This window comes from Leptodactylus fuscus, chromosome 1 (genome assembly GCF_031893055.1).
Source record: "Leptodactylus fuscus isolate aLepFus1 chromosome 1, aLepFus1.hap2, whole genome shotgun sequence".
NCBI classification, from domain to species: Eukaryota; Metazoa; Chordata; class Amphibia; order Anura; family Leptodactylidae; genus Leptodactylus; species Leptodactylus fuscus.
The window spans coordinates 151,772,662-151,875,599 of NC_134265.1; the positions used below are offsets into that span (position 1 = coordinate 151,772,662).

At 41.3% G+C, this 102,938-nt stretch overlaps 2 protein-coding genes across 2 annotated transcripts; one reads left to right on the forward strand and one right to left on the reverse strand.

Moving 5' to 3' along the window:
- Nucleotides 1-88: 88 nt before the first annotated feature.
- On the forward strand, nt 89-25,428 carry LOC142209319 (aldehyde dehydrogenase 1A1). Its single transcript, XM_075278282.1, has 11 exons — nt 89-225; nt 319-448; nt 533-594; nt 3,184-3,312; nt 4,725-4,838; nt 6,186-6,288; nt 7,493-7,677; nt 14,314-14,478; nt 15,051-15,208; nt 23,490-23,564; nt 24,999-25,428. Exons 1-11 carry the CDS (start codon nt 151-153, stop codon nt 25,069-25,071), a joined length of 1,269 nt encoding a protein of 422 aa, XP_075134383.1. The 5' UTR covers nt 89-150; the 3' UTR covers nt 25,072-25,428.
- A 1,944-nt stretch (nt 25,429-27,372) lies between these two features.
- LOC142208489 (transmembrane channel-like protein 2-B) lies at nt 27,373-89,498 on the reverse strand. The gene is made up of 22 exons (XM_075277073.1): nt 89,189-89,498; nt 84,043-84,093; nt 61,902-62,265; nt 58,695-58,844; nt 54,903-54,993; nt 53,504-53,585; nt 52,624-52,730; nt 49,522-49,620; nt 47,411-47,553; nt 44,156-44,303; nt 43,475-43,663; nt 41,333-41,512; nt 39,262-39,411; nt 37,681-37,809; nt 35,790-35,857; nt 34,951-35,190; nt 33,587-33,712; nt 32,833-32,911; nt 31,135-31,258; nt 30,979-31,002; nt 29,045-29,197; nt 27,373-27,428 (listed from the first exon to the last, which is right to left on the reverse strand). The coding sequence occupies exons 1-22, from the start codon at nt 89,496-89,498 to the stop codon at nt 27,373-27,375; spliced, it is 3,063 nt and encodes a 1,020-aa protein (XP_075133174.1).
- Nucleotides 89,499-102,938: the final 13,440 nt, after the last annotated feature.

Consider the following 102,938-nt stretch of genomic DNA (forward strand, 5'->3'; position numbering starts at 1 on the left):
TGCAGTCATATATACTCTTTTCTTTTATGTTTGATCAGGCAATTATTATTTCCATTTGTTAACCTAATGTTCCTTTGCTCCTAGGAAGACGTAGATATAGCTGTGAAAGCAGCAAGAGAAGCATTCCAGTTGGGGTCACCATGGCGCAGGATGAATGCTTCTGAGAGGGGTAAACTGTTAAATAAGCTAGCAGACCTCATAGAACGGGACATCATGATTCTAAGTGTAAGTGTTTATTTTATAAAATGGCAATATTCATTTTATACATATATATATATATATATTTGTAATAAAATGAACTGATTGGACCTTTTTCAGACTCTGGAATCTATTGACGCAGGAAAGACTTTTACGTCATCTTACTTTGCAGACTTGCCTGGAGCTATTAAATCCTTGCGTTACTGTGCAGGTTGGGCAGACAAAAACCAAGGCCGTACAATACCTATGGGTATGTTGTTTTAAAGATACTTAATGTCATCCAGAAAAGAAAAAATCATTTTCAGTACTAAGCTATACCTTCTTTCACTTATAGATGGAGATTTCTTTACTTTCACAAGACATGAACCCGTTGGAGTATGTGGTCAAATAATCCCTGTAAGTATTCAATATAAGTAACAGAATTCAATTGAATGTCAAAGAAACGCCATATACAAAAGGTTATGTATCTATTTAAAAATTCTAGCTTTTATATGTCAGGTACAGATGCAATTTTAGATTTTTATTTGTTTTGGTTTGATGGAAGATAAATCGAGCCTGATCCTACAGTCATGTGTTAAGCCTCATTCACATCTACGTCTGTGATCCTTTCAGGGGATTCCGCATGGGGACTTCCCCGAATGGACTACCAAACACATTGGCAAACGGTGTGCAGTGAAAGCACATGGACCCCATAGACTATAATGGGGTCTGTGTGGTCTCCGCGTGGTGTCTGCATGAGTGTCTACAGGAAAGTAGATTGTTAACTACTTTTCTGTCCGCATGTTCCGTGCGGAGACCGTGCGGAAAGCACACGGACCCCATTATAGTATATGGGGTCCATGTGCTTTCACTGCACACCGCTTGCCAATGCGTTCCGGAGTCCATTCGGGGGGGGGGTTCCCCATGCGGAATCCCTTGAACGGATTACCGACACAGATGTGAACGAGGCCTTACTCCTATCTCCTTGCCCCTCTACTTGCTAAACTTCCAAACAGATACCAAAAGGGGGACTAATACACAAAACTTAGTCATACACACTTATTCTGAACCCAATGCATTCAAGCAGTGAAAAAAGTATAAAAAGTGTTGTAAGTTGGCACAGTGGACTGAGGAAAGGGATAAACATAGGAGGCAAACACTATTAGTCACCTTGTCCAAAGTGGGCGCAATACTATTCCCTGCTAGTCATAAGTTAGTATCTCCAAATCTCCTCTTTACACACCCCTGTTTACAATGGATGGTGGAGGAACTGGCAGTTTCAGCATGCACAAGGCTTTTTGCGCAGAGAATCACTATTTGAGGGACCAATAAGCAGCAGAGGGTGAGGAACCATACCAAAATACTGGAGAGCCACATTACTAAATAAGAGGAATTGTATGGGTCACTAAATTACTGAATAATAAATCAGCACTGACTGAGCAGAAAATCCAATCCAACAGGATTACCAACATTCAAAAAAAGTCTATATCTGCGTCACCTATAAATATTTCATCAGACTATAACAAAAAAATAAGAATAAAGATTAGTGTCTATAGCGAGCATTAATATGTGTATAAGTCACTAGTAGAATTACCTGGCTTCACACAAGTCTTCTTAGTTTGTTTGGGTGTGTGGCTAAAAACTTGGTTTCCTTCTGATATTAGGCCAAAATTTTATAAAATGGCTGGGTTGTTATGGAAACATGGTGTAACACTATGTGTATGTCAGTGAAGCTGAGAATGAAGGACGCACTTGCTTTTATTGGCTAATACAAGTCATCTGATGTGATATGTTTCATATATTGTAAGATATTGAAAGTAGGACCCTCCTATTGTGTTAATTGATTCCTTATGACGATTATTGTTATTATTTGGAGTAAAACCCTTGATGTGGTAGCCAGTGGTGCCATATTTACTTTTGTGAATATGTTCCTGGGTTGTTATGGAAAGATAATGCCATATTTGCTTTTGTGATTATACTGCTAGGTTGTTATGGTGTAAAACAAAAATGGCTGGGTTTTTAAACTTTTTAAACTTGCTCTAAAACTTTGTGTATGCCAGTGAGGAAACTGTGTGCATGCCAGTAAGGCTAAGAATGAAGGATCTGTAGACTTCTATTAGTTAATACGGGTCATCTGATGTTATGTGGAAGAGAGTGTCGCTATATTTGCTTTTGTGAATATGATGAAAATGGTAGGTCCTAGAGAGCTGAAAGGAAGCCTAAAGCCTTGGGAAGCACCTGATTTATCTATGTTCAAAATTCTCGCTGTACATAAGGTCATTTAGTAGTAGTGCATGAAGAACAGTCAACAGATATTAATTATGTATGTATATATCATAGATCATAGGAAGAATATGCAAATCTGTCTTCCATGATATAATTAGGAAGTCAGCTGCTGCCTCTGTGTTGCAAACCAATAGAGGGCGCTCACTGGAATGTGCAAGCCTGTCTTCCCTGATGTAATTAGGAAGACAGGATTTCAGTGAAATAACCCAATAAAGGTTTGCTCCCTTTCGCATCATGCTCGACCTTCCAAGAGGCCTTTGTTTTGCAATGATGCTGGGATTATTACCAGGTATAGTCTCTCAATTGAGGACGGCCGTTTCGATGTACTTGCATCTGGTCAGCCCGATGTAGAGAAGACTATAACCTGGTAGAGGTGAGAGGCTTAGACAGGGTTAAGCCTCTCACCTCTACCAGGTTATAGTATTGCACATTCCAGTGAGCGCCCTCTATTGGTTTGCAACACTGAGGCAGCAGCTGACTTCCTAATTACATCATGGAAGACAGATTTGCATATTCTTCCCATGGTCCCTTGCGAAGTGGAGTGCTAAAAGCTTAATAAGTCTCCACACACCTATATGGTGGTCTCTCCCCAAGCTATATCATAGATAGCATTTAACTCTGGTTAGGTTTAGTAAACTAGTATTTGTTAATCTTGAAATTTTGTAAAAATATTTCAAACATTTTATTTGTCATAGTAATGATGTTTTTTTTTTTTCATAGTGGAATTTTCCACTTGTAATGTTTGCTTGGAAAATTGCACCTGCACTCTGCTGTGGCAATACAGTTGTCATCAAGCCAGCCGAACAAACACCGCTGACTGCTCTGTACATGGGATCCTTAATAAAAGAGGTATGTGTTACTTGGACTAAAGCAAATAGAATGGCTGATTAAGTGTGTGCTTTAGTTTTGCAAACAGTAGCAAAACTAACCTTGTATAATGTACTGTATGTAATTGTCTATACCTGCGTCTAATGAGTGAACATAGACTACTGCATATCAAGCTCCTATCTGCATCTGAATAAAGTTATAGGGAACCTGCCAGGTGATTATTACACCATAACGTGACCCCGTCAAATACAGGGTCAAATAAATACCTTTCCATCTCCCTCACAGCCCCTCATTTCCTTGTGTCACCAGGGAGATGCCAGTCAGGCCCAGAGGGTATGATTAGCAAGCGGACAGTATGACTAGGCCGAAGCTACTCCCTGCCCTCCATAACTACTTACATTCATTTCCATATGATTACAGAAAGATTTCCAGAAAGATTACAGAGAGGCAGCAATGGAATGGGAATTACTTCATCCTGCACATTATGGGGTCTGTTTGTGGTAAAAAAAAATACCTGACAGGTTCCCTTTAAGCATCAAGGCTTCTATACCCCAAGAAACTGAAGATATACTACAAATAGTTAAATGACTGTTCTTCAGAAACCACCGCAAACACTGCAGTTGTATTATTAAAGGGAGTCTGTCAGCAGAAAATTGGTTATAAACCTAATGACAGTTTCCAAATATGCCTCTGTCATTCAGTTTTGAAGCCATGTTTTCATGTAAATTATCTTTTTATGCAGAGAGGGGGAGAAAAGTGCTTTGCACAAACCCAAAACACTTTTCTCACCATCTCCATATGAATAAAATTGCAATTTACATAAAAATGGGTCTCCAAAGATAACAGAGCCATATCTGCAAATTGTAGAAACAACACTACAAGATACTCGATGGATGGCTGCTCTAGCCAAAAACCAACAGAATCTGATCTCATGTACCTTGTATGGCTTAGGGAGCCTTCACACGGAGTTTACGCTCTGCTCATTCTGAATGTAAACTCGTTCAGAGTGAATGGTGTAAAAAACAGATCCCATTGACTTCAATGGGTGCCGGCATACGTGCGCTACGCATTGAAATCAATGGGAGGCTTTTTTACTTATTGCTTTCAATGTGATACGCGCGTATGCCGGCACCCATTGAAGTCAATGGGATCTGTTTTTTACGCTGCTCACTCTGAATGAGTTTACGTTCATAATGAGGGGAGCGTAAACTCCGTGTGAAGGCTCCCTTACTTTTCTATACTAGCCAAATCCAAGCTCCTGTAAAACTACAAACTGCAAGTTAAAGATGATATTTTTTTTCTGCAATGCCATTTGAATGCAAATTCTATTTTATGTTACTACATGTTATTACTTTTATCACATTTTGTAATTATAGATACACACTTGGTGAATATGACTTTATTATTTCTCTCCCCTTCTTTTTGATTTGCAGGCAGGCATTCCCCCCGGAGTAGTGAATATTATCCCTGGATTTGGTCCCACAGCTGGAGCAGCCATATCACATCACATGGACATTGATAAAGTTGCATTCACTGGCTCAACTGAGGTATTACCTTCTTTTCACTTATCTCACTGGCAAAGCATCTGGTTCACAACCAATGTGAACTAGATTTAATGCTATACAGGTCTGAACAGAATATTGGTATATTCATCAAATCTATGGTAAAAATACAATTCTTTATTTAAACATTAATCATAAAACATATAAACAAAAATAGATAAAATGTTGAAAGGTGACATGACAAGAAAGGTGTATTAAAACCAGTTACATAGTATACCATCCCACAACACAAAACAATAATAACTTTATAAAAGTTGTTCTAGGCACATACATTCCATATTAGTGCTAGGATGATATAGACGTATGCCATTTATTAGCATATAAAGACCACAGAAGCCTACCCAATGTACGTTTCTTTCACTCGCGTCTAATATACATGAAGACAATAATCAAGACGTAGGGAAAAGAAACAATATACAGTATATGTAGAATATAGTATATTATAAAATATGAGCTATGGTAAAGGGTGATCAGCAAAAAAAAAATTGTAGAATAGTATTATAGGATCAATTTACCTATTTATTTTGCTTGCTTGTATTAGCACCAATATATTCCACAGCTCTTTACTGACATTGTTAGTCAATTTCCAGATAGGTCTCACAATCTAAAATCTGCATGGCTTTGAAGTGTGGGAAGAACCCACACAAACAGAACATACAAACTCTGTGCAAATGTTGTCGTTGGTCAGATTAGAACCTAGGACTCCAGCACTGCATAGCAACATTGTTAACCACTAAACCACCTAGAGAACTTAAACATGGCAAGCATGTATAGCTATTTTGAAAAATTCCCATGACCTTTTTAGATGCAGTAGGCTACATGCATACAACTGAGTGTGTACGTACAACAAGGGAGGAGACAGATTAGTGAAATGGCATCCAAGTGGCTTCCATCCTCCATTGACATAAATTGGGGTTCTGTTCAGCTCCGTTGTAATGTCACAGAGCAGGATAGGACCTGCTCTATAACCATCAGAACGGAGTGGAGCATCAAACCTCCTATTGGAGATCCTCGACCTGCAAACTCAGTGATGTGCATGAGGCCTTAAACTGCAAGAATCAAGGTGGTGGTGTAAGACACCAAAATATCTACAGACCTCTATCTATCTACTGACCTCAAAATCCTTGATACCCTTACTTTGGGCTGAGACATCTTCACCTTCCACTTCACAGTGGCTATGTAAGGTTGCAGCAGTTGATGTAATCTGTTAAGTGTCAAGCTACTTATTCTACATCTATACGTCAATAGCTATTGTATATCTGCTTACGTTGTAAAGAGTTAGAAAAGATTTCTGTACGTATTATTTATCATATCTGTTTTATATGTATTTAGGTTGGAAAGCTAATAAAAGAAGCTGCTGGAAAGAGTAACCTTAAGAGAGTTACACTGGAGCTCGGAGGAAAAAGCCCAGTTATTATTTTTGCTGATGCCGACTGTTAGTATTACTATGTTATTATTACTGTTCATAGTTTAAGATTATTAATATCACTAATCTTATGTTAAACATTTAGAATGCTGTTGTCATGAGTAAATATTGATATTTATAGGGGCTCAGGCACATGACAGAACCAAGCACATGTAAACTGTACTGTATTAACGTTACGTGGAGACAATAGTACAAAGCCATATAGTCACTATGCACAATCTGAGTACAGTTCCAGGTGGCTCATTGTGTACTTAGATATTTTCTCCTAGTATTTTCCTTGTAGAGGAGGATACAACCATACATTTGATTTGTATTGCTCCAGACAGAATAAAACTCTAATTTCATATGGAGGCATACTGTAGTTCAGTAAAAAAGCTCATGCATCTCTATGTAAGACCCACAAAATATAACGGTATTACAGCTATGTGCCTGAATCCTAAAGGATTTAACTAGAAGAACACTGACTATTGCAAATAGTTCAAGTGTGCTTTTGCATCCTTCCCCGTGGCCATGGTCAGTGTGCTATCCATGTATTTCACGGATAGCACACTGACCCATTCTTTTCTATGAGCCTGTACACACGACTAAATTTCACAGCCCCGTGTACGGGCCAACAGTCCAGACCGCATTATTTAGAACAGGTCCTATTGCTGTCCTATTTTGCAGCCCATGCGTCAGTGGCTCCTATTCTCGTGAATCCTATGAGTAGTGCAGGACACAATGTAAAGCCTCACTGTGCCTCTATACAATCAGAGATGTACTATACAGTATGTCCATAGTAGACTATGCTGACTTTTTTATGGATCTATATAATAGCCATATGCATAAAGCCTTAGACCTGATTACCACTGTCATAACCACTGCTATCATGCAGTGTGCATTGACCCTTTATTCTATGTTATTATTCCCACTGGATTTATTCCCTATACATGATTACAGCCACTTCCTAAAAAAAAAATAATTTTAGGTTTATTTTTTTATTGTTGATGGTTGCCTTTAATGACACATCAATCATATTTGTCTAGCCATGTCCTAAAGGGTCCAGTGTAAAATAATTTTTCTCCATATCACTGTGGTCTCAGCTGCTGGACTCATATTGATGTGACTTATTATGCGTGACTCTTATGATAGCTTTTTTACTAACATTGTTGAAACTATCACAGCTGGTTCATCTATTTCCCAAATAATTTGTATTATATACACTTTCTCCCAGTGGACAATGCAATAGAGCAGGCCCACCAAGGGCTGTTCTATCACCAAGGACAGTGTTGTATAGCTGGATCTCGAATATTTGTGGAAGAACCAATTTATGACGAATTTGTGCGCAGAAGTGTTGAGAAAGCAAAACAACGAGTCCTAGGGGATCCCCTATCACCTGTAACACAGCAAGGTCCACAGGTAAATTTAGGGTTTTTTGGTTTTTTTTAACTTTCTCATTATCGTCACGAACATTGAATTTAACCAACTGGGAGTGGTGGGCTCACAATCAATAATTGTGGAGACATTGTTGGAGATTTATCAAGCTATCTAAGGCTTGGTTCACATCTGCTCTCGGGGATTCTGTTCTCTTCCCCGCATAAAAAATGCGGAGAGAAAAGTGCTGCCAGCACTTGAACAGCAATGAAACATCACCTGGAGTGGAAATAGTTACTTCACGACCAAGATTTGGGGATCACTCAGGGTGACTGGAGTTTAATAGTGACCAATTAACTGTTTCATTACATGAAAAGTAAAAGCTGAATTTTTTGCAAAGAACATTATTTCATGGTATAGATATATACTTGACTGAATGGTTATGCAAAGAGAACCATGCTGTATTTCACGCTTCGGACTAGTATGTTATGCAGAAGAGGGTCATTAAAGTTCTAACTTAGGGAGAAAGCAGTTTCTCAGGATAATCCATAGGATAGGAAAAAATGACCTGCACTCACCAGAGTTGTCCATAGAGGTGCTCCTTATTAAAATCCATACACACTAAGCGTTCCAAGGAAATGTACCCATTTCTCAAGTGTAAATAATGAAGAATAAAAGTATAACCATACAAACAGCTTTTTATATACAATGACATAGCAAGGTTTTCTCCCCATAGGAGGGGCCCTCAGAAAACTACAACCACACATTATGAAAACAGTAGAGCTAAAAAAGTAGAGATGTAAACATGAGATCACAGGCACACAAAAATATTTAGACCAAGCTAAGTGTTAGATTAAAAGCTTACATAACAAGTACCCTCCGTTCTTCCATCATTAGGGTCGATTAGCGTCTGCAGGTTTCCAGTTAGCAAGCTCCCCGGATTTACTGTGCACTAGGAATTCGGCCAACCCCTCTATAGTGCCAATGCATTTGCCCCATTAAAGGGCCACCGTGCCTGTGCACTAAACCAAGATGTGGTGAAGGATAAGCTACAGCTGTAACGCATGTGTGTCCAGAAGGTACGGAACGTGCATGCTAGAGATGCCGTCTGGCAACTGTGAAGAAAAGGATGGTTGTGTTGCACTGGTTAAATTTTCTATATTCCATATTTAAATATAGAGAAAGTGGCTATAGATAAAGTGCCTCAATTAGGGAAGACATGCAAGAATATAAATATAGAATTAATATATAAAACAAATAAATGTTGACAAATAATTCTATCATATTATAAAAAACTTTTTGTATGGTTATACTTTTATCCTCCATTGTTTACATTGGCAAAAGGAGTACATTTCCCCGAAACTCGTAGGGTGTATGGATTGAAATAAATAAAGAGCACCTCTTTGGACAACTCTGGTGAGCCCAGGTGATTTTTTCCTATCCTCTGGATTATCCAGAGAAAGTGCTGTCAAGATCTCGGCTGGATTACATTGCTGGACGGATACGATCCTGCTGCAACCACCTATTACTCTGCACACATTCTGTGAAAAATGCTGCGGTAAAAATATGATGCATTTTTTAATGCAGCGTTTCTTTAGCTGTGCTTCGCTACATGGGGCCTTAGCTTTAAGGAATTTATCTGAACTTGCTGGAAACTTATTTTTTTAAAAAAATTTACCGTATGTATCATTACTTGCCATTATAGTAGATGACAGGATTTCTATAAAAACAGAACATTTTGCACATTTTTGTTATATATTCCACACCAGTAAGTCTTGAATCATTCATTCTGTGCATCATCATACTAAAGGGTATTATAACTATACATTCAAGTAAGAGCTGATATATTGCTGTTATGCAAATTTGCCAAGTTCCCAGGCTTTCTATGCTCAGGGATCAAATGTGTAAGAAAATAACTAGTTTGGTTCTTGGCAAGTCTCCAAGGTGTTGCTTTCAGCCCCTGCCCTAAACACAATTAAATATACTGCGCTGCTTGAACTGCTACCAATTGAATGCTGTTGTGTACATCTTTTCACAAAAAAAAGAGATAAGAAGCCTATGTCTTCCAGAAAGAGATTATATAGTAAAACTGAGCCTATTGTTTATGGAGATTTAACAAGCAGCAGTGAGAGAGTAATATAAATGCCCTTTTTGGGCCAGTTTCCAGTAGGAATTTTAAAGACTTAAGTCTCCTTTGAATTTTTAACACTGATATGGGGCCCCTTCAGTTCTCACAAATGCATTAAGCCTATTTTCATATGCAAAAAAACAATACCTCCTTAAGGGTTTGGTGTGTATATTAAAATATTCATGTATAGGATTGTTATACAATTCATATTCATGAATCATACAGACTGCAGAGCATTTTAAAGGTGATAGTTGCTCAAAAACAACATATAGTTTGGAACATTTGTGATATATCCACAGGATATGTGATAAATGCCCCATAGCCATGGGCCTCACCTATGGGACCCACATATGACTTAAAACCTGGGATCTCTGTCCCTGCAGGGTGTGGAGAGTATGTTAGGCAATCATAGTATTCTCCATTTCCTTCTGTGGGCTTTCAAGAGTAGCTGAGCAGGAGGGGAAGTCACTGCACCCATGAGACGGGGTTGAGGACCCCTGTTCTTGAGACAGATACGGGTACCATTTTGATTTATTCAATAGAAGTATAAGATTACACAATTATATATTATTCTAGCTATTATTATTCTAGTCTATCTAGCTATAGACATCCTATATTTTATATTCTTATTTGAGAATGTTGCATTACTTTCCATTAAACAGCAGTTAACCACCAAGAAGTGCAGTATGTTAAAAACAGTCATGTATGCCTCAAATATATAAAGACAGATTTACTAATGAAAATATCTGCCATAATTTGCACCAAAAATATTAATGGACATGTCTTAGATAAGACATGTACATTAATATTTTTGGTGCAAATTATGCACATCATTGTTTCAATGGATCAGAACAATAGACTGCAAATCTGACAGAATGCAGGATATGGATGGTGTACCTTCATCATTCAACCTAATGTTAAAATGTAGAAGCTTTCTTCCATTTTCAATAACCATATTTTACAAACAGAAAACATTCTGCTTGTGTTTCAAATAAAACCATACTAAATGGAAGAAAGCTTCCATATTTGTTTTTACATTAGAGTGAATTATAAAATATTCATAAGAAGGTGCACCACCTGTTTCCTATGAGCTGTCAAATTTTCCATCTATTGTTCTAATTCCATGACAGATTAAATTATGCTAGTGTGAACATAGCCTTAGGCCCCACATTACCAAGTTGCAACTTCTTTTGTTGCAGATTTTGGCTACAAAAAGGCTACAAAAAGAACAGGAAATATACAGTATAGTAAGCTCATATACCTCTCCCTTCTACTTCTACTCAATCTATTCCTGACTTGGGCTAACAAAAAACGCAGCAAAATCTGCAAAAAAAAAAGCTGTGTTTCTATGATGTGGGACTTCAGCCTAACACTGCATTTATTTTATTTAGACACTTTTGTGCCTCCTCCTTCAAAAAGGGAGGGTTTAAGATGATACATCATGCATCAAAATTTTGGCATAAAGCAAACCAAAAAATAGATGGAGTAATGTTGGCCCAGACAGTGTGCTACAATCAATTATTATCAGCATCATCACATTGATAAATCTGGTGTATCTAAAACCTGTTTATTCTCACACTGCAGAGAAAAAATGTACTGAAGAGGCATCAAGGTTTTTCTTCCCCTATTAAATCAAAAGGGAAAATGTTCATTATTCCACAGATGTGTTTTTGAAAATACAGCTTTTCCACAGCTCTTTTTTTCTGCGATGTGAAATGAGATTAACCAGAATCTTTACTTGACTTTATTGGTACTGTAAAACGTTTTCTTCTGCTGTGCTTCACAGCCATCATTATCGCTGTGTTTTCGTAATGTGGGGCTTATCATATCAACAATATTAGTAAATCTAAATGGCACTCGTTGACAACATCAAAAGACTGCATACAGTGGCATAACTAGTAAAGACTGGGCCCCATAGCAAACCTTTCACTTGGGCCCTCTCACCCCACATGCCATAGCGCCCACCTTTCCTGGTGCCCCCTTTACTAGCCCCCACATCGTAAGTTCCCTATGTTCTGGCACCTCTACACATTATAATATCCTATAGTGGCCTCAATACAATATAATGTCCCACAGTGGACCCTTCACACAGTATAATGTCCCTTAGTGACCTCAATAAAGTATAATGTCCCACAGTGGCCTCCTCCACACAGTATAATGTGCCATAGTGGCCTCCACACAATATAATGTCCCATAGTGGCCCTTTCACCAGGTATAATGTCCCATAATGGCCTCCATACAGTATAATGTCCAACGGTGGCCCCTTCGCAAAGTATAAAGTCCCATAGTGGCCTTCATACAGTATAATGTCTCACAGTAGCCCCTCAACACAGTACACTATCCCATAGTGGTCCCTCCACAGATTATAATGTTTCATAATAGTCCCTACGATATTCAGTACAAATATTGCAAAAATTTCAGGTTCGCTAAACTGAAATTTTTTGGTGTTCACCACAACAAACTATTATTATACTCTAGGGTCTCTTCAGTCTGCAGAGTGTAATGAGCGGAGTCCCAGGGGAGGTGATTAAACATAACAAAAAGTGTTTCTTCACCTCCTCTGGGCCTCCCCTCATTATACACTGAAGTCTAAAGAGACCCCAGAGTATAATAATAGCATTTTTGTTTCGGACATGATCCTTCTTAACGAAACCACAAAGATGAATCTTTCGAGGTTCCCCCAACAAAAACTCAACCCCCCCCAAAAAAAAGTAAAGTTACCTTACTTACTGATTCCCGTACCTGCCCATAGTCACCTCCACTTCCCCTCCATGACATCCTGACTCTATTCAGCAATGTGATGTGGTACTTACTGTTCTCCCTGGAGAGCAGAAGGGTAACCAGAGACAGCCGTAGATAGGAGCAGGGATCGAACAGGAAATAGAGGTTGTTACTTACTGGTGTAATCTAACAGTCAATGACCATTAAACAAATGCAGCAGGGGTCCCACTGGGCCCCCAAAGATCACCATAGCAGCCACTACGCAGTTCTGCCACTGACCACACTTCACATTCTTTTTATTTTTTAATTTTCAAGAAAACTATGTTACAACTAAATATAAAATCAAACGAAGAAAATGCTCTACAAACAGCAGTCAAAAACAGGTGTCAGAACATCAAATGGACAAGTAAAGGCAACATATTTAGTACAAACTATAAAAAGGGGTTTTACAAGGATTCCATGTGAGTGAAAGAGCTGCTAGGCACACACACAATTTATTTAGGTGAATGAGACCTATGCAGCCTCCAAGCTTCCAGATGGGCAACATTGATCCATTATAAGGATCACATGTTTACGTGAACCTTTTTGGCTTATCAGCTATACAGTACAGACAAATTTGCCATCAAATTGGAGCATAACTTACTGATATAATGGTATCAGATTTACTATACATTTTGTGGTCCCATGCATCCAATTTTAATAGAGTTTACTCCTTTCTGTAGGTTACATTCAAAACTATTTCTGCGTTCCCACCTGAGGTTCAGTCTAGCGGCTCTGTGCCTTTGAACATGGGTTATCTTTAGTAGTTTGAATGTGTAATTCTACATTTTACGGCAGTATGCTTTTTGCATGGAGAAGAAGTGAATAAAACCATATCATGCTTGAAATATTTTACTCCTACGTCCTTGTTGAGAACGAAACCCTATACAGCTGATATTTTCTTCCTAACTTTCTGCTGTGAGCAGACAGTGTTGTGTTACATCGCCATTAATGACATTGTGCAGATACAGTTAGACAACACGCATCCAGATAAAGCCTGTAAAGTAGTGACTAGAGGTAAAATGTATGATAGAAGAAAGGCACAAGGCCTACTATTTTCTTCAAGGGAGTAATTTCACTTGTATTGCAGTCAAGCATAAAGCTTTTCTAGCCACTCTCATTGTCTTGAGTCTAGATTATGCATTATGTACTGTGGTTCAAGTTACAGGATAAACAAGTAACAAAAAAAATGGAAAAATGGAAAAGAAACCTGAGATTGTAGTGAAAAAGAACTATATGCTGTGTCACGTCTCGTATTTCTGATGTTAGTACAATTCATTGGCAATTACATTACTTAAAGGGTTATTCTCATCTCAGAAGATCACTGGTAAGGTGGGAATAACTAGCTGCAAGTCTTAATCTCCAGGGTAGGAGTTACCGAAACAGCTGAGTAAAGCCAGGTTCACATGGGGGTATTTTGGACTGGATTTTGACGCAGAGGCCGCCGCAGGATCCGGTTCAAAAAATGGGTATCCGTGACTGGATGCCGGTGCAGTGCATACAGTGCATCGGCATCCAGTCGCAGCATTCCGCTCTGGATTAGACCCAAATGAATGGGCCTATTCAGGAGGGAGGTGTTGCGTCTCAAGAAAGGGCACGTCGCTTTATTTTTTTAATTCAATGGGAGGCAGGCTGCTATTCCCATCTTTGTAGTGATTTTTTGAGATGAGCATAAATCCTTTAAAATTATTAAAAACTCTGAAATACTTTTGTATGTAACATTGTAATTACAGATTTGTTCAAATGAAATTTAAATTAAAAAAACATACATTTTTTCTAATTCTCTTCTTCAGATTGACAAGGAACAATATGACCGAATTCTTGATTTAATTGAAAGTGGAAAGAAGGAAGGGGCAAAACTGCAATGTGGGGGTGGCCCATGGGGCAATAAAGGGTTCTTCATCCAGCCTACTGTCTTCTCAGATGTTAAGGATGACATGCGTATTGCCAAAGAAGAGGTACGTTCAGTAAATTAGTTGAATTTTCTCATCCTTTCCATGTTAACTTTTTGCATTTTTTCATTTCGTGTATCACAATTATGAGACCTCTACCTTGATAGACTTTCTTTTAAGCTTAGAAGGAAGATGGATTTTAAAGGATACCTCCACTTATAAACAACTATTCAGAAATGAACAGTGCACATAACATAATAACAATACTTACCCACAAACCTTATTGGGAAATTTGGATACCATTCAGTGCCCTATTCTATGAATATGAGCAGAGAACCTAAAATATATTTTCTCTACTGTGGGGTTCTGCTGCTGGGACTCCATAGTTCTAAACAACATTTACTTTTGGAAGCTGATAGACTTTCTCACTTTATTAAATTTAATAGGAAAATGGTCAAATATTCTTTTATGGCTACTTTTATTTATGCAAATATCTTTCTGGGTACAGAACAAAAGAAAGAGAAAGAGATAAACACTCCCAATTTAAATGATTTGTTTCTTAGGTTGCTTTCTGGATATCCTCAAGATGATTCTTGGTTCTTGTTGATATGTAAATCTGTTGTGCATGTTGTCCATAGATATTTGGTCCTGTACAGCAAATTATGAAGTTCAGCAATATTGATGATGTGATAAAGAGAGCAAACAACACCACGTATGGATTGGCCGCCGGAGTTTTCACTAAAGACCTTGACAAAGCAATGACTATTTCTACTGCTCTTCAGGCAGGAACTGTCTGGTAAGCAAACCATTTTCTATGTTAGTGTATGTTCATATTTCCATTATTATAGTCTGTCACTCTCGTCTGTCATAGGATTAGAACAACGAACGTTAACGGTAATAGAGTAATAGTCACAAATCGAGCCCCTCCATCTGCGTACGATCCCATTGACTATAATGTAAAATAAGAAGGACACTATTTTTATTTGTTTACAGAAGAAAAAGTTCCGCATGCAGGACATTTTCTTACATCAGAAATGTAAAAATAAATATGACGTAAGAAAGCTTCCGTCATGTTTCATACATGGAGATGAATGTAGATGGACACCAGACAGAGGGGGCTCTGTGTGCTTCAGTTATTTAATGTTCGTTGCTCTCAACTTATGATGAGCGAAACGGACATTGAATATCGGTAGTTGTAGAGATCGAAGTGGAATATCAATGACTTTGTAAAGCAGTAAGATGCTAAGTGTGCATCCTATATACCTAGAAGAGCAGCAGTGGAAGTGTACAGGCAAATTCCAAATCAAGGAGAATCTTGGTAGATAGATCTTTTCAGCATGATGCTAAACAATAGATGTAGGATTAAGGCCACCTTCATACGACCATGTTCAGTGAAAGGGTCAGTAAAAATGGCATAGATGACACACAGATCTCTATCTATGTCATTTACACTGACTCATATATTGAACAAATGGAACGAGCTACAAATACGGGCAAACATAGGGTTAATGATGAATGAACCTCTCAAGATTCTTCTTGTGTGGGGTTTGGGTAGTTTTGATATTAAAACATAGTGTAGGTCTCCTAGGAACCTATCTCTCAAACTTCTAGCTCTCTAAGTCAAACACATCCAAGTTACATCAAAGAGAAAGTAATATGTATGTTTATTGGAAAAATGAATGGTAAGAGGTGGATATAAAATACGGATTTAACCATATACTGCACTGTCACTGACTTTTACACATTTAACATTTAAAACGCTTCAAAAAATTACTCTTTTTGGGGAGAAAAGGCCCTTGCCCGTGTTTTTTTTAGACAAACGTGGTGGTTTTATTGCAAAAAACAATGATTTTCTAGAAAGGTTAGCCTGTTTTGATGGCTTGTATGTAAAGCAAGAGCTTATTGTTATTCGGGAGACAAATTTCTGGCTGTGAGCCATGTTGAAAAGTGATGAAGTTATCCTTTTATGGGAGCAGATGTAAAATCAAAATGGATTTATCTTTTTTTATAACAATACTGTGGCGCTAACACTATGGAATAGAGGAATGTGATGGTGGACCAGGTCACAGACATGACTTCCTGAGTGGTGGTAGGCACTAGGCAGCTGTGATAATAACTAGAGATGAGCGAGTAGTACTCGATCGAGTAGGTATTTGATCGAATATTACGGTATTCAAAATACTCGTACTCGATTGAGTACCACTCGCTATTTGAATGGAAAAGTTCATTGCAGAACCAGCATTGATTGGCCGAATGCTATACAGTCGGCCAATCAACGCTGTTTCTTCTCCTACCTTTAGAAGTCTTCTCCGTGCAGCGTCCCCGCGGCATCTGCCGGCTCTGAAATCACTCTGCCAGGCATCGGGCCTGGGCAGAGCTGACTGCGCATGCCCGCACTACATTTTCTTGTAGTGCGGGTATGTGTAGTCGGCTCTGCCCAGGCCCGATGCCTGGCAGAGTGATTTCAGAGCCGGAAGATGCCGCGGGGACGCTGCACGGAGAAGACTTCTCGGAGGATCCAGCCCGACCCTCACTCGTGGACTTGGTAAGTGTAATATGATCGAATGTTGCCTACCCCTGAAACGAACATTTTCCCCCCATAGACTATAATAGGGTTCGATATTCGATTCGAGTAGTCGAATATTGAGGGGCTACTCGAAACGATATATCGAATATCGAACATTTTACTGTTCGCTCATCTAATAATAACATATATGGCAGTGCAGCAGGGCATAATATAATGGAGCAGGCTGCAGGACATGATTTTCTGAATGGTGGCAGTGGTAGTAGCTGTAGCAACATCTGTGCTAGGGCATAATAAGATGGACCAGCCCACAGGACTTATCTGACAGTGGCAGTGGTGGTAGCTGTTTAGGAGTAACAGCCAGCATCAGCAGCAGTACAGTAAATGGAAGATGATGATAAAGGGAGATAGAGACACCACTATTGGGAGCCATTTGAAAATCCTCACGGACTGAGGATTTATTTTGTTAACAGTCATTTTTTCCACGCTACCTGTGGACATTTTTTGTCCTTTTACGCGTTACAACGCCACCAGCAGCACTGAACACCCTCTTAACCATAACACTTGAGGCCATACAAGATAAAACTCGCATGGCAAACTGGGCCAGCTCCTTCCACTGCTCTAACGTATTGGCCCAGAATTCTATGTGGTCAGAGTTATCTGCTAGACTATAGTTAGACGCTGCCTAGTATAGACTAGGTATGACTATACCTGCAAGTGTCACCGCTGCATGGCAGCTGCCTGTTGTGGCTCCAGTTGGCTCTGAAAAATTTCTGATTTATCATCTTACAGATACTGTACTGAGCCTGCTGCTTTTACTGCTCCTGACACTTGTAACACTGGCAGAGGAGGTGGAGCGATGTCTGAGTGAGATGGGCTAGGAGCAGGCAAAGGCCACCTGGGGATGGGTACGACAGGCAGTTGCAGTGGTGTCCATAAATGCAGCAGTAACCTGGGTATATGGCCTATTCTGATAATATTCTAATTTTTCACTTCCAGCCAGCACTCATCCCTCTGCTTGATGCTAATAATATGTCCCTGTGTAAGCAGCGGAGCATACAGCCTACCATGCTTGCCAGTGTATGGATAGACAAATGTTTACTTTGGAATGAGCTTATACATGTTTTAAGAAGGGTGGATAATATTAATCCTCCAGAAAACAATAGATTTCCTATCATGGACACATTTCCTGCAGGAAATTCCTTCAATACGCAGAATATCTTTAAGGTTAAGGCCCCCACATTTTGCAGAAATGCAGCAGAAAAAATGGTGCATTTTATAGTAGCAGCAAAGTGAATGAGATTTTGGTTAACCCCATCCACACATTGTGGGAAAAAAGAACTGCAGAAAAGCTACTTTTTGAAAAACACAGCAGGTTAATTTAAGTTGCAGAATCGCAAATACTTTCCCCATAGATTTAATAGGGGAAGGAAAAAAAATTGAGAAAAATGCAGCAAAAATTCAGTGAAAATTGCTGCGGAAAAAAATGTGATGAGTTTTCACTGCATTTTTTATTACATTTTTGTTTTTAGCTTATCATTTCAACTGCTATGCCAAGACTTTTCACTTATGGTAAAAATGTCATGGTGTGTAAATGGTTTACCTTAGCTTTGCGGATTGCTTATGCAGTAAAGCAAAGCACTACCTACATTTTAGTTCTAGCTATTACATACTGGTGATTTGTGTAAGAGTTTTTATCTGTAGTTTTATTTGGCAGTAACAAGTAGGAACCTTAAGTGAACCTGAATTGTTTGTATAAAGGTTCATTTGCAGATCACAGATCACATTTTCTCACACAGGTCATGAGAGTTAATCTGAAGATGATAAAAGATCCAACCTTTCATGTTAAAACACTGATATCTTTTATTTCATCTTTGACCTTCATTCGTCTTCAGTGATAGCCGCAGATCATGATAAATACTGTGTGTTGTACAGTAGATTAAAGGAACAATACCAGAGTAGAGAGACTGTATAATAAAATTAAATAGGATCTCAGATGGACACTGCACTTCAGCTCTTCTGGTGGTGTGCTGGTTGACATGCTGATTTCCATGGGGGTTATCAAGGACTATGATACTGAGCTGCACCAACTCTTTTTAGGAAGTGACATCACATCCATGAGCATGAGACCAATGGACGTGATGTTACTTCCTGAAAAGAGAAAGTATAATGCAGTATTATAGCCCTGGATAAGCCCTTTTAAGCGGACTATGCACATTTCAGACATCCTGCAAGGTTCTTTTTTTATTACTGAAATGAACATATAAAATATAATAGTGCTTCTTTTCTTTGTTTTAAACTTACCCTGTATGGTCCCAAAACGTATAAGCAGCAAGTGATGAACTGAAACGCTGGGTTGGATTCTACTTGAGGAGTATGGGAAATAAACACCTTCTTAATATTCTTATATTTCTACATCTCTTAGCATTCATTCTCTCTGTCACATACTGTATAGTGAAATATAATAAATGTTTTTCATGCAGCATGATGGAGAACTGCGTGTGTTTCTGATCATGCAAATTTATACAACACGCATGACATTATATTGACATATCTTGTGTCATGTGTTATTTGTATTGCTGGTATGTTAAATACAATGGTAAATTTGCTTTTGGAATGGCCACATCATAAAGCACCTTATTCTAGCTAAGACAAATAGACTATAATTAAGTCAAATGAGTTTATAAAGTTGATGCCTTTAGTCTTATTTGGCTTCCTGGATTGTTTGCTTGATAGTGATGTTAGAAGGTCACATATTTTCCCATAGTCATAAGCGTTGAATGACGCTGCCAACAGATAGCTCTGAGGGTAAACATTGATACTGTAGGTCTTTCTGTAATCTTCCAGCAATTATACTCTTCTAATATACAACCATCCATACCCCAGCCCCCAATGTCATTCATTATTCTCCTTCTGTTCCCGTTATGGAGAATTCCTGACTGTCCTCTGGGTGAAAAATGTTTGTTAATCCAGCATTTTATTACCTGTCACTGTGATCTGAAGCAAACCTACACTCTTGGCCTCCAAAAATGTTTTTGACAATATTATATTGTCTATCATTTAAAGAGAATACCAATGGACACCATTTCGATTTTTTTCTACACAAGTTAAACATTTAGTGCTGATTCCTTTATGTTTCTACTGTATATTGTAACCAGATCATGTGTTTTTCTGATTCAGAGCTACAAGTTCTGTTTAGACTTGTGGTACAATTTTGCCACCACTAGAGGGTGCTTAGGTGCTTATTGCATACTGCATGCTCACATTCATATTCATTACAGATGAAACATTGCTCTGCTATATTTAGTATAAGGAAAATATTAACTACTGAAGACTATCAAGTTTTTAGTTTTTTTTATATCTGCTATATTTATTGAACAATGAAAACCACCAGCACTGAGCAGATTCTCATTGACTGTCTACTTGTAATAATATCATTTACATGAAATATGGTGACATTTGTGACAGAAGCTCTGTACTGAAATACAAAAGCAGGTGTGAATAAAGCCTTATATATTGAGCTTATTAAAAATAGCACCATATGCCCTAAACAACCTAATCTCCCCTAGAGTCAGCTGTAAGCAGCCAGAGCATTACATGTACAGGAAACTGTGTTAAGGCTACTTTTACATGACAAATCCATTTTGAGGGCTATAAAAACAGACATGATACATCCTGGTGTATTTCAGTTTTTGATCCAAGTTCAATCCATGTGGCATCTTTTTTTTTGATCTGCAAAAAAACAAAACAAAACAGATGTTGCTATCGGATGTACGGAGAAAACACGTACAATACTGGAATGACATCCATGTGCATTTGTTGTGTTTTTTTTTGTTTTTTTTTCTCATGGCCCCAAAGATTTGAAGAGTTATGTCAAACAGAGAAAAAAAGAAAAAAAAAACAGTCCGTGGAACGTTTTTATTCTCACTGACAGTCAGCTCATGAAAAAAAAAAAAACCTGAAGTGTGAATGATTGTACAGACTACAATGGGTTCATGTCCTGACTGCTTTTTTCACAGTCAGATAGGAAAAATTGTTTGTGTGAAAGAAGTCTTAGACATGTTGAACTCCAGTCACTATCAAGAGTTAGGAGAAAATAATTCAGCACAAACTTTTGAACCTAAACTTTACATAATGTTAAAACGTAGAGATTGGTACCATACCTATAAGCTATTGCACTGGTAAGGCAATAAGTGGGCACTCTTTTTAGACTATAAATATATTTTTGTGGAAAATTAATTAGGTGAACTATCCTACCAGAATACTAGGGAATGGGACATGTGGCACATGGAGGATTCTATAGGAAATTTTCTTTATTCCTTTGAAGTGGTGTAACTAAAGTCTTGAGGGCCCCGCTGCAATCTTTTGTGCGGGGCCCCCTACCTCATCCCTACAGTGAATTCTTGATAGTGATGGTTACTGGTGCTAAGGAATTTAATCAGCCTTAGTGTGGTTAGGAGAATCTGTAGGTCTCCTTGGCTTATGGGACAGATGGAAGTTGCAACCTCAATACTGTTGCCAGTACTTATGTGACCCCTAAGGCTCCAGGGTCCCAGTGTGACTTTACCCTCTGCACCCCCTCAAGTTATGCCCCTGTTCCTTTGTCAGATACCTCAATAAAAATGATAGCATCCACAGATACTTGTGTTTGTTCTACCGTTGCACCTTCCATTCACTTTCCTTCCTACAAACCCATAAAGAATGAGTTTTTCACTTCTGTTTTCTGTACAGGAAAACAGCCTTATGAGCTAATATTGAGATCTTCTGGTCCTTGCTGTGAGATTTGCTGGTAAATCACAATCCATCATTGATAGAATCATTCGATCGCTGCAAGTATGAGTAAGGGCCCCTTCACACGGAGGATACTCTGGCTGATTCGGAACGTGTAAACGTTCCGAATCAGCAGCGTTTAAAGCAGGTCCCATTGCTTTCTATGGGAGCCGGCATGCGCGCGCTCCCCATAGAAATGAATGGGAAAAAGCAGCCCATTCATTTCTATGGGGACACGTATGCCGGCTCCCATAGAAAGCAATGGGACCTGCTTTAAACGCTGCTGATTCGGAACATTTACACGTTCCGAATCAGCCAGAGTATCCTCCGTGTGAAGAGGCCCTAATAGTAGAATATTAAACCAGTTAAGGGATAGTCAGGTTCCTAGATTCATATGAATCTATGGTTTAGTACTTTGCGAATAAATATTTTCCCAAACATCTTCTCAAACACACATTTATTCTGAAATTGTAATTTAGAAATTGAATTAGAACATAAAATCTTATTCCCATCAGTGGTTTTATCTGCAGTTGATGGAAATGTTATTCCTATCAACAAGTAGACCTTTCATGCTTCGTATAGGAAGGATCATGTACCAGTCTACCTTTTCCTGTTTATAAATATACCCTTTGATGTCCGTTCCAAATCTTTATCAAATACAGGATATCAATTCAGAAAGGAAATGTTATTAAAATACCTGTTATGATAAATGAGTTTCATGTCAAAGTAGAAGAGAGGAATATGCTTTACAACATGGACAATGAGATAATGTTTTCACCTTGTGACAATTCATGTCTTTCATATGAAGCAGCGAGGCAGAACTTCAGAGAGGAGAATGAGTAAGGGAGGTTTTGAAAGTTGCCAATATCAAATGTCTGAATCACTGCTAGCATATTCCTAGAACTCTTCATAGACTAACTCAACTGGCGTATACTGTATCATAGGAATATGGTATGAGTGATTGAAATTAACCACTTTGCCAAGAATGGTTCATTAATATTGCTAGGCAATAAAATTAACCGCCCATAGAACAAACTTTGCCAATCTATATTAATGACTGGTCCTTACTTATTTTGGATATATATAGGATCATAGACATCCTATTCATTTCCCCAAGACATGCATTATATGATATAAATCCGTCTCTCACGCTGCAGCTATTTACTCCAAGATAAGATTTAAATGATTTTAAGCATCCATTTTATAAAGACAATTTCTATGGAGATGACTTAAAAATGGTCCTCCAGAAATCAGCTCATGCCACCAAAGGAAATTTATACTATACTGATTTTTCTGATGTGATGCCAGAAGAAAATCAAAGTATTCAAGGTGCCCAGTAATATCAAATGTGTACTCTATTTCACTATACACCAGTTGTCTTTAAGATGGCTCAAGTGCAATATATGGTTTCCAACCATCTTTTTTGTGGCTTGCCAAAGTAGCTTTGGGTTGAGTAGGGTTACCTACTGAACAGCATATCTGCAAAGGGTTACAAACTGATGCTTTTTTGTTTTTCAACATTTAGTATGTATCACCTCTCTTTCTAAGTTAAATAGAGAGTGTCTATACAGAATTTAGAGCATTTCTAGTGCATTGCTGTTTTAGCCATTTCATGTATTCCCGGAGAACACTCTACTTAAGAGCAGGCCCACCAAGCTGTAATGAATACAGTCGGTGAGTGCCTAGGCACTGTGCACTGATGTGGTCAAGCAAACTGGAATTTTCTAGAAGATGAAATATACTAGATGAAAATGACCTTATGTATATGCATTTTATTTTACAGGATAAATTGCTACAGTGCCATGTCCCCTCAGTGCCCATTTGGAGGTTTTAAGATGTCAGGAAATGGACGTGAAATGTAAGTTATCAAGTATACGGCTTATAAATATAGTGTGCAAATGAACTGCGGTACCTAGAGTAACAGTCTAAATAATAACAATAATAATAGTAGTAATAATAATGCTAAGGTTTTTTGTGAGATTTATAGCATTTGATAATAGTCACCAAGTGTGATGTTCCTGATGCCATGAGCCACTTGGCTTTATATAGATTAAGCTATACGTATCTACCACCACACTGTGGAATGATGCACAATATGGTGTGCAGCTTGCCTCGTCTGCCCTCATGGAACATCTGCCTACTGGAGCTCTTCCCTGGCGTAGGAAGGATAACACTGACACAAGGGAATTCACTACTGGGTAGCAGATGTTTACACCACCAGCTGAACAATAGTGAAGAGTAGTTCTCTAGTGCAGGAGATGTAACAACTACATCCTGCAAACCTGTTTCACCGATATGTAGAGTGTGGTGGGTGCCTCTGATTCCAGGAATAATCAGTTGTCTCAGGGTCCCCAATGCGCCTTCTTGTCCTCAAACTAACAAGACCCTGCACGCAGATCTGCGAGCAATGAGTCACCTCCCCAACAAGCTGCCCGATCTCATTTATACTCCTAGAACAGGAACAGGATCTCAAATAGTATTCCACTTCCCATCATAGGTAGCCTGAGCAGCCCCTAATATCAATAGGTTGCAACTCTTAGGGCTCGTTCACACGGTGTAACGTGCCGCGAGATTTGGCACGTGTACGCCGCGTGACCCTTTGCGTGCCGTACACGCTCCCATTGAGTTCAATGGGAGCGGGGATCGTATGCGCCACGCTAGTTTGCGGCCGTGCATTTATTCACGGCCGCAAACTAGCGCGGCGCATACGATCCCCGCTCCCATTGAAATGAATGGGAGCGTGTACGGCACGCAAAGGGTCACGCGGCGTACACGTGCCACATCACGCGGCACGTTACACCGTGTGAATGCACCCTTAGGTGCAAACTGTTACATCTATTAAATCATCGTGCAATCTGATTTCCAGAAACTTCCCAAAGCAATGGCTGTGCAATCACCTGAACAAAGTAACTAATACATTGCACAGTCATATGCAAACATAACATAATAGGCAATAAAACCTAAGCAAAACAGTATATAGTGAGCCAAGTTGCACCAGTCTGAGCTGAGGGCCCACCTCTGTCAAACTGCATGTGCAGTGTGAACAGTAACTGAATACTTCCTCCTGCCAATCTACATCAGCTCTTTCAGTGCTATACCAGTGAATGGAGCATTGGTCATGTAAGTGCACTGGTTCTCCATCCACATGGAGGAGGTATGAGGGAATTTTAGTCCCCCATTCTCCTGATTAATAGGGAACCTTGTGGTTGGACCTCCAGCAATCTGACGACTATCCACGTCTGTCTTCACTTATTGTGATATATTGTGATATGTAAAAATTATGTCTTCACAGGGGTGAATATGGCCTACATGCTTACACTGAAGTGAAAACAGTCACCATGAAGATCCCACAGAAGAATTCTTAAAAATGTGAAGTACCTTTCCCCAATATCAAAAAGTTTCCTGTCAAGTCTGTGAAGTAACATTATACAGATCTTTCTGGTGCTTATAAAAAAGAAAAAAAAGCTAATGACCATGTCTGTACGATGATCAATAGTTGTACTTATGTTTCATGTAGGTTACTGTTACCGGGAAATGAATCTGTTGTTCTATATTACTGTATGAATCAACATGGCATAACAATAAACTGGTAATTGTAGGTTTTGTAAATGTATTTCCTTCTCCAGCAGATATTAGTAGAAGATAGTTCTGTTTTCCAAGAAAATATAATAATTTGCCGTATGTAACCGACATTGCAACTGGAGTCTGAACACCAATAAAAAAAAAAATGTCTTTATGGATTAATTGTAATGGTTTTATTTACTTACTGTATTTTGAGTTTTCTTATTTTTGTATGATGAACATATGCCCCATGTGCTGGGTGGCAAGGAGTGCCAGGCATGTAATTTTCCCTAGCTATGCTCTATACCCTCTACATGGCATTTCTCTACCATGTCAAATAGGTTGTGTATTTCTGCTGCGCACTCAAGGAAGAATCCCACATGTATTAATTGGTGCATACCTTGTAAAAAGTTGGGCATACCTTTTTGCAGTCCAGGTGTTAAAAAAAGAAGCTAATGTAGAGCTGTTCTATAATTTACACCAATTTCTACAGGATGCCCACATCCCCATCCAGATGAGCCTCGCCTAGTTTATGCATCACTTATAAAAAGTGACAAGAAAAGCGCAAAATTTGCAACTTTGTACGTCAGTTTTATGGTACGAAGCCCATGTTTGATAATCCAGAATTTCTTATTAATTGAGGAGGGGGAAAGTCTCTATATAGGACCAGACCAGAATTGGAAAAGTCTAATAAATATAACTGTGTGAATCTGGGTGTCAATAACTGTAATGTTTAATTTCACCCGCAGTGGCACAGAAGAATTAGGGTGGGTTCACTCCTGTGCCCAGTTTCCATTTTGCAGGTTTCTGTCTTCTGCACAAATAACTGGACAGGAGACGGAAACCGGCAGTCAGTTTTCAAATCCATTCATTTGAATGGGTTTGCAAAGTGACCGCCCGTGAGCATCTTCTGGTCTCTGCAGCGAAACAGTTTTTTTTTTTTTTTTTTTTAACCAGACACAAAGTCGGACATGCAGGACTTTGTGTCCAGTTAAAAAAAAAAAAAAAAAAAAAAAAACACGTTTTGCAGCGGAAACCAGAAGATGCTCATGGGCAGACACTCACTGCTGGCTGGCCATCTCTTGTCCAGTATCTCAGGCAGAAGATGGAAACCCACAAAGCGGAGACCGGGCACAGATGTGAACCTGCCCTTACACACTTATTGCTGGGCCCTCATGACTACAGTTGATCTCTACAAGCCCCAGTATCAGGATACCCTGTGAACCTATGAACTGCAGAAAGCAGACAACCCATAAAGTTAGTTCTAGGATATCATTGTTGTATTTGACTTACTGCAGGTACAGTACATTTTTATAGGGGCAATTATCACCTGGGTAACCCCATGCTTTTGTCAAGAAACAATAGTGTACGTATCTGCAATGAAGTTTATTTTTATGGAGAACTATAAGGATAAGTTCACACAGGGTTTTTATGGTCAGGATTTTGAGGCCATATCTGCCTCAAAATCCTGATCAAAAAGACGACTCCCATTGAAATCAATGGGAGCCGGTCAGTTCTTTCAGGCGGATTCGCCTCGTGACATCCCCCTGAAGACACTCCCTCCCATCTAGGCCCATTCATTTGGGCCTAATATAGAGCGGAGTGCGTGACTGGATGTCGGTGCCGTGCATCGGCATCCAGTCGCAGCTACCTGTATTTTGGTCCGGAATGTGAGGCGGCCTCCGCGTCAGGTTCTGGACCAAAAAACCCTGTGTGAACTTACCCTAAACCTTTCCTTACACAAGTTTTAACCCCTTGTATGGCTTTTCAGTCCATGAATAATGTGGAAACTTTATATAAATTTTACTTTAAGGTTTCCAAATGATAAAGAATGTAGAAAATGTGTTTTGGACCTTAATGGACCTTGTTTCAGAATGCTGCTTTGTTTCTACGAACTGTACAATGCACCAGCCATGTTCTTCTCACTACACGCTCAATGGTAATTATCTGGCTGAAAATCACATTTTTCTACAGCATATTTCCAACTCCTACGCTGTATTTAGTGACTGGACATAAGCCAGATGTGATTCATTCACTTCAATATTAATGGGTGGAAGAATTGTTCTTTATTTGTTCCAGTGCAAAACCGCTTTTGGACTTTTTAGTTAGCTATCATTAACCCTTTCACTGTTTCTTATCATTTTTACGGTCTTATACACGTCTGAAAATGAAAAGATAAAAGGGTAGTGTTTGCTGTTTAAGATTAACTCATATAAAAAATTGAGTTTACCATGTACTGTGGAATCTAATTTTCAAGTGCAAATCGCATAAAAAGATTTTTTTACCACCAAGCACTAGATGAACTAACAGATCAATATATGTTCTCAGAGAACACAACAGTAGTTAAAGAGGCTGTCCAGGATTTCACCTTAGGTTAAGGTTATCAGTATCAGATGAGGTCTGACTTTAGGCTAAAACGAACTCTATCACCTGTATGACTGGCTTCAGTGCACTAAACGGGTGCCAGGAAAGGTACTGCAAGCTCAGCTCCAACTAGAAAAAGCTAGTTAATAGGGGTTCTCACAGTGGAAATATCAGCTCCCACAATCCATCCTATATTCATCACGTGGCTTAATGATCTTGTTGTCTCTTCTGATGCAAAACAGGCCACTGGTCCCTGTAGGAAAATGGTAGTGGTGTGCTATGATCTTTAGGCATCCATTTAGGCTACAGGATATATTTTTGGGGTCCTGGAAAAGCAGACAGAAGACAACAAAATAAACTTGTATGAAGATATTTAGGCAATCTATGGAGCGTCCTGTACTGTGTCTAAGTTCAATAGGACATTTTGCCTTTGTATTCTGTAAGAATCTCCACTCCATATTTCTTACTGTCTGATATCTAAGACACACAGAACATGGATTGCTCTATAAGTTGTATATTTCATTTTATTAAAGTCTAGAAGTTATGTTTAAGGCCTGGCTTTGGCTCAAAAAACTGCAACAAAAAAGGCTGCATTTCCGCAACGTGGAACCACAGCCTAAGGCCGGGGCCCCACAGGACGTAAACGCCGTGATTTGTCCGCAGCGGAGACGCTGCGGGAAAAATCGCAGTGTTGTACAGTGCAAGCAAAGGGGATGGGGATGGGGATTCCTGCGAATCCCATGCCCACTTGGCGGGAAAAAAACGCAGGGGATGGGGATGGGGATTCCTGCGAATCCCATGCCCACTTGGCGGGAAAAAAACGCAGTGCGGACATGCTGCGATTTGCAAAGCCATTGCGGCTTTGCAAATCGCAGCATGTCAATTATATCTACGGCCTTCCCATAGCTATAATTGTAACAGAAAGTCCGCAGAGGAAAACTCTGTGAACTTTCTGTTAAAAGTGCTGCGGAAAGAACCACAGTGCATTCACGCCGCGGTTCTTTCTGCAGCGCTTTAACGCCCGTGGGGCCTTAGCCTAAAGGGGTATTCCCATCTGGAATAGTTATGGCATATTCCCAGCATATGTCATGCCATAATTGTCTGAAAGATGCAGTTTCCAAATCCCCATCTTGCAGCTGCGCCAAGAGAAGAAAAACCCATGTGGAAGTGGTCCAGAGGAGGCCCCTGTATCTACTGTATTAGACATTTATTGCCTATCATGTGCAAACACCATAAATATCCACTATGGTATTTAAAATGTTAAATTCCAATTCTTAAATGGATTCTAAAACATATTACGTTTATTAATTTATTAAAAATAGCCAAAACATATTGCAAAAAAAAAAATACAACATTAAGCATATAACATTTTTTGATGACTTTAGTTGACATTTCTAGTAGCTTGTCCTCTACCTCTGCCTGGTTGTGGTTTTTTGGCATTAACTTGAAGCTTTTGAGTAGATTGGGTTGTTATCACCTGGGACAGAATAGGAGCTTTTGAAATGGTTACCCGTGGGGCATTTTTCACAGGTAAAATGTTTGCATTCTGATTGAGAGAAATATCATCTGAAAAAAAATGTAAAAAAAGTTAGCTCACAAAACTGTTCCAACTTCTCACCTATCACATAAGGCTCCACCGTTCACTTCCATTGCCCTCAGAATACACCACACACTGTAGATATCCCCATCAGAATACACCAATATATTCCTCCCTTTGTCTGCCTCAGGATGACTGTGGACTTTTTTCTTACTTTATCCCCTTCCTTCTTCGCTGTCAAGTACCTCTGATGTCATAGGTGATATTAATTATGGTATCTAAAGGGTTAAACGTCTGATCCTTTGGCTACTGTGGCAGTTCCCACAAGATCATTGTATACTGTTACATAGCCTTAAAAAGCACAAGCCTGTGACAAAAAAAATGCAATGCATTTGGAAAATCTTCAGATCTTTTCACATTTTGTTATATTGACGCCTTGTAGTAAAATAAAAAAAAATAAATAAATAAAAAAAATCAAACTACACTTAATACCCCGGAATTAGAATGTGAAAAAGAGAAATAAATGAATTCCAATGCATAAAAGGAGAAAAAACGGGATGGCACTGCTGATTCTGTATGTAATATAATTGCTGTTAAAAAGGAGGTAGGTCAACAGGGATGTAACCCAATAAGAGCAAAGCCGTGGGGGTGCACAACATCCAAAAACAGGCATATAGAGAATAATAATGAAAAAAGAAGGAAAAAATTGGAAGGGCACTCACCCATTGAAAGGCTTTTCTTCTTTAAAAGAACATCATTTATTAAGGTACCACATCTTTAAAAACAACGTTTTTTTTTTAGGGAGGGAAGTACGGCATCCATGGCATAGAAAGGCTTTATAAGCCATGGATGCTGTACTTCCCTCCCTAAAAAAACGTTGTTTTTAAAGATGTGATACCTTAATAAAGGATGTTCTTTTAAAGAAGAAAAGCCTTTCAATGGGTGAGTGCCCTTCCAATTTTTTCCTTCTTTTTTCAGAGAAATAAATGACTTTTATGGGGAGGAGTATTTCCAGTCTGTGTGGGAGTCGTGGGACACATTCTGGACAACTCATGACCTTTAACCCCTTGGGGCTTGACCTTCCCCTTTTCCCTTATCTCTCCATTGACACACCAACAGTGGGAAACTAATCTGCAAGGCCCTAACAGTCTGAGGTGTAAGAGATCAGTGGGGGTCCAATACCCCAACGTCCTTCGCTATTTACATTGCACAGTATCTGTTTCACCATGCAATGCTATTGCAGTCTGTAATAATAGTGCATGGCTGCTATAAAACAGATAGCATGTGATGTGAATAGTAATAGTGACATAATACTGTGTGCAGGGGCCACTGTGGAGCATAATACTGTGTGTAGGGGCCACGGTGGAGCATAATACTGTGTGTAGGGGCCACTGTGGAGCATAATACTGTCTGTAGGGACCACATAGGTGTCATTATAATGTGTAAAGGGTCACTATGGGGCATATTACTGTGTGCAGGAGACACTATAGGGCATAATACTGTGTGCAGGGGCCACCATGGGGCATAATAGTTTGTGTATGGGCCACTATGGGGGATAATAGTGTGTTCAAAAATGCAGTTTGGGTAGGTCGGGAGGGGGGAGGGAACCCATGTCAAATGTTCGTCTTGGGATCCTGCCATTCCTAGTTACGCCAATGTTCTGCAGTCTCGTCCATCACATTCTACTGTACCACACTGTGGTGCCACAGTGTTGGCATAAAACAAAAACAAAGTTATATAGAAAATATTTCCCATGTTAGAAAAAAAAACACATGCCATTTATGGCATACTGTCAGTGTGCCTGACCTACCTGACAGCTGAAAGGCCAGAATATCTTCAGAAATAGAAAGGATTTTATGAGCATGAGAACAGCTCTTGGGAGCCAGAAAAGAACCTGGATTATCCTGTCAGTCCTAACTCCAGACTTTAGATTACTGCTTTAGGTGTTTTATTAGAACAATATTACCTTTTTCTTCAGTTTCATTGTTGGTTGTATACTTTATACTAGGAGGCAGTAGCTCTTCCAAGTCCTTCATTAATTCATTAGTAGAGGCGGTGTTGTTGCGTTTATTTTTTTCATCTTCCTTTTTCTGTATTAATTTTAACAGCGAATAAAAACAAATCAAAAGTCAATCAAGGTTTTTAATATAACTATTGGAATGCTTAAAAAGAGAATACACAGCTTTGAAACAGTCAACTGGTATCATTTACTTTAATATATTTTTAAAAACTATGTTTTTATTAAAGCATTTTCACTTTACAGACTAGGGATGGTAACATAAAAAAATGCAAAGAGTAACATAAGTTCCTGACATAGCAGGAAAACAAATATGACAAGTAATATAAAGAAAGTCTATAATATGATGGGAAGGAGGAGAAGAAGAAACGGAGAAGAAGGGGGAAATGGAGGAGGAGACAGCAGAGAATAATGAAGGGACATATAGGGAAGGGTGATAGATGGCGGACTGTGTCTACAGTCTTATAGGGGGCTAATCATGGATAGGAGGTTAAAAGTAGGAGGAAAATTCAGATGAATAGTGAAATAAATCCCAAAATTGCCATACTCTTTGTGTCAGTAGAGTGTGATTTGAGTTCGTCCATGAGATTTTTCATACTCTGCAGAAGTAGGATCTCTTGGATCCAATCAGGAACTGTGGAGGATTTGGGTCCTCTCACCATGTGGGGATCATTGTTCATGCCGCTATCAGCATGTAGCCAACTAGAGAGCAAATATTTATGGGGAAACAGAGATTGCAAAAGGGTTTCTGGGGAGTCATTCAGGAGCACTCCTGACACCTTGTGTATAATCTTAATGACAAGTTTAGACCAAAACTGTTGTAAGACAGAGCATTCCCCATTCATGGTATCTTTTGATGACCACATCTCCAACAAAGGTCAGGAATAAGAGGGAAGATTGCATGAAGAACTCACAGAACTGTGTACCAGCGAGATAGGATTTTGTAATTGGTTTCTTGCACTTTGCAAGAAAAAAAAAAAATGGCATAGTTGAAAAACAGTGAGCTGCCTCTATGGAAATAAAGTAGCTCCCATCTCCCACTCCCATTTGGAAATTAACCTAGGCGAAGAATTATTCTGGGTGTTGGCTAACAGAGTATACAGAGGGGCATAACTGCCGGGGTAGCAGCAGTAGTGGCTGCCACAGGGCTTGGGACATTAGGGGGCCCAGCGAGTCCCTGGATTTTTATTTTTTTTTTAACCCCAGCAGGCAATGAGCCCTATTTACTTACCGATCCTCACTCGTGCTCATGGCCACCGGAGCTCCCCCTTCAGCGGAGGAGGCTGGGACCAGGAGAAGGGATCGATAAGTGAGGCCGCAGGCCCATAAACCCCACAAACACTGCAATCATTATTCTCGGGAGTTGTTGCTGTCCGTTCCCATTGATGTTAACGTAGACAACATGATGGATGCTATCTCCCATCATGCTTGTTCACTTTTGCAACAGAAGAAAACCTAATTGCATAACTTTTTCTTGTGTCAGAAAAGTAAAAAACATGACGGAAAAAGCCTTCATCATCCTGTGACATCCGATGACAGCAACGGACATTAACAACAGTAGCATGATCCCACTCTAATCAATTAATCCTTTGGAATGCAGCAATATCATTTAACACATATGTAAAAATAATAATATACTTAACATACCCTCTGCATTTTCTTCTTGAATTCAATATTAGCATTTTTGTATGCCTTTGATATTGCATTAAGGTAATATATCGCTAGTCTGCAAGAAATAAAAAATAAAATATTAGCGGTTATGAGTAAGAATGAATGTATCATATACACGCAAAGTCAAAAGTACATTGATATCTGTCTCACTATTTTTAGTGCTTGTATTTACTGAAGGTAGAAATGAAATGAGGCGCAGACAGTGGAGTTAGCTACCTAGCAGAATACAAAACAAGAAAAGCCTTTAATAGCTTCTAGTCACACATGGATCAGAGGAGCTCTTCTCACCTCGTCTCAAGAGCTCTTCCCATCAAAGGGAATTATAGCATATCCACAGGCTACAATATAAATGTCTGATATGTGCCAGTTTCACCAGTACAGTACAGGTTTCCCTGACCCCCATCACATACCATGAGGTGGTCACCAGCTGTCGCAACAAGACAGGGAGAACCTACCATGTACGTGCAAGGGAAATTGGAAGTTACAGGAACAGATTAGTACTTGTGTCTCGTATCAGAAGTGTATTTGATTTTTTTTACATTTATGCCATAAATGCCTTTGATGACAATGCCCCTTTAAAGTTCAGAGATTGACACAGGAATAAGAATATTCATTACCAGAGTAGTGAAGATATCAGATGAGGCAGGTACATGACCACTAAGTAATAGTGAAAACTAAGGGATATAAAACATTAAAAAAAAAAGGTTACATAGAATGTATTACATCTTACACCATTAGAAGCACGACGGCTATGATTACCCCAGGATTGGAGATATAACCAAATACTTTGGTAATAAAAGGGGGAAAGTCCTTTTCAATTGTCTCTTGAAGAACGTCATACATCCTGGTTTTTCCGCTTCAAAATAGAAATAATAATTGAGACACATAGCACTTTTCACATTTCATCAAAACTAAAACATACTCAAAAATTATACAAGCAAAGATTTTATCAATAGAGCATCCGCAGTCAACTCGTATTTTCTCAAATGTATTTTCAAGAGATAAAAAAATGAATATATATTCTTGCGATCTATGGGAGACCTGAGTCTGTCAATAAGGATGACTGGCTGCAATACCAATTATAACTGTATGTACAGATAGGCTGCTGTGTGTTGTTAAAGAGGACCTTTCATCACTTGGGGCACATGCCGTTTTATATACCGCTACGCACTGTCGGCTTTCACGATCTGTGCCCCAGGTGAAGTGTTATCGGTGCCGGTACTGTAGCTCTTCACTGTCAGAAGGCGTTCCTGACAGTCAGTCAGGAACGCCCTTCCTCTCAACAGTGCCTATTGTGCTGTACTGTGAGAGCGTCCCCTCCCTCTCCTCACAGTACCTGTCCATGTAGAATATTGTGCACAATTCTGGGCTTCTTTATATAGGAAAGATATAGATGAACTGGAGGTGGTGCAGAGGAGGGTGACCAAGGTAACTAAGGGGATGGGTGGATTAGAGTACAAATACAGATTATCACAATAGGGGGTTGTTCAAAATGTTGGAAAAGAGACAGTTTAGAGTAGACCTAATATAATGTACATGTATATGAATGGACAGTACAGAGACCTCTCCAATGATCTCTTCATAACAAGGCCTGTAACTGTGATACAGGGACATCCTCTATAACTAGAAGACAAAATGTTTTACCATGGTCATCATGGACAATGCTTTGCTACAGCAAGTGTGATGAGAGTATGGGACTCAATACCACATGATGTGGTAATGTCTTATAACTTACACAAGTTCAAAAGGGGCCTGGATATCTTTCTTGAAAGTAAGAATGTCATAGGTTATATGAGCTAGATATGTTTGCGATAGAATGACTTCCATACTTGAATTGTTTTCCTCTGATGGGGCACTTGGCATCAGCCGCGTGGGGGTTTTTGGCCTTTCCCTGGATCAACTTGGTAAGTTTATAGGTTGGATTTGATGGACTTTTGTCTTTATCCAACCTTATCCACTATGTTATTATAGTCTTACAGAATATGCACACTCTACATATTGTTATATATCATATTTAAATACATATAGGGGACACATGAAACACTATCAGTCACTCATGCTCAAAAAACATGTTAGCAGATAATATTGTTTTACCTGAAAGGACCACAGTCAAATGATGGCGATATAGTCATTATCGTGTATACTACAGGCAGCAAGCTCATGAACAGTACTAGCAGTAATAGGGCCATATAAAAATTGTTTGACTTTGAAGCTTTAAATACTCTTTCTTGTGGAACGTTGCTGCTCATTACCGCCCAGCACTGCAAGTACATTGAGGACAGGAGGCGCAGTACATTTACCACTATAAGTCCAGGTGCATAAAATGTCCCCATCCTATGGAGTAAATAAAATGATGAGCAGATAATGTTATAAACATCTGTTTGCTACAAATCTGTACAAATACATTTCAGTTTATAATCCGTTTAATAAGGGTGCGTTCACACGATGTAAAATGGAGCGTGACCTGGCACGTATACGGCGTGTCAGAGTTTGAGCGCTCAAAAAGATCCCATTGATTTCAATGGGAGTTACGAGCGTATACGCCGCGTTATTTTGCGGCCGTGATTTTGGTCCTTGCTGGATAGACGTAATGACACCAATAACTGGCTTTGAGGGTGATCTGTTTGTGAATGGAGCTAGCCTCAGGAGTCACATGTCATTTGTATACAGGCTACTGCTGAGGTCAGTGATTGGTTGCGCAGGTCATCTTACCACAAACCTGCACGACGTCATTGCCATTAGTCTGCCAAGGACTGAAAATGGTACGGACCAGGCTTTCAGTACTGGATTGGTACAGTAAATTCATGTTTGTTTGTCGGTTTGTTTTTTAATGTAATACATTTTCTAGCCAAAATAATGTAATACATTTCCAAATCAAAATTCATTAAGTATATTGCCTTTATTTTTTATAGAATTCTATATAGTGAACTTACCATATCATGCCTTGATTAAATATGAGACCAAGCACATTGCCACTTATATCAAACTCCGCATAAGATGGCTGAAACAATTAGAATAAAGAGAAACTTATGAATATGTAAATTTCATTTCAGTTGCATATATTATGTGAGTTACCAGGGCAGGTCTTTGATTTTTGGGTCTCTAAGGACAGGGCAAATAAAGGGAGTGTATTATAAGCCTAATTCCTTGTAGAGGTTATTCTACAGCAGGGATCAGCAACCTTTTTTGTATCATGACCCGATTTTTTTTTTTTTTTGTCAAAGATGAAGTAGTCAGTGTGCCTTGCAATAAGAGTAAGTGTGTTACAATGGGCTTCTGTATGCAGACTAAGGGCTCGTTCACATGGAGTAAACGTTCACACGGAGTGTAAAAATACGACTCCCATTTTACACGTGTATTTTGATGTGTATTTTGACGTGTTTTTTTTACACATGTAAAAAATGTCATAGAAGTCAATGGGAGTCTTACACGTGTGTATTTTTTACACGTGTATTTTGCCAAAATACACACGCGTTTTCTCCGTGTGAACGGGCCCTTACACCCTAAAGTACCTTTGGAGTTCAAACCCCATTTCAAGGGGTTTGGCAAGTGCAGTACTGAATGTACTAAGCATGCCCGCTGATGTCATCCTCCACCCTTCAGAGCAAGGCAACACTGTACAGGCTTCATGGTGGAGAATGACATTGGTGAGCATGCACAGTACATTCAGTACCGCTCTTGCCCCATGAAAGGGGCTTTAGGGGCGTTTACTCGACAATGCATACAGAAGCCTGCACATTAAAGTAAATGCCCCTTAAGCCCCTTTTCAGCTCTTTAGCATAATTATAAAATAAAGTTCTCTCGAACGGAGCAGCACTCACATATCATCTCAGAAGCCTTAGAAGGTGTTCTGAGTAGATTAATGTTGATTTTTTGTGCTGACAGACTCCCTTTAACTTAATTATTTTTTGTTAGAAGATTTATGGGAAGACTTGACATTTTTATTGATGCCATTTTGAGGAGCGTAATGCTTATTGATAGCTTTTTATAATATTTTGTTGATGGCTGACAGAACAAAAAAATGGTAACACTGACTTTTTTTTAGTTATTTTTAGCATGCGGGTAAAATCACATTAGAGTTGTATTGCTTGGGTCCTTATGGATGTGGTCATTTCCAATATGTATTTTATTTGTATTATTTCTCATTAATCATTTTGGGATGGGGGGATTAATCAAATGCTATATTTTAACGGTGTGTTTTATTTAAAAAATGTATTTTTTTAATACTATTTTTGTGTCCACCTAGGGGGCTTTAACTTGCGATTTTCTTATTGCTTTAATTATGCAGTGAACTACCTACCTAAGTGGTGTCATTTGCAGACACCACTTTATTCCACCACAAGTAATGTAGAAAGTCAATTGGGGGCAGAATAAGGTCCATTAATGACCAATATAGAAAGTCTATACACTGGTTACTAATGGGTGAAAAGATTGCTATGGACAGAGCATTACAGATGGATAGGAGAGGGGGAAAAGGAAAGGAAAATCTGTTTAGATAAAAGTTCCCCACATGGTGAATCCCATCCACACATTGCAGAAAAATACCTGTTGCGTTTTTGGAAGTTGCAGTATGTCAATTAGTTCTACTGATATACAGGCGGTTTCCCTATAGGTATAATTGAAGCTACAACTGTGAAAAGCGCTGTGGGAAAAAATCGCAGTGTGTTTATGCTGTGTTTTTTTTCCCCACAGAGTTTTTTTCGCTACGGCACGCAATATGGGTCCTTCGCCTTTATAATCAGCAGCTTACACTATCTTTCCCCAAAACCCCAACAATTTTCTTAAACATCCATCTATATAAATTCTGTATTGAAATAAACATACAAATCCAGCCTCCAGATCCCAACACCAGCAGTAATTAAGAAACCTGACAATCACAGCTCGTCCAAAGTCTCCCACAAGAATCATGATGTAAGTCATCTGTGTATCTGATACTGTTAACTTTACAAACTCCTGTAAGAAAAAAGCTCATATAGTTACAAGAAGTACATTACTAGTTAACGGGAATATGTCACGAGAAAATTGCCTAGTTTTTAAAACAAGTTTTTACATTTTTTTTTTTCATTTTACCATTTATATTTTTTTAAAAAATGCATCTGGCAATTTAAACTCTGTCCACTAAGTGTAATAATAGAGCAACACTTGCCAATTGTGTAAAGATTTTCTTTGTCATTTACATCACAGACAAGGCAGAGTGCAAAAGTGTCAGATTTTTTTAAAAATTATTATTATGCTTACTTATATAGCACCATCATATTCCGCAGCGCTTTACAGATATTGTCAGTCACTGTCCCATATCGTACTCACAAACTACATTCCCTATCAGTACATCTTTGGTGTGTGGGTGGAAACCGGAGTACCCACGCAAACCCACGCAAACACGGGGAGAACATACAAACTCCTTGCAGATGTTGCCCTTGGCAGGATTGGAATCCAGGACTCCAGCGCTGCAAGGCTGCAGCGCTAACCACTGAGCCACTGTGAGCCAACGTGCTGCCCATAAACAGGGGCGGATCCAGGGCCGGGCGAGCCGGGCAACCGCCTTGGGCCCCGCGCTTAGCAGGGCCCCGCGGTGCGGCCAGGACCTAACAAAATGGTCCCGGTCGGCATGTCCCGATTTCAACACATCGGCGTCCTACGGACACCGATGAGCTGAATACATAGGCGTTTAAAGCAGGAGCTGTTACAGCTCAGCTCCTGCTTCAACGCTGAGCATCGGCATTTGTAGCCGCGATGTGATGACGTCACATCGCGGCTACAATATGTGTATGAGGGAGAGAGCTGCGAGGGAATGAGGAAAGGTGAGAACAGCATTACACTGGGGCAGATGAACGGAGGGAGAACGGCATGACACTGGGGCAGATGAAGGGGGAAGAATGGCATGACACTGGGGCAGATGAAGGGGGGGAGAATGGCATGACACTGGGGCGAATGAAGGGGGGGAGAACGGCATGACACTGAGGCAGATGAAGGGGGAGAATGGCATGACACTGGGGCAGATGAAGGGGGGAGAATGGCATGACATTGGGGCAGATGAAGGGGGGGGAACAGCATGACACTGGGGCAGATGAAGGGGGGAGAACGGCATGACACTGGGGCAGAGACGGGGGGGGGACATGAAACTGTGGGCAGATAAAGGGGGAGAATGGCATGAAACTGGGGACAGAGATAGAGGGGCCGCACGTTTTATTACCTCTTTCTAGTCTTCAACAGTTGGGAAGTACAGGTTAGAAGTGCGAGACCCCCAGTAAGTAGGGGTCCCCGCCAAAGTCAATTGCCCAGGGCCCCGCAAACCCTGGATCCGCCACTGCCCATAAAATGTTATTCCATGCATGCAAATCCCACAAATCTGTACATATAACATATTCTTTCTAACAATTGTTGTAAATACGATAAATGACTTACTATCCCCACATTTGTTTCCCAGCATGGACCTCTGGGCATATCAGCTGGATGAATGTATGGGGTTGAAGTGCTCCCATTACTCAAAGATCCATTATTGAGACTGGCTATCAGCAGCATAGTCTTGTTTTTTATAACTTCTTCCTCAGCTAACTGTGAATTAATAACAACAGTATCAACAAATGTAACAAAAAAAAGGACCACTGATGCATACGGAGAAAAATTAGGTTTTATCACATATTGTTTTGTTATGTTTATGCTCAATAACATGTTGAAATAGGAAATAGGCAAATACATAGGACAAGCAGGACAGGCAACTTTGTACATGGGATGAGTGAAAATTGGAAACACTTTTTTATTGTACCATCTTGAAAGGATGGGTGATGCGGAATAAGAAATGGTAATAGGTTATTTCATTACAATCAACCTATATCACGTTCTGAGACACTGTACGAAAATTGCCAAATAATATGAGTTACATTTCAACACAACGGATCTGTTGCAGAAAGTTTGGTGACTTTCCTATTCATTTAAAAAGCTTGACTGATATCACATATTGTAGGAAAAAAACAACATTCACATGTATGGATTTGCTAGTGTCAGCATGTTTAGCACTGAATATATAGTCGAGATTCTATCGCAAAACCCTGTACAGAGGACTTGTTCCTCCACCGTTTTCTTTACACAACAGCCCCTTATTGTCAATGGGGTCTGTCAGATTCCATATGTCACCACTATTTTAGCAGTCTGCTTCTCCATTGTTCTGGTCCTCCGACGGAACCGAACAATGGAGATACAAGATTAATGTGAACCTCGCATCAGGGCTCGTTCACATCTGCGCCCGGTCTCCGTACTTGAGGTTTCCGTTTCCTGCCTAAAACAGAGGCAGGAGATGGAAACCTGCAGGAGACTTTCTCACCCATTCATTTGAATGGGTGAGAAAGCTGTCCGGCCGTGCGCGGCAGTGAGCATTTTGCGCTCTCCGCCGCGAAACCGGGTTTTATAATCCGGACACAGAGTCGGACATGCAGTACTCTGTGTCCGGATAAAAAAATCCGGTTTCGCGGCGGAGAGCCTAAAACGCTCACCGCCGCGCACGGCCGGACCCGGTCTATGGTTTCCGTCTTCTGGCATGCAGAAGACGGAAACCATAGAACGGAGACCAGAACACAGGTGTGAGCCTAGCGTCACATGTGAATATATCAGTAGCAAATTTAATGCTCACCTTGAATTTCTTTTCCTGTCTTTCATGATGGTTCTCTATCCCTATAAGTGAGTTTAATATACTTTTCCATATAATCTGATAATTCAGAATACATATAAATATCTACCAAGATATTTCCACATTATTGTACTTCTGCATTGATTACTGTTTTGACACCCCACCTTCTCCCCAGTAAATAGTGATATTTTTTTGAAAGTAAAAATGTTATATACATTTGTGAAAATGGCCCAAAAACAGCATGTTCTATTATTTAAGATATGGGTCACATGTAGAGATGAGCGAGTAGTATTCGATCGAGTAGGTATCCGATTGAATACTGCAGTATTCGAAATACTCGTACTCGATCGAATACCACGCAGTAAACGCAGTAAAAATTCGATTCCCCTCCCACCTTCCCTGGCGCTTTTTTTACACCAATAACTTTGCAGGGGAGGTGGGACAGGAACTAGGACAACGTAGGCTTTGGAAAAAAAACGTATACAGTCATTGGCTGGCTAAATCAGTAGCAATAATAATAATAATAATAATAATCTGGGACTTGGGTGTGTTAGATGCCCCCAGGCATGCTTCCCCTGTTTTCCCAGTTGCATTTCAGGGTGTTGGCATCATTTCCTGAGGTGTCAATGTGGAGTTGGTGACTCCAATTGGTCGAATTTTGGTTTCCCTGAAACGGGCATGTTTTTCCCATAGACTATAATGGGAATCGATATTCGAACGAATAGTCGAATATTGAGGTCTACTCTAATCGAATTTCGAATTTTTGAATATTTCATTACTCGCTCATCTCTAGTCACATGGGCTTTTAAGAAAATGGTAATGTGAATAGATCTATTATTTTCTTAAGCATACCTTGGCATTGACGTCATCAATTAAGGCTAGCAAAAAGGTATACAAATTTCCCAGGAAGAGTGCAAAAATTCGCCCAAGTTGCCACTTCAAAGCCAGTCTAGGGTGATAATTTTCCATAGCTGCTATAGTTTCAAATAGTGGAGGGCAAAACATTGACAGCAGGTTCATTACAATCTCTATCTGCAAGCAGAACATACACATACACTTAAACATACAAAAAGTTTAAAAACAATGTTAAAGATTATATAGCTATGAACGTCCATAAGCCAAAAATAATCTTTAAAATGAAAAAATGCTACGAACGTATTTTAAAGTGGAAGTCTATATTGTCATTCTACAAACTGTGTGGCCCTGGGGTTCATAGAGACTAGAGATGAGCGAGTACTGTTCGGATCAGCCGATCCGAACAGCACGCTCCATAGAAATGAATGGATGCACCTGGTACTTCCGCTTTGATGCCGGCCGGCCGCTTAACCCCCCGCGTGCCGGCTACGTCCATTCATTTCTATGCGAGCGTGCTGTTTGGATCGGCTGATCCGAACAGTACTCTCTACTCTCTAATAGAGACCTAAGACTAGTTATACAAAATTGTTTTCATCTCTAAAAATCACAGCTAAAGCTCCATGTAGCGAGCCGTAGCCAAAAAGTGCTGTGGAAAAGATCACTAGGAAAACACTTCACTTTTTTTTCTGCAGCGCTTTTAACACAAAATCACAGTTTTCCTCTGTGGACTTTTTGCTTCTATTATACTCATACAGAAAAGTTCTGTATTTCCATAGGTATAATTGACATGCTGCAATTTACAAAAATGCAACGGTTTTTCTCATTAACGTTTTTATAGGTCTTCAACAGTAAGTACAATATGGGCCTTAGCCCAATTCAAGATATATTGGAAACGTGCTAAGAAATGGGATGAAGAGAAAGGGCAGGTGAAGAAATCAACATTGGAAGGGAGGGGTTCAAAGGAGGAATGAAAATAATAAAAAAAAAGGCAAGCGGAGAAAAGGCTCTGATGCAGCAGAGCTGTATAACTTGAAAGCAACATAGTTAGGGGGACATTAAACTGGGGGAAACTAGAGGGGGACATTAATATCCCCCTCCAGCTGCCCCAGTTTAATGTTCTCCTCCAGTTACCCCCATTTTCATGTTCTCCTCAAGCTATCCCCCTGGGTTTAATGTCCCCCTCCAGTTATCCACAGTTTAAGGACCCCTGCCCTCCTTCAGATGCCAGCAGAATCCAAAAGACCCTGTCTCCCTCAATGCCATCAATCCAATCCCCCAGACCCTCCAGGTTATAGTCCCATGTAAATATATCACTCCCTCCTCTCAGCCTCCTCCAACATGCAGTCTCATGCTGACTAATACTATCACTTCCCTTCCATCCTGCATTTCCACAAGACAGTCCTCAATGCTTTCTGTTCTTCCTCTATAGAGCACGGCACTGTGACATGACACGTACCCGAGCAACTCCATCTAAACACAAGGAGCACGCAGGGACACAGTGGTGAGGCAGGGCTGTCCACTCCTGCTTAACCACTGTATTCAACTCATCTGTGTCCTCCCCGGACGCAGATGAGTTGAATCCGGGACATACTTCCTACCAACCGGGACCACGGAACATGACCCTGAATCCAGGACTGTCCCGCAGAATCCAGGGCGGTTGGAAGGTATGGGTCTGTGATCATCATGGACAGCACTACACCCTGCTCATTTGTAGGTAGTGTGCTATCTGTGCTTGATCTGCTCTGTGGTTGATCCATTTTTCACATGGAAAACAGATCAATTTTTCCTTTTTTACAGTTCCTATACATTTCTAAGTCCCTGGGATGTGAAAAATGATTGACATGGATGTTTTTTTTCATAGTCCAACAGACTTTCATCGGTATGATGCATCTGTGATGGATTAGCATCAGAGCAAAAACTATCATGTTGTTTTTTTCAGGTCAGTGAAAAAAAATGGATGTCTGAATTAAAGTGAATTGATACGTATGCTGTCCACAAAAAATTAGAATAGCATACATGAAATATGGACATGGAAATAAGGACTTACTCCATCTTTGTCTTTGCTATTTCACATCTGATCTTAAGGTGCCAGGGTAGAATTTGGAGTCTTCCTGAAAAAAGCCATGAAATTAGGCATACCTCATTATTCTGATACCAACTGGGGTTGTCCAGCTTTTTGAACTCCTGCGATCGCTTTACAACAAAATAAATAAGATATCCACTTCCTCCAAGACAAATGGTGATCAACACATTTGCTAAAACAATTAGAAATCTTCTTAGATGAATATTTTCTTCCTTAGTGTTCTCCTGTTCATCCACAATAGATTCCTGATGGTAAAATAGAGTAAATATATTATTTATATGTGTATACTGAATTCCTGTTTTTTTCAAGGTTTCCTAAAATTACGGCAAACCCACATTTTGTTGCAGATTTTGTTGCAGTTTTTTGAGCCAAAGCCAGGAGTGAATAGCAGAAGGGAGAAGTATAAAACCTTCCTTTATATCTCCCCCAGTCCTGTTGAAGCCACATTCACACATTACAGAAATTATATTGTTCAATTTTCCCAATAAGGGTCCATTCACACGGAGTAAACGCGCGCTCATTTTGGCAAAATACACGTGTTTACTCCATGTGAATGGACCCTTAGTGTAAATCACTGCGGGAAAACCTGCAATGCGTTTCCGCCACAGTTTTTCTTGCAGTGCTTTATGACTGTGACCTGCTACAAGGGACCTTAGCCTAAAACTGTGATACATAAATACAGTTTTAGAATACAAAATATTTCTACCCGTTTCAGAATTAAAAAGTAAAATAGATACCTTAAAGCTTGTTGTGATTGATGCAAATTTGTTGTCTGCGGTTTCAGGGTTGCCAATAAGATAATCCCAACTAGTAAACATTTTCCAGCTGAATACAAAGTTATCATCATCTCCGTCTCCTGTGGTTTCATTTATATTCTTGGCCATTCTATGCATTAATGGAAATTTACAAAAGTATGTTTAAATGTATGTTAAAATGGTATAGTAAAATCAGGAGCACTTTCCCCTCCCCCACCAAGAGCCCGATTAGAAAACCACTAGAAATAAGGCTAGTTGCAGACAACCAAGGCCGAGCTCAGTGTGCTATCTGTGTTTTTCCAGGATAGCACACTGACCCATTCATTTCTGTTGGCCCATACATATGACCATGAATTACACAGTCACGTTTGTGAGTCCACATTCCGGGCCACAAACTATGGAACAGGTCCTATTCCTGTCTGATTTTGCAGCCCTGCTTGCACAGACACACAATGCAAAGATTGAGTAAACTTCTCTCCTTTTTATCTGATTTCAGGTGTGATAATCACATTGCCCACACCTGTTACTTGCCACAGATGAGTTATTTTGAGAAGATGCCAACAATTTTGTCTATTCTATTTTTGGAATTTTGTGTGAAAACAATATATGCAAAGGAAATAAACATGTGTATAGCAAAACATATGTCATTGCAATAATTTTCTGGCATAAATACTTAATTTTCTGGAAAGATGTCAGGGTTGTCAACATTTACGGCTATGACTATATACTTTATTATCTTATGTAACTTCCTTTTTATCATAAAAAAGGATGTAACATTCTCCTTAGCAACCCTGTGCCTAAGCTGCGTAAGGTAAGGTAAGTACACACAGGGATTTTTGGTCAGGATTTTGAGGCCGTATCTGCCTCAAAATCCTGACCAAAAAGCCGGACAGAGCTGTTTCTTCCATGAATGAATGCTCATTCATTCATTGGGCCTAATCTGGAGCAGAGTGCACAACTGCAGGGGATGGTCATGTCAAATTTCGCCTTTGGTAATTGCTTCAACTCTACATACTGCATTGAGTACAGGTATACAGACAGAGTCTCTCTGGCAATGCTTAATTAGAACATTGCCTCTATTAAAAGGAAGTTTAATAGGTTAATAAAGTATATTACAAAAATGTTCATCACACACCCCTTGTGTGTGGGAGTTAAATTAAAAGTGCCAGTTATACTTTGTTATATATAGAGAGGTTTCTGATTTGCACATCATATTTATGTGGGGTGTCTATAGTATTCTTGGATCTGTATTTATTCAGTGATTCTTTATTAATTTATAGAGGCCTAGTCCCTGTATTAGTTTATGGGGGTCCACGTGGCAGTCTGTATTAGTTAGGGAGACTTCACACAGAGTTTATGCTCCGCTCATTCTAAACGTAAACTTGTTCAGAATGAGCGGTGTAAAAAACAGATCCCATTGAGTTGAATGGGTGCCGGCTTACAAGCGCTACCCATTGAAATCAATGGGAGGCTTTTTTAGGGTACCTTCACACGATGTAACGTGCAGCGTGATCTGGCACATATACGGTGTGTGAGAGTTTGCACGCCGTAAAAGCTCCCATTGATTTAAATGGGAGTTAGGATCGTATACGCCGCGTTATTTTGCAGCCGTGATTTTGCGCGCAAACTCTCACAAGCCGTATACGTGCCAGATCACGCTGCACATTACATCGTGTGAAGGCACCCTTACCTATTCTTTCAATGTGATACGCGCGTATCACATTGAAAGCAATAGGTAAAAAAGCCTCCCATTGATTTCAATGGGTAGCGCGCGTTTGCCGGCAACCCTTAGAAGTCAATGGGATCTGTTTTAACGCCACTCTCTCTGAACAAGTTTACGTTAAGAATGAGCGGAGCGTAAACTCCATGTGAAGGCTCCCTAAAGGGGTCAGTAAAGTAGTCTGTATTCATTATGGGGTGTACTATATGTCTATTTATGATTCAATTGTCATTTTACATATACTGCACAACTCTGTACACTTCTGTTAGTAATATCTCTAATGTTCCTAACCAAGATTTATCAATTATGAACAAATGTCACTATATGCATTGCAAAGTATTAAAAACAATACCTCCTACAACATTCCAGTATGAAAGCTGTCCCCAAAACACATTTCTAAGCAGAATTCATTAAAAATATAATATTTTTTTTTTACCTAAAGTATATACCGTATTTTTCGGACTATAAGACGCACTTTTTTTCCCCAAAATTTTTGGGGAAAAGAAGGGTGCGTCTTATAGTCTGAAGGTGGCGCCTGGCATCCGCTGTAAGAGAGGCGGAAGCCGGTAAGTGATAGACGCCATTACAAGTGCCGGGGCCTGTGACATCGCTGCGCTCCTCTGCCCCGCATGAAGCCAGCAGCGGCAGGGGCTCCTCCGTCCCCCCGCCACTGGCTTCATGCAGGGGAGAGGATCGTAGCGATGTCTCAGGCCCCGGCGTCTATCCCTCCCCGGCATCCGCCTCTCTAGTACAGCGGATGCCGGGTCAGTATCCGTGGCCCCTTCTCCCCCGGGGCCGGTCCCCACCGGCCCCGTACCTGTAGAGTTGCAGGCCGGTTCCTGCGCGGCGATATCGCAGGAGCCGACCTGTTCGGGTGACAGCCGGGAGCCTAATGAGGCTCCCAGGCCTGTCACTGCTGTATTAGTATTGCGGCTGGGTCTATGACCAGCCGTAATACTAATAGACAGAATGTCCCATAGACGGCAATACAGTTGTATTGCCGTCTATGGGACTTGCGATCAAGTGACCGCAGGCTCAAGCCCCGGGGGGGGGGGGAATAAAATAGTAAAAAAAAAAAAAAAAAGCTTTAAAAATATGAAATAAATAAAAGTTCTAAATCACCTTCTCTTTTTTTTCAATACAAGGTGATCTAAGCAATAGATATCCCCCAAAATGGTATAACTAAAAAGTACAGCTGGCCCCGCAAAAAAAACGCTCTATGCATCCCCGTACAGCTGCAGGGTCACCTGTCAATGTGGCCTTGCAGCTGTTGCAAAACTACAACTCCCATATATTAAATATTTTACCAGTTTTTGCTTCAAAATTTTTTTTCCCTATTTTCCTCCTCTAAAACCTAGGTGCGTCTTATAGTCCGAAAAATACGGTACATCTTTATATGTCCCTCTCAAGAAACTGGCCAAAATAAATAAAGCATATGATATAATATTGATACCTATAACTGAATTATTTCTATCCATTATTAGAGGTGTCATCATAGAAACAAAAGAAGTACTTACGTGCGTATTACAACTATTATGCTATATCCAAAGACACCAAATCCACATAGAAAATATGCCAATGGAAGCCTGTATTGCAGGAATCCAATTGTCCTTAGATTATTGTAATAACCATAAAAGAGAAGTGAATACTTTAAAGCCCCCTGTAAAATATAAGGTCTATGTTAAAGTACCTGAAATCACCTTAAAGTCACACCCATGACAACCTAAACAACAGTGATATGTTCTTTTCTAACAACAACAACACTGCAAGATGGCCTGACATTTCACTTTAGAATACTTTGAAATACAATGGCATTTATGGTGGACTCAAAGACTGCAAAGTGCTTTGATCCTGTAGTTGCAAAACAAGCCCAAATCATTACCTAGCAATTACCACCATACTTAAAGAGGACCTTCTATGTCCTCATGCATATGCGGTTTTATATACTGCTAGAATGCCGACAGTGCGCTGAATACAGTGCACAGTCGGCTTACATGATATGTGGGCCGTTAATTTTGGCACCAATCTCTCCTCACTGTCAGAGGGGCATTTCAGACAGTTAGCATCATCGCTGGGTTGAGATGAGTGCCCCCCCCCCCGACAGTACTCTAAGATAGCCTTGTACTGTCAGAAGGGACATTCCTTACCACCCAGCGATGACGCTGAGCTCTGAGGAATGCCCAGCCCATACAAGTCTATGGAAGTGTACTTCCCACTGTCAAGAATGCCCTTATGACAGTGGGAAGAGATTGGTGCCAAAATTAACAGCACCGATATCTCCAGCCTTGGGGCACATAACAGAAAAGCTGACAGTGCGCTGAATTCAGCATACTGTCGACTTTCTATTGGTATAGAAAGCCGCATATGCGTGATGGCATGAAAGGTCCTCTTTAAAGGGGTTGTCCAGGACATTTTTTCAATTAGGCTGGGGAGGTGATAAAATATATATATATATATATATATATATATATATATATATATATATATATATATATATATTACATACTCTTCGGTCCTCCAATGCCTTCAGTACTCCAATGTCTCTCAGCATGATCCGGTTATTCTGCTCTGCTGCTTTCTTCTGGAGAATGTCCAAATCAGACCGATTAGGATCAGAAGCCTAAGGAAAGGGACACAGGACATCACAGTGCGGTGGGGACTTCCAGCATAACCGGACAGCAGAGCAGCAGGACCAGACCGTGTTGGGAGATAGGTATGTTGTTTTTTGGGTTTTTTAGGTTTTTTTTTTAAAAAAAAACTTTCACTTTCCCCAATCTAATAGGATTTTTTTATACTGGACAACCTCTTTAACAGTTCACAGTAACACTTCCTCTCAAGTTTCTCAAAATTTCTACGTAATACAGACAATCTGAAATTATGTTTTTACTTAGATTGAATGGGTTCATCATAATCACCTGAAATTTTCAAGGAAACAAAACTTTTGCAAAAAAAAAAAATTGTTGTCCAGTGTTAACAACAACTGGCTGCTACTTACCCTCTAATTTCCTATAGAAGCCTTAAGGGTGTACTTAATTTATCACACACTGCTTCTGTAGATGAAGTGAACTGGGGGCAGAGAAGGGGAGACATGAAGCTGGGGGCAGAGATGGAGGGAGAAGAAACTGAGAGCAGAGATGGGGGGGACAAGAAACTGGGGGCAGAGATGGGGGGACAAGATAATGGGGGCAGAGATGGGGGGACAAGATACTGGGGCCAGAGATGGGGGGAGGGAGAAACTGAGGCCAGATGAAGTGGACTGGGGGCAGAGAAGAGGGGACATGAAGCTGGGGGCAGAGATGGGGGGAGAACAAACTGGGAGCAGAAATGGAGGGGACATGAAGCTGGAGGCACAGATGGGGGGGACAAGACACTGGTGGCAGAGATAGGGGGACAAGAAATATAAGCGGCGCCACCGCCAACCCGCAGATGAAGTCGCAGGTAACTGCTAATATATATATATATATATATATATATATATATATATATATAACTATAGCAGTAATGTAATTTAAGCTTGAGAAAACACTTGTATATGTTTAGCACCCTCAACAGAGTACTATATATATATATATATATATATATATATATATATATATATATATATATATATATATAATGTTTTCTTTACCCCAAATTCACTGAGGACACCGTAACTCATTGCGCTTGCTTGTTCATCTCTTGGTATTGTCTTTCTAGGAATACTTCCAGCAGGCAGTCCCAACAACAGCTATGGCAAAGATTAAAATGATTATCAAAACAAGTGGTATTTAGCCAACATGTTATTAAAATTAAGATTATATGTATTACACTAAGGCCCCATATTTGATAAATGCTGTGTTTTTGACTGATTGGCTGGTTTGCTGTGTGAGGCCTTAGCCTTAAGGTTAGGGGCCCCACGTGGCTTAAATTTACAGTCCCTGCAAAGTCCCATCCATACATTGCAGAAAAATACACACAGCAATTTCCAAAATGTGGCATTTTCGGAAATTACACATGTCAATTATACCTACAGAAATGTCGTCAGTTTGCCTATAGGTATAATTGAAGCAGAAAGTCCACATAGTAAACTTCTGTGGACTTTCTATGAAAATCGCTGTTGGAAAAACGTGAAGCAATTCTGCCCAGGTTTTTCCCGCAACGTTTTCTCAATGCAGCCCGCTAACGTGCGGCCTTAGGGTTAATGGATATTTTCCATGTTATGCCAATAATCACTATAAAAGTTAGGGTCCATTCACACGGAGGAAAATGATAAGGAATTTGGTGTGGAATTTCAGCGCTGAAAAAAGCCTCCAGTTGACTTCAATGGGTTCCTTTTTCTGTCATGTGAATAGTCTCCATTCAAATACCACAGTTGTTAAAAAAAGGACCATCGCACGTCTGATTTTCACTGTCGTGAATGTAGGCTATAACTCTAGCACTGCACAGTGAGGCATTTCTAAATACACCATTTGCATGTCCATGTGGCTGGAAATGATGTATTTCAAACTTGTCCCTGGTGTCCGTCTGTCACGAATCCCCCCTTAATAGCAGAAAAAACAATTGGGAACGGTTTGAAAACGGTCCATTTAAAAACCTATCCACTTCAATGAATCAGCTTTTTTTGGACAGACACAAAGTCAGATATGCAGATTCATTGCCTCCCTAAAAATTGGAATAAAAAAATTATCACATTTTCCCCAACATGGTATCGTACACATTGTCCTGCAAAAAAAGATACCTTATACAGCTCCATACACCGAAATTTTAAAAAAAGTTATAGATGTCAGAATATGGTGATTTAAAGAAATTTCTTTTCTTCAAAATTTTTGTAAAGTTATTAAAACATGAAAAAACTGTATAAATTTGGTATCACCGTTGTCGTACGAATCCGGAGAATAAAGAAAATGGCCGCTTGCTCAGTATTGTAAGCGGCCATTTTCTCGTGGCCTGTGGGCATGCGCAGTCTACTCTGCCCAAGGCCCAAGGCCTAGAAGTTACAAGCCACCGCTTGAAGAAGAGGATGAAGAGGACGCTGCTGGCGAAAATGGAGGCGGCTCTGGAGAGAGTTCTCTCGCAGCATTGGGGACGCCCCCACTGCTGTTTGAGTGCTGGGGCCTGCCCCCAGTGCTGCGAGAGATCTCATTTGCATACCGAGAGAAACCGGGATTGTAGGCAAACGGCAGCGCGGAGAAGACGACGAAAGGTAGGAGACATTGTGTGTGAGTGATAGGTAGCAGAATTGTGTGTGAGTGATAGGATCCCTTTAATAAATTATAACAAAAATCACTGAATTACTATATTGTACAGTCAACAAGATATTTCTGACTATAAGACACACCCCAGGTTCAGACAAGAAATATTAGGAAAAGGAATAATTTAATGGTGCTGCAATTCACCAGAACCTCCACTCTACAGTGGACAGGGCTGCTGCTCTGACCCTATTACGTAAGAAAGAGTGACGCTGCACATACCACCCAACCACTAGTAGCTTCTGGCATCCCGAGGCTGCTAGAACAGATGAACTGTGCGGGGGCCAGGTGTTGGACCCTAATAGATCCAGTGTAAAGATCATCAGTATAAAAATTTGATTTTGGGCCAAAACCCATTAAAATTTTTACCCTCACAGTAAGTATTTATTCTGCTCCCTTGTGATGCCATGCAATGTTTTTCAGGAAAGTTGACTACTGCAGTGCCCTATCTCCCAAGGTTTTGTGCCCTATCTCCCAAGGTGCTGCCTCAGGACATACGCTATGGTTGTGTTTCTCACACAGTCCTCTGCATGGCAGGATATATACATCAATACTGCCAAACTTGTACAAACTTATAAATCTGTCATATGGACCTTCATAAATATGTGTCACTTTCTGACACGCCAAAATTCTGGTTCACTTCCCCGTATGCTAACATCCCAGCTCAATTTTCCATTGTGCCAAAAAATCTCTTCCCATTGCCCTTGAACCAAAAGTTTGTCTCAATTGACTCTTCAACTAAGTTTACACCATTTTAATCTTATTATACTTTAGAAGTTCTGTGCAATATTCATACTTTTCTGTCTCATGAATGTGTCATACAGTTTTAAACCTCGCCAATACCGGTGCACATTTTTCAAGTGTCGAGCCAGTCATATGTTTCTGTTCTTTTTGACATACCCAGTTTATAAATGAGTTGTAAATGCCGTGCATCACAAATTTTGGCGTAAACGTATATCTTTAAGAAATCAGTCTGGATGGGGTTGACTTTAGACCCCCTGACTTTGAACTCTGAACACAGAGACTGTTAGCAAGTTTTCTCTTGTTAAAAGGGGTATCTTATAGTCTGAAATATTTGGTAATTGTAGGGAATTTTAAACATAACTTTTATTACGTGTTTGTATAAAAACTACTATTGTGTCACTCACCAATGTGTGAAAAAAAAATGATTCAAATATGATGAGATACTTGGTAGACCCAATGCAAGATGTATTGAACATCCACTGGGGTGGGCTACTAACTTACTAGTTATATAGCCAACTACTATCTTGAACGATTTGTCAGTACCAAATCCCAAAAGTTTTAGATATGAAGGAATTCAAAACTTTTGAAAAATTTGGTGCAAATTGACACATCGCTGGTTTCTGATACTTTTTATTGTTTTGTTTAAATTTTTTTAACATTTCATAGAACATCTATCACATATTTCCAGAGAATACCACTAGGAGATTATCTAGTAACTAAATATAGTAGAAATTTCCTGAATTTATTTAGTACATTACCTCAGGAATGACAACCAATCCAAGCACCAAGCATAAGAGAACTAAATTAACGCCATATAGCCACCTAAGAAATATGAAATAAGATGCCACAGACGACCCGAAGTGACCTTTAATTTAAAAAGAAATATTAATATTGATATTGACTATATAACATCACAAATGATAATAAAGCATTACTTTATAGATCTAGATAGCTACTTCGTTCACACTGTTTTCATCCCCATAGTGAGACTGCAAGTGTCAAGGGGTTTCCATGTCTGCCAAGAAGCCAATCAATAAACTCTTATCTTCATTGACCTAATACACATAGGCAGTAATGTATGATATACTGCAATACATAAGAAATGTAGGCAATATGTAGTCCAGAATTAGATATATTCCAGACCATATTTCCCCATGTACACAGGCCTTATATTAACGCAGGGTACTAACACAATAATTCCAACTGATGTAAAGTAGTTGCATATTTTAGATGTTTTTTGGACTAGTGCCATATCAACCACTGTTTGCTCTGCACACCCATAGTAGTCAATGACATACTGTTGCAGGTAAGGCCTCAGTTTTACCTGCAACAGTGGGTGTGTTCATCGGACACCTCAAGTGGGCAGGATTTGGATGCAGCAATGACTCCATAGTGTGTCCTCACCCTTAACAATTTTCTTAGTTGCTTCTGATAGATGTCAGCTGACATGTAACAACAGATGTACATTTCACATAAAAAATATAATGTGTGCGTGTGGGATAACTGCGATATTATATTATCTAGGAACTTAAAAAAGGGACATGTGTAAGAATAAAATAAGAGAACTGAAAAAAATAATGGTAGACAACATTTTTATAGATGTAAGGGATTATGAAGAAATAGAATCATTCAACTTACTTTCAATTTCTTTTATCTTCATTTCCCATGGTATGCAGGCCGTTTTAAAATTTTCAAAATCTCTTTTAAACTTCATCCATTTCTGTTAATCAATACATTATATATTAATATCTTACAATATAGTCAACATTTTTTTAAAGTGCAACTGTAATGTCAAAATAATATGCGATGTATGTGTACAAAAGAATGGGGTAGGCAAGATATGGTTATAATAATAATAATAAAAAAATTTATTTATATAGCGCCAACATATTCCGCAGCGCTGTACAATTTGTAGGGTTCAGATACAGACAGATACAAAACAAAGAACATCATTTCACACAATGGGACTGAGGGCCCTGCTCGCAAGAGCTTACAATCTATGAGATGGGATGGTTATAGATGGGAGTAAAATATAGATAATACTTACAATATATATATAGATACATATATATGTTACAACCAAAACAATCAGAGATATTGGTTATAACTAAAGAAAACTCAGCATAGGCTCAGTGGGCAATGTAATAGTGAAAGTGAGGCTATGATGGGCATATTGATTTATTATTATCTAAGTAGGCCAGAGAATCATGAGGACTAGTTAGGGAATACTCTGATGGTGGCTGGGGTGAAACTTGTTGGGTTTTTTATAAATCCATGGTTCCCAGATTTTTGCAAATGTGTAATGTAACCTAGTTTCCCAGCTGTCCAATTCCTACATTCAAAAGATCTGATCAATTTTGAAGATCCATAGATTAGTATACAGAAATCTTTGCTCAGCCGTTTCAGGGGAAAGGAGTTTGACGGCTTGGAGTAGGTGAGTAGGCAGGTCTTTCTTTGAGGGAACCCATAAAGGGAGGGACTAACAGCTCGAGTAAATAGGTGAAGGCTTCAGCAGAACTTATGATAAGCATTAACAGGTCATTTGCAAAGGCTGTATTGAGGTACACAGTATTCCCCATTCTTAGGCCCGAAGTAAGGTTTCCATAAACAAAATGAAAAGGGTGGGTGATAGGGGGCAGCCCTGTCTGGTTCCATTTGAGTTGGAGAAGGGGAGGGGGAGAAGTTCATTGATTCTAATCCTAGCACTGGGTTTCCTCTGTGTTAGAGCCACACAGATCTTCAGTTGATAAGTTATCTTATGGAAAAACCTTTTTAACTGCAAGCTCATATAAGACAGAAGGTAATATTTTATAAACCATCAACCAACATGAGATATGTACACACCATTGTGAAATATCATATACAACAACCATCCATTCAACCCTTTCCAGCTATCTGCCTTAGTACGGTGCCGGGTCTTTAAATACAGTACGGATTGTAACATTTCCCATTCTGTAATTTCCCACAACATACACTGCAAAGGATTCCCTGTTGTTTACAATAAGCAAAGATATAGTTACATTTAATGTGACATTACCTTAGCCATCATAATTTTATAGGCATAGAGTTTTCTTCCTTTTCCACGTCCTAGAGCACCTTCAAATCTTTCCACAAAGTCTTGGGCTTCCCTGACCACATGAATAAGAATTGCAGAATTTATTGATACACATAGGTTCTGACAAATGAATCAGTAAGAAACAAGTCTAATAAAACATCATAGTTCTCAAGCTATATATCGTATGCTGCCCTATATCCCCATTTATTTAGAGTATGACCTTTGATCTGTCCCTAATCTTGGCTCTGTTAAAAACCTCGCTGTTGCTGGCTACTTGCCTGAATCTGACAGACACTCCACTTGACAGGTTTGAAACTCCCAACTCTTTGCTCATTTATCTATGATTGTTATTGCCTCCTATCATCTTGTCTTTATTGCTTCCAACCTAGACAGGCGGTTCTCAATCTTCAGTACATGTCCCCAGTGGAACATGCTGCAACTGAGAACCTTGAGAAGAGAAGGAAGAACAAGAAGAAAAACTGAAGACTACCCTCTTCTCAGCTGACCCCAGAGCTGAGAAGACAGTAGCATAGCCATGAATGAATCCAACTCACCGCTCTCTGTAGGTATCCTATAACCACAATGCACTTTTCAGGTTATTCTCCCAGTTCCACCGCTCTTCTTCCCCTCTTTTGAGGTCCATGCTATCAGACTTTTCCACCCTTTCTAACTGCAAGTAGCTGCCATCTACTGTCCCCCTGGCTCACCCTACCAGTTCTTAGATCAGTTTGCTTCATGGATTCTCTATTTCCTATCATGTGAAATTCCTACCCTCATTATGGGTGATTTTAACCATCATTTTGGGGTCATTTTCTCATTAACACCCCTCTCTCCACATCAGCACTTCATCTTCTATCACTAACCACATCTATTGGTCTCTCACAGTTCACTATTTCTCCCACATACAAAGATGGTAATATCCTTGATCTGATCTTCTTATGGCTTTGTTCTGTCTCTGACTTCACTAGCGCTCTCTGGCCACAACCTTCTTTCCTTTACTATCAAAGGATTTTGACCTTCGCAAGACACCTCAACCTACCGCACATAAAGGATTCTACGTGCTGTAAACCCATAACATCTCTCAGACACATTACAGTCATCACTGTCTCCCATCTCTTCTCTTTCTTGTCCTGAATTGGCCACCAAACAGTACAACGAGACTCTCAAAACCACCCTGGTTGAAGTAGCACCCTTTATTGTCTGAAACTCCCGACACAGACACCAGAAATCTTAGCACACTCCTCCAACACGTTTTATTCAGCGGTGCTCAGGATGTGCTGAACATCTGTGGTGAAAATCTAACACATCTGCAGATTTTCTTCACTTCAAGTTTATGCTCAAACTCCGCCCTTCGCCTTGCCAAACAAGCCTACTTCATCACTCTCTTCTCTCGCCAATAACCCTAAATGACTCTTTGACACCTTTCACTCCTTCCTCAAGCTTAAGGTACAGGTACCTGTCACAGACCTCACATCAAGACATGGCCACGTACTTTAAAGACAAAATCGACAACCCCAGGAGATAACTCAATCTCCAAGCAGTATCAGTCCCCTTCTCTCCCTTGCTCCTCATTGTGAACTCTCATTCTTTGATCCAGTAACAGAAGATGTCTTACAGCTCCTTTCTTCTTCTCACCCTACTACTTGTACAAGTGATCCTATACGGTCATACTTCCTCCAGTCTCTGTCGACTGTTGTTACAACTCTTTTCAAGACCCCAGAGTACAATGATTGGGGGCCTCTGATCAACATACTCTGGGGTCTCTTCAATAATAGCAGCATTTGTTGGTGTGTGCCCAACAAATACTCTTGCCGTGGGACCACAGCCTTATTATTAATCCCTGCTCCTGCTCACGGCTGCTTCCCGTTCTGCCCTCCAGGGAACACAGGGTTGCCTTGGGGGGCAGAAGGTGCACTGAGGCACCCTAAGATCCAGCAGGTAACTCACTAAGCCCCCTAAGGTCACGGGCCCCGTAGCAGCTGCTACAGCAGTACTTACACCACTGAATCCAACAGATCAGCTGTTTTAGGTGCCGATGACTCTGGTAATTATTTACATACTGGGAGCTGTAGTGCTCATTAACCATCTCTTTCATAATGGCAGTTATGAGTTACTGCAGCAATGTTCCTTATATTTGAATGGGATACCACTGCAGCACTCATAAACACCAATTTGAAAAGATGGTGAGTGAGGACTGCAGATCCCGACATGTAAACTAGTCCTTATTGAGTCCCAACAGTCAGACCCTCACTAATCTAAAATTAATGACGTAAGGAAAGGCCATCAGTTTAATGACAGTGTATGCTTAGTTTAAAGAGGACCTTTCACCACCTCCATGCTGCTCTACTTTTCCAGCACAATTGGATTTTTTTCTCTAGCCTCCATCATTCCCAAGCAACAAGCACAATTACTTTTAGTGCCTGATGTGTTATTTAAGCTCTGTAATGTCAGAAGGGCAGTATTGGGGGGTGGGGGTGGGGGTGGGGGAGGGGGGTGTAATTCAGAACTCCAATCAGAGGCAGCCAGTATCCGAGCTCAGAATCACACCCCTTGAATGCTTCTGCCTGGCACCACCCTTCTGACAGTATCTGAGCCTAAATAGCATGTCAGTCACCACAACTTACACCATTGATTGCTCAGGAACAGTGGAGGCTGGAGAAAAAAAAACTTCAACAGTGCCAGAATCACTGGGGCAGCACCTATTGAATGGTGTAAAGAAATGGACTTGTTGGAGGAGTACTCTTTAAGTACTGAGGACAGCCAAGTACCCATTACATAATTACATAATTTGGAATGGGAAGTGCTATAGGCAAAATGCATCATGCTGAAAAAGTAGCAAGACTCAAACTATTTCAGACTTGAAATACTGGGGGAGATTTATCAAGTAAATGCGAAAAACTTATTGCATAATTCACACACACAACTGTCTAACATGTCTTGCACCAAATTTATCAATTTTTTAGACACTTTATGTGTACTAAAAGGGGTGTGGCTTAATAGGAAAGAGGTATGACTTCATGGAAGGTGGACGTGACCTACAAGTTGCAACACCTTACACCATAAAAAGGCACCAAAGTTTTGTTAAGTTTTTCTTACATAAAAAAAAATCCAACTAATAGGAAGACAGTGTAAAGATAAACTGAACAGTCTAAGAATGCAACAGCTGTCAGATACCATCAGTCACTTTGATAAATCTGGTGCAGTTTAAGGGTGCGTTCACACGACACGATGTAAAATGGAGCGCAAGCTGGCACGTATACGCGTGTCAGCATTTTGCGTGCTCAAAAAGATCCCATTGATTTCAATGGTAGTTACAAGCGTATACGCCGTGTTATTAATTTGCAAAAAAAAACTAATAAGGACAGTTTCCTTAATTTTTCAGATTTATACATGAACCCCTAGCATATTTCTATTTCTGCACCAAATTTGCATGATGTTTGATAAACCTGATGTTACCACCTAGATTGAGATTACAAAAACTTTTGTAATATTTTTTTTTTTTTTTTAACAGTCACAGTTAATAAATCTGAAGCTCAGAAAAACAGCCTAAACCATGTCCATTCTCCCACCCACTTTTCAAAGGTGAAGCGAGTGGTGTAAAAATGCAAATACAAGTCGCATTATTTTTGCACAAATTAACTGAAAAAGTCACAAATCCTCAGAATTCTGTATCGCAGGGCTTGATAAATTCCTACCACTGTGTACTGTAAATATTAATACTGCAGTGTTAAATAATATCTTATAAGTTGAAAGTTGACTAAGCCTATATCATACTTCAGTAAAAGTAGCTTCTTTGACATTCTCCAAGGTTTACTTCGGATACTGGATACTAATTTTTTCTTATCTTCAACTTGCTTCATTAGCCTTTCTCTTTCACTATCCGATAAACTTTCATCTGAACTTGAGGAGGATGATGACGATGAACTGAAAAAAAGAAATGTAGAGGTTGTTATATATTCTAAAGACACAAAGAATGGTATACCGTATTTTACGGACTATAAGGCGCACTGGACTATAAGCCGCATTGCCCATGAGCGCCTTATAGTCCGTCTCGGTTCATATATAAGGCGCACCGGACTATAAGCCGCAGTCCGGTGCGCATTATATGTTATTGAAAGCGGCGGCAGGCAGACTTTGCCAGCGGCCGCTTAACCCCCCGCGTGCCAGCCGCTTCTATTGGAAGCGCTCGGCAGGCGAGGAGGGGCTCTATCAGCAAAATCATGCTGATAGAGCCCAACCGTAAATGTTAGATTAAACTACCCCCCCCCCCCCCCCCGTTTTAAAATAAAAGCCTGAAACAGAATGTGAAACTTACCGAGCGGTGCAGGGTGGGCGGGCATTCAGGCCTCCTCTTCCTCCGATGTTCCGTCCTCCTCCGGCGCTCGCAAGCTGATAATGGCCAGGGCACATGCGCAGTAGAAGCATTATGATATTGCGCATGCGCCCCGGCCATTATCAGCGAGCGCCGGAGGAGAAGGACGCAACATCGGAGGCAGAGGAGGCCTGAATGCCCGCCCGCCCGCCCTGCACCGCTGGGTAAGTTTCACATTCTGTTTCAGGCCGGCGTGACAGCAGGGCTGCCGGACACTTCCTATTCATTTCTATGGGAGCAGGCATGCGAGCGCTCCCCATAGAAATGAATGGACTGCTTTTTTCCATTCATTTCTATAGGGAGCGCTCGCATGCCGGCTCCCATAGAAATGAATGGGAAGTGTCTGTCCATTCATTTCTATGGGGAGCGCTCGCATGCCTGCTCCCATAAAAATGAATAGGAAGTGTCCGGCAGCCCTGCTGTAACGCCGGCGTGTACGGCTGTGATACACGCCGGCGTTCGGTAGTGTGAATGCACCCTTACGGTGCTTTTTATGTATGTATGGAAGCGGCACGCAGTCTTTGCCGCCGCTTCCATCCATATATAAGCCGCACCGGACTATAAGCCGCACTTACGATTTCTGAGGAAATCGTAGGTTTTTATGTGCGCCTTATAGTCCGGAAAATACGGTAGATAGTTCAAAACTGACAAGGTGTCCTCTATTCACATAAATATTTTTATTTTAGATTTTTCTTTATGTAATACATTAAAAATGGGTTCAGTCAGATTAATGCATTAAGCACTATGGTCTAGTAAACATGGTTTCCTAAGGATCAATTGAAAAAGAGTGGAGAGAATTAAAAATGACCTGTCACCATACATAAAATAGCAAATGTCATAAATCCTTTGACTTGCATGGAGCCCCTTAACAGTTTAGATTTTTTTTTTTTTTTTTTTAAATCCATCCACTCATTCAAAATATATGGCCCCTGGAAGGCTAAATGTAAACAGGCTCTGATTCTCTAAGTGGACGGTAACCTTTTAATATTCCAAAAAGGTTACAGCCCACTTGGAGAATTAGATCTAGATTACATATAAGGTTCCTGAGCCAATATCTTTCATATACCGTATTTTACGGACTATAAGGCGCACTGGACTATAAGCCGCATTGCCCATGAGCGCCTTATAGTCCGTCTCGGTTCATATATAAGGCGCACCGGACTATAAGCCGCAGTCCGGTGCGCATTATATCTTATTGAAAGCGGCGGCAGGCAGACTTTGCCAGCGGCCGCTTAACCCCCCGCGTGCCAGCCGCTTCTATTGGAAGCGCTCGGCAGGCGAGGAGGGGCTCTATCAGCAAAATCATGCTGATAGAGCCCAACCGTAAACGTTAGATTAAACTACCCCCCCCCCCCCCCCCCCGTTTTAAAATAAAAGCCTGAAACAGAATGTGAAACTTACCGAGCGGTGCAGGGTGGGCGGGCATTCAGGCCTCCTCTTCCTCCGATGTTCCGTCCTCCTCCGGCGCTCGCAAGCTGATAATGGCCAGGGCACATGCGCAGTAGAAGCATTATGATATTGCGCATGCGCCCCGGCCATTATCAGCGAGCGCCGGAGGAGAAGGACGCAACATCGGAGGCAGAGGAGGCCTGAATGCCCGCCCGCCCGCCCTGCACCGCTGGGTGAGTTTCACATTCTGTTTCAGGCCGGCGTGACAGCAGGGCTGCCGGACACTTCCTATTCATTTCTATGGGAGCAGGCATGCGAGCGCTCCCCATAGAAATGAATGGACTGCTTTTTTCCATTCATTTCTATAGGGAGCGCTCGCATGCCGGCTCCCATAGAAATGAATGGGAAGTGTCTGTCCATTCATTTCTATGGGGAGCGCTCGCATGCCTGCTCCCATAAAAATGAATAGGAAGTGTCCGGCAGCCCTGCTGTAACGCCGGCGTGTACGGCTGTGATACACGCCGGCGTTCGGTAGTGTGAATGCACCCTTACGGTGCTTTTTATGTATGTATGGAAGCGGCACGCAGTCTTTGCCGCCGCTTCCATCCATATATAAGCCGCACCGGACTATAAGCCGCACTTACGATTTCTGAGGAAATCGTAGGTTTTTATGTGCGCCTTATAGTCCGGAAAATACGGTAAGTGAACGGATTTAAAAGAAATAAAAGCCAAAATTGATCAAATTATGAATGGTGTCATAACCTCTTTAAATTTTAGAGTTGATTCGAATACTAGATTCGAATACCTCGCTCCATAGGAATGCATGTTAGCGGCCAGCACCGCTGACCGACGCTTTACCCCTTGGTGTTCGGCTGCTCCCATGCATTCCTATGGGAGCGAGGTACTCGAAACTCTAGTTTCGAATATTATTTGCTCATCTCTATTAAGTTTTATTGATATTTTATCAATTTTCCTGCTTTAGGCTAAAGCCCCACGTTGCAGAAACGCAGTTTTTTTGGTTGCAGATTTTGTTGCGGTTTTTTGAGCCAAAGCCAGGAGTGGATTGAGCAGAAGCTTCCTAGATATTTCCCATTCCATTTGTAGCCATTCTTGGCTTTGGATCAAAAAACCGCAGCAAAATCTGCAACAAAAAAAGCTGCATTCTCGCAATGTGGGTCCTCAGCCTTACACATTTATAGCTTCATATATGATTTTTATACCTGCTACTTTTTCTTTTCTTTTTCTTATCTCCTGGTTTATTTGTATTTTTTCCTTTGGTCTGAACTGAAGTTTTTTCAATGTTAGTATACTTTTTTGTTGTCTTTGCGTTGTTTTTATTATTGTCCTTTTGCACAACAGTTTTTTTACTTGTATCTGTTTCCTCATCTTCAGACTCAGTTTCGGAATCTTGATCATCTTCTACTCTTCTTCTTCTTGTTGATTTTCTCACAATTCTTTTTCTTTTAGGCAGATTAAAGTCATCATCATCATCATCATCATCTTCACTGTCTTTGTCATCATTTTTATCATATCTTCTTCTCTGATACCGCACTTGCTCTCGGTTTAAATATCTTGATGTGGAGTCTGTAAAAAAAGAAAACATTTTTAAATTAATTAATTTAAAATGTATAAGATGTCTACACATAAAGCCAAAATATTCTTCATTTCATCTTAAAAAATCTTGCTGTTTTAAATTAATAAAGTCACTTCTCTGCATAAATTCCTTAATACTAAATCCTCATGTGGCAATTCGCAGCCAAAAAGCCCTACGGAAAAGATCAAAGTGGAAATGCATCACGATTCCTGTAGTGATTTTCACAGAAAGTCTGCAGCTTTTTCAACTGCGGCCTTTTTGTACCTATTATACCTATATGGAAAATGCCAGCATTTCCATAGATATAACTGACATGCTGCTATTTACAAAAATGCAACAGTTTTGGAAGTCGCAGCATTTCAGCTGCGGATATTTTTCAGTAATGTGTGGATGGGATTAGCCAGAATCCCATCCAATTTGTAGGTAATGTAAATTGCTGCATTGGCAGATGCTTTAGGGTAAGTTTACTTGGTGTTAGTTTCCTGCTATGCAACTTCCTGTGTAGCTGCTGCACTAACTCCCTCGCACTCAGCCTCCTCCTCCTCTCACTCCATTACAAAACTCTCCGACTCACTAACCCTAACCACTCCCACCCTCACTATCTCACTAAGCTTAGCCCCTGCCACTCTCACTGACTGTTTTCATGATATTTCCTGCTGTCAGTAATAGAAAACCTAAGCTGTACATATGTAAGCTGAACATATCTAAAGGCCTAGTCAGGGAAGCACCTAACCTTTCTGCTTCTTGAGGGAAAAAGTGAAATAGTGCCACACCAGTGGGTACCTGGCAGATCTTAAAGGATCCTGTGCTCTTTAAATGCAAGCTTGGCACTGCAGACTCAGCAGTCTTTTTTTATCTCTTTTTTTTTTTTTAAGTGTAGATTGTGAGCCCCATACATTTTTCCCTATCAGTATGTCTTTGGTATATGGGATGGAAATCCATGCAAACATGGGGAGAACATACAAACTCCTTGCAGATGGTTTTATGCCCTTGGCAAGATTTGAACACCAGGACTCCAGTGCTGTAATGCTAACCACTGAGCCACCGTGTGGCCCCTATCTCCTAATTCTTGAGCTTTATCAAATTACAGTGCAGTAGGAAGTTCTGACTATTGTATGTGACGTCAGGTGCAGCTTTCTTTTATGAGGATGAGAGGAGGGGGACATGGTGGACTCTTAAGGGATTTCATGTAGCTGCAGAAAGAGGAGATCTCAGCTAGCAGCTCTTATCTGAACTGCTACCCCTCCGATACTCAATTGGTCCCATGCTAGGTTAGGCCTTGGGCTTAGTCTGGTTTGTAGCTGAGAAGTAAATATAACTACATTCAGGTTCAGGTCTGCTCTATCAGCTAAATACATGAACAAGAGTATTTTTGCAGAGCGTTGTAGAACTTCCAGCAATGAAGTATTCTAATTAGGATCTTAAGAGGATACTGGTTTGGCATGTCAAGTCAGTAAAACAGTATGGATTAGAGATGAGCGAACACTAAAATGTTCGAGGTTCGAAATTCGATTCGAACAGCCGCTCAATGTTCGTGTGTTCGAATGGGTTTCGAACCCCATTATAGTCTATGGGGAACAGATACTCGTTAAGGGGGAAACCCAAATCCGTGTCTGGAGGGTCACCAAGTCCACTATGACACCCCAGGAAATGATGCCAACACCTCTGGAATGACACTGGGACAGCAGGGGAAGCATGTCTGGGGGCATCTAACACACCAAAGACCCTCTATTACCCCAACATCACAGCCTAACAACTACACACTTTACACACTCAATACCACATCTCTGACAGTAGGAAAACACCTTGAAACATGTGTATTTGGCACTTGCAGTGAGGAGAGCTTGTCACCAGCAGTGAATTTGGCCCTTGTAGTAAGTTGAGGTTGGCACCAACATTTGTTTTGAAAATCAGGGTGGATTGAGCCTCTAACCAGCAGAGTTTGGGCAAATTCATGGTGGAGGGAGCCTCTAAACACCCCAGTTTGGGCAAATTCATGGTGGAGGGAGCCTCTAAAAACCCCAGTTTGGACCAATTCATGGTGGAGGGAGCCTCTAACCAGCCCAGTGTGGGCAAATTCATGGTGGAGGGAGCCTCTAAAAAACCCAGTTTGGACCAATTCATGGTGGAGGGAGCCTCTAACCAGCCCAGTTTTGGCAAATTCATGGTGGAGGGAGCCTCTAAAAAACCCAGTTTGGACCAATTCATGGTGGAGGGAGCCTCTAACCAGCCCAGTTTGGGCAAATTCATGGTGGAGGGAGCCTCTAAAAAACCCAGTTTGGACCAATTCATGGTGGAGGGAGCCTCTAACCAGCCCAGTTTGGGCAAATTCATGGTGGAGGGAGCCTCTAAACAGCCCAGTTTGGGCAAATTCATGGTGGAGGGAGCCTCTAAACAGCCCAGTTTGGGCAAATTCATGGTGGAGGGAGCCTCTAACCAGCCCAGTTTGGACCAATTCATGGTGGAGGGAGCCTCTAACCAGCCCAGTTTGGGCAAATTCATGGTGGAGGGAGCCTCTAAACAGCCCAGTTTGGACCAATTCATGGTGGAGGGAGCCTCTAAAAAACCCAGTTTGGACCAATTCATGGTGGAGGGAGCCTCTAAACAGCCCAGTTTGGGCAAATTCATGGTGGAGGGAGCCTCTAACCAGCCCAGTTTGGACCAATTCATGGTGGAGGGAGCCTCTAACCAGCCCAGTTTGGGCAAATTCATGGTGGAGGGAGCCTCTAAACAGCCCAGTTTGGACCAATTAATGGTGGAGGGAGCCTCTAAACAGCCAAGTTTGGACCAATTCATGGTGGAGGGAGCCTCTAAAAACCCCAGTTTGGACCAATTCATGGTGGAGGGAGCCTCTAACCAGCCCAGTTTGGGCAAATTCATGGTGGAGGGAGCCTCTAAACAGCCCAGTTTGGGCAAATTCATGGTGGAGGGAGCCTCTAACCAGCCCAGTTTGGACCAATTAATGGTGGAGGGAGCCGCTAAACAGCCCAGTTTGGACCAATTCATGGTGGAGGGAGCCTCTAAAAACCCCAGTTTGGACCAATTCATGGTGGAGGGAGCCTCTAAAAAACCCAGTTTGGACCAATTCATGGTGGAGGGAGCCTCTAACCAGCCCAGTTTGGACCAATTAATGGTGGAGGGAGCCTCTAAACAGCCAAGTTTGGACCAATTCATGGTGGAGGGAGCCTCTAAAAACCCCAGTTTGGACCAATTCATGGTGGAGGGAGCCTCTAACCAGCCCAGTTTGGGCAAATTCATGGTGGAGGGAGCCTCTAAACAGCCCAGTTTGGGCAAATTCATGGTGGAGGGAGCCTCTAAACAGCCCAGTTTGGGCAAATTCATGGTGGAGGGAGCCTCTAAAAACCCCAGTTTGGACCAATTCATGGTGGAGGGAGCCTCTAAAAACCCCAGTTTGGACCAATTCATGGTGGAGGGAGCCTCTAAAAAACCCAGTTTGGACCAATTCATGGTGGAGGGAGCCTCTAAACAGCCCAGTTTGGGCAAATTCATGGTGGAGGGAGACTCTAAAAACCCCAGTTTGGACCAATTCATGGTGGAGGGAGCCTCTAAAAACCCCAGTTTGGACCAATTCATGGTGGAGGGAGCCTCTAAAAACCCCAGTTTGGACCAATTCATGGTGGAGGGAGCCTCTAAAAAACCCAGTTTGGACCAATTCATGGTGGAGGGAGCCTCTAACCAGCCCAGTTTGGACCAATTCATGGTGGAGGGAGCCTCTAAAAACCCCAGTTTGGACCAATTCATGGTGGAGGGAGCCTCTAAACAGCCCAGTTTGGACCAATTCATGGTGGAGGGAGCCTCTAAAAACCCCAATTTGGACCAATTCATGGTGGAGGGAGCCTCTAACCAGCCCAGTTTGGACCAATTCATGGTGGAGGGAGCCTCTAACCAGCCCAGTTTGGGCAAATTCATGGTGGAGGGAGCCTCTAAAAACCCCAATTTGGACCAATTCATGGTGGAGGGAGCCTCTAAACAGCCCAGTTTTGGCAAATTCATGGTGGAGGGAGCCTCTAAAAACCCCAGTTTGGACCAATTCATGGTGGAGGGAGCCTCTAACCAGCCCAGTTTGGGCAAATTCATGGTGGAGGGAGCCTCTAACCAGCAGAGTTGTGGGAAAGCAGGGTGGAGGGAGCCTCTAACCAGCAGAGTTGGTGGAAATCAGGGTGGAGGGAGCCTCTAACCAGCAGAGTTGGGGGAAATCATGTTGGAGGGAGCCTAGTATTAGCAGAATTGTGCAACGCTTATGGTGGATGAGTATGAGGATGCGGAGGAATTGGAGAGGTTGAGTACAGACATGGAGTTTCATGTTGGGGTGCTTTACACAGGTGGGCACAAAAATGAAGGCTCTATCCAGTGGTGGTTCATTTTTATCAAAGTGAGCCGGTCGGCACTCTCAGCTGACAGACGGGTGCGCTTGTCAGTGATGATGCCACCGGCTGCACTGAACACCCTCTCAGATAGGACGCTGGCGGCAGGACAGGACAGCACCTCCAAGGCATATAGGGCAAGTTCAAGCCACAGGTCCAACTTCGACACCCAATACGTGTAGGGCGCAGAGGGGTCGGAGAGGACAGGGCTGTGGTCGGAAAGGTATTCCCGCAACATGCGCCTATACTTCTCACGCCTGGTGACACTAGGACCCTCCGTGGCGGCACTTTGGCGAGGGGGTGCCATCAAGGTGTCCCAGACCTTAGACAGTGTGCCCCTCGTTTGTGTGGACCGGTGAGAACTTGGTTGCCTACTGGAGGAACTGCCCTCCCTGCCGCCAACGTCACATGCTGGAAACATCTCCATCATATTCTGCACCAATTGCCTGTGGCAAGCATTGATGCGATTGGCCCTCCCCTCTACCGGAATAAAAGACGAGATGTTGTTTTTATACCGGGGGTCAAGGATAGCAAAGATCCAGTACTGGTTGTCCTCCATGATTTTGACAATACGCTTGTCGGTTGTAAAGCACCCCAACATGAACTCAGCCATGTCTGCCACAGTGTTAGTTGGCATGACTCCTCTGGCCCCACCGGAAAGTTCAATCTCCATTTCCTCCTCATCCTCCATGTCTACCCATCCGCGCTGCAACAATGGGACGATTCGAAGTTGCCCGGAAGCCTCCTGTATCACCATCACATCATCGGACAACTCTTCTTCCTCCTCCTCCTCCTCCTCCTCCTCCTCCTCCATTAAATGCAGTGAAGCGGACAGATGTGTGGACCTACTCTCCAGCTGTGACGGATCGGATGCTATCCCTAACTCCTCTGTGTGATCTGAGTTATCCCTGATGTCAATCAGGGATTCTCTCAGAACACACAAGAGCGGGATTGTAAGGCTCACCATCGCATCCTCAGAGCTCACCCTCCTTGTGGACTCCTCAAAGACCCGTAGGATGTCACAAAGGTCTCTCATCCATGGCCACTCATGGATGTGAAACTGAGGCAGCTGACTTTGTGGCACCCTAGGGTTTTGTAGCTGGTATTCCATCAAAGGTCTCTGCTGCTCAACCACTCTATTCAACATCTGAAACGTTGAGTTCCAGCGTGTGGGGACGTCGCACAAAAGCCGGTGTTGTGGCACATGCAGGCGTTGCTGGAGAGATTTTAAGCTAGCAGCGGCTACTGTCGACTTGCGAAAGTGGGCGCACATGCGCCGCACTTTCACCAGTAGCTCTGGAACATTGGGGTAGCTCTTTAGGAAACGTTGCACCACTAGGTTGAAGACGTGGGCCAGGCATGGAACATGTTGGAGTCCGGCAAGCTCCAGAGCTGCTACCAGGTTCCGGCCGTTATCACAAACGACCATGCCTGGGCCCAGGTGCAGCGGCTCAAACCATATTGCCGTCTCATCGAGGAGGGCATCCCTCACCTCGGAGGCAGTGTGCTGTCTGTCCCCCAAGCTGATCAGCTTCAGCACAGCCTGCTGACGTCTACCAACGCCAGTGCTGCAACGTTTCCAACTCGTAGCTGGGGTCAATCTAACAGCGGAGGAGGAGGCGGTGGCGGAGGAGGAGGCGGTGGCGGAGGAGGAGGCGGTAGAGGAGGAGGAGGAGGGGGTGTTCTTCTCGTGTCCCTGCCAGGAATGTTAGGCGGGGAGACGAGGTACACCGGGCCAGTTTGGGAAGCAGTCCCAGCCTCAACTACATTCACCCAGTGTGCCGTCAGTGAAATGTAGCGTCCCTGTCCGCATGCACTTGTCCACGCGTCGGTGGTCAAGTGGACCTTTGTGCAAAGCGCGGAACTAAGGACCCGCCTGATGTTGAGTGACACGTGCTGGTGCAAGGCGGGGACGGCACACCGGGAGAAGTAGTGACGGCTAGGGACGGCATAGCGAGGTGCCGCAGTTGCTATCAGGTCCAGGAAGGCGGGAGTTTCAACAAGCCGGAACGCCAACATCTCCTGGGCCAGCAGTTTAGCGATGTTGGCGTTCAAGGCTTGCGTGTGTGGGTGGTTAGCAGTGTATTTCTGCCGCCGCTCCAATGTCTGAGAGATGGTGGGTTGTTGTAAAGAAACGCCTGATGGTGCCTTTGATGGTGCAGGAGAAGGAGATAAGACAGGACCAGGGGAGGATGAGGTAGAAGTCAACAAAGTGGCGGAGGCAGATGAAGTGGTGTCCTGGCTCGTCCTCTGGAGTGCATCGCCAGCACAGTCAGCAGTGGCAGTGGCAGAGGCAGAGGCAGTGGCAGAGGCAGTGGCAGTGGCGTGAACGGCAGGCGGCCTTTGTCCTGCCGTTGCTGCCTGCCACTGATTCCAGTGCTTGGATTCCAAATGATGGCGCATTGAAGTGGTGGACAGGTTGCTCTTCTCAGAGCCCCTAATCAATTTCGAGAGGCAAATTGTGCAGACAACACTATATCTGTCCTCGGCGCATTCCTTGAAAAAACTCCACACCTTCGAGAAACGTGCCCTCGAGGTGGGAGTTTTTTGGGGCTGGGTACGAACTGGAACATCTTGGGAGATTCCGGGTGTGGCCTGGCTTCGCCTAAGCTGCTGACCTCTGCCTCTGCCTCTAGCTACCCTTTTTGGTGCTGCACCTGCCTCAACATCCACACTACTTTCCCCGCTTGACATCCCCCCTGTCCAGGTCGGGTCAGTGTCCTCATCATCCACCACTTCCTCTTCCAACTCCTGTCTCATCTCCTCCTCCCGCACAATGCGCCGGTCAACTGGATGCCCTGACGGCAACTGCGTCACATCATCGTCGATGAGGGTGGGTTGCTGGTCATCCACCACCAAATCGAACGGAGATGGAGGAGACTCTAGTGTTTGAGCATCTGGACACAGATGCTCCTCTGTTAGGTTCGTGGAATCGTGACGTGGAGAGGCAGGTTGAGGGACAATGAAAGGAGCGGAGAACAGCTCTGGGGAGCAGGGACAGTTTGGGTTATTGTTCTGTAAAGCTTCGGAATTTTGGGAGGAAGGAAGACAAGACTGTTGGGTAATAGGAGGAGAGGAGGCAGAGTCTGACTGGCTGCTGGACAATGTGCTGTAAGCGTTCTCTGACAGCCATTGCAAGACCTGTTCCTGGTTCTCGGGCCTACTAAGGTTTGTACCCTGCAGTTTAGTTAATGTGGCAAGCAACCCTGGCACTGTGGAGTGGCGCAATGCTTGCTGCCCCACAGGAGTAGGCACGGGACGCCCTGTGGCTTCACTGCTACCTTGCTCCCCAGAACCATTCCCCCGACCTCGCCCACGGCCTCGTCCACGTCCCTTTCCGGGAGCCTTGCGCATTTTGAATTCCTAGTTAGAAATTGGCACTGTATACCAGTAGTAAAAATTGTGGGTGCACGTAACCCCAATATATTCTTTGAATTACCAGTCAGAAACTGGCACTATATGGCAGTAGCAAGAAATGAGGGTATTTGTATTCCCAATATATTCTTTGAATTCCCAGTCAGACAATGGCACTGTATACCAGTAGTAAAAATTGTGGATGCACGTAACCCCAATATATTCTTTGAATTCCCAGTCAGACACTGGCACTATATGGCAGTAGCAAGAAATGAGGGTATTTGTATTCCCAATATATTCTTTGAATTCCCAGTCAGACAATGGCACTGTATACCAGTAGTAAAAATTGTGGGTGCACGTAACCCCAATATATTCTTTGAATTCCCAGTCAGACACTGGCACTATATGGCAGTAGCAAGAAATGAGGGTATTTGTATTCCCAATATATTCTTTGAATTCCCAGTCAGACAATGGCACTGTATACCAGTAGTAAAAATTGTGGGTGCACGTAACCCCAATATATTCTTTGAATTACCAGTCAGAAACTGGCACTATATGGCAGTAGCAAGAAATGAGGGTATTTGTATTCCCAATATATTCTTTGAATTCCCAGTCAGACAATGGCACTGTATACCAGTAGTAAAAATTGTGGGTGCACGTAACCACAATATATTCTTTGAATTACCAGTCAGAAACTGGCACTATATGGCAGTAGCAAGAAATGAGGGTATTTATAACCCCAATATATTCTTTGAATTCCCAGTCAGACAATGGCACTGTATACCAGTAGTAAAAATTGTGGGTGCACGTAACCCCAATATATTCTTTGAATTCCCAGTCAGACACTGGCACTATATGGCAGTAGCAAGAAATGAGGGTATTTGTATTCCCAATATATTCTTTGAATTCCCAGTCAGACAATGGCACTGTATACCAGTAGTAAAAATTGTGGGTGCACGTAACCCCAATATATTCTTTGAATTACCAGTCAGAAACTGGCACTATATGGCAGTAGCAAGAAATGAGGGTATTTGTATTCCCAATATATTCTTTGAATTCCCAGTCAGACAATGGCACTGTATACCAGTAGTAAAAATTGTGGGTGCACGTAACCACAATATATTCTTTGAATTACCAGTCAGAAACTGGCACTATATGGCAGTAGCAAGAAATGAGGGTATTTATAACCCCAATATATTCTTTGAATTCCCAGTCAGACAATGGCACTGTATACCAGTAGTAAAAATTGTGGGTGCACGTAACCCCAATATATTCTTTGAATTCCCAGTCAGACAATGGCACTATATACCAGTAGCAAGAAATGAGGGTATTTATAACCCCAATATATTCTTTGAATTCCCAGTCAGACACTGGCACTATATGGCAGTAGCAAGAAATGAGGGTATTTGTATTCCCAATATATTCTTTGAATTCCCAGTCAGACAATGGCACTGTATACCAGTAGTAAAAATTGTGGGTGCACGTAACCCCAATATATTCTTTGAATTCCCAGTCAGACACTGGCACTATATGGCAGTAGCAAGAAATGAGGGTATTTGTATTCCCAATATATTCTTTGAATTCCCAGTCAGACAATGGCACTGTATACCAGTAGTAAAAATTGTGGGTGCACGTAACCCCAATATATTCTTTGAATTACCAGTCAGAAACTGGCACTATATGGCAGTAGCAAGAAATGAGGGTATTTGTATTCCCAATATATTCTTTGAATTCCCAGTCAGACAATGGCACTGTATACCAGTAGTAAAAATTGTGGGTGCACGTAACCCCAATATATTCTTTGAATTCCCAGTCAGACACTGGCACTATATGGCAGTAGCAAGAAATGAGGGTATTTGTATTCCCAATATATTCTTTGAATTCCCAGTCAGACAATGGCACTGTATACCAGTAGTAAAAATTGTGGGTGCACGTAACCCCAATATATTCTTTGAATTCCCAGTCAGACACTGGCACTATATGGCAGTAGCAAGAAATGAGGGTATTTGTATTCCCAATATATTCTTTGAATTCCCAGTCAGACAATGGCACTGTATACCAGTAGTAAAAATTGTGGGTGCACGTAACCCCAATATATTCTTTGAATTACCAGTCAGACACTGGCACTATATGGCAGTAGCAAGAAATGAGGGTATTTGTATTCCCAATATATTCTTTGAATTCCCAGTCAGACAATGGCACTGTATACCAGTAGTAAAAATTGTGGGTGCACGTAACCCCAATATATTCTTTGAATTACCAGTCAGAAACTGGCACTATATGGCAGTAGCAAGAAATGAGGGTATTTGTATTCCCAATATATTCTTTGAATTCCCAGTCAGACAATGGCACTGTATACCAGTAGTAAAAATTGTGGGTGCACGTAACCACAATATATTCTTTGAATTACCAGTCAGAAACTGGCACTATATGGCAGTAGCAAGAAATGAGGGTATTTATAACCCCAATATATTCTTTGAATTCCCAGTCAGACAATGGCACTGTATACCAGTAGTAAAAATTGTGGGTGCACGTAACCCCAATATATTCATTGAATTCCCAGTCAGACACTGGCACTATATGGCAGTAGCAAGAAATGAGGGTATTTGTATTCCCAATATATTCTTTGAATTCCCAGTCAGACAATGGCACTGTATACCAGTAGTAAAAATTGTGGGTGCACGTAACCCCAATATATTCTTTGAATTACCAGTCAGAAACTGGCACTATATGGCAGTAGCAAGAAATGAGGGTATTTGTATTCCCAATATATTCTTTGAATTCCCAGTCAGACAATGGCACTGTATACCAGTAGTAAAAATTGTGGGTGCACGTAACCCCAATATATTCTTTGAATTACCAGTCAGAAACTGGCACTATATGGCAGTAGCAAGAAATGAGGGTATTTATAACCCCAATATATTCTTTGAATTCCCAGTCAGACAATGGCACTGTATACCAGTAGTAAAAATTGTGGGTGCACGTAACCCCAATATATTCTTTGAATTCCCAGTCAGACACTGGCACTATATGGCAGTAGCAAGAAATGAGGGTATTTGTATTCCCAATATATTCTTTGAATTCCCAGTCAGACAATGGCACTGTATACCAGTAGTAAAAATTGTGGGTGCACGTAACCCCAATATATTCTTTGAATTACCAGTCAGAAACTGGCACTATATGGCAGTAGCAAGAAATGAGGGTATTTGTATTCCCAATATATTCTTTGAATTCCCAGTCAGACAATGGCACTGTATACCAGTAGTAAAAATTGTGGGTGCACGTAACCCCAATATATTCTTTGAATTCCCAGTCAGACACTGGCACTATATGGCAGTAGCAAGAAATGAGGGTATTTGTATTCCCAATATATTCTTTGAATTCCCAGTCAGACAATGGCACTGTATACCAGTAGTAAAAATTGTGGGTGCACGTAACCCCAATATATTCTTTGAATTACCAGTCAGAAACTGGCACTATATGGCAGTAGCAAGAAATGAGGGTATTTGTATTCCCAATATATTCTTTGAATTCCCAGTCAGACAATGGCACTGTATACCAGTAGTAAAAATTGTGGGTGCACGTAACCACAATATATTCTTTGAATTACCAGTCAGAAACTGGCACTATATGGCAGTAGCAAGAAATGAGGGTATTTATAACCCCAATATATTCTTTGAATTCCCAGTCAGACAATGGCACTGTATACCAGTAGTAAAAATTGTGGGTGCACGTAACCCCAATATATTCTTTGAATTACCAGTCAGAAACTGGCACTATATGGCAGTAGCAAGAAATGAGGGTATTTGTATTCCCAATATATTCTTTGAATTCCCAGTCAGACAATGGCACTGTATACCAGTAGTAAAAATTGTGGGTGCCCGTAACCCCAATATATTCTTTGAATTACCAGTCAGAAACTGGCACTATATGGCAGTAGCAAGAAATGAGGGTATTTGTATTCCCAATATATTCTTTGAATTCCCAGTCAGACAATGGCACTGTATACCAGTAGTAAAAATTGTGGGTGCACGTAACCACAATATATTCTTTGAATTACCAGTCAGAAACTGGCACTATATGGCAGTAGCAAGAAATGAGGGTATTTGTATTCCCAATATATTCTTTGAATTCCCAGTCAGACAATGGCACTGTATACCAGTAGTAAAAATTGTGGGTGCATCGTAACCCCAATATATTCTTTGAATTCCCAGTCAGACACTGGCACTATATGGCAGTAGCAAGAAATGAGGGTATTTGTATTCCCAATATATTCTTTGAATTCCCAGTCAGACAATGGCACTGTATACCAGTAGTAAAAATTGTGGGTGTAACCCCAATATGTTCTTTGAATTCCCAGTCAGACACTGGCACTTATGGCAGTAGCAAGAAATGAGGGTATTTATATTCCCAATATATTCTTTGAATTCCCAGTCAGACAATGGCACTGTATACCAGTAGTAAAAATTGTGGGTGCACGTAACCCCAATATATTCTTTGAATTACCAGTCAGAAACTGGCACTATATGGCAGTAGCAAGAAATGAGGGTATTTGTATTCCCCAATATATTCTTTGAATTCCCAGTCAGACAATGGCACTGTATACCAGTAGTAAAAATTGTGGGTGCACGTAACCCCAATATATTCTTTGAATTCCCAGTCAGACACTGGCACTATATGGCAGTAGCAAGAAATGAGGGTATTTGTATTCCCAATATATCTTTGAATTCCCAGTCAGACAATGGCACTGTATACCAGTAGTAAAAATTGTGGGTGCACGTAACCCCAATATATTCTTTGAATTACCAGTCAGAAACTGGCACTATATGGCAGTAGCAAGAATGAGGGTAGTTGTATTCCCAATATATTCTTTGAATTCCCAGTCAGACAATGGCACTGTATACCAGTAGTAAAAATTGTGGGTGCACGTAACCCAATATATTCTTTGAATTCCCAGTCAGACACTGGCACTATATGGCAGTAGCAAGAAATGAGGGTATTTGTATTCCCAATATATTCTTTTGAATTCCCAGTCAGACAATGGCACTGTATACCAGTAGTAAAAATTGTGGGTGCACGTAACCCCAATATATTCTTTGAATTCCCAGTCAGACACTGGCACTATATGGCAGTAGCAAGAAATGAGGGTATTTGTATTCCCAATATATTCTTTGAATTCCCAGTCAGACAATGGCACTGTATACCAGTAGTAAAAATTGTGGGTGCACGTAACCCCAATATATTCTTTGAATTACCAGTCAGACACTGGCACTATATGGCAGTAGCAAGAAATGAGGGTATTTGTATTCCCAATATATTCTTTGAATTCCCAGTCAGACAATGGCACTGTATACCAGTAGTAAAAATTGTGGGTGCACGTAACCACAATATATTCTTTGAATTACCAGTCAGAAACTGGCACTATATGGCAGTAGCAAGAAATGAGGGTATTTATAACCCCAATATATTCCTTTGAATTCCCAGTCAGACAATGGCACTGCTATACCAGTAGTAAAATTGTGGGTGCACGTAACCCCAATATATTCTTTGAATTCCAGTCAGAAACTGGCACTATATGGCAGTAGCAAGAAATGAGGGTATTTGTATTCCCATATATTCTTTGAATCCCAGTCAGACAATGGCACTGTATACCAGTAGTAAAAATTGTGGGTGCACGTAACCCAATATATTCTTTGAATTTCCAGTCAGACACTGGCACTATATGGCAGTAGCAAGAAATGAGGGTATTTGTATTCCCAATATATTCTTTGAATTCCCAGTCAGACAATGGCACTGTATACCAGTAGTAAAAATTGTGGGTGCACGTAACCCCAATATATTCTTTGAATTACCAGTCAGAAACTGGCACTATATGGCAGTAGCAAGAACATGAGGGTATTTGTATTCCCAATATATTCTTTGAATTCCCAGTCAGACAATGGCACTGTATACCAGTAGTAAAAATTGTGGGTGCACGTAACCCCAATATATTCTTTGAATTCCCAGTCAGACACTGGCACTATATGGCAGTAGCAAGAAATGAGGGTATTTGTATTTCCCAATATATTCTTTGAATTCCCAGTCAGACAATGGCACTGTATACCAGTAGTAAAAATTGTGGGTGCACGTAACCCAATACTATTCTTTGAATTCCCAGTCAGACACTGGCACTATATGGCAGTAGCAAGAAATGAGGGTATTTGTATTCCCAATATATTCTTTGAATTCCCAGTCAGACAATGGCACTGTATACCAGTAGTAAAAATTGTGGGTGCACGTAACCACAATATATTCTTTGAATTACCAGTCAGAAACTGGCACTATATGGCAGTAGCAAGAAATGAGGGTATTTATAACCCCAATATATTCTTTGAATTCCCAGTCAGACAATGGCACTGTATACCAGTAGTAAAAATTGTGGGTGCACGTAACCCCAATATATTCTTTGAATTCCCAGTCAGACACTGGCACTATATGGCAGTAGCAAGAAATGAGGGTATTTGTATTCCCAATATATTCTTTGAATTCCCAGTCAGACAATGGCACTGTATACCAGTAGTAAAAATTGTGGGTGCACGTAACCCCAATATATTCTTTGAATTACCAGTCAGAAACTGGCACTATATGGCAGTAGCAAGAAATGAGGGTATTTGTATTCCCAATATATTCTTTGAATTCCCAGTCAGACAATGGCACTGTATACCAGTAGTAAAAATTGTGGGTGCACGTAACCACAATATATTCTTTGAATTACCAGTCAGAAACTGGCACTATATGGCAGTAGCAAGAAATGAGGGTATTTATAACCCCAATATATTCTTTGAATTCCCAGTCAGACAATGGCACTGTATACCAGTAGTAAAAATTGTGGGTGCACGTAACCCCAATATATTCTTTGAATTCCCAGTCAGACACTGGCACTATATGGCAGTAGCAAGAAATGAGGGTATTTGTATTCCCAATATATTCTTTGAATTCCCAGTCAGACAATGGCACTGTATACCAGTAGTAAAAATTGTGGGTGCACGTAACCCCAATATATTCTTTGAATTACCAGTCAGAAACTGGCACTATATGGCAGTAGCAAGAAATGAGGGTATTTGTATTCCCAATATATTCTTTGAATTCCCAGTCAGACAATGGCACTGTATACCAGTAGTAAAAATTGTGGGTGCACGTAACCCCAATATATTCTTTGAATTACCAGTCAGAAACTGGCACTATATGGCAGTAGCAAGAAATGAGGGTATTTGTATTCCCAATATATTCTTTGAATTCCCAGTCAGACAATGGCACTGTATACCAGTAGTAAAAATTGTGGGTGCACGTAACCCCAATATATTCTTTGAATTACCAGTCAGAAACTGGCACTATATGGCAGTAGCAAGAAATGAGGGTATTTGTATTCCCAATATATTCTTTGAATTCCCAGTCAGACAATGGCACTGTATACCAGTAGTAAAAATTGTGGGTGCACGTAACCACAATATATTCTTTGAATTACCAGTCAGAAACTGGCACTATATGGCAGTAGCAAGAAATGAGGGTATTTATAACCCCAATATATTCTTTGAATTCCCAGTCAGACAATGGCACTGTATACCAGTAGTAAAAATTGTGGGTGCACGTAACCCCAATATATTCTTTGAATTCCCAGTCAGACACTGGCACTATATGGCAGTAGCAAGAAATGAGGGTATTTGTATTCCCAATATATTCTTTGAATTCCCAGTCAGACAATGGCACTGTATACCAGTAGTAAAAATTGTGGGTGCACGTAACCCCAATATATTCTTTGAATTACCAGTCAGAAACTGGCACTATATGGCAGTAGCAAGAAATGAGGGTATTTGTATTCCCAATATATTCTTTGAATTCCCAGTCAGACAATGGCACTGTATACCAGTAGTAAAAATTGTGGGTGCACGTAACCCCAATATATTCTTTGAATTCCCAGTCAGACACTGGCACTATATGGCAGTAGCAAGAAATGAGGGTATTTGTATTCCCAATATATTCTTTGAATTCCCAGTCAGACAATGGCACTGTATACCAGTAGTAAAAATTGTGGGTGCACGTAACCCCAATATATTCTTTGAATTCCCAGTCAGACACTGGCACTATATGGCAGTAGCAAGAAATGAGGGTATTTGTATTCCCAATATATTCTTTGAATTCCCAGTCAGACAATGGCACTGTATACCAGTAGTAAAAATTGTGGGTGCACGTAACCCCAATATATTCTTTGAATTACCAGTCAGAAACTGGCACTATATGGCAGTAGCAAGAAATGAGGGTATTTGTATTCCCAATATATTCTTTGAATTCCCAGTCAGACAATGGCACTGTATACCAGTAGTAAAAATTGTGGGTGCACGTAACCACAATATATTCTTTGAATTACCAGTCAGAAACTGGCACTATATGGCAGTAGCAAGAAATGAGGGTATTTATAACCCCAATATATTCTTTGAATTCCCAGTCAGACAATGGCACTGTATACCAGTAGTAAAAATTGTGGGTGCACGTAACCCAATATATTCTTTGAATTACCAGTCAGAAACTGGCACTATATGGCAGTAGCAAGAAATGAGGGTATTTGTATTCCCAATATATTCTTTGAATTCCCAGTCAGACAATGGCACTGTATACCAGTAGGTAAAAAATTGTGGGTGCACGTAACCCCAATATATTCTTTGAATTTCCAGTCAGACACTGGCACTATATGGCAGTAGCAAGAAATGAGGGTATTTGTATTCCCAATATATTCTTTGAATTCCCAGTCAGACAATGGCACTGTATACCAGTAGTAAAAATTGTGGGTGCACGTAACCCCAATATATTCTTTGAATTACCAGTCAGAAACTGGCACTATATGGCAGTAGCAAGAAATGAGGGTATTTGTATTCCCACTATATTCTTTGAATTCCCAGTCAGACAATGGCACTGTATACCAGTAGTAAAAATTGTGGGTGCACGTAACCCCAATATATTCTTTGAATTCCCAGTCAGACACTGGCACTATATGGCAGTAGCAAGAAATGAGGGTATTTGTATTCCCAATATATCTTTGAATTCCAGTCAGACAATGGCACTGTATACCAGTAGTAAAAATTGTGGGTGCACGTAACCCCAATATATTCATTTGAATTCCCAGTCAGACACTGGCACTATATGGCAGTAGCAAGAAATGAGGGTATTTGTATTCCCAATATATTCTTTGAATTCCCAGTCAGACAATGGCACTGTATACCAGTAGTAAAAATTGTGGGTGCACGTAACCACAATATATTCTTTGAATTACCAGTCAGAAACTGGCACTATATGGCAGTAGCAAGAAATGAGGGTATTTATAACCCCAATATATTCTTTGAATTCCCAGTCAGACAATGGCACTGTATACCAGTAGTAAAAATTGTGGGTGCACGTAACCCCAATATATTCTTTGAATTCCCAGTCAGACACTGGCACTATATGGCAGTAGCAAGAAATGAGGGTATTTGTATTCCCAATATATTCTTTGAATTCCCAGTCAGACAATGGCACTGTATACCAGTAGTAAAAATTGTGGGTGCACGTAACCCCAATATATTCTTTGAATTACCAGTCAGAAACTGGCACTATATGGCAGTAGCAAGAAATGAGGGTATTTGTATTCCCAATATATTCTTTGAATTCCCAGTCAGACAATGGCACTGTATACCAGTAGTAAAAATTGTGGGTGCACGTAACCACAATATATTCTTTGAATTACCAGTCAGAAACTGGCACTATATGGCAGTAGCAAGAAATGAGGGTATTTATAACCCCAATATATTCTTTGAATTCCCAGTCAGACAATGGCACTGTATACCAGTAGTAAAAATTGTGGGTGCACGTAACCCCAATATATTCTTTGAATTCCCAGTCAGACACTGGCACTATATGGCAGTAGCAAGAAATGAGGGTATTTGTATTCCCAATATATTCTTTGAATTCCCAGTCAGACAATGGCACTGTATACCAGTAGTAAAAATTGTGGGTGCACGTAACCCCAATATATTCTTTGAATTACCAGTCAGAAACTGGCACTATATGGCAGTAGCAAGAAATGAGGGTATTTGTATTCCCAATATATTCTTTGAATTCCCAGTCAGACAATGGCACTGTATACCAGTAGTAAAAATTGTGGGTGCACGTAACCCCAATATATTCTTTGAATTACCAGTCAGAAACTGGCACTATATGGCAGTAGCAAGAAATGAGGGTATTTGTATTCCCAATATATTCTTTGAATTCCCAGTCAGACAATGGCACTGTATACCAGTAGTAAAAATTGTGGGTGCACGTAACCCCAATATATTCTTTGAATTACCAGTCAGAAACTGGCACTATATGGCAGTAGCAAGAAATGAGGGTATTTGTATTCCCAATATATTCTTTGAATTCCCAGTCAGACAATGGCACTGTATACCAGTAGTAAAAATTGTGGGTGCACGTAACCCCAATATATTCTTTGAATTACCAGTCAGAAACTGGCACTATATGGCAGTAGCAAGAAATGAGGGTATTTATAACCCCAATATATTCTTTGAATTCCCAGTCAGACAATGGCACTGTATACCAGTAGTAAAAATTGTGGGTGCACGTAACCCCAATATATTCTTTGAATTCCCAGTCAGACACTGGCACTATATGGCAGTAGCAAGAAATGAGGGTATTTGTATTCCCAATATATTCTTTGAATTCCCAGTCAGACAATGGCACTGTATACCAGTAGTAAAAATTGTGGGTGCACGTAACCCCAATATATTCTTTGAATTACCAGTCAGAAACTGGCACTATATGGCAGTAGCAAGAAATGAGGGTATTTGTATTCCCAATATATTCTTTGAATTCCCAGTCAGACAATGGCACTGTATACCAGTAGTAAAAATTGTGGGTGCACGTAACCACAATATATTCTTTGAATTACCAGTCAGAAACTGGCACTATATGGCAGTAGCAAGAAATGAGGGTATTTATAACCCCAATATATTCTTTGAATTCCCAGTCAGACAATGGCACTGTATACCAGTAGTAAAAATTGTGGGTGCACGTAACCCCAATATATTCTTTGAATTCCCAGTCAGACACTGGCACTATATGGCAGTAGCAAGAAATGAGGGTATTTGTATTCCCAATATATTCTTTGAATTCCCAGTCAGACAATGGCACTGTATACCAGTAGTAAAAATTGTGGGTGCACGTAACCCCAATATATTCTTTGAATTCCCAGTCAGACACTGGCACTATATGGCAGTAGCAAGAAATGAGGGTATTTGTATTCCCAATATATTCTTTGAATTCCCAGTCAGACAATGGCACTGTATACCAGTAGTAAAAATTGTGGGTGCACGTAACCCCAATATATTCTTTGAATTCCCAGTCAGACACTGGCACTATATGGCAGTAGCAAGAAATGAGGGTATTTGTATTCCCAATATATTCTTTGAATTCCCAGTCAGACAATGGCACTGTATACCAGTAGTAAAAATTGTGGGTGCACGTAACCACAATATATTCTTTGAATTACCAGTCAGAAACTGGCACTATATGGCAGTAGCAAGAAATGAGGGTATTTATAACCCCAATATATTCTTTGAATTCCCAGTCAGACAATGGCACTGTATACCAGTAGTAAAAATTGTGGGTGCACGTAACCCCAATATATTCTTTGAATTCCCAGTCAGACACTGGCACTATATGGCAGTAGCAAAAAATGAGGGTATTTGTATTCCCAATATATTCTTTGAATTCCCAGTCAGACAATGGCACTGTATACCAGTAGTAAAAATTGTGGGTGCACGTAACCCCAATATATTCTTTGAATTACCAGTCAGAAACTGGCACTATATGGCAGTAGCAAGAAATGAGGGTATTTGTATTCCCAATATATTCTTTGAATTCCCAGTCAGACAATGGCACTGTATACCAGTAGTAAAAATTGTGGGTGCACGTAACCCCAATATATTCTTTGAATTCCCAGTCAGACACTGGCACTATATGGCAGTAGCAAGAAATGAGGGTATTTGTATTCCCAATATATTCTTTGAATTCCCAGTCAGACAATGGCACTGTATACCAGTAGTAAAAATTGTGGGTGCACGTAACCCCAATATATTCTTTGAATTACCAGTCAGAAACTGGCACTATATGGCAGTAGCAAGAAATGAGGGTATTTGTATTCCCAATATATTCTTTGAATTCCCAGTCAGACAATGGCACTGTATACCAGTAGTAAAAATTGTGGGTGCACGTAACCCCAATATATTCTTTGAATTCCCAGTCAGACACTGGCACTATATGGCAGTAGCAAGAAATGAGGGTATTTGTATTCCCAATATATTCTTTGAATTCCCAGTCAGACAATGGCACTGTATACCAGTAGTTAAAATTGTGGGTGCACGTAACCCCAATATATTCTTTGAATTACCAGTCAGAAACTGGCACTATATGGCAGTAGCAAGAAATGAGGGTATTTGTATTCCCAATATATTCTTTGAATTCCCAGTCAGACAATGGCACTGTATACCAGTAGTAAAAACTGTGGGTGCACGTAACCCCAATATATTCTTTGAATTACCAGTCAGAAACTGGCACTATATGGCAGTAGCAAGAAATGAGGGTATTTGTATTCCCAATATATTCTTTGAATTCCCAGTCAAACAATGGCACTGTATACCAGTAGTAAAAATTGTGGGTGCACGTAACCCCAATATATTCTTTGAATTCCCAGTCAGACACTGGCACTATATGGCAGTAGCAAGAAATGAGGGTATTTGTATTCCCAATATATTCTTTGAATTCCCAGTCAGACAATGGCACTGTATACCAGAAGTAAAAATTGTGGGTGCACGTAACCCCAATATATTCTTTGAATTCCCAGTCAGACACTGGCACTATATGGCAGTAGCAAGAAATGAGGGTATTTGTATTCCCAATATATTCTTTGAATTCCCAGTCAGACAATGGCACTGTATACCAGTAGTAAAAATTGTGGGTGCACGTAACCCCAATATATTCTTTGAATTACCAGTCAGAAACTGGCACTATATGGCAGTAGCAAGAAATGAGGGTATTTGTATTCCCAATATATTCTTTGAATTCCCAGTCAGACAATGGCACTGTATACCAGTAGTAAAAATTGTGGGTGCACGTAACCCCAATATATTCTTTGAATTCCCAGTCAGACACTGGCACTATATGGCAGTAGCAAGAAATGAGGGTATTTGTATTCCCAATATATTCTTTGAATTCCCAGTCAGACAATGGCACTGTATACCAGTAGTAAAAATTGTGGGTGCACGTAACCCCAATATATTCTTTGAATTACCAGTCAGAAACTGGCACTATATGGCAGTAGCAAGAAATGAGGGTATTTATAACCCCAATATATTCTTTGAATTCCCAGTCAGACAATGGCACTGTATACCAGTAGTAAAAATTGTGGGTGCACGTAACCCCAATATATTCTTTGAATTACCAGTCAGAAACTGGCACTATATGGCAGTAGCAAGAAATGAGGGTATTTGTATTCCCAATATATTCTTTGAATTCCCAGTCAGACAATGGCACTGTATACCAGTAGTAAAAATTGTGGGTGCACGTAACCCCAATATATTCTTTGAATTACCAGTCAGAAACTGGCACTATATGGCAGTAGCAAGAAATGAGGGTATTTATAACCCCAATATATTCTTTGAATTCCCAGTCAGACAATGGCACTGTATACCAGTAGTAAAAATTGTGGGTGTATATAGCCCCAATTCTATTGCTAGAGGACTTGCAGGGTATTTCTGGGGTGAAGGTGGGGGGGCACACCGTTGGAACGGGTATCGGGGTATATATCGGGTATACGGGAATACACTGACAGTGTATTCCATTCAGGATCCTGGGAAAGCTGGGTTGCGGCGATTGAGCCCGTCAGTGCCACTGCTACTTCTCTACCACTTGTGACTCCATAATACAATTAACATGGATCCTTGCTCATGTTACCATGTTACTTACCATCACTCTCAGATTCTGAACTGCTTAGTTGTGCATCTATATCAATCCCAACTGTAAAACAAAAACAATACATTTTGTAGGTTAACACCCTTATTAAATAGTATAAAAATATTTATTTTTATTTTTATTTTTTGTTTTGTGATGGATATGAAAATATAGGACTAAGTAAAGGAAGCAGGGGATCTAGCACAAGAGAGGTCCATAAACTACTTTTTATTATCAAAACATTAAAAAGTCCACATGACATAACTCATGCAAGATGACCAGTTGCATGGATAGCATACATGGTGATGTGATATGGGCTTCTTAATGTTTTGATAATAAAAGGTAGTTTTATGGATCCCATTTGTGATGGATTCTCAGTTCCTTGTATCTTGTTTTACAGTTATTCTTCCATCCAGGTTTGTAGTATTTAGAGATTATGTGAGTTTATCATATCTTATATATACCAGTTACAGTTATGGTACAGCTACCAGAGCTCTGTCTCACCTGGAAGCTATTGACATGAGGAATTGACGCATTAAAGTATATTAGAAAACTGGTATAACATTTCAGGATATACTAAATATTGTGAACTAGATGAAGCAAAAAATGTTCTATAGAAAGTCACCCTGTTTTTGATTCATCAAGCAACATATCAGGACATATTTCATGACATATTGATTCAATGTGTCATAAAAACACTAATTTGAGAAAGTACAATAATGGCACATCAGACAACCCGTTAGAATATTAGAATATGGGATCTGAGTCACCAACTTTTTAAAAAAAAAACAGATGGGTCCTGCTGCAATACCGAGAGGTTGGGACAGAAAGCTTTGCATTGGACCAGTGCATTGTCGCAGCTAACACGTTGACAACTGTTTTACTTGAATTTCATTTTGGTGTTTATCTGATGATATGTGCAGTTTTTGATGTATCTTTAACTGTACTAGTAAGGCTACAGCAGGATAGATGAAATATCCCTTTGACATTCTAGAGAGTCTGTTTCTTCTATCTTAGGAGCAGAGTGTGTAAACTGTAGCCAGCTTTAGAGGGATTCAAACATTAAAAAGCAATTTTTTGTCCCAAACACATAGGAATAGCCTTAAGAAAGGCTTAAGGCTATTCTTCTCCTACCTTTAGAAGTCTTCTCCGCGCTGCCGTTCGGTAGAAATCCCGGTTTTCTTCTGTATGCAAATGAGTTCTCTCGCAGCACTGGATGTGGTCCCCAGCGCTCAAACAGCAGGAGGGATGTCCCAAATGCTGCAAATGAAATCTCCAGCACCGCCTCTATCTTCACCTGGAGTGGCCTCTCCCTGCGTCTTCTTCCAGCACTGGCTTTAAACTTCTAGGCATGCGCAGTCGTCTCTGCCGCCAGGCCTCGGGTAGAGCTGACTGTGTATGCCAGCGGCCATTTTCTTGTGGCACACTGTCATTGTGTGTAAAATTCTACGAACATCCATAATGTAGGCCCCCTCATTACGACACCAGCCTTGAGGAGTACCGGAGTACAGCGAGTGTGAACTCAATAGTGACCAACTACTTACTACTCCCATCCTCTCCACACTCCTCCACAGGTTTGCTATAACAGGAGCATCTAGAATAACCTCGTGATCCTGGTGCAGAGAATCTGAAGCAAACTATAATCAACAGGTGGCAAACAAAATAAGGATTGGATGTGGGTGTCAGTATGCAGACCTGAGAGTATTAGTGCACGGATGTTCAGTGTGAGGCTCAGTCAGGCTAGAGACTCCAGAGCAACTAGAACTTAATCTTTTGTTGAAAAAATTAACAAACAGGACAGAACTATCACCACCATCTTACAGAGGAAAATCTGGTATCTGGTGAGGAAAAACCATCACAAACAGTCCGTGTACAAAGTCCACTAGTTCTGGGACAGACGTGTTTATGCGTGTCATTATTGTTTACCTAAATCTATTCTCCATAAGCAGTGTGTTTCACACTAAGTTGAAAATAGGAATATTGATATTTAGCCCTGTCTTTGGATTGTATTTTTTATAAATGTTCCAGATGTAATATGGTGTGCTGACTGATTATGTGACGAATCATCAAAGACATATGATTAATGTATATTCTTGAGTTTTTCCCTTTTCCCTCTAGGGTTTGAGTCAGAGGAAGGAACTTATAAACTAAACCCAAAGGTTGGATGGTGATAAAGAGATATATGAGATTCAATGGTCACTTCCGGTTCCTCTTGATAACCAGTACAGCTGTGAGAGTATAAGGAAAACCTTAAACCTTTGCCCACCCGATAATGTTCTAAAGGACAAACTGCACAATAAACTGTTAGAGGATATGGACCTTGAGAAAAGAACCTAAAAGACTGTTGGATGAATTTGCATTTATATTCCTGTTATATTTTATGCAACGTACAGACTGATCCTGTTAGTGATATCCATCGGTGTAATCCCGTTTCTAAAGGGGATGATAAACAAGGCTGTGGATTTGGACAAGAAGGGCATATTTCTGAGTCACTCGGGAATGGATCCTCAGATGATGGAACTTGAGACTGACACGCATTGGGACAGATCAATGGGCCCCAGAGGAGCAGGGGAAGGGAAATTAGTATTTAGGGGGGAATGTCAAATCTGAAGTCACAATTGCTGATGCATTGCTACTGGATTTATGTTGAAATACTAATTTTCCTTTAAAACTAAAGACTATCAGCTTTGGAATAAAGAATGTATTATAAGATGGCGACGATTCTTATGTTTTGCTAAATTCTTTAGATTGTAACCAGGACTACAACTTGCTGTGCGTCACACACCAGAACCAATCATATGAAGAATTTCATGTTATATTATGCATTAACCCTTTCTTTTCCTTTCCTGTATAACTATGTGTGACGTGAAATAAACTGAGTTCAGTGCTGCTAGCCGAGGATAAGAGAGCATAAGCTGAGAAGTTTTGAAGCAGCTTGAGTCTGATTCATTTCTTAAAACGACAGTGCACACACATGCTCTCACTAATTTGGATCTGACTGATTGACCCGTGCTGTCGAATTCGACCCTGACAATGTTACAGTGATAAACACCTTTGTTATGGAAGTCACTTTTTTAGATATGGAAAAAACAACTTAGAAATATCATGCAAATGAGAGAGTTGGTGACCACTGGGGGATTGTTTTTCTTCAAATTTACAAAAATGACATAGAATACTTTATTGATCGTGGATAAAATGTGGTTATTTAATGGCTACTTAACACGTGGTTTTCGGTTTGGCTTAAGTCAACAGAATCTAAGATTGTGATTTTTCAACCATTAACCCCTGCACAGGGCTCTAGTATACACTGTAACAATCTTCAAGTAGCATCTCTGGAGTAGCCGCTCCAGTGTAGACCGGTGAAGTGTTATTATAAACACGCACAGGTCAAAAATCAGTTAATCTATAATGTATGTATATATCAAAGCCAAAAGACAAAGAGAAGTAACACAGGTCCTACATCATCTGGCAAGAATAGTCAGAGAAGCAAGGACCAGAATACAGTTAAAAAAACAAAAATTAATCCAAGAAAGAGGCCAAGGTTAGAAAAAGTTTAGAATCCAGGAATCAAACAAAACTATTCTTAGGATCTCACACAAGATGTAGAACATATGCCAGCATATGCGAGGACTCAGGGGCCAGCCATGGTGTCATCATTATCATCTAGAAATAGATGCTTCAGTTGTCCCTGCTGATAAATTTGGTGACTTCTTCAAAGGGCTTGAGAAGTCAGCACACTTCCCTCATGAGCCTGCAATGATGTATCTCAAAGTAACACACTGTCCCTGTATTCTGCTGCATGCAATAATTGTTCACCACCTCCTGTCGCTCACACAGATGATCCAGCATGTGTAAGGCTGGGTTCACATGGAGTATTTTGATCCGGAACCTGAGGTGGGTCGCAGCAACTGAAAGCCAGTGCACTGCAGCGGCATCCAGCTGCGCGATCTGCTCCGGATTAGGCCAAATGAATGGGCTTAGTCCGGAGGAGGATGTGTCTTCAGGCCGAATCGCGAGGCGAAACGGCCTGAAGAATTAGCATCTCGCTTCTTTTTTCAAGGAGCCGGTAGCAACGGGGGTTGAGGAGGAGGAAGAGGAGTGGTAACAATGGCTTGCCATAGTGAAGATGGTAGCAGGAAATGGTCCAGGGAGGAAGATCCAGAGGAAGTAGATGGGTCCTGCATGGTGTTTGAACTGGGCCTGCACAATTGGGATGGAAGTAGTACCTTGCCTTAGTTTTTTTCGGGATTGTGGCCGCTGCCATTAAAAACATTGACCCAGTGGGCCATGAAAGCTATGTATTATACATAATTGCTGCTCCACATGTCAATGATGGCATGGACTTTTCCCTAGGCTGATGTATCTGAGGAAAGACCCACGTTACATGACACATGATAATATAAAGCTGAAACAACTAGAGAAATAATTGCGGCTTGGTCCTCCATCAAGGTTGTGCACATAACATCATTTGATGAAATATAGTGGAATCTAAGTGTTATGGCAGTGTTATGGCAGTAAATGCACCACTAGCAACTTGTCCAGGTGTGAGGTAAAGAGGACCTTTCATGTCCTCAGGCACATGCGGTTTTATATACCGCTAATAAGACAACAGTGCACTGAATTCAGCGCACTATTGGTTTTCCCATTATGTGCCCCTGGTGAAGAGCTATCGGTATTGTTACTGTAGCTTTTCACTGTCAGAAGGACGTTTCTGACAGCCTGTGAGGAATGTCCCTCCTGACAGTAGAGTCTATGGTGCTGTAATGTCAGAGAGGGCGTTCCTTACCACCCAACATGACACTCAGCATCATGCCCCCTCTGACAGTACAGAGCTATGAACTCTACTTTCAGGAGAGGCGTTCCTCAAAGACTGTCAGAAATGCCCTTTTGACAATGAAGAGCTACAGTAACGGCATCAATACTTCTTCACTAGAGGCACATAACAGGAAAGCCAATAGTGTGCATCACCATGAATTTTTCATTTTGGCGATATCCAAAAAAAATTTCCACATTCCTAAATTCCCAGTGTAGCTGCTGCTTCCAGCAGCCGAAACATGTCTGTCAAAACAATCACCAATGCTGATACCGCTGCCTGCAGGGTTCCCCTAATTCTGCTTTTTGAATGTTGGGCCTGCATAATGACTGGAATTGTTACTATTACCACTGCCACCTCCCTCTTCATCTGATGTCATCTTGTCAACCTGACCTGGTTGCCAGGTCCTATCCACAAAAGAACCATCATCAGCAATGTCTTCATCACCTTCCCTAGCTCCCCTACCAGAACGACTACCAGTAGTAGTACCACACCCCCTGTCACTACTACCTCCACCACCAACAGTAATCATGTCTTCTTTCTCTACTTGCAAACAATGATGACTGTTGTCAACAAGCTCATCAAAAAGAGGAGGGAGATTGCTCAGACTAGGAGAAATAGATTGCTCATCAGGTGCCACATCTCTACTAGGGATCATTGTCAGTGAAAAATGTGATTGAGACCCAGTGGACAGTCCAGATAGGTAAATGACATGTTATGGAGGAGGAACACACATAAGCCTGACTCAAGATCACATCACTCTCAAATGCAATATCCTCCTGTGATTGAGATGTTGAGATGAGCCAGCTAAATAATCTAAAACTTCATCTTCATCCTCAGGAACTACAAATGCCAGAGGCAGTGTTGTTCTTGCCACTCACAATTTTATTCTTAGTAGTAGTATTTGCACAAGTGTTTCCTCTCCTTTTGTCTGTTCCCTGCCCTGTTTCCTGCATAGACTGTGCTTCATAATTAACAAGAAATTCTGAAATAACAAGAGATTCTTTTTTTACATCAGCGTAGAATGCACTACACTGTATTTATGTATATATATATTCTGGCCAGTCACCAGAGCTATAAAAAAAACTTCATCAAACTATATATATATATATATATATATATATATATATATATATATATATCCTACTAATATTGAAAATGTGAAAGTTTGTGTGATTGTTATTCAATCAGGCAAAAACAGCTGAACGCATTTGAATGAAATTTGGCACATAGATGGTTTGTAACCTGGAGTAACACATCGGCTACTTTTAATCGGTAAAGGATATGGCTTCATGACTGTTATGAATTTATGTTCACATACTATATTACACTGCTCCTGCAGCAGCTTATCTCAGGTCCCAAGTCTTTTATCTCTCTGTGTAAACACACACTAACCCGCAGAGATTCTGTATATGCATTTGCATATTATCTGATCAGCTCCAGGCAACATGCTGACACACTGGATGGGAAGACACCTTTAATCCAAATTGGCATTTTGCTAATATTAAACATGCCGGGAAAAAGAAAATCTAATTTGTTGCAAAATTCTAAAACAACGACAGCTATGAATGTAGCCAGAAGTCAACAGAGTTCTTCTCAAGTGGAGCTGATGAGGATCACCGGTGCCAACAGCACGCTCATTATATGGTGTCCAAGTGAGCTGCTGAGATGCTGGAACAATCACAAGCAGAGCGCAAGGAATGAGTTCAGTGGCAGGCCAGCACCAACAACACACAGACGAAGTCGCGTGCAGAGACACACACACAAACATACATAATACACAAGTGCAACACTGGGCAATTCTTATAGGGCTACACAAACAAAAAATTTAATATATCAGTGCAAAGTCGGGTCCTCCTGCTGGCACATATATATATATATATATATATATATATATATATATATATATAATTAGTGCAGGCTGGTCTGTATATTGGGTGAACAACAAGAAATTGCTGCAAAATCAGAAGAAGAGAATGAAATTGCTCTATGGCAAAGGAGACAAAATTAGATTATTAGACGCACGGGAAGCACAAGTCACTCACTAGCACTACTATGCCTATGAACCAGTCCTATGTCTATTGAATTCTAACACTAATCTGCCTTTGTGTAATTTCTTGATTATCTTAGTCCTCCTAGTCTTCTAACTAAGGCCCCTTGCACATGACTATGTGCTAGGTCAGTTGGATAGCAGATTGACCCATTCATTTCTGTCTGTTGAATAAATGGGGCCGCAGAAGCTTGGTCAGTGCACGAGTAGCACTCTTGCTATAGCCTATAATTCAGTGAGATGAATCATGGATCTATTTGCCTGTCTACCATTATAACAACTAAAGGCTGATCACAAGTGTTTCAAGAGTGACGGTCCAAAAGATTAAGTCATTACGGTAAGGTTGACCCTTTTTTCTGCAGTGATGACTATGGACAGGGACTGTCCTATTTTCTTCATCATTTTTAAAAAAAATTTCTTTTTTGTGGTACTTGAATATAAAACTTATAGCTCATGCTTAATAAATAGAAGAACATCTTCTGTATCTCCATTGGAACTTTCGACCTCTGCACAAATAAATCCATAGGCGGACTGCTACTGCTTATGTCATCATTACAACTGGGATTTTGAAGGGCTGTAGTTATTGGTGCATATTGCGTCCCCTTATAATAGCACTGTGGACTTGTCTTTATGTTGGTTGCCTGGATGTTTAGGCATCTTGGATTACCATGTTTTTATGTGTACTAGTAGAATACCCGCGGCTTTGCTCACGGAAAATATGTTAAATTGTTGGTTATGCTAAAGTAACATTTTCAGAGCTACAGTAAATCTTTTTTTTCCACTTTAAGTTTTTATTATTTTGGCATTTTACTAATTTGTCGTAACAGTGATGTGAACAACTTTGTTTTATTTCAACATTTTTATAGATTTTACATATTCAATACATATTATGTAGTATAAACTATTACAACTATTTTTTAAACTATTTTTTTTATCAAAAAATGTAAATTTATGCACCTTACACAAACATATAAAACATTGACACCCAATTAACAACATAGTGCAGCCCTTCCCCCCTCCCTCCAATGTAATCTCTAAGTAGTTCATGGACATAAGAGTAAAATTGGTTTACAGTTACACAACTATCTATTGTAGGGCTTCAGTGATGAAAACTCCCTGTATAATAAGCAATAATGACAATCTTACTATGAGGCAGTTTTCACCTGACCAATATTGCTGCTCAGTTAGGCTGCTTGCATACTACAATAACACAACAGTTATCGGGCCATGGATTCTGCAGCTCCATAGACTTCTATGGAGCCTGCAAAATTCACAGCTTTGTGGACAAAGAAGTCTATGGAATCGCCAAATCCATGGCCCAGAGGCCCGTGAAAAATACTATAGTGTGCAAGCAGCCACTAAGGATACCAGACATGTTTTGTCAGTGCATGCGTGTGTGCACGCATGTGAAAGAGTAAAATTTGTTTACCGTTACACAACTATCTATTGTTGTGCTTCGAGTGATGAAAACTCCCTGTATAGTAAGTAATAATGACAATCTTTCTATGAGGCAGTTTCCACTTGACCAATATGGCTGCTCAGTAAGGCTGCTTGCACACTACAGTATTTTTCACGGGTCTCTGGGACGTGGATTCTACAGCTCCATAGACTTCTATGGAGCCTGAAAAATTCAAGGCTTTGTGCACAAAGAAGTCTATAGAAACGCCAAATCCATGACCCGGAGGCCCGAGAAAAATACTGTGGTGGGCAAGCAGCCACTAAAGATACCAGACATGTTTTGCCATTGCGTGCGTATATGTGTGTGTGTGTGTGTGTGTGTGTGTGCAGGCATGTGATCCATGTGTATGTATGCGTGTGTCCCTGCACGTGTGTGGTCCATGTATATGTATACGCGTGTATGCGAGTGTGAATGTGTGTGTGTGTAAGTGTGTGATCCATGTGTATGTATGCATGTACATGTATGTATGTACATGCGTGTGTATGGTCCGTGCATATGTATGAGTGTGTGCGCATGCGTGTATGTGTGCCTACGTGTGATCCATGTGTATGTATGCGTGTGTGCATGCATGTCTGTGGTCCTTGTATATGTATGCGTGTATGTGCGCATGTGATCCATGTGTTTGTGTACAGTGCAAGTGTCCATACCTGGGGTATTTGTGTGTGAGTTCGCATGTGCTCTGTTCGTTTGTGTGTGTAGTGTGCATCCATCTGAGTGTGTTTGCGTGTGTGTGTGGTCCTTCCGTGAGTGTGTGTGTGGTGTGCACGTGGTATTTATGGGGTGGTATTGTGGTATTTGTGGGGTGGTGTTTGTGTGGTGTGTTGTGGCATTTGTGTGGTGTTGTGCTTGTGGGTTGGTGTATGTGTGATGTCTATGTGTTGTTTATATGGTGTGTGTAAAATGTTTGTGTGTTGTGTGTGGTGGTGCGGCCCCATTGGGGCCGTTGCTATAATCCGTCACTGTCAGTCTCAACTGTTGTTTTGCCCTCAGCACTTTCATTTTCACTTTTCCCCATTATATGTATAGGGCCTAACTTTGGGGGCCTCAATCTCATGACTAGGGGACGCTAGCGAGATGTAACGTGCGCAGTATTCTGCTCCTGTGCGTAGAAAGGGGGGGAGCGTGTCAAATTTCACCCAAATCGGGCGAGAACTGTGGATTTGTATAGAGCAGACTACTACAGAATTTGAGTTTTATACATATAGATGACATTTTAATAACTCTTATTAAAAGCTAAATTGTATTAAGTTGCCTCACCTATTCAGTTAATTTTCCAATTTAAGGGTAACTTATCGGTACAGATTTCATTGACTATTTAATGTATCTCTGTTAACAGGTCTGACAGTTCATTAATGCTCTGTTCACACTATATTTGGTGTGTAAGGGTGCATTCACACTACGTAACGCCAGCGTGTATCACAGCCGTACACGCCGGCGTTACAGCAGGGCTGCCAAACACTTCTCATTCATTTCTATGGGAGCGGGGATACGAGCGCTCCCCATAGAAATGAATGGGCTGCTTCTTTCACTGCGAGCAGTTCCATTGAAGTGAATGGGAAGTGCCGGCGTATACGGCAAGCTCTGCTCATGCCGAGCCGTACACGCCGCCGGCTCTGCTGGAGGAGGCGGAGTCTAAGGTCGGACCTGAATGGAGACTGGTGTGGAGCGATCTTAGACTCCGCCTCCTCCAGCAGAGCCAGCGCTGATTGGTCGAGTTCCGTACTCTGGCCAATCAGCGCTGGCCAATGCATTCTATTAGCCCGATGAAGTAGAGCTGAATGTGTGTGCTTAGCACACACATTCAGCTCTACTTCATCAGGCTAATAGAATACATTGGCCAATCAGCGCTGGCCAATGCATTCTATTAGCTTGATGAAGCAGAGTGTGCACAAGGGTTCAAGCGCACCCTCGGCTCTGATGTAGCAGAGCTGAGGGTGCACAAGGGTTCAAGTGCACCCTCGGCTCTCCTACATCAGAGCCGAGGGTGCGCTTGAACCCTTGTGCAGCCTCGGCTCTGCTACATCAGAGCCGAGGGTGCGCTTGAACCCTTGTGCACACTCTGCTTCATCAAGCTAATAGAATGCATTGGCCAGCACTGATTGGCCAGAGTACGGAATTCGGCCAATCAGCGCTGGCCAATGCATTCTATTAGCCCGATGAAGTAGAGCTGAATGTGTGTGCTAAGCACACACATTCAGCACTGCTTCATCACGCCAATACAATGCATTAGCCAGTGCTGATTGGCCAGAGTACGGAATTTGGCCAATCAGCGCTGGCTCTGCTGGAGGAGGCGGAGTCTAAGATCGCTCCACACCAGTCTCCATTCAGGTCCGACCTTAGACTCCGCCTCCTCCAGCAGAGCCAGCGCTGATTGGCCGAATTCCGTACTCTGGCCAATCAGCACTGGCTAATGCATTGTATTGGCGTGATGAAGCAGTGCTGAATGTGTGTGCTTAGCACACACATTCAGCTCTACTTCATCGGGCTAATAGAATGCATTGGCCAATCAGCGCTGGCCAATGCATTCTATTAGCGTGAACTGAGTTTGCACAGGGGTTCTAGTGCACCCTCGGCTCTGCTACATCAGATTGCTACATCTGATGTAGCAGTGCCGAGTGTGCATCAGATGTGTAGTTGAGCAAAACTGACTCAGCACTGCTAAGTCTGCATTCGCATAGGAAGGCATTGGCCAGCCTTCGGCCAATCAGCGCTGGCTCTGCCGGAGGAGGCGGAGTCTAAGGTCGGACCTGAATGGAGACTGGTGTGGAGCGATCTTAGACTCCGCCTCCTCCAGCAGAGCCAGCGCTGATTGGTCGAGTTCCGTACTCTGGCCAATCAGCACTGGCCAATGCATTTCTATGGGGAAAAGTTAGCTTGCGAAAATCGCAAACTGACAGGGATTTCCATGAAATAAAGTGACTTTTATGCCCCCAGACATGCTTCCCCTGCTGTCCCAGTGTCATTCCAGGGTGTTGGTATCATTTCCTGGGGTGTCATAGTGGACTTGGTGACCCTCCAGACACGAATTTGGGTTTCCCCCTTAACGAGTTTATGTTCCCCATAGACTATAATGGGGTTCGAAACCCATTCGAACACTCGAACAGTGAGCGGCTGTTCGAATCGAATTTCGAACCTCGAACATTTTAGTGTTCGCTCATCTCTAATAGAGAGTCTAAGGTCATAGCTTACAATACAAGTTAAATATTCATTAGAGTCACATATAGTGAGAAAAGAAGGAACAAGATCCTCCATGTGTGTGTTTCTTGATCTTTACATTAAGTACTGGGAAAAAATGGTAGAAATAGCTTCTAATTGAATGAGACAAGTGTAGAGTAAACCCATTACTTTGTATTCAGACTTATTGTATAGCTGATAACTAGAGTTTTATATTACATGCAATGGGTAACAAAATCATAAACTGCTAAATGTAGGGAGAAATATGGGTTATCAAGAATTTTGCAGTTTATGGAGATCAATGCATACAGTAAAAATACAGTGTTGCTGTAAATGTAGTTCTTATACCAGTAAACCTACGAATAATTGTATTACAATAAATATAGAGAGAGAGATACATAGAGGTTTTTTTAACAAACAGCAGGAACAATGCCTGTGTTACAGTAAGATAAAGAATCCCAATGAAAGCTTTAGCCTTCCATTCTTTCAGGATCAGTTGCCACTTTAAAACAATAAAGGAAAGTCAAACATAAAAATGATGTAACAAAGCGTTAAGACTAATGAGATGTATAACTTTTACATTGTCATAGGAGTATATGAGCAGACACAAGGTGTCATTTAATATTATTTAGCCCAAATTGCGTCTGTATTTTTAGTTCTAAACTCAGTAATTTATAAAGTAGTAGTCCATACCATAAAGCAAACTACACAAACTGAAATAAAGAATACAAAAAGATTAAGCTTGTGAGATGTGTTGTCTACATACCTTCATCCATCAGGATTTCCATTTGGCTTTTTACTTTTCTGACCATTTTTATTGACTAAAAATGTTAACTAGAATGAACTTGAATTCTTGGCACCAAGTAAGGTGATGAGGACAAGTGACTGTAGCAGCTACACTAACAATGGGCGCTGTGTATGTGTCACACAATCTGACCTCATGTTAAATAATAAACTATGAGCCACACCTTATTCTAGTATGAGACAAGGTAAGATGAGCAATGTGGCTATAAAAAACTGTTCTGTTTTCTTCCAAAACACAACTCAATGTAAAACACAAAAACATAGTTAAAATACACTAATGGCTATACTGACTTATCCTCAAACAGAAAAAAAGCTGTGTTTGTGTAGAGAAAGCTAGATGAATGGATAAATGGATAGATACATCAGTTAGGTCCCATAGACAATCTATCTTTTGCTTAAATATGGCATATTATCAAGTGCACTGACGTAACTACCGGGGTATCAGTGCCACAGGACTGGGCTTGCGACATTAGAGGGCACGGCAAGCCCTAGATGTTTTGTTTTGTTTTTTTAATAGGCCATTACCTGCAGGTAACGGGCCCTATTTACTTACAGATCCTCACTCCTGCTCATGGCGGCTTGGCCTTCGCCTTCTCTGGATGTGGCCATGAGCAGGAATGGGGATTGGTAAGTGAGGCTGCGGGCCAGAGAACCCCACAAACACAGCTATCATTATACGCTGGGGTCTTTTCAGACCCTGGAATATAATAATCCAAGGGCCAATCCAAGGGACCTCTCCTGCTCTCCAGTAGGCTTTGGGCCTTTTTTGGTGATATCCTAGATGTCACGTGGGTCAGGCCCATGTCATTATGCTTTGCCACGCAGGCCTGGCTCATGTGACATCTGTACTCACATTGAAGATGGACAAAATCAGTAGGGAGTGCACCGAAACCAGGAAGAGGTAAGTAACAGTGTTTTTTATGTTTGTATCCTCCCCTCTGATCATTATACTCTGCGGTCTGTAAAGGCAACATCAAAGTCTATGCGCAGTCCAGAACTAATGAAAGTAATCCAGGAGTTGCTGAAGCATTCAACATTGTCTCTTGCATCCTTTATCCTGTACTCACATCAATGATATTCGATATTCCAACCACCTTCAGACTTACGACAGGGACTACTACTACAGGAAGGAAGCAATATGCTGAAACATAGGGGCCCCACCTCTGTGACCTGTGAGATGTGGGTTACCTCTGTTAGCTGCACCAGTCACACATTTATACCATAAATATATGAGATGGAAATACATCTTTAAAAGGGGCCACACGGTGGCTCAGTGGTTAGCACTGCAGCCCTGCAGTGCTGGAGTCCTGGTGTTCAAATCCCACCAAGGGCATAAAACCATCTGCAAGGAGTTTGTATGTTCTCCCCGTGTCTGCATGGATTTCCATCCCATATTCCAAAGACATACTGATAGGGAAAAATGTACATTGTGAGCTCTATGTGGGGTTCACAATCTACATAAAAAAAAAAAAAAAAAAAAACATCTTTAATTTGGTCACAATCAAATCCATCCCCCACAAAAGAAACAACTGAACTGATGACCTTGGCCAACACATCTACGACATTGGCTAATATAAGAATCCTTTCTCTGGAAATGTTGTCAATATTAACTCCTATCTTCTAGGTAATTCTGCCAACAGGCCAAGTGTTCAAAAGGTAATATGGGATATTGAGTTTCATTGCCCTTTGTGTAAATGAATGTAATTAATAAAATATGTAAAGCTTCTAGCTACCAATGACAAACACCAGTTAAATTATTATTTTAGGGTATGTCCACCAAGGAAATAAAAAAAAGCTCCCATCTTCCCTGCCTTCCTTCACTGTATTGCTGCAGATGCCTCTTAATGAATGAGGCACGTCTCCTTTCCAGTGTAGAGAGAGATTATGATTGGAGTAGGAAATGCCATTTTGATTAATCTCCCCCATTAAGTTTCAGAGGCTGAGGCCCCACGTAGCTTTTTTTGCAGCAGTTTTTTAAAATCAAAGTCATGAGTGGATTGAGCAGAAGATAAAAATATATGAGTTTCCTAGATATTTCCTATTCCTTTTGCAGCCATTCTTGACTTTGGCTCATAAAATACAACCAAATCTGCCTTTCATGCTCCAAGGTGAGGTTATATTCTAAATTTAAGCTAAGGCACTGTGGGAAAAACTCTGGCGGCAATGCATCGTGTTTTTTTCCACAGCATTTTTCACGGTAAATTGGCAGAGCATATTTTTCTGCAATGTTTGGATGGGATTCACAAGAACCCCCTCCACTTTCTAGGCACTGTAAAACGCTGCATTTTTTACTGCGGCATTTACTTTTTACGCCATGTGGGGCCCCGATCTTGTTTTTTTAAAAAAATAAATATATATTTTTCTTTTATTAATTATTATTATTATTATTATTATTACTATTATTATTTTTATTATTTGATGTGTTTTTTCCACCTTTGATTAAAATTGACCAGTAGAAAAGAAATGGATAATCCCATCTAGAGAGCAAGGAATGTCCCACTTCCATTTCGCAGCTGTTGTGAGTGGAGAGGTGGTCGCAGCTGTTTCCATTCACTTCTATGGGAGTTCAGAGAATAGCCAATCTTGTCGACACACCACTTACAGCGGCTGCAAGATGGGAGTCAGAGATCCAGTTGTTGAAAGAGGTGATGGAAGCTTGTCCATATAAGTATGTTTATTTCAGTATTTGGCTTTATTTTGGTAAAGAAGACTCTGGCAGATGTAAATGTGGAGTAGATGTCACTAATAACATGACGTTCAAGATTATGGAGAAAAGAGGGCTGCGCACTTGTACTGGACTCCTGAAAATAGCTGGCCAGACAGGCTCAGCTATTGTCAAAAGTGCAGTATATCAGCAACTTTCTCTAGTGTTTTATGGCCGAGGAAAGAAAACGCCAATGGATACATCTATTGCATTGATATTCAAGTGTCTAATGCTCAGTGATGAACACTTGATATAAGTGTAGTATCCCACTGGGTACACTACAAAAGGTTTACAGTTAGTCCGTACCTTTGCAAAACATGTTTGCACATAAGTATTTATATGACATTAATAACTATGCCTTTAATGGGACCAAAGCATTTCAGAATGGGTACGGAGTGAAGGTATTACCCAGACCCAAAGTATACAGTGAGGAGATATTGACTAGAGATGAGCGAACACTAAAATGTTCGAGGTTCGAAATTCGATTCGAACAGCCGCTCACTGTTCGAGTGTTCGAATGGGTTTCGAACCCCATTATAGTCTATGGGGAACATAAACTCGTTAAGGGGGAAACCCAAATTCGTGTCTGGAGGGTCACCAAGTCCACTATGACACCCCAGGAAATGATACCAACACCCTGGAATGACACTGGGACAGCAGGGGAAGCATGTCTGGGGGCATAAAAGTCACTTTATTTCATGGAAATCCCTGTCAGTTTGCGATTTTCGCAAGCTAACTTTTCCCCATAGAAATGCATTGGCCAGTGCTGATTGGCCAGAGTACGGAACTCGACCAATCAGCGCTGGCTCTGCTGGAGGAGGCGGAGTCTAAGATAGCTCCACACCAGTCTCCATTCAGGTCCGACCTTAGACTCCGCCTCCTCCGGCAGAGCCAGCGCTGATTGGCCGAAGGCTGGCCAATGCATTCCTATGCGAATGCAGACTTAGCAGTGCTGAGTCAGTTTTGCTCAACTACACATCTGATGCACACTCGGCACTGCTACATCAGATGTAGCAATCTGATGTAGCAGAGCCGAGGGTGCACTAGAACCCCTGTGCAAACTCAGTTCACGCTAATAGAATGCATTGGCCAGCGCTGATTGGCCAATGCATTCTATTAGCCCGATGAAGTAGAGCTGAATGTGTGTGCTAAGCACACACATTCAGCACTGCTTCATCAAGCCAATACAATGCATTAGCCAGTGCTGATTGGCCAGAGTACGGAATTCGGCCAATCAGCGCTGGCTCTGCTGGAGGAGGCGGAGTCTAAGGTCGCTCCACACCAGTCTCCATTCAGGTCCGACCTTAGACTCCGCCTCCTCCGGCAGAGCCAGCGCTGATTGGCCGAAGGCTGGCCAATGCATTCCTATGCGAATGCAGACTTAGCAGTGCTGAGTCAGTTTTGCTCAACTACACATCTGATGCACACTCGGCACTGCTACATCAGATGTAGCAATCTGATGTAGCAGAGCCGAGGGTGCACTAGAACCCCTGTGCAAACTCAGTTCACGCTAATAGAATGCATTGGCCAGCGCTGATTGGCCAATGCATTCTATTAGCCCGATGAAGTAGAGCTGAATGTGTGTGCTAAGCACACACATTCAGCACTGCTTCATCAAGCCAATACAATGCATTAGCCAGTGCTGATTGGCCAGAGTACGGAATTCGGCCAATCAGCGCTGGCCAATGCATTCTATTAGCCCGATGAAGTAGAGCTGAATGTGTGTGCTAAGCACACACATTCAGCACTGCTTCATCAAGCCAATACAATGCATTAGCCAGTGCTGATTGGCCAGAGTACGGAATTCGGCCAATCAGCGCTGGCTCTGCTGGAGGAGGCGGAGTCTAAGGTCGCTCCACACCAGTCTCCATTCAGGTCCGACCTTAGACTCCGCCTCCTCCGGCAGAGCCAGCGCTGATTGGCCGAAGGCTGGCCAATGCATTCCTATGCGAATGCAGACTTAGCAGTGCTGAGTCAGTTTTGCTCAACTACACATCTGATGCACACTCGGCACTGCTACATCAGATGTAGCAATCTGATGTAGCAGAGCCGAGGGTGCACTAGAACCCCTGTGCAAACTCAGTTCACGCTAATAGAATGCATTGGCCAGCGCTGATTGGCCAATGCATTCTATTAGCCCGATGAAGTAGAGCTGAATGTGTGTGCTAAGCACACACATTCAGCACTGCTTCATCAAGCCAATACAATGCATTAGCCAGTGCTGATTGGCCAGAGTACGGAATTCGGCCAATCAGCGCTGGCCAATGCATTCTATTAGCCCGATGAAGTAGAGCTGAATGTGTGTGCTAAGCACACACATTCAGCACTGCTTCATCAAGCCAATACAATGCATTAGCCAGTGCTGATTGGCCAGAGTACGGAATTCGGCCAATCAGCGCTGGCTCTGCTGGAGGAGGCGGAGTCTAAGGTCGCTCCACACCAGTCTCCATTCAGGTCCGACCTTAGACTCCGCCTCCTCCGGCAGAGCCAGCGCTGATTGGCCGAAGGCTGGCCAATGCATTCCTATGCGAATGCAGACTTAGCAGTGCTGAGTCAGTTTTGCTCAACTACACATCTGATGCACACTCGGCACTGCTACATCAGATGTAGCAATCTGATGTAGCAGAGCCGAGGGTGCACTAGAACCCCTGTGCAAACTCAGTTCACGCTAATAGAATGCATTGGCCAGCGCTGATTGGCCAATGCATTCTATTAGCCCGATGAAGTAGAGCTGAATGTGTGTGCTAAGCACACACATTCAGCACTGCTTCATCAAGCCAATACAATGCATTAGCCAGTGCTGATTGGCCAGAGTACGGAATTCGGCCAATCAGCGCTGGCCAATGCATTCTATTAGCCCGATGAAGTAGAGCTGAATGTGTGTGCTAAGCACACACATTCAGCACTGCTTCATCAAGCCAATACAATGCATTAGCCAGTGCTGATTGGCCAGAGTACGGAATTCGGCCAATCAGCGCTGGCTCTGCTGGAGGAGGCGGAGTCTAAGGTCGCTCCACACCAGTCTCCATTCAGGTCCGACCTTAGACTCCGCCTCCTCCGGCAGAGCCAGCGCTGATTGGCCGAAGGCTGGCCAATGCATTCCTATGCGAATGCAGACTTAGCAGTGCTGAGTCAGTTTTGCTCAACTACACATCTGATGCACACTCGGCACTGCTACATCAGATGTAGCAATCTGATGTAGCAGAGCCGAGGGTGCACTAGAACCCCTGTGCAAACTCAGTTCACGCTAATAGAATGCATTGGCCAGCGCTGATTGGCCAATGCATTCTATTAGCCCGATGAAGTAGAGCTGAATGTGTGTGCTAAGCACACACATTCAGCACTGCTTCATCAAGCCAATACAATGCATTAGCCAGTGCTGATTGGCCAGAGTACGGAATTCGGCCAATCAGCGCTGGCCAATGCATTCTATTAGCCCGATGAAGTAGAGCTGAATGTGTGTGCTAAGCACACACATTCAGCTCTACTTCATCGGGCTAATAGAATGCATTGGCCAGCGCTGATTGGCCAGAGTACGGAACTCGACCAATCAGCGCTGGCTCTGCTGGAGGAGGCGGAGTCTAAGGTCGGACCTGAATGGAGACTGGTGTGGAGCGATCTTAGACTCCGCCTCCTCCAGCAGAGCCAGCGCTGATTGGCCGAATTCCGTACTCTGGCCAATCAGCACTGGCTAATGCATTGTATTGGCGTGATGAAGCAGTGCTGAATGTGTGTGCTTAGCACACACATTCAGCTCTACTTCATCGGGCTAATAGAATGCATTGGCCAGCGCTGATTGGCCGAATTCCGTACTCTGGCCAATCAGTGCTGGCCAATGCATTCTATTAGCTTGATGAAGCAGAGTGTGCACAAGGGTTCAAGCGCACCCTCGGCTCTGATGTAGCAG

Coding starts and splice junctions, on each gene's coding strand:
- LOC142209319 (XM_075278282.1), top strand. CDS start 151: ATGAATGCTTCTGAGAGGGGTAAACTGTTAAATAAGCTAGCAGACCTC. Junction 226..318: donor GGGACATCATGATTCTAAGT/GTAAGTGTTTAT, acceptor GACCTTTTTCAG/ACTCTGGAATCTATTGACGC. Junction 6,289..7,492: donor TATTTTTGCTGATGCCGACT/GTTAGTATTACT, acceptor ACTTTCTCCCAG/TGGACAATGCAATAGAGCAG.
- LOC142208489 (XM_075277073.1), bottom strand. CDS start 89,498: ATGATCCCTAGTAGAGATGTGGCACCTGATGAGCAATCTATTTCTCCT. Junction 35,191..35,789: donor TTTAATCAAGGCATGATATG/GTAAGTTCACTA, acceptor TTTACTCCATAG/GATGGGGACATTTTATGCAC. Junction 31,003..31,134: donor CAATGAAACTGAAGAAAAAG/GTAATATTGTTC, acceptor CTATTTCTGAAG/ATATTCTGGCCTTTCAGCTG.